Below are 134,163 nucleotides of genomic sequence, written 5' to 3' on the forward strand. Positions count from 1 at the left end.
TTGTGCTTGGATCACCTACTCCCCCTGAACAGAGACACACGATCATGTACACACACCCTTTTTCAACTCCACTCCCTTACTTCCTCCACCCACCCTGATCCCCTCTCTCATTCTCCTTATCTCTGACCCTTTACCCCAGCCACTGTGTCTGAGCAGACTGTTCCCCAGCGGTTTGTTGGTGGGTTCAACCTCCTCAAACACCAACGTTTCACTCAACCTCCATCATCACCGTGCAGAGTAAGTGGCCGTACGCTCTGGAAGTCTGTTTACTGCACACCTTCCACAAACTAGCTGCCGCATTCCCCACATCACAAGAGCAATCAAACTTACAAGCTAATAAAGACACATGTGCTGGAATAGCTCAGGAGGTCAGGCAGCATACCTGGAGAACATGGATAAGTGATGTGAGTGGCACAGCGGTAGAGTTGCTGCCTTATAGCGCCAGAGACCCAGGTTCAATCCTGACCACAGGTGCTGTCTGTACAGAGTTTGTACGTTCTCCCTGTGACTAGGTGGGCATTCTCCAGGTGCTCTGGTTTTCTCCCACAGATTTGTAGGTTAATTGGCATCCGGAAATTATAAATTGTCCCTCGTGTGCAGGACAGTGCTAGTGTATGAGGTGATCGCTGGTCGGCAGGGACTCAATGTGCCGAACGGCCTGTTTCCATGCTATATATCTAAAGTCAAAAGTCTAAAATGTTTAGATTCGGGACACTTCTTCAGCCCCAAAATGTCAGAATCTTGCGGCACAAGATGGCGGCGTAGACGAGTGTTGATGGGACGCATGTGGCCGTGGTAACAGGTCCGGGTCAGCACAGGGCTGGAGAGCTGCAGGAATCACAGTGGGAGAGCAGTGAGAGAGGGTGTGGCAGAACTCTCGTCGGAGAGGAGACTTCCTTCACAGTAGACATACCTTGAGGAAATTTCGCAATGGAGCAGTCAAAATGTACAAACATTTTTTAAATTACGTCTCAGAATGTGGTAATTGCTGGCAAGATTGACACTATTTGCCTCACCCTAGTTTCTATTGAGAGGTTGGGTGTGGAAGAAAAATAGACATTTATTTACACATCATCTGTGGAGAACATGGTTAGGCGGCATTTCGGGTTGGGACCCTTCTTTACCTATGACCTCACCTTATCCGTGTCCTCCAGACATGCTACCTGACCTACTGAGTTAATCCAGCACTTTGTATCTTTGTTTTAGTATACCAGCATCTGCAGTTCCTTGTGTCTGCAATGATCGCATTCTGAGATGTAATTAAAAAAATGCAGAGTGCTTATCTACTAATATTGGAAAATTTGATTTTGAGCTTTTCGTTAATTTAGCTTTTATTATTTTAGTGATTCATCAGATAATCGAACACCAATAGACAAGCACTTTACTATTCAGTAACAGCTCATTTGCAATGCAATGCTAATCTGACATCCATGATATCTTAATCTGTTTTATATAACAGACCATTGGGCAATAATTGTGGTAAAAAGGATTACGGAACAGATTTAATGGATTGTTACTCAATTCTTGATATTGTAGTGTGTCTGGACGCAGTAGGAATCAGGCAAGACGCCAGGTAGGTATTAACAGTAATTTTAATGCAGCAACAGAACATCCACACTCTCTTCAGTCTCAAGCACGAGTTATCTCTCTAGCCCCTTCAGGCAAACCCCGCAGCACTAGTCCCTTCCCCAGCCCTGTCCACCCCATGCCGAGGGGATGATCCAGGGAGTGGCCTAATCCCCGGGTACCGCCACAGGCCCCCCCCCAAGAACCGGAGGCACGAAACGGACAGGGGGACGTATGAGACGACCATCCCGTGTGCGCACCACGGTGGGCGCAGGAACCGGAACCACACTGCCAGGCGAAGACAGCTGCAGGGACGCTGGGGGTAAGGGCCGGGACGCAGGACGACCTCGAGGGCGAGGCCGTGCCAGTAGGACCTGCTGGCTAATGTCCACGTGCGCCGGCTTCAGCCGTGCAATAGAGACCGTCTCAGGACGACCCCCCATGTCCAAAACGACGGTGGCAGAGCCACGCTCGAACACCTTGAACGGTCCTTCAAACGGACGCTGAAGGGGCGTCCAGTGTGCATCCCGGCGCAGGAAAACAAACGGACAGTCCTGCAGAGCGGAAGAGACACTGCGCGGGAAAGAGGCGCTGCCGGCCGGGTGTGCCATTGCAACCGGGTCCCGCCGCGAAGGACGTCGAGGAGCGGTGGAGACGCGATCGATTGAGGCACCGACCTGAGGATCGTTGTCGGACATCGGAGGAACGTCCAGCGCGTCGAGGGCCAGCTGACGGGCCATCCAGAGTTCATTAGCGCGCTCGCCCACCGCCTGCATATCGGTGAACGGGTCGTTGGTGAGCTGCTGGCAGAGATCGGATGGCAGGTGCTGCAGGTAAGCATGTTTAAATAAAAAGCAGGGCTAGTTGTCACCCATCAGGGCCAGCATATCGCCCAGCAGTACCGAAGGGCGGCGGTCACCCAGGCCAGTCATCCGTTGGATCTGAGTCACCCGCTCGGCCTCGCAGAGGCTGAACTTCCTTAAGAGAAAGGCCTTGAGGCCCTCATACTTATTACCCGCTGGGGGGGGCGCGGAGGAAAGGTCTGACCCGTCGCGCAGTGACCTGGTCGAGGGCGCCGATAACGTAAAAGTACTTGGTTGCATCGGCTGTCACTCCCCACAGTGCAAACTGCGCCTCGGCCTGGTCAAACCAGAAATCAGGGTCGTCGGTCCAAAGGGGAGGCAGCTTCAACGCCACGGCATGGAGAGCGGCGCGGTCGGCAGGGTCCACAGGGTGGGGTCCGGCAGGGTCCAGGGGGTGGGGTCCGGCAGGGTCCAGGGGGTGGGGTCCGGCAAGGTCCAGAGGCGGCTGACCGGCAGGGCCAGGTAGTGCGTGTTGAGGAACGTTCGGGTCCATCGCGACTTGCGAGGAAATGTCGAGGGGGATGATCCAGCGAGTGGCCTAATCACCGGGTACCGCCACAATATAGTTAAAGCTTAGATTTAAGATCTGATTACCCACTTCATAAATCCTTCCACTACACCTTCTGTAGTTGCACCTTGCAGCAAGATTAGTGGTGGAAGAGATGGCTGTATAAGCCAGTGATGTGGTCATAGAGTCATACAGAACATAAACAGGCCAACTTGTCCACACCGACCAATATGCCCCATTCTACATTAATCCCACCTGCCTGTGTTTGGCCCAAATCCTTCTAAACGTTTGCTATCTATGTACCTTTCCAAATGTGTATTAAATGTTGTTATCGTATCTCCATTGGCATCGTGTTCAATATACCCTCCACCCTCTGTGTGCAAAGACAGGTAGTGAGAAGGCATCATCTTTTCACTCATGTATTGTGCACATGCACAATCTGATTCCTTCCCTTTCAGATTCCTTTTGTATGCTTGTGTGCCGACTTTATGTCTTTTCAGATGTGATTAGCTTCCTCAAGCTGAGATGATTATATAGATACCAATCTGCTGTTCGCTGTTGATGGTCGAAAGATTCAAGTTCCTAAGCATGCATAAACTCGCTGGAGTTTAAAATGATAAGGGGGAACCGCATGGAAAGTTACTGAAAAGTGAAAGACCTACATAGGATAGCTGTGGAGAGGATGTTTTCACGAGGATGAGTGTCTAGGACCAAAGGGCACAGCCTCAGAATAAAAGGACGTACATTTAGAAAGGAGGTGAGGAGAAATTTCTTTACCCAGAGTATGGTGAATCTGTGGAATTCATTGCCACAGACAGCTATGGAAGCCAAATCATTGGGTATGTTTAAAGCGGATATTGTCAGGTGTTTGATGATTAGTTAGAGTGTTGAAGGTTACGACGAGAAGGCAGGCGATTAGAAGGGAGAAGGCATGGGGTTGAGAGAGAAAGGTAGGTCAGCCATGATTGAAGACAGACTGGACCCGATGGGCCGAATGGCTTAATTCTGCCCCTATGACTTACGAACAAATGAACTGCAATATCACCAACAACTTGTCTTGGACCAACCAGGCACGTTGAAGCTCTATAAAATTATTAAAGGATTGGACAGGCTAGATGCAGGAAAAATGTTCCCGATGTTAGGGGAGTCCAGACCAGGGGTCACAGTTTAAGAATAAGGGGTCGGCCATTGAGGACTGAGATGAGGAAAAATGTCTTCACCCAGAGAGTTGTGAATCTGTGGAATTCTCTGCCACAGAAGGCAGTGGAGGCCAATTCAATGGATGTTTTCAAGAGAGAGTTAGATTTAGCTCTTAGGGCTAAAGGAATCAAGCGATATGGGGAAAAAGCAAGAACGGGGTACTGATTTTAGATGATCAGCCATGATCATATTGAATGGCTATGCTGGCTCGAAGGGTCGAACAGCCTAATCCTGCACCTATTTTTCTATGTTTCCATGAAGCTATGGCCAAGAAAGCCACACCAAACTTCAGAAGGTTATGAAGTTTGGCAAGTGCCTAACCTCTACAGGTGCACCATAGAATGTATCCTATCAGGATGCATCATAGCTTGGTTGGTAACAGCTTTGCCCAAAACTATGAGAAATTGCAGAGAGTTGTGGATGTAACCCAGTCCATCACACAGACTAGACTCCACACCTCCCCTCCACACAGTACACTTCACATGGCCTCTGGAAAGCAGCCAATGTAATCAAGGACCATTATTACCCTGGTCATTCCCTTTCTCCCCTTGCCCATTGGGTAGAAGAGAAAAAAGCTTGAAAAAACTTACAATCAGATTCAGAAACAGCTTCTTTCCCACTGTAATCAGAGCACAGTACCCATTAAATAGGGTATATCTTGCACTTTTTTATATTTGACTTTTCCTGTAACTATAATGATATATTGCTTTAACATTATATACTGCACGCTGTTATTTTTTTTCTTTGTGTTACCTATAGCACTTCAAGAGAGTTTAATTGTCATATTCAATTGTCAACTCCACTGGCTCCCCATCCCCCAGAGAATCCAGTACAAAATCCTCCTCATAACCTACAAAGCCCTCCATAACCTGGCCCCATCCTACCTGACCGACCTCCTCCACAGGCACACTCCCACCTGCACCCTCCGCTCTGCCGCTGCCAATCTCCTATCCCCCCACATCCGGACTAAACTCAGATCCTGGGGGGACAGGGCTTTCTCCATCGCTGCTCCCACCCTATGGAACTCACTACCCCAAACCGTTAGAGACTCCCCCACACTCACCACATTCAAAACATCGCTGAAGTCTCACCTGTTCAGTACTGCCTTCAACCACTGAAGGTCACCTCACCTACTGTCTCCTTTCTCTGTTCATTTATTTATTTACTTATTTATCTATTTATTAATTTCCCTATGTTCTCAAAATCTCTGTAAAGCGTCTTTGAGTATATGAAAAGCGCTATATAAATAAAATGTATTATTATCATTATTATTATATTCGCCGCTTTTCCGTTAGGATAGTTTGTCTGTTTGTTTTTATGTTATGATTGTCTTTGTAAAGCGCTTTGAGCACACGATAAGGCGCTATATAAAATAAATGATTATTATTATTATTATTATTATTATATGTATGAGGAAAGGAACAATAAAATTCTTACTTGTTGCAGCATAGTTTTAGTTTAGTTTAGTTTAGTTTAGAGATACAACACGTAAACAGGTCCTTTGGACCATTAAGTCCACGCCGACCAGCAATCTCTGCACACTAGCATATCTTACAGACACTTGGGACAATTTACAATTTACAATTTTTTCCAAGCCAATTAACCTACTTTGGAGTGTGGGAGGAAACTGGAGCTCCTGGGGAAAACCCACGCAGGTCACAGGGAGAACGTACAAACTCCATACGGGCAGCACCCGTAGTCAGGATTGAACCTGGGTCTCTGGCACTGTAAGGCAGCAACTCTACTGCTGCACCACCGTGGCTTAAAAGGCCCATTAATGCAATAACACAAAAATAAATATATCATAATCAATCATGGAAATAACTAATAATATTCATACTAGATAACCCTAATAGTGCAAAATTAAAGTCCGCAGTGCAACCAAAGACCATCCATGGAAAATCATAGTTGCTGTGGTAATAGTTAGTGTTCTGTAGTGTTCAAGAGGCTGATGGTTGCTAGGAAGAAGCTGTTCTTGAACCTGGTGGTTTGGCTGCCATATTGTGGCAGGACCTCCTGAGGTTCCCTTCGATGGTGACGGGTCAGTACCAGTGATGGAGCAGGCAGTGCCCACCTCTTCGGCTGAATAATGAAGGCAAGAGTGATGAAGGCCTCGACATTAAAACATTTAAATGTTTTAATAACAACATTTAATAGACATTTGCATAGGAACCTCGATAGGAAAAAATTAGAGGGATGTGGGCCAAACATGGGCAAAGGGGACTAGCTTAATTGAGGCATCTTGGTCAGCGTGGACATTTTGGGCAGAAGAGCCTGCATCCGAACAGTATGACACCGACACCTGTTCTATCTCCTCGGCTGAATATATATACGATTCCAGGATTGAATTTGATCAAAAGGATTAATATTTAACCCTTGACCAACACATCAAAGCTGTGATTAGCCAGGCATTTTTACATCACACTGTGAAAAACATCCCAAAACCTTGGAGCAACTCAATGGGTCAGGCACCATCTCTGGAAGACATGTATCGGTAACGTTTTGGGTTGGGACTCTTCTTCAGAATGATTGCAGTAAGGGGGCGATAACTGGAAAAGAGGCGGGGGCGAGTCAAAGTGATTGGTGGGTACAGATGAGGGGATTTTGATTTGCAGATTGGCGAACTAGAGACAAAAATAAGAAAAAAGGCTACGAGATAAGGAGAGAAGTGGAGGGAAATGTAAATCCAAAGGAAGGGATATAATCATGCAAGGATTGCTGCTGCCATTCTAACATTACAGCATGGACTGCAGTTGGTTGTAAAATGCTTTGCACAGCCTGAATCTGTAAAGGATACCATAGAAATGCCGAAACAAGGAACTGCAGATGTTGGTTCACAACAAAAGACACAAAGTGCTGGAGTAACTCAGCGGGTCAGACAATTTCGCTGGAGAACTTGGATAGGTGACGTTTTGGGTTGGGACCCTTCTTCAGGCACAGTCTGAATAAGGGCACTGACCCGCAACCTCACCTATCCATATTCTTCAGAGATGCTGCCTGACCCGCTGGGTTATAAGGCCATAAGGGATAGGAGTAGAATTAGGCCATTTGGCCCATTATGTCTACTCTGCTATTCAATCATAGCTGATCTATCTCTCCCTCCTCACCCCATTCTCCTGTCTTCTCCCCATAATCTCTGACACCTGTACTAATCAAGAATCTATCTATCTCTGCCTTAAATTGTGGGTTACTCCAGCACTTTGTGTCCTTTTATTTTGTGAACAGCATCTGCCGAGCTTTGTGCCTAAGGTTTACAGGGATATAGGCCAAACGTGAGTAAATGGGATAAGCTTAGATGGGACCTGTTTCTGTGCCGTATGACTCTACGACTATAAGCTACAGTGAAAATAAAGAGAAAAGAGAAGTATAAGGACTGCAATGAGAAAACTAAATTCAAAAAGTAAAACTGGAGAAAGAGTAGGAAAGAGTTTATGTGCCTGTAATGCTTCGTCAGCTAGAGTGTGGTCCTGACCTCCCATCGACCTCATTGGAGACATTTGAACTAACTTTAATTGGACTTTATCTTGCACTGTACTTTGGTTTACATGATAATAAACTAAACTAAACTAAACTAAACTAAACATCAAGCAATAACTATCTTTAATTGGTCTATATCTTGCACTGAATGTTGTACCCTTTATCCTTTATCTGTGGATGGCTTGATCGTAATTATGATTAGTCTTTGCTTTGACTAGATTACATGCAAACAAAAAGCTTATCACTGTACTTTGGTGAGCGTGACAATAATAAACTAACTAAACAAAACTAAACTAAACTAAACTAAACTACCTCACTGTACCTGTGCATATGCCAATAAACTTGACGACCTGACTTGCCTGATTAGCTCTTTGATCCTCAGGGTACGTTCTGGAAACGTAACCAATGTTCCCTTTGCAGCAGAGTTCTCCCCCTTCTGGTCATGAACACACTGCATTTCAAGCATATTTAGAGTTTTGAGTTTTGAGATGCATTGCGGAACAGGCCCTTCAGATCACCGAGTCCACACCGACCATTGATCATCTGTTCACACTTCTTCCCTACAGCCATTCGGCTATTAAACACTGCAACCTCAAACAAGCTCTGAACTACATAGACTATTTTTGTTATTATTGCATTATTATTGGGGGGGTTTTGTGTACATATGTGTGCGTGTGTGTGTGTATGTGTGTATATATATGATCTATATATATGTGTATTTGGAGTATGTGTATATATGCACACACTGAACTTTTTTTTCCTCTTGTTTACTATATTTCATTTATTTAGTGTACTATGTTTACATATTTTGTTGTGCTGCTGCAAGTAAGAATGTCATTGTTCTATCTGGGACATATGACAATAAAAAACTCTTGACCCTCTCTTAACTCTTGAGACTATGTCAATATTATCCCACTTTTGCATCCTACACTTTACGAGCAATTTACAGAAGCCCATAAACCTACAAACCTACACGTCTTTGGTATGTGAGAGGAAACCGGAGCAACTGGAGAAAACCCGCGCAGTCACATGGAGAACGAACGTACACAGACCGCACCCATAGTCAGGATGGAACATGGGTCTCTGAGGCTGTGAGGCAGCAGCTTTACCACCGTGCCGCCCCAGGTTTTGTTGAAAGCTTGTGATAGACCTGTCTGCTGTTCTTGAGCTAATACTTCCATTTCCACTTGATAGAGTAGGTTGGGTTCAATGGCTTACTCATATTTTCAGTAATTCCACACCCGGGATAATTTACAATTTTACTGAAGCCAATTTACCTACAAATCTATACGTCTTTGAAGTGTGGGAGGAAACCGCTACCTCACCTGAATGGACTGTCCGGGTCCCCGGATGGAGTCGAGGGAGGCGGTTAGGGACAGGTGTTGCATCTCCCGCGGTTGCAGGGGAAAGTACCTGGGGATGGAGTGCCATTACAAATCACCCCTATTGCAGAAACAAAGAACTGCAGTTGCCGGTTGATACACACAAAGTACACACAAACTCAACAGGTCTGGGAGCATCTCTGGAGAACATAGATTGGTGACCTTTCATTTCAGACAGATTGGAGGGGGGGGGGGGGGGGCAGGAGAAGAAAGCTGGAAAAGGGCAGAGGCAAGTCAAAGCATGGCAGGTAATAAATCTGGAAGGAGTTGATGGGAATATGGGGAAAATGAAGTAGGATTAGTGTGGGGTGCTTTATGGTCAGTGTGGACTTAGTGGGCTGAAAGAATGATTACTGTGATATATGTCTCTGGGACCACGATGCTATGAATTTATATTGCTGTATATAGCTTTAGGTTTATTATTGTCACATATACAGAGGTGCAGTGAAAAGCTTTGTTTACATGCTCTCAAATCAGATCAGACAATACTATACATAAATATAATTAAGTTAAACATGTGTACAATAGGTAGAGCAAAGGGGAAGATGGAGAATGCAGAATATAGGTCTCAGCATTGTAGTGCAACAGTTCCATAGACAAAGTCCAATGACTGCAATGGGGTAGAGGTGAATTGGACAGCTTATGGAAGGACTGTTCAGAAGCCTGATAACAGAGGGGAGAAAACTGCTCCTGAGTCTGGTGGTACTTGTTTTCAAGCTTTCTGCCCAACGGTAGCAGAGAGAAGAAGGAATGACAGGGGTGGGACATCGATGGTCATGCTGGATGCCTTTCTGAGGCAAAACCTTCCAAGATCAGTGCATTTGGGTGCAATCATGGAATGTATCTTTTAATTTTTTTATACCAAAAAATCTCGATGTGCACAAGTGAAGGATCCTGATGCAATTTAATTCATCCAGCATTATCACCAAAATAATGCAATTTTAGTAAATGCCAAAACTGTGATTAGTGTCATTGATGTACCATGGTTAGTTTCCTAAGTAAATAACTGATATTAAATTAAAAAAATTGAGCTTATAAATCAGAACTTCTGCATCCAAGAACACAGAGCCAGTCTGAAAAAACTCATTATGTGGAAACAATTGACTGAAAATCACCATGGTGAGTAAAACGATCCTAAACTTTGTCCTGCATCGATCCCACTTTTTAAAAATTAAATTTTTTGCTCAGCTTTGGAAGATTTCACCTAGATTGCACTGATACCTCAAGTACAAAGTAGCAGAAACTCTGCCCCACTACTCAATGATTGCACAAACACACGTTGCTTTTGAGTTTTGCCTCAAGTTCTGTCTGCATTTTAGGCTTCATTTCCATTCAAACCCAAAGTGCTGGTGGAAACTCAGCAGGTCAGGCAGCATCCGTGGAGGGAAAGGGCGGAGGACATTTTGTGTCAGGACTCTTCATCAGACTGAAGAGCACAAAAATCTTCAAACTTTTATGTGAACATGATTTTAGTGATGTGTAGTAAGGAAGTGCAGATGCTGGTTTCTGCTGAAGTTAGACACAAAATGCTGGGGTAATTCAGCAGGCTCGGCAGCGTCCCTGGAGAAAAGGAATAGGTGACGTTTTAGGATGGAACATTAATGATTGTGACTTCCGCTTTAATACAGTAGGTATATAGATGAAATAATTATCTGGGACAGGATTGCAAGCAGTAAACTAAATCGCTTCTTCCACAAGGCACAATGCATATCCTACTCAGCATTTATCTCATGTCTGAACCAGTTTGAAGAAGGGACCGACTCGATATGTTGTCTGTTCATTCCCTCCACGGATGGTGCCTGACCCGCTAAGTTCCTCCAGCACTTTGTGTTTTGAGCAAGATTCTGGCATCAGCAGTTCCTTGTGTCTCAGCTTTGAAGCATTATCCTGCAGACCCATTCTGATTGTCGTACTAACAGGAGTTAATCCAGATGCAATAAAGGCTTCAAACCAGCATCATGTGGAAAAAAAATTACATTTAGTTCACTAATGTCTTTCAAGAAAGGACATACCTTTAAGAAAGGAGATGAGGAGGAATTTCTTTAGTCAGAGAGTGGTGAATCTGCAGAATTCATCGCCACAGACAGCTGTGGAGGCCAAGGCATTGGGTATTTTTAAAGTGGAGATTGACAGATTCTTGATTAGTAAGGGTGTCAAAGGTTATGGGAAGAAGGCAGGAGAAAGGTGTTGAGAAGGCGGCAGAGTGATGTCGCGGTAGAGCAGTTTGGTCGTTGCAGACTCGGTGACATGAAGGCCCTGTTCCGTGCTCTATCTCTAAAGTCGATAAGTCTAAAGGAAAAGATAGATCAGCCATGATTGAATGGCAGAATACACGCAATGGGCCAAATGGCCAAATTCTGCTCCGATGACACGACCTCATGAAATAAAATCTTCCATCCTTACCCTTTCTGGATTGTCTGTGGCTTCTACAGACCCTGAGTGTTCTCTGAAAAGCCCTTGGGGGAGTAGGGGTGGTCGATAAAAACCCACATTTTATAAATGTACGCATGAAGACTCCAGAATTCAAAGAAAAGCAACACAAAATATTCACGTTTTTATGTGAAAAAGATTTTATTGATTATGAGTTATGCCTTAATATAATGTATATAGATTAAATAAATACCTGGGACTGGGTTACTAGTAGAGAACTATCCCTCTTATTTCACAAGGCAACATTGGACATCTTACCCGTGTCTAACCCATGTCAATCAGTAGATGGCGATCTAGATATCCAACACAGACCAACAACATAGACCACATTTCCAAATGCAATTTGCACCAACTCCCCCTCCACATTTCCCCTGCACCCATGATTACACAATGCGACTCCCGGCTCTGAAGCAATTAGGACTGGAGGGAAGGTACAGAACAACACCACATGAGTGGGGAAGGGAACCTGTCGGGTTGAGTCCCACTCTCTCCATGTGCAAGCACGGTTTGGCAACAGCTCCATCCAAGACCGCAGGAAATTGCAGAGAGTCGTGGACCATCTCAGCCCAGGCCAACACACAAACCAACCTCCCTTCCATTGACTCCATCTACACCTCACGTTGTCTCGGCAAGGCCACCAGCATAATCAAGGATGAGTCGCACCCTGGCCACTCCTGCTTCTCCCCTCTCCCATCAGACAAGAGGTACAGAAGTGTGAAAATACATACCTCTGCAGTTTCTTGTTTCTACATTCTAGCTGTAGGAATTAAAGCAGGTTTAATGTTTATCAAGAACTGATTATCTTTAATCGGCCCTTACTGGATTTTATCTTGCACTAAACGTTATTCCCTCTATCCTGTATCTGTACGCGCTGGAAGGCTTGATTGTAATCATTTTATCGTCTTTCCGCTGACTGGATAGCCTGTAACAAAAAGCTTTTCACTGTACATCGGTACAAGTGATAATGGACTAAACTAAAACCATTACTTTTTTTTACCTCATCCATATTTGTTGGATAATGAAGCTCTTTGCATCTAAAGCGCTCCCAGGAACCCATCTTCATGGGGATTTTGATGCCTTAATATCCGTTCTCATCCTCAACATGAAGTGATTTTGACCACATCCTGACCAATATTTGCAGACGTGAATCAGGAACCAACCCCAATGTCAGATTAAGAGCCAATGTCCCTTAAAGAAGTTATCTACAACATGGTTTGCTCTAGCATGTAGGATGGAACTGCAAACGCTGGATTACACATGAAGATAGACATAAAATGCTGGAGTAACTCAACAGGTCAGACAGCATCTCTGGAGAAAAGGAATAGGTGATGCTTCAGGTCGAGACCCTTCTTCAGACTGAGAGTCAGGGGAGAGGGAAACTAGAGGTAGGTAAAGACCAGCTTAAGCGTCAGAGTCAGCACCGATGACCCAGGAAAGGTGGAGCCCACAATGGTCCAATGTGGAACCCTGCTTCACACTAAAAGTAGGGGGGGGAGGGGTTGGAGTCGAGAAAAGGCCAGAACAAATCAGGGCTGGCAGCAGATTAGCTCATGAAGGGCAGAGCTTTTAATGGCCCATTGTTAGCTGAAGGTGTGAAAACAAGAGGGGTACGAGGATGTAAGTGGAACTGGCAGGAATACAGGAGTTACTTGAAAATAGAGAAATCAACGTTCTTAATTTAATGGGTGAAGTGTCATTCCTGGAGGCGTCACTCTGTCAGAGCACAGGGTCTCCCCAAACATTGCTTAGAAACAATGAATATGGAAAAAAAATGGTTTCTGCAATTTATATTGTAGCTATGAGGTTTACAGTCATTTTCATATTTATTTCATATTTCATTTTTTTTTTCTTTCATATTTCAGATACAGCGCGGAAACAGGCCTTTTCGGCCCACCAAGTCCGCACCGCCCAGCGATCCCCGCACATTAACACTATCCTACACACACTAGGTAGGGACAATTTTTTTTAACGTTTACCCAGTCAATTAACCTACATACCTGTACGTCTTTGGAGAGTGGGAGGAAACTGAAGATCTCGGAGAAAACCCACGCAGGTCACGGGGAGAACGTACAAACTCCTTACAGTACAGCGCCCGTAGTCAGGATCGAACCTGAGTCTCCGGCGCTGCATTCGCTGTAAGGCAGCAACTCTACCGCTGCGCCACCGTGCAGTCATACAGCACAGAGACCCGTCGAATCCACACCGATCATTCAATACCCATTTAGTTTAATTTAGTTTAGAGATACAGCATGGAAACAGGCCCTTCAGCCCACTGGGTCCATGCCGCCTGTTGATTACCCGTTTACACTACTTACCATGTAATCTTTCTATGTGAAAAATTGACAAGAAGAGTTATTAGCCTAGACATTACTCTTGGCGATTTTAATAGAATGTGTCATTTCCCTGCCAAGTTACATCAGCACTTTCTCATCCACTCCCTGCACACTAGGGATCATTTACTGAAGCCAATTAACCTACAGACCCGCACGTCTTTGCGATGTGGAAGAAAACCTGAGCACCCTGAGGAAACCCATCTGGCCACAGGGAGAATGTACAAACTCCTCGCAGACAGGATCGAGCACGGGTCTCTGGCACTGTGAGGCAGCAGCCCCCTCTGCTGTGCCATTGTACTGTCCACTTAGCAAGTATAAATCGACGCTAAAAGTGAAAAGTGGGATATTTTCAATTATTTTCCAAGAATCAATGTTGGAGGTGGAGTGTGGCAGTTTGTGTCTGTTGTAAATTACGCTAAGCACCACAGGCAGAGAATAGTCTGGGCAAACGATAGTCCACAAGGTTTTACTGCTTCCATAGGTACAGATGAGGCAGTGGTTGATGTTTGTTTGAAATGATTTTGGATTATCATTTGCAGTAGTTGGCACAGTTGGCATCATTGGCACAGCGGGCTGGCATCATTGGCACAGCGGGTAGAGCTGCTGCCTCACACCACGTGAGACCCGGGTTCAATTCTGATCTCGGCTGCTGTCTGTGCAGTTTGCACGTTCTCCCTGCGACCAAGTGGGTTTCCTCTGGGTGCTCCAGTTTCCTCCCACATTCCAAAGGCATACAGGTTCGTAGGTTAATTGACATCAGTAAAATTGTCCTTAACGTGTAGTATAGTGTTAGTGTATGAAGTGATCGCTGGTCGGCGCAGTCTCAGTGGGCCGAAGGGCTAGTTTCCACACTGTCTCTAAAGTAAAGTCGAAAGTCTGTACGGAGTTTCTACGTTTTCCCTGTGACCACGTGTGGGTTTCCTCTGGGCACTCTGGATTCCTCCCACACTCCAAGGACATGCAGGTTTGTGGTTTAATTGTCCCGGGTATTTAGGGAGTTGATGAGTAAGTTGGATAACATAGAACTAGTGGGAACAGGTGATTGATGATCTTAGACAATAGACAATAGGTGCAGGAGTAGGCCATTCAGCCCTTCGAGCCAGCACCGCCATTCAATGTGATCATGGCTGATCACTCTCAATCAGTACCCCGTTCCTGCCTTCTCCCCATACCCCCTCACTCCGCTATCCTTAAGAGCTCTATCCAGCTCTCTCTTGAAAGCATCCAACGAACTGGCCTCCACTGCCTTCTGAGGCAGAGAATTCCACACCTTCACCACTCTCTGGTCCACTCTCTAAGTGATAATAGGTTCAATGACCTAAGTCCATCTTTAGTTCACCTTGTCCAGCTTCATGTGCTATATCCAGTGCTCCTGAAGTCCAAAGTGGACCAAAGGGCCTGTTTCCATGCTGTATCTTTCAACCTGTCCCACCATTACATCTCTGTCGGAATCTTATCCACCAGTCCAGTTCTATGAAGTAAGGGTGTACTTAAATCCTAATCTGCAGTATTTCAGAGGTTATTAACTAGAGGGAGCTTTCTTCCCATCAACATCACCAACTAGAGAGCAGTCCTGACCTACCATCTACCTCATTGGAGATCTTGGACTATCTTTAATCGGACTTTGCTGGACTTTATCTTGCACTAAACGTTATTCCCTTTATCCTGCACCTGTACACTGTGGGCAGCTTGATTGTAATCATGAATAGTCTTTCCGCTGATTGGATAACAAGCATCAGAAAAGGGTTCTTCTCTGTACTTCCGTAAACGTGACAATAAACTAATCTAAAGATGGAGGAAGAAGGGATCACGTGGGCCAAGGCGAACTGAGCGTAAGTGTTCGCGCAATGATCGCCAAGTCTGCGCTTGGTCTCGCCGATATATGGGAGACACTTCAGGAGCACTGGATACAGCACATGAAGCTGGACGAGGTGAACTAAAGATGGACTTAGGTCATTGAACCTATTATCACTTAAAAATTGATTAAACCTCATTCAAACCGTCTCAGCTGTTTGTCTGCTTGGAAATGTAGACATTTTTCTCTGAAGTTACTGTTCATTCCAGAATTGAACTGTGTTCATCACTGAGCAGTTACAACGATGTTATCCAGTGACAAATGTAAGAGATCACATATTTAAATCACTCGAAAGGGCAAGTTTAAACTAACATTGAAAGAAGGTAACACTTAGATGTAAAAATTGACAAGAAAAGTTATTTGCCTCGACATTACTCTTTGGTGATTTTAGTAGAATATTTCATTTCCCTGCTAAAGTTACTTCAGCAGAGACATAAAACTATTTAAAATACATTTATGCAAGTATGTATAAAATGGTGAACAGAACATTCTTCGGGAATGTTGAAATGGATTTCTGCTGGAGCAAGATATGTAACTTAGTTTAGAGACACAGTGTGGGAGGAAACCAGAGTACCCGAAGAAAATGCACGCAGACACAGGGGGAACCTACAAGCTTCACCCAGACAGCACCCATAGTCAGGAATGATCCCGAGTCTCTGGCACTTTAGGACAGCAACTCTACCGCTGTACTACTGTGCCACCACTTGTTAAGCAACGTGCCAGAATTCAGTTCTATTGACACCAATACAATTGATTACCTTTTGTTACACAATTGTGTGAATGCTATGGTCAGCACAACATTTGCTGGCGTGAGTACTGTGTGAATGTTGCTTGCAAGGGCAGCATCAATTGGACACCTTTAGTTGCTCTTGAACTGAATGGTTTGTCATTAGGTAGAGCGATTGTTTTGGATGACAGCAGATCCTTCTCTGGGAAGATCACGCTATGTGTCACCACAGTCTGGTGCCATTTTCTAATTTCATTATGCCAGCCTTATTGCTATTGCCTACTGTCCAACATTACTCGGTGTCTAGAGGTGCATTTAAGCCCAAAATAAATAAGGGCGTTAGACTGCTTACTTGAGAGGCCATCAGTGTTATTACAACAATCCAATACTTTCACAGACATCATTAGTAACTGGGGAATCTACCTAATGAACAATTTAATTAAGATAGACAAAAATTGCTGGAGTAACTCAGTGGGTCAGGCAGCATCTTTGGAGAAAAGGAATGGGTGATGTTTCGGTTCAAGATCTGTCCTCAGACTGAAGAAGGGTCTCGACCCGATACATCACCCATTCCTTCCTTGTTCCTGGATCTGTTTTGTTCTGGCCTTATCTCTTAATCTGAAGAAGGGTTCCAGCCTGAAATATCACGTAATCATTTTCTCCAGGGATGCTGCCTGACCCGCTGTGTTAGACCAGCATTTTGTGTCTATCTTTAATGTAAACCAGCATCTGCAGTTACATCCTAACCATTTAATTAAGTTCCCCACCAGTCATGGTTGGATTTGAACCTGTGTGCCTTGGTCAGGAGTCCCAGCCTTTGGTTTACCAATCCTGTATCTTAACCGCTTTGCTACTGTCCCCGCTGTGCAGATGAATGTGTTAAAATGAGTGTCCTGTAAGAGATACTTGATTGAGAGGGAAAAATAGATCAGCCATGATCGAATGGTGGAGAAGACTTGATGGGCCGAACGGCCTAATTCTTGAACTGACCCGATGGGCCAAATGGCCTAATTCTTGAACTGATTCGATGGGCCGAACGGCCTAATTCTTGAACTGACTCGATGGGCTGAATGGCCTAATTCTGCTCTTATATCTTATGGTCTTGATTTCCCCCATTACTCAACATTTTGTTCTACCCATTAGTGTTCATTTGTTCACTTGATATCTTGATGGCTAGAGGTTTTTTGTTATGACAACAGTCTCAGCTTAAATAACAGAGATGGTCACAAATGGGTCTCAGAAATGAGTTGAAGAGCAATATTGTCTTGAAGGCTTATTTCGGAGCAGAAGGTTTTACTGGACAGTCTGTGGCATGTCGCTCCATGCCTTGGCCTTCTTCTTAGCGATGGCCAGCCAAGGAGGCTCCACTGTAGACAACGGAGCGAGCTTTGTGTTGGACATTGGCCGTTTGTCTCTTGTTCCCATTCCACAGGCCTGTGGCTTTGGCTGTAGGTGGGGACCTGCCGAGATAACAAAAAGATCATCCCATTGTCAAAATACACTGATGTCGAGTGAGCTTCTGTCAGCCTGCGTTGAAATGAATTGGGTAAATATTGTTACAATGCATCAAATCAAGATTAATGTGGAAATAAAGAACCACAGATGCTGGTTCATACCAGAGAAGGACACCAAGTGCTGGAGGAACTCAGCAGGTCAGGCAGCATCTCTGGAGAAAAAGGATAGGTGACGTTCGAGGTTGAGACCCTTCTTCAGACTCTTCTGTCTGAGGAAGGGTCCCTATTTATTACCTTCCTAACATCCTATGTTGTCCATTTGCCCATCATGCTTCCTCAGTGTGTAAGCTCTAAGGTTAAACACATTAAAACCTACTCATCTTATAATTTTCAAAATTTCCTACGACAGGTCCCGTCTCAAAATGTTTCCCATCCTTTATCTCCAGAGATGCAAACTGACCCGCTGAGTTACTCCAGCACTTTGTATCTATAAATCGGGATTAATGGTCAGGTCAGCTGCAAGGGGAGGTTGGGCAAACTTGGATAGTTTTCTTTCGAACGTCAGAGGCTGAGGGGAGACCTGATAGAAGTATATAAAATTATGAGGTATAGATACGGTAGACAGTCAGAATGTGTAGGAAGGAACTGCAGATGCTGGTTTACACCAAAGACACAAAATGCCACAGTTTAAGAATAAGAGGTAGGCCATTTAGAACGGAGATGAGGAAAAACTTCTTCACTCAGAGAGTTGTAAATCTGTGGAATTCTCTGCCTCAGAAGGCAGTGGAGGCCAATTCTCTGGATGCTTTCAAGAGAGAGTTAGATAGAGCTCTTAATGATAGCGGATTCAGGGGGTCTGGGGAGAAGGCAGGAACGGGGTACTGATTGTGAATGATCAGCCATGATCACATTGAATGGCGGTGCTGGCTCGAAAGGCCGAATGGCCAACTCCTGCACCTATTGTCTATTGTCTGTTGTCTATTGCCTATTGCTGAAGAAGGGTCTCAACCCTAAACGTCACCCATTTCTTCTCTCCAGAGATGCTGCCTGGCCCGCTGAGTTACTCCAGTATTTTGTGTCGAGAGAGTCAGAACCTTTTCCCAGGTGGAAATGTCAAAGGTTAGAAGGCATAGCTTCAAGATGAGAGGGGCAAATTGTAAAGGAGACGTGTGGGGCAAGTTTTATACGAGGAGTTGATGGACACCTGGAATGTGCTACCAAAGGTGGCGGGTGGAGGCAGAAACGACAGTGGCATTTATGAGTCTTTTAGATTGGCACATGGATATGCAGGGAATAAAGGATCATGTGCAGGCAGATGAAATTAGTTTATCTTGGCAGCATGTTTTGATAAAAAACTTCGTTGTTCAAAGGGTTCATATGCTGTCCAGTTCTACGTTCTAAAGACTAGTGGGCATAGCATTAAGGTGAGAGGGGCAAGGTTTAAAGGAGTTGTATGGGGCAAGTATTTTTACACAGACGGGTGGGTAGTACATTAAAGTTTCAGTTTACAGTTTATTTTGATGTCACGTGCACCGAGGTACAGTGAAAACTACAGTGATACTGAAAGATGACATTCCAGGCGGATCATCCAGAGAAGCTTTATGTGTGGAATTGAGGTCAATGAGATCAGTGGTTCTTTATTGGTTATTTTGCATACGGTTCTGCAAAGTATTACTATACATAAGCACAATCCTAGATTAAGTACAAAGTGTATAGAAATAGTCCACTGAGACAATATAAAAGAGTCGTCAGGCACCATTTTAAAGCTGATCATTTTGGTGGGACTGGGTGATAGTGCCCCCAATAGTCAATGAAGTTAGAGAAGGAAGTATGTGGGGATGTCACGGATAGTCGCAAGAATAGTATAGTTGTAACAGTGGTGGATTTTAACTTACCAAACTATCGATCGTGCTATCTTAGTGTTTAGAGCTTGGATGAGATTTCAGCCAATTTGGAAGTATCAAACGTTTACCCCAATTGAGAGTTCAATACATGTTTGAATGATGGGGGAATGAAATGATAAATAACAAATGGGGAAGACCCTGCTATATCCAACACTGGTTGTCTTTCCTTGACTGAAAGTTTTCTTAAGTTTTTACCAAGTATAGAGGGAGCTGTTATCCTGGGCAATTGTTCCTCCTTCGTATTTATTTTCATTTCCTTGCTCTGGAAGCTAGTGGGAGGCTCCTTATCTCCAGCTTGTTTCATCAGATGCTTGGTTGCTTCCTACAACGGAAAAGAAGTTGCAGTTAATGGGCCCACAACACATTCATTTACTAAAGTTATTCAATTCAGTAAGCTATAATGGCATGCACTGAGTGTTCAGGGAATTTTCTCAATGAAGCATGATCATAATATTCCCTAATGTGGGAATACAAAATAAGGAGCCCATTGCAAAAGAATCAGAATGAACAAGGAGGTACAGAATCTGTTGAGGGCACGCAACAATGCCTTTAAATCTGGTGACACTTCAGCATACGGTGTTGCCAGGTCAAACCTGAACAAAGGTATAAAAAGGGCCAAAGACACCCACAGGTAACGGGTGGAAAACCACTTCAATACCACGGACACCAGAAGCATGTGGCAGGGTGTCAGGGACATCACTGACTACAAGAGCAGCCCTGCCTGCCCCCACTGCGATGTCACACTAACCAATGAGCTTAACACCTTCTTTGCCCGCTTTGAAACTGGCAACTCTTCCACCATGAGTGGAAGAACCCCAGCCAAGGCGGAGGGACAGGTTTTAACATTGAGCACACAGGAGGTACAACGCGCTCTGCAAAGGGTCAACCCACGCAAGGCTGCAGGCCCGGATGGAGTTCAAGGAAGGGTACTTAGGGACTGTGCTGAACAGCTGGCTGAGGTATTCACCAGGATCTTTAACCTGTCGTTATCTCTGGCTACGGTCCCCAAGTGCCTGAAGTTGGCTACCATAGTGCCGGTGCCGAAAAAAGCAAAGATCACCAACCTGAACGACTACCGTCCGGTTGCCCTAACGCCGATAGTCATGAAGTGCTTTGAGAGGCTGGTCCTCTCACACATCAAATCCAGCATCCCTGACTCACTGGACCCACATCAATTTGTATACAGATCCACAGAGGACGCCATCTCTCTGGGTCTTCACACTGCCCTGACTCACCTGGAGAGACAGGGCACGTACGTGAGGATGCTATTCATTGACCATAGCTCTGCCTTCAACACGGTCATCCCCACCAAGCCCATCACCAAACTCCACCAGCTAGGCCTAAGCTCGTCATTATGCGACTGGATCCTGGACTTCTTGATGGAGCGACCGCAGGCAGTGAGAATGGGCCCGCACCTGTCCTCCACTATCACCCTGAGTACCGGCACACCACAGGGCTGTGTTCTGAGCCCCATGCTCTACTCCCTATTCACACACGACTGTGTTCCTGCATTTGACACCAACACCATTGTCAAGTTTGCAGACGACACAATGGTGATCAGGCTGATCACCAACGGTGATGAAATAAACTACAGAGCAGAGGTGCAGAACCTGGCGGACTGGTGCTCAGATAACAACTTGTCCCTAAACACCTCCAAGACCAAGGAGCTGATCATCAATTTTCGTAGGTCACACAACGGGGAATACGCTCCAATCTTTATCAATGGGGACAGTGTGGAGAGAGTGTCCAGCTTCAAGTTTCTGGGCACTCACATTTCGGAGGACCTCACATGGTCCACTAACACTGCTGCGCTGGTCAATTTTGAACACTGCTGCGCTGGTCAATACATATAATGTTGGTGTTATTCAACATGGTGTTTATGTGTGTATGTGTGTATACATTCAAGAATAATCAAATTTGTGGCTCCCGATTCTTTATTAGATAGAAAATAATTATACCATGTACCTAAACTTTTACTTCATTGCAACGTTAGCAGAATAATGCTTGACACTTGGATTAGGGGGTATTAGCTAGAGGGAGGGTTTGCACAGATTTGGATTTTTTTCTTTGGAACAGGGAGACCTGCTGGAAGTGTATAAAACTAAGTAAAACAGGGTAGACAGTCATTTTCCCAGTATGAAAATATCAATTATTAGAGGGCATATGACCATAAGCTATAGGAGCAGAATTAGGCCATTTGGCCCACCGGGTCTGCTCCACCATTTACTCATGGCCAATCTATTTTTACCCTCTCAACTCCTTCTCCTGCATTCTCGTAGTTTTAAGGTAAGAAGGGCAAACTTTAAAGGAGATATGTGGGGCAAGTTTTTTTTTACACAGAGGATGGTGGGTGCCTGGAACATGCTGCCCAGGGAGGTAGTGGAAGCTAATATAATGGTAGCATCTTATGAGACTTTTGGATAGGCACATAGATGTGCAGAGAATGGAAGGATATGGATTATGTGCAGAAGATAGACACAAAATGATGGAGTAACTCAGCAGGCCAGGCAGCATGCCAGGAGTAAAATAATAGGTGACCTTTTGGATGGAGAGGCTTCAGACTGAGAGTCAGCGGAGAGGGAAACTAGATGTATGTAAAGGATTACGTGCAGACAGATAGGAGATGATCTTGGCATCATGTTCGGCACAGATATTGTGGGCTGAAGAACGACACAGGTGCTGGAGTAACTCAGCAGGTCAAGCAGCATCTCTGGAGAACATGAGACTTTTCCTGTGCCGTACCATTCTATGTTCTATGAGCTTCAATGTGAATATAATAATAATTTAATGAATAAAACGTTACCTGTTTTGGGATGGGGGATTTGTCCTCCAGGAGATGGGTTTTTTCCTCAGTCGTTGGGTACTGATCCTGAAAGCCCTTCTGTTTCTGCCTTGCCACGGAGACCCAGACTGGCTCTGAGTATTTGGCTCCAGGACAGTTTGCTGGTTCAGGCTTGGCAGCTTGAGTGTTCCTCTCTGTGTAACAGATTCAGAAAATCAAATACCTTTTACTGCAAGAGGAAATAAACAACAATCTAATCGACTGCTTCCATTCCACCAGGCTAAGCCAGATATTATATTGATTTACATACAGACATAGAAAAATAGGTGCAGGAGTAGGCCATTCGGCCCTTTGAGCCAGCACCACCATTCAATATGATCATGGCTGATCATTTAAAATCAGTGTTTGAGCTCCCACCAGGTTCCGACCAACCGTGGATAACCTGGCGCAGGCTCAACAGACTGCGGACAGGCATGGGGAGGAGCAAACCAAACATGCACAAGTTGGGATACACTGAAGATACGGCAGACAGCGAGTGTGGACGGGGCCTCCAGACTATGGAACATCTCCTGAGCTGTGACATGCTGCATGACCCATGCTCTGTAAAGGATCTTGCAGAGGCCAACCACATGCTACTGAAATTTGCTCGCTATTGGCAAACAGCCCTAAGAGCTAAATCTAACTCTCTCTTGAAAACAGGGGCATTTAAATCTTTCCTTCAACGGGCAACACACAACTGAAAACTAGCTAGTTTAACTTATTGCAGGAACATATAGCTGTTGAGGGTACAACTTTCTCCAGAGCAAAGAAGGTTGAGGCTGAGATATTTACAGCCTTGAAATTAGTTGGTGAGATAAAGAAGATGAAAGCTGGAGACGTTGAATATAAGTTAGCCACTAATAAATCCAATGAGAAATTCAGAAGAAAACACCTTTATCAAGAGGGTTGTCAGTATATGCAACGCACTCCCACATTGAGTAGTTAAAGTGAAAAGCACAAAAGCATTCAAGGGAAAGTTAGTCACCTCAGTTCAGTTTTCAGTTCAGTTTTCAGTTCAGTTTTCAGTTCAGTTTTCAGTTCAGTTCAGTTTAGTTGAGTTTGGTTCAGTTTAGTTTAATTTAGAGATACAGCATGGAAGCAAGCTAGTCTTAGGTTATCATATTTCATCATCCACTCCCTACACCTTAGGGGCAATTTTAAAGAGGGATAATTAACCTACAAACCCACATATCTTTAGGATATGGTAGGAAACTGGAGTACCCAGAGAAAACTCACATGGAGGGTTTTCCCACAGGGAGAACGTACAAACTCTGGACAGCACCCATAATCAGGTTCAAATCCGGGTCTGTGCCGCTGTGAGGCAGCAGCACTATCAGCTGTGTTGCTGTGCCGATTTCATGTAAGTTGATAGCATTGTTAAGTGAAGAAGGGTGGAGAAAATTCAAACAGAGCATACACATCTATATAACAGGCAGCGCAATTTGCAGAACTACTGAGAAATTGCATAATATGATCATAATGTTGGGTCTTATTAACATCAATGTTGTGAATTAGTGACCCTTCAATCCTGCCATCAATCTGTGTGGAGTTTGCATGTTCTCCTTGCGACTGTGTAGGTTTTCTCTGGATGCTCCAGTTTCTTCCCATATCCCAAAGATGTGCGGGTTTGTAGGTTAATTGGCCCTCCGTAAAATTGCTCCTAATGCGTAGGGAGTGGATGAGGAAGTCGGATAACCTGTGTGAACAGATGGCTGTGGAAGCCAAGTCAATGGATATTTTTAAGGCGTTGCTTGACAGATTCGTGATTAGTAAGGGTGTCAGGGATTATGGGGAGAAGGCAGGAGAATTGGGTTGAGAGGGAAAGACACATCAGCCATGATTGAATGGCGGAGTAGACTTGATGGGATGAATGGCCTAATTCTGCTCGTAGAACTTATTAATTTATGGGTGATTGATGGTCAGCATGGACTCAGTGGGCCTCACGACCTGTTTCCATGCTGCATCTCTAAACTTAATTAAAGTAAACTAACTACAGGTATGTAGGTTAATTGGCTGGGTAAATGTAAAAAATTGTCCCTAGTGGGTGTAGGATAGTGTTAATGTACGGGGATCGCTGGGCGGCACGGACTTGGTGGGCCGAAAAGGCCTGTTTCCGGCTGTATATATATGATGATGATGATGATGAACTCTCCCTTGAATGCTTTTCTGCTTTTCAATTTAACAACTCAATGTGGGAGTGAGTTACATATTCTGATAACTCTCTTGATAAAGGCAATTTCTTCTATGAACTGTTAAATAAAGAATAGAACAAATGATGAGCCACAGCAAACTGAAGTTGCACACCTGATGTATTAGCACTGTCTGCAGAGGTTTCACTATTCTTTCCTTCATGCTTTACTCGCGGAATGTGAGACTTTTCTCTCGTAACACGTTCTGTCGGAGTGTCCAGTGATCCGTGTTTGCTGGGTGTTGGACAACCTTCCATCCGCCCCTCTAGCAGTGACCCGGCTGCATTTTTACTCATGTCCTTTTCAGTCCTGATTGTCAGAGAAGCTTCTGATTGCTCGCCCATCCCACCGTCTCCTTTCCAGAGACCTGGAGTTTGTGTTGCTAAGCAGGATGCCACTCCCATAGCAACTCTTCCCTCAACCTCTTTATGTTCAATGTTGACTTCAGCCGAATATTTGTAAGGAGGCGATGTCCTTCTCAGCCTGACACCAAATGGACTTCCCTTGGTCTCCTGTTCACTTTTTGCTTGTTGCGCTGTATCTTGGAGACAGATGGCTGCAGGAGCTGGTTCATTTTCAACAGGTTTCTCCTCCAATGGCAGGTTATGAATCTGTTGGTGTCTTACGGATTCTTCTGCGTCTTGAGTTGAAAATGCTTCTTTGGCATCTACTTCGGCTGTGTTGTCACAACACCCAGATTTTGGCTCTGTAAGAAGACTACAGTCCACATTACTTCTGTTGGCATCCATCAATGACCTCTGCCAAGCAGACGCAACTGAGAACTTGACTGGACCTTGGCTATTTGGCCGTTGCTGTTCCTGCAATAGGTCATCTGAGATTGAAAGCTCAAGCTCTGCCTGACTGCAGTCGACTTGTGGAGTGGGAAGGTCTGGTTGCTTTACTGAATCTCCAAATGGAACTTCAGATATAAAACCAATGTCGTCTGTTAACTTATCGCATGGTTTTGGGACATGTTCTGGCCTGCAGTTTAATAAGCCCTCGGCATCTGCCTCCTCCACTGTCGACTGATCTATCAGGGTATTTTCCACACAGCCTTGACATTCTTTGGAAGAACCCAATGATTCATCAGAGAGTGGGACTTCGTTTGCTTGTTTAGATGTCAAACAAGGTTCTGGTGTGCTTGAAATGGTTCCCTTTTCTTTTCCCACCTGGGTCAGTGCAGCCAAGTCGCTTATTAGTGATGGAGGCGCATTGGCATTAGGGGAAACCAACTCTACCTCACCATCCGTGAACGAGGGATCTTCATTGGTTGGAGCTATATCTGCATCCTGAACTTTTTTCTCAGAGACCTGTGGTGTGGTAGCCACAGCGACCTGTGTGGGGCAGGAGGGCAAAGCTTCATTTTCCTCGTTGTCAGCAATGGGCTCTGCTGAGGACAACCTGGAATCCTTGTCACCCACTGGCAATGTTTCTGGTGTCAAATCTGCAACGCTAGGACTTGCCTCAGAGTCGGACAGGTCTTCACAGTTAAAGACTGTTTCTGAAAAAAGTACCATGTGACTTGTAGGGATAGGCAAGGTATCTCCATGCAGATTGGTGGTTTCACCGTCAAATGTATCTTCACGTACTGGGAGGTGAGCATCAGAAGAAGCGCTGGAAATCTTCTGAACTGTTTCTGTACATTCCTCTTCATTCATTTCGAGAAACTTTGAACAAGGCATTTTGTTTTGTTGGCTGTCAATGTCACCAAGTTCCAATGAATCTGTTTCTGTGAAGACCAAAGGAGATGCATTATTTCACATCATTCTACATTAATTAAAATGATAAATGACAGCTTAAACTTAACCGTTAAACTCCAAATTTCAGGCCTGGTCAGTCACTCGCCAAAAAGTCCGTTTTGTTCTTTTTATGTTGTTTTAATTTCATTGCTAGTTTTGGAGTTAAGTGGTGAATCCATTAAATTAATTGCCACAGAAGGCAGTGGAGGCCAAGTTATTGGGTATTTTAAAGCGGAGATTGATAGGTTCAATTAGTAAGGGCGTCAAAGGTTACGGGGAGAAGGCAGGAGAATGGGATTGAGAGGGTAAAATAGATCAGCCATGAGCGATTGGCGGAGTAGACTCGATGGGCTGAAAGGCCTAATTCTACTCCTATGCTTTATGGCTCATAAATGAGGACATAATCCTTACCAGAGCCTCAATGATCCTTGTCAGCCAGGGTTCCCTATTCTTGCCAGCCTGCCCCTTCATTCTAACTCTCTTTCCCTGAACTCTCTTTCCCTCACTTTCAAAAGCCACCCACTTGCCAAATGTCCCTTTGCCTGATATCGACAAAGGCAGTCCAAACGTAGCCCGTTGAATGTCGCTATATATATATATAGTGAAGGTGAACTAGCATGCACAATCTCCTCCGCTTGAGTGCAACTCTTGTGTATTGGCATGAATACACAACACTATCCCGATCAATCTTTGCGAATTCCTGTCTAATGCCATCATAATGAACCTTGCCCTAATTTAAGACGTTAACGTGCTCCAGTCCTATTCTTTACCATTACTAGTTTAAAACCAGTAGAATTTTAGTGTAGGAAATTTTTTTGTGTCAGATTTCACTTGGGCAGTTTACACCCCAGCAGTTTGAACATTAACCTCCCACTTCAGGTAGTCCCTGCTTCCCCTCTCTATCCCCGCCCCCTTCCCAGTTCTTGTACTAGTCTTCCTGTCTCCGTCTACATCCTATCTTTGTCCCGCCCCTTCCCATGACATCAGTCTGAAGAAGGGTCTCGACCCGAAACGTCACCCATTCCTTCTCTCCTGAGATGCTGCCTGACCCGTTGAGTTACTCCAGCATTTTGTGTCTACAGTAGAATTTTAGTCACTGGTCCCAAAATTTCACCTGCACAGAAACTTCAGTCACTTGCCCAGCCTTATTTCTCAAGAGGAGGTCGAGAAAGGTGCTATTTCCTTCAGTCGAAGGGTGAACAACTGGAAGGCAAAGGTTTTAACATCATAGGATTAGAGAGCGATCGACTTCTTTCTAACCAAGAGGGTTGGAAAATTGAAACTCACTGCCTGCAGGATAATTGAGGCAAAACGTCCCAGAAGGTGTCCTTGAAGTGAAACAATCTTCAAGGACTCTTCTGGACAAAGCGCTGGGAAATGGTATTTTGTTATCAGTCAGCATGGACATTACGGGCCAAATGGTCTCTATTTAAGTCACAGGCCTGCGAGATCCTGTGATCGACCAACATACCAAATCTACTTTAATGTACAGGTTCACAGAGTACTTGAATGCATACATACTATTGTGAGATGCCTTGACATCATTAAGAGTTTCTTTGTCTCTTTTTTATCTACAATGTGAAGGGCAACAAATGCTGGTGTTGCGTGCCAGGGTGGCACGGTGGCGCAGCGGCAGAGTTGCTGCCTCATAGCTCCAGAGACCCAAGTTCGATCCTGACTACAGGTGTTGTCTGCAGGGAGTTTGTACGCTCTCCCTGCGACTGAGTGGGTTCTCTCCAGATGCTCCGGTTTCCTCCCACACTCCATGTTTGTAGGTTAATTAGCTTCTGTAAATTGTAAATAGTCTGCAGTGTGTTGGATACGGCAGTGTATGGGGTGTTGGTGGACAGGGACTCGGTGGGCCAAAGGGCCTGTTTCCATGCAGTAGTATCTCTAAAATCTAAAGTCTACATCCCAAAGAGAGAATTTTAAAATGAATGGCGGGAATTGTTCTTGTTCTGTACACAGGAGGATCCCGTGATGTCTACCAGCAGGCCAATCGCATCCTCTCAAGGGGAATATGGGAGTTTAGGGGGCATTGATTTAGCCTCTCATTTAACCAACTAATACCTGGGAGCATTGGGCCACAAGATATTGATTGATTGAACTTATGGAACGATAGAGCATGGAAACAGTCCCTTTGGGCCACAGAGTCCACACCAAGAAACACACCAGTTCTATGTTATCCCACTTTCTCTGCACTCTTGGGGCAACTTAACTTACAAACCTGCATTTCTTTGGGATGTGGGAGGAAACCCACACAGTCACATGGAGAACATGCACACTCACACAGACAGCACCCAGGTCTCTAGCACTGTGAGGCAGTGGCTCTATCAGCTGTGCCACCGTTCCATCTTTGGTAACATCTCTTCTTAATGAGATATTTCCAATCCGTCCATTGTTTGATTAGATACGAGGAACATACCTATTTCCAACTTACTTTCATATGGCAGCTGAGTTTCAGGCGCTCTGACTTGCTCCCGTTCATCTTTCCTTTCAAGCAAATTAAATGTTTTATCCTTTGGACTTCCAGAGTATTCTCCCTAAAGGATAGTAACATTATGTTAGTTTACACACATTTTAAGCATTTACTTATAATTAACCCTGTTCTTGAACAACTCACAATTGAAGACTTTCTCTGAGATGTGAATTCTCTCAGCTTCTGATCATTTGGTTGTTATTGGTGACTGAAGAACAGTGGCTTAAAAGTTACTGAACTTATTGAGCAAGCGATGGATGAAAGACGTTCCTCGGGTTCCTTTATGAGTGTACATTGACCTGCTCATTTCAGAAGTAGAGTGGAGAACCATCTCCCTGTGAAGTCTCTGAGACATAGGGAATTTCAACAAGGAAGTCTTGGGGCAGCGGGGTGACGCAGCGGTTGAGTTGCAGCCTTACAGTGCCAGAGACCCGGGTTCGATCCTGACTACAGGTGCCGTCTGTACGGAGTTTGTACATTCTCCCTGTGACCGTGTGAGCTTTCTCCAGGTGCTCCGGTTTCCTCCCACGTTCCAGAAAACATACAGGTTTGTAGGTTAATTGGCTTCTGTAAATTGTAAAATTGTCCCTAGTGTTTAGGATAGTGCTAATGTACGGGGTGATCGCTGGTCGGCACAGATGCGACAGGCCAAAGGGTCTGTTTCCATGCTGTATCTCTAAAGTCTAAAGGTCTGTGCCAACCATCAACCACTCATTTCCACTTATCCTACAATAGTCCCTTTTTCTAATTCTTCACGCACTCCCATCAACTTCCCAAGATTCCACCACTCACACTCAGAACAATTTACTGTGGATAATTCATCCGAATACCCTCATGCCCTTTGGGATGTGGGAAGAAACTAGAGGACACGGGACAAACCGACTCAGAAGGCTTAGAAAGTTTGGCATCTCCCCAACAACTCTCACTCAACTTCTACAGATGCGCCATCGAAAGCATTTTATCAGGATGCATCACAGCATGGTTTGGGAACAGCTCCATCCCAAACTGCATAGAAATTGTGGAGAATTGTGGACGCAGTCCAGACCGTCACACAAACCAACTTTCCTTCCATTGATACCATCTACAAGACCACCAGCATAATCAAGGATGAGGCTCATCCCCTCTTCTCCCCTCTCCCATCAGGCAAGAGGTACAGAAGTGTGAAACCGCATACCTTCAAATTCAGGGACAGTTTCTTCCCAACTGGCATCAGCCAACTGAACCATTATATCGACAACTAGACAGCAGTTCTGAGGTGCTATCCACCTCATCGGAGACCCTCGGACTATCTTAAATCAGACTTTATTAGACTTTTTCTTGCACGAACCGTTATTCCCTTTACCCTGTATCTGTATACTGTGGATGGTTTGATTGTAATCATATATAGTCTTTCTGCTGACTGGTTAGCACGCAATAAAAAAGCTTTTCAATGTACCTCGTTACACGTGAAAAGAAACAACTAAAAACGTGCAATCTCCATGCAGACAGCAGCCGAGACCAGGATTGAACTCAGGTGTTTGGGGCTGTGAATCAATTAGGCTTTGCAAATGTTGGCAAGAATCTGATGATCTGGTTATCCCTTGCCTGACTGAACTCAGAACAGTGTTCTGAGTTTCGGTCGAGCCGAAATGTCACCCATTCCTTCGCTCCAGAGATGCTGCCTGTCCCGCTGAGTTACTCCAGCTTTTTGTGGCTACCTTTGATTTAAACCAGGATCTGCAGATACTGGTTTACACTGAAGATAGACACGAAATGCTGGAGTAACTCAGGGGGCCAGGCAGCATCTCTGGAGAAAAAGAATAGGTGACGTTTCGGATCGAGACCCTTCTTCAAACTGGAACAGAACTGGAACTCAGAACAGGGTGTTTGATATACAAACAAAATGGTGAATGAGTGCGTGGGGAGCGGATGAAAAAGTGGGATAACATAGAGGTAATCGATGGGTAATCGATGGTCGGCGTGGACTTGATGGGCCAAAAGGCCTGTTTCCATGCTGTATCCCTAAACTAAACAGTTAATATCCAGCATAATACACAACACCATATCATTCCATTCTAAAGGTATGCAACTGAAAATTCTGAGAGGAAACTTGTATTTAATCTTGCATGTCACCCTGGAAATATCACCAAACAAAGAAACCTTTCAAATGTTACATAAACAAATAAACCGGGCAGAATTCCTCACAGCTGGATGCAGGTCTCAGGAGTTACTTTTTACACCGTATTTAGCAGCTTAAAATGCCTACTCACATCTACTCCAAAACTTAAAGCATGAGGTATTTTTAAACTGGATCGGTTTAGATTTGCATTACATTTAGCATTACATTGTTCTTCGGAAATGTCAAGAATATTACTTCATTTAAAAATAATATAATGAGTTTGTAAGATGTACAGTTTATCCATATGGAACTGTGACTAATAATTAGTCATGTGTAATTGCCGGTTCGTTAATTTCACTTTTTTTTTCAATGGAAAATCATTATTTTAGCTGAAAATCATCTAATCTCGCAATCAAACTTTTAGCAGTTAACGGACAGAGAGTTATGCAGAGAAGGGAGGTGGGGGGCGGCAGTCTGGCGGTGAAAGACTGGCTGCCTCATTTTAAAAGCGGTCATAGTTTCAGAAAATAGCCTCAGTCTTTTGAGGGTGAAATGAGAAGAAATATATTAGCTCATATACAGTGCATTCAGAAAGTATTCAGACCCCTTCACTTTTTCCACATTTTGCTACGTTACAGCCTTATTTAAAAATGGATTCAATTCATTTTTTTAATCAAAAATTTCTAAACACCTGTTTTCACTTTTTTATTATGGGGTATTGTGTGTAGATTGATGATAAAAAAATGAATTTAATCCATTTTAAAATAAGGCAAAATGTGGAAAATTTGAAGGGGTCTGAATACTTTCTGAATGCACTGTAAGCTCACGTAAAAGACGTTGGATGCTTAAGTATTGGAAATGTGTTTGAGACTGATAGAATTTTTTGGAGTCTGAGGGAATCAAGAGAGATATGAATCGAGTTGATTTGGAAGTTCACGATCTTGAAGAGTTTAGCTGTAGCCCTCACCCAAGGGCTTTTGTGACCTATTCCTTCTTCCATTTCGTACACACCTACAATGAGGCAGCACACTGAGTTATCCAACACCACTTTATTCCATGTGTCGCACCCTCCTTCCCCACTCTCTTATCTTCTGCTCTTGGACTCCTCGTGACCTCTCACGAGCCTCAGGTTATGTACTGTGTGTGGCCCACCACCAGGGGCCGCTACAATGGCTCTTTTGTTGGTGAAATCTAGGTTGAATTTGCCACCTATTTTTCTTTGTCATGAGAATATTAGGGCATTGCAGTAGCACAGCTGATGGAGCTGTTGGTTCACCGTGCCAGGGGCCCAGGTTCATTCCTGACACCCGGTGCTGACTATGTGGAGTTTGCCTGTTCTTCCTGCGACCACTTGGGTTTCAATAGACAATAGACAATAGGTGCAGGAGTAGGCCATTCAGCCCTTCGAGCCAGCACCGCCATTCAATGCGATCATGGCTGATCACTCTCAATCAGTACCCCGTTCCTGCCTTCTCCCCATACCCCCTCACTCCGCTATCCTTAAGAGCTCTATCCAGCTCTCTCTTGTTCCTCCCACATCCTGAAGGCGAGTGGGTTTGTGGGTCTGTTGGCCTCTGTAAGTTACCCCTAATGTGTAGGAAGTTGATCAGCATGTGTGGGGGGAAGTTAAAAAAGTGGGATTAAAATAGGAATAGTTCAGATGGTTGATGGTCGGCATGGCCCCAATGGGCCAAAGGGCCTGTTCTCATGTTGTACGACTCTATGACAAAGAACATCAGAAATCCTAGCTACTCCGATTGCAAACAACACGATCTGAACTGGCTGAGAAACAGTTCCAGCACTGAGGTTTATTAGAAAATGTATCCAAATCCTAGTTACTGGAGATCTGAAATAAAAACAGGAAATGTTGGGAATACTCAGCAAGTCAAGCAGCATCCATGGAGAAACAGAGTCAATGGTTCAGATTGATGACCTTTAGACTTCAGAGATACAGCATGGAAAAAGGGCCTTCGGCCCATCGAGTCCGCGCCGTTCAGCAATCATCCCGTATACTTGCACTACCTTGCACACCAGAAACAATTTACATTTACAGAAGCTAATTAACCTACAAACCACCTTCTCCAAACAATTCTTTGGAATGGAGGAGGAAATCGGAGCACCCGGAGAAAATCCAAGCTTCATACAGACAGCACCTATAGTCAGGATAGACTAAAGCCTAAAGCATCTGCAATTCCTTGTTTCCTCCACATTGACCTCTCCGTCCTGAGCCTCATCCATAGCCAGAGTGAGGCCACACGCAAACTGGAGGATCAGCTCCTTATATTTTGCTTCGGCAGTCTACCACCCAACTTTATGGACATTGGCTTTTCTAATTTTCGGTATCTAGCGAACCCAACTCTCCCCACCCACCCATATTTCCTCCTCCTTTCCCTGTTCCCCACGAGGAGATACACCTATTCCTTCCCATATTCCACTCTCCTCGTCCCTCTTCTCCCTGTCCCCTTCCACCTATATCCCTTCTTCTGGCTTCATATTTCATATTTCACATCTCACATTACTTCACAGCCTTTTATCTTCATTTCATTTCTGGCCCTTGTCCACCCATCTACAGATCAACCTCTCCTCACTTGTATCCACCTATCACTTGCTAGGCTTTGTCCCACCCTTATCTCGCTTCCAGATTTCTGCTCCCCACCACAATCAGTCTGAAGAGAGGTCTTGACCGAAAACATCACCTCTCCGTGACCTCCAGAGATGTTGCCTGACCCGCTGTTTTGGTTTATAAACCAGCATCTGCAGTTGCTGGACAATTTTGATGTCATATCAATATCATGATTTTTGGTGTTGGGGGGCGGGGAATTCTTCAGTTATGACTAACAACAGCATTTGTTTAACCCCTGAAATAAGAGAGCATTCCTGGATAGTCTATCACTTTAAACACAGAAACACATTCAGGTTTGCAAAAAAACCAGAAACATAACAAGAAAAACAGTTCTGTGAATACAGATTGTCAATACGAGTTGAAAAATATTGTGTGTACCTCGATATCAATTTCAGTTTTAACCTGTTCTCTTGTTTAGAATGAATGAAATGCTAAATCCCGACTAAAAATAAAGTCAGTTAATTACAGTGCACTTTTCATCATGTATTATAAACTGTAGTTGTTTTATCGTTAAAATAAGATTTAAATGGAGTTAAATATACCGTTCAAGACCAACTATGCATGTTTCTCTTTGAGTGCAATTGACAGGATTGGGGTTTGGAGTTATTAAGAGTAAAAATTTAGTTTTAGTTTTAGACACAGCATGAAACAGTCCCTTCAGCCTACTGAGTCCACACCCACCATCGATCACCAGTCAACACTAGTTCTACGTTATCCCAGTTTCTTATCAACTCTGTACACACTAGGGGCAATTTCCAGAGGGCCAGTTAACCTACAAACCTGCACGTTTAGAGACACAGCATGGAAACAGGCCCTTTAGCCCATCGATCACCTGTCCACACCAGTTCTATGTTGTCCTATTTTCTCATACACTCCCTACACACTAGGGGCAATTTTTTTTACCGAGGCAAATTAACCTAAAAAACCCACACATCTTTGGGATGTGGGAGGAAACCGGAGCACCCGGAGAAAACCCACACGGTCACAGGTTGAACGTGCAAACTCCGCACAGACAGCACCTGGGGTCAGGACTGAACGCGGATCTCCGGCACGATGTGGCAGCAGCTCTACCAGCTGCGCCATCGTGCCGCTCTAATGTACAGTGGATAGGTTTGACAAAGAGCTTCCAGTGTTTTGACTTTTTGATTTGCAAACACTGGCGGAGAGAGTATTCTTACATTAGCTGGCTTGGCAAAGAACTTGTGTCGTCGAGGGTTAATGGCAATCTTGTGCTTGGCCGCAGAGTGGTCGAGGCAAGTGAGTGAACTAGGCGGAGAGCTGAAGCCAACAGGAAGCGAGTCAGAGGTGGTTGCCATGGGAACCAGTGGCGAGAGGGGTCTGGATGAAGCAATCGAGAATATCTGTAAAAGAAAAAAAGTAGACAACAGTTTGGATTACCATAATAACAGATCATTCTAATGCACACCCCTCATGCCAAATGTCACAGAAAAAGATATTTATCCCTTTTGTCCAGTCATCTTGATTCACTTATCCACATGCACTTCCCAGCGTGTTCCCTGGGTGTGTTCGAAGGAAACTACCCTTTGGTGTAGGAAGGAACTGCAGATGCTGGTTTACACCGAAGATAGGCACAAAGTGCTGGAGTAACTCAGCGGGTCAGGCAGCATCTCCCAAAGGAATAGGTGACGTTTCAGGTCCAGACTGCCTGACCCACTGAGTTTGGATTGAACCCGGGTCTCTGGCGCTGCAAGGCAGAAATCCTACCGCTGGGCCACCGTGCCGCCCTTTCTGATTTTATTCCAGGTTAATAAGCAAAAGTAATAATTAAATATGGATTATTTTCGCAAAGAAACGACAGTGACAAACTGGCCAAATTACAGTACCTGCCGTCATGCCTTTAAGTTGAACTAAAAGCAGTATCAGGCCCTCAGAAATTGGAATTGTCTATATTCTGCCATTAGGTATCATCACCAAAGAGAACGGATAAATATTTACCATTTCTTCATCTTCACTTTCGGTTCCGCCTAAACTTAAAGAGTTCTGTCGCTTAACAGGGGCAGCGGACTGTGGGATAGAAACACAAAGAGGGTCAGTGAAGGGAAAAGGTTGGTTTATGTTCATTTGACATATGCCTGAAACTGTAGTAAACTACAGGCCTGAACCAGTGGAGGATGTTCCGCATGGAAAAATGCACAAAAGTCATCAATTGGAATAGCTTTTGATTAAACGATACAGCATCGAAACAGGCCCTTCGGCCCTCTGAGTCCATGCCAACCATCGATCACCCATTCACACAAGCTTTATGTTATCCCATTTTCGCATCCACTCTCCGCACATTAAAGGCACTTTACAGAGGCCAATCAATCTACAAACCTATACATCTTTAGGATGTGGGAGGAAACCCATGCAGTCGCAGGGAGAACCTGCAAACTCCACACAGACAGCACTGGAGATCAGGATCAAACCCAATGTCTGGCGCTATGAGGCAGCAGCTCTACCCGCTACTCTCCCCCCTTGTAGATGTATGCAAAACAAAACTTTTCACTGTAACTTGGTATACGTGACAATAATAAATCTAAATCTTACAAAACTTTCCCTGCAAACTTTCAGATGTAGAGGTCCACACACAAAGTCATGAATTGTTACTCCTGAGGGAGTTAGGCTTTTCAACCTGGAAATTCTTCCAAACTTCATAAGCCCATAAATAATTGGAGACTCTGGGACAATGCAGCGCAAGGTTTATAAAGGTAGTTTCTACATAGCCTGTCCACTGTGGCACTGGATGAATGACTACAGCAATGCAATGAAGCAAGCAGTTAAGATTAGCCTTGGCAGACACACCCCACCACCTCAGGCCCTCTCCATTAACAATGACATCTGGTGTACCTTTGGGGTTGAACACCTCAAAACTGCATGAAGAGACGATATTTCTAGGGGGCTTCTAGGCAGTCCGTCGTCCTCGGAAACCGTGCCTGGATCCTCAGTCTTTCGGGAAGTGATCAACACACTCGGCGAAGGCAGATGTATGTCCTGTTCCAGCTGTAACTGAGAGAAGAAACTATTTATCAGTCATAGAGGCATACGGCACAGAAACAGGCCCTATCGCCCAACTCATCCATGCTGACCAAGATGCCCCATTTAAACTAGTCTCATTTGGCTGCAAGATAATGAGGATTATGGTGATGGAAGTGGCAGAGTTACTGCCTTACAATGCCAGAGACCCGGGTTCGATCCTGACTATGGGTGCTGTCTGTACGGAGTTTGTACATTCTCCCTGTGACCGTGTAGGTTTATTCTAGGTGCTCAGGTTTTTCCTTCCACATTCCAAAGACGTGCATGTTTGTAGGTTAATTGGCTTCTGTAAAATTATTCTTAGTGTGTAGGATAGAACTAGTGTACGGAGTGGTCGCTGGTCGGCACGGACTCGGTGGGCCGAAGTGCCTGTTTTCATGCTGTATCTCTAAAAACTAAAAATAAGCGGCCGTGTGACCTTCATTTTCCTCTGACCATGCACACCTGACTGTAGGAACCTGTTCACCTCACTCACCTGCAACGCTTTCACTCTGCCGGCAGTATGTTCCTGGGAAGTCCCTCCGATCGGCACAGCCTCAGAGACAGATAATTCAGGGATGAAAATACTGTCATGCGAAAAAGCTCTGCTTCCAATGTTACTTTGGGTGCTGAAATTAAAAAAATATGAATGAATGTAATGTGACAGATTACTAGATAGTACTTCTGAGGAAAGAAAAATAAAACTGTTTGATGAACTTGCAACTTTGTCAGCTACAGACTCTTGTGTACTGTCCAGTCTAGGTGAGGTCAGCTGTATCATTTTACCGGGTTGCGTTCAAAACAAAGCATTCCACTGCACCTAGGTACATGTGACAATAAAGTATCATTGAATCAAACTTTAGTTATTATTTTCCTTAATTGCTCATTTTGTACACATTAGCACGAGTATGTCTTAAAGGCAGGAAGTTTAACATTTTTATCTTATGTCTAAAGTTGGGCAGAAAGTTGGGCAAAGGACAGGGGGAACATGCAAACTCCACACAGGCAGGTCAGGATCGAACCCAGGTCTCTGGTACTTACTGCTGTACCTCTAAACACTAACTCTAAATTTGCTTCATCAGATGAACATGAACCAGTACAGGACAGGAAGTGTCACCTCTAACCAAGAAGGTTATGAATTCATTTATTCACAAAATGCTGGAGTAACTCAGCAGGTCAGGCAGCATCTTGGGAGAGAAGGAATGGGTGACGTTTCGGGTCGAGACCCTTCTTCAGACTGATGTCAGGGGGGCGGGACAAGGAAGGATATAGGTGGAGACAGGAAGATAGAGGGGGAACTGGGAAGGAGGAGGGGAAGAGAGGGACAGAGGAGCTATCTAAAGTTGGAGAAGTCGATGTTCATACCACCGGGCTGCAAACTGCCCAGGCGAAATATGAGGTGCTGCTCCTCCAACTTCCGGTGGGCCTCACTATGGCACTGGAGGAGGCCCATGACAGAAAGGTCAGACTGGGAATGGGAGGAGGAGTTAAAGTGCTCGGTCCATTAATTCAGCCCAGGGGAGTTAAAGTGCTCGGAATTCAGCCCATTACGGAGATCCGCTCACACTATCGCGCTCTGTCTCCAGTACGGTGATATAGGAACGATGCCTTTTGGATGAGATGTTAAATTAAGACCCTGTCTGCTGGATCAAGAGAATTTTTTCGAAGGAAAATAAAAAAATGAAGATCCATAAAAATGTTTTTGAAATATTCAGCAGTTCAAGCAGCACCCCTGGCGAGTGTTTCTGAACTGACGTTTCAGGTTGAGTAGTTAATGCAGAAAAGTGTCACTGAGGTAAAACAAATCAGCTGTCATTGAATGGTAGTGCAGGCAGGACAGGCCACATAGTCTACTCTTGCTGAAGAAGGATCACAACCTGACACATCACCTGGGCCCACAGACCCACTGAGTTGCTCCAGCACTTTGTGTTTGGCTCAAGATTCCAGCATCTGCAGTTTCTTGTGTCTTTAGTTTAACTGTTTAGAGTTTAGACTTTAGAGATACAGCATAGAAACAGGCCCTTCGGCCCACTGGGTCCGCACTGACCAGTGTTCAACCCATACACTGACACTATCCAACACACGAGGGACAATTTACAGTTTTACCAAAGCCAATTAACCTACACCTCACTTGCACCTCCTCCAACCTCATCTACTGTATCCGCTTTTCCAGGTGTCAACGTCTGTACATCGGTGAGACCAAGTGCAGGCTCGGCGATCGTTTTGCTGAACACCTCCGCTCAGTCCGTCTTAACCTACCTGATCTACCGGTTGCTCAGCACTTTACCTCCCCTCCCATTCCCAATCTGACCTTTCTGTCCTGGGCCTCCTCCATTGTCAGAGTGAGAGCCAGTGCAAATTGGAGGAACAACACCTCATATTTCACTTGGGCAGCTTACACCCCAGCGGTATGAACATTAACTTCTCTAACTTTAAATAGCCATTGATTTCCCTCTCTCTCCATTCCCTCCACCCTCCCAGTTCTCCCACCAGTCTTACTGTCTCCGACTACATTCTATCTTTGTCCCGCCCACTCCCCTGACATTAGTCTGAAGAACAGTCTTGACCCGAAACGCCGCCCATTCCTTCTCTCCAGAGATGCTGCCTGTCCCGCTGAATTACTCCAGCATTTTGTGTCTACCTTCAACCTACAAATGTGTACGTCTTCAGAGTGTGGGTGGAAATTGGAGTACCCCAAGAAAACGCATGTGGTCACAGGGAGAAGGTACAGACTCCGCACAGATAGAATCCATAGTCAGGATCGAACCCGGGTCTCTAGCGCTGTAAGGCAGCAACTCTACCTCTGCAGCTTCTGTTGCTTCTATTCACTGTGCAATTTTATCAATGGTAGAATTGTCCTTGACAGCCTTGAGCAATTTGTATCCCTAGAACTATTTTACTGCTTCTCCAACGTCCCAACATCTCAGTAATGACTTTATCCCTTGTAATATTTGAACTCCTCAATTAAATCATCCCTCAGCTCTCAGAGAAAGTCTGGACATTTAGTTTAGTGACACATTATGGAAACACCGACCATTGATCACCCTTTCACACTAGTTTTATGTTATCCCACTTACCCATCCACTCCCTGCGCATTAAGGACAATTTACAGGCAATTAACCGACAAACACGCTCATCTTTGGAAAGTGGGAGGAAAACCGGAGCAGCTGAAGGAAATACATGCGGTCACAGAGAGAACATGCAAACTCCGCACAGACAGCAGCCAAGGTCAGGATCGAACACGGATCACTGGTGCTGTGAGGCAGTGGCTCTACCAACTATGCCAATGTGTCGTCCCAGGTCGGGAAACCAGTCACAGTCTCTCAAGTCCATCCATTATTGAAGTCTTTTATAGTTAACGATCACTGAATTAAATCTTTTCTGCTCCTTTTCTTTCTATAGTGTAGCATCTGGAATTGATTCTACTCAGATTCTGTTCAAATCCCACATGCATGTTTAAACTGTCCTGTCACTGTCATGGATGTATGCAGATACACACCCTGGTCTCTACATTCCTGCCAACCCTTTAGAATGTCACCCTGTATGCAATTTAGTTTAGACATACAGCGCAGAAACATTCCCTTTGGCCCACCGAGTCCGTATTGACCAGTGATCCCTGCATACTAACATTATCCCACACACACTCGGGACAATCTACAGTTAGACAAAGCCAATTAGCCTACAAACCTGTACGTCTTTGGAGTGTGGGAGGAAACCGGAGCTTCCTGGAGAAAACCCGCGCTGGTCACGGGGAGAACGTACAAACTCCTTAAAGACAGCACCCATAGCCAGGATCGAACCTGGGTCCCTGGCGCTGTAAGGCAGCAACTCTATACTGGGTATGCAGTTCCAGCAACGTGATTTTATTAAATTTAATATAGATTTAAGAGATACTTGTATGAGCCATCAAATTAAGAGGAAGCCATATTCTGAGTGCATAATTATTCTCTAGACCACTCAACGTGACCATTGAAATGGCATTTGTGACATACATATTGATATATCAGATCAATAAACTGCAGCTCCTACCATTTCATGCTGATGCAGCCATTAACAGATCATTGCACTGTAGTTAAATGTCCCAATTCCATTGATTAGTAGTATATAAAAAGCATTGAGGGTTCTGTGACACTCTTTCATTTTATCACTGCTACAAGTAAAGAAATGTGAATGCTGTTTTTTTGTAATCATAACTCAAGAAGCTTACAATGCTCATTGGGAAAGCACAGCTGCTGCCTTATAGTTCAGTTTGGTTTATTGTCACGTGTGCCGAGGTACAGTGAAAAGCTTTTGTTGTGTGCTAACCAGCCAGCAGAAAGACAATACGTGATTACAATCGAGCCATTCACAGTGGACAGATACATGATAAAGGAATCTATATTATCAGGGCGGCACGGTAGCGCAGCGGTAGAGTTGCTGCTTTACAGCGAATGCAGCGCCGGAGACTCAGGTTCGATCCTGACTACGGGTGCTGTACTGTAAGGAGTTTGTACGTTCTCCCCGTGGGTTTTCTCCGAGATCTTCGGTTTCCTCCCACACTCCAAAGACGTACAGGTATGTAGGTTAATTGGCTGGGTAAATGTAAAAAATTGTCCCTAGTGGGTGTAGGATAGTGTTAATGTACGGGGATCGCTGGGCGGCACGGACTTGGAGGGCCGAAAAGGCCTGTTTCCGGCTGTGTATATATATGATGATGATATGATCACATAGCGCCAGGAACCCGGGATCCATCCAGGCATCTGGTGCTGTCTCTACGGTGTGGAAACTGGTGTGAGTGGGTGGCCGATGGTCAGCATGGACTCGGTAGGTCGAAGGGCCTGTTTCCATGCTGTATCTCTAAAAACAAAAAAAAACTAAAACAAAAACCCCGCTCACTGCACATATTTCTCTTCTATACGTCCCCCACTTCACCCAAAATGGAAGCTGAAGATGTGGCTTAGCCCTTGTGTCCCTCTGGAAGTGTTTGACCCATTGGGCTGACATCTCTTACCCTGGAGATAAAGGATGGGTGAATGAAGTCCCGACCCGAAACGTCACCCATCCTTTATCTCCAGAGATGCTGCCTGACCCGCTGAGTTACTCCGGCACTTTGTGTCTATCTTCGGTATAGACCGGCATCTGCAGTCCCTTCTTCCACACCTCTTACTTACCCTGTCTCAATGTGGGGCTGGGCTTCAGAAGGTTGGGCGGTGCTGACATCAGTGCTCGACAGGCTCGGTTTCAGGCTGCTCTCTCCTTTCGCCGTTTCGGTGACTTTCCTTTTCTTCTTGGCAAAAAAGTTTTTGAAAGTTTTAAACTTTGATTTCTTCTTCCCTGTTAAAGACAAAATGAAAGCCCAGGGATCACAAGATATTCAGGTCGGAAGGCTAAGCTTATAACAGAATTACGGAAAGATTACCTTCAAATTCAGGGACCGTCTCTTCCCCGCTGTTATCAGACAAATGAACCATCCTATCGCCAACCATGGCCGGCACAGTGGCGCAGCGATAAAGTTGCTGCCTTACTGCACCAGAGACCCAGGTTCAAGCCTGACTATGGGTGATGTCTGTACTAGTTCTCCCTGTGACCGCGTGGGTTTTCCCCGGGTGCTCCGGTTTCCTCCCACACTCCAAAGAAGTGCAGGTTTGTAGTTAATTGACCTGAAATTGTCCCTAGTGTGTAGGATAGAACTAGTGTACGGGTAATGTGTAAGAAGGCACTGCAGATGTTGGTTTAAACCGAAGATAGACACAAAAAAACTGTAGTAACCCAGAGGGAACAGGCAGCCTCTCGAAGGGTCTCGACCCAAAGCGTCACCCATTCCTTCACTCCAGAGATGCTGCCTGTCCCGCTGAGTTACTACAACTTTTTGTGTCTATCTTTAGTTTATGGGTGATGCTGGTTGGCGCAGACTCGGTGGGCCAAAGGACCGGTTTCCGCGCAGTACCTCTAAACTAAACTAAACCAAACTAGAGAGTGGACCTGAAGCCAGCATTAAATCTGCACACCCACAGAGTCTGAAGAAGGGTCCCGACCCGTAACAGGGAGCACAGTGGGAGGAACCCGGAGCACCCAGAGAAAACCCACATGGTCACAGAGAAGACATACAAACTCTGTACAGACAGCACCCGTAGTCAGGATTGTACCCGGATCTCTGGCGCTGTAAGGCAGCAACTCTTCAGCAGCTCCATTGAGCCGCCCCAATAATCTCCAGCAACACTATTTAATTAAACCTGGTTTCGATTCCTGGAATATCCATTACGAAGGAAATAAAGGAGCAGTTTACAGTGACTTCTCTTTTACTTTTAATGTATAGATCCTGAGGTGGCCAGAGATACACTGACAGTCTACATCTGATCCACATGAGGAGATATTTAGACAGGTGACCAGTACCTTGTTCAAGGCGGTAGATTGTAGGGAGTGTTTATACAGGAGGAAGGTAGAGTTGTGTAGGGGATGGAATTCAAAGCTCGGTGCCTTAACACCGGGGACTGTATTCGCAGAATCAATATAAATGCAGACTATTTGGGTAGAAACCAGAGTGCATGTGGCTTTCCTTGTGAACAGTTCAACTACACAGATTATTATTGAAGATAAAAAAGCCTAAATACCAGAACCGTTCTTTGGGAGTGAAAGTGACAGAGAGGTGAAGGCTGATGAAGATATTTGTAAAAGAGATGAAAGCCTGATCCACACATCTGCTTTCCAAAACGCTGATTTATGTTGGCAGCTGCAAGCTCTCAATGCTGAAGAACTGTGGGAGGGGAGGCACTGAAGGGGGCGTGAGGTTATATGTATCTCTGTGATGTAGGAGCCGGTCTCGGCACTCAGAGAATGGGGAACAGATATCCAACCTTGTGGAGTTCATAAATCACCGCCAAGATCTCCGAGATTGGGAACAGGAATTTGGTCTCGTGGAATTTATGTGAGGAAAAGTCAAATAGGGCATAGAACAGGGTAACAAGGAACTGCAGATGCTGGTTTACAAAAAAAAGGCAACAAAATGCTGGAGTTACGCTTCGAACAGTAGAGCACAGGAACAGGCCCTTCGGCCACAAATTCTGTGCCAAGCACGATGCCAAGATGAACTAGTCTCCTCTGCCTGCACATAGACAATAGACAATAGGTGCAGGAGGAGGCCATTCGGCCCTTCGAGCCAGCACCGCCATTCAATGTGATCATGGCTGATCATTCTCAATCAGTACCCCGTTCCTGCCTTCTCTCCATATCCTGCAATTTCCTGCGTATCCATGTGCCTGTCCAAAAGTCTTTTAAATGCCACTATCATACCTGCTTCATCCACTACCTCCAGTAGCATGTTCCAGGCACTCACACCCTCGGGTGTAAGAAACCCTGTCCCGCCCATCTCCTTAAACTTTGCTCCTCTCACCTTAAAGCCATGTCCTCTAGTATTTGATTTTTCCAACCTGGGAAAAAAGATTTTGACGGCCGTCCCTATCTCTGCCTCTCATGATTTTATGCACTTCAACCAGGTCTCCCCGCAACCTCCGATGTTCCGGAGAAAACAATCCAAGTTGGTCCAATCTCTCCTTTTAGCTAATGCCCTGTAATCCAAGCAGCATTCTGGTAAACCTCATTCTGCACCCACACCAAAGCCTCCACATCCTTCCTATAATGGGGCAACCAGAACTGCATGCAATACTCCAAATGTAGCCTAACCAAAGTCCTATAAAGCTGCTGTAGATGGGCTATTGCATGCTAGCCAATCGTAGTGCTTGTTAATAGTAGTCCCGCCTAGTATGTGCTTTATAATATTAAGAACTCGCCTACGTCAGGCAGTAGATGTAGCAGCTCGGAGACTTAAGCACTTTATTACAGCTGCATCATTGGATTGGAGCCCGAGATCCCTCTGTACTTCACTGCTGTTAAAGTTCTTGCCATTAACTGCATACTTTCCCCTTACATTCAACCTCCCAAAGTGCAACACTTTACATGCGATAGGGAATGAAAATTTGCTCTTATAAGTTAATATGTTATAGGTGCAGAATTAGACCATTCGGCCCATCAAGTCTACCCCGCCATTCAATCATAGCTGATCTATTTTTCCCTCTGAATCCCATTCTCCTGCTTGCTCCCCTTAACCCTTGACATCCTTAGTAATCAAGAACCTGTCTATCTCTTGGAGATTGATAGATTCTTGATTAGTACAGGTTTGTAGGTTAATTGGTTTCTGTAAATTGTCCCTAGTGTGCATGATATTATTAGTGTAAGGGGTGATCGTTGGTTGATGCGGACTTGGTGGGTTGAAGGGCCTGTTTCACACTGCATGTCTAAAGTCTAAAGTATCACACTGCAAGAGACAGGTTGATCTGAGAGGTGTAGAAATTCATCAGAGGCAGAGATAATGTGAACGCTCATCATTTTTTATCCCACGCACAGGAGTCCAGACCAAGGAGACACAGGTTTAAGGTGAGAGAGAAAAGATTTTAAAGAGATTTGAGTGGCAATGTCTCCACACACAAGGGGAAACAAGCTGCCGGGGGACGCTAAAAACAAGGAATGGCAGGAAAAAAGACACAAAGTGCTGGAGTAACTCAGCGAGTCAGGCAGCATCTCTGATGTACATGGATGGGTGATGCTTTGGGTCAGGACCTTTCTTCAGATTGATCGTGGTGGGGTGGGGGAGAAAGCTGGAAGAGGAGGGGCAGGACGAATTCTGGCAGGTAACGTGGTTGGCATGGACAAGTTGGGTGGTAGGGCTTGTCTCCACGACTCACACTCAGAGATCTACAGCAAAAGCCACGGCTTCAAATTGAATCTGAGCTACACCAGTGAGACGAGTTATTTGCCTTCATTGTAATGATTGTTGTTTGGATCAATCCTACCAGTTTACAGCAGTCAAATACTCCAAATAAGCCAAAAGAAACGTCAGATTTCGACAGTCCAAGACAAAACGAGTTGAGTGGTTCTAGTCTTAATTCTATTGATGTGTATGTAGGCACTATTAACAATGCTCTCTAAAAGCACAGAAGTATACAACAGATGGATAGACATTGGTGTACTGAGCAACTGCCCTTTATGTAATGTTAAAAGCTGTCATTTGTAAATGTCATTTGTATGGCCTCCAATTTCCTTTCAAGATATTGTCCTCATTGATTTAACTCCAGCCTCGAAACACTTTGTTTGTCTTGCAATTCAATCTGCCCCATGGCACGTAAAGCTGGAAGGTGACGAGCTGCTTGAATCACATTTGGGTGGCATCTGGAAACAATCCCAAATGTTGCATAGAAGCTCCGTGCATTTACCTTGGAAAAGAGAAACGTTCCTGTAAAAGGCTGATATCGAGTTTGGACAGCATCTGTCATTGTTATTGGTAACACATTGTGAAGAAAACCATTATACCACTCAGTATATATTTTCTTCCTCTCTGTCCTAAAGATTTTTCACAGCAAAGCAGCATGACTAATTGCATTGTTTGTCACAAGCAGTTAGCTTGCAGAAACATCGAGTTGTAATAGGGCCATAAAGGTTTTATTTAGAAAAGTCCCAGCTACCAAGACATGAAAGAAGTTCTTCACAATTCAGATAAAACCAAGACAGTACGAGTATTAATTTCTCTAACTTCAAGTAGCCCTTGCACCCCCTCTCTCTCCGTCCCTCCCCCACCCTAGTCATCGTACTACATTCACTGTCGTCCTGCAGAGTTCCACTGTCTGTGTCACACGTTATCACCTTCCCCACAGCCAACAATGGACCATTGTGGGCTCCACCTTTCCTCGATCATCGTTGCTGGCTTTTTGCTTATGTTCATTAATTTGTTCTAACTACCTTTTTATATCTCTCAGTTCCCTCTTCCCTGACTCTCGGTCTGAAGAAGGGCCTCGACCCGAAACACCTCTTCCTATTCTCCAGAGATGCTGTCTGACCCGTTGTTACGTCAGCTTTTTGTGTCCATCTTCGGTGTAAACCAGCATCTGCAGTTCCTTCTAACACACTCTATTAAAAACGTTCAATTAAAATGAAATTGTTTGTCTGGGTGATTGATTTCGTCGGTGTGAGAGCTACTCAGAAGTTAACCAAGTAAGCAATACATTTGCAAGTTGATTGATTGAAAAGTACAGCATGGAAACAAGCCCTTTGACCCACCAAGTCCATGCTGAGCTTTGATCACTGTTCAGAGTAGTTCGATGCTATCCCATTTTCTCATCCATTCCCTGCACACTCGGGGCAATTTTACAGAGGCCATCTAACCTACGAACCCGCACATCTTCAGGAGGAAACCGGAGCACCCAGAGGAAACCCACGCGGTCACAGGAAGAACGTGCAAAACTCCACACAGACAACACCCGAGGACATGATCGAACCCGGGTCTCTGCCTATGTGTGGCAGCCACTCAACCAACTGAGCCACTGTGCCACCCTAAACGTATCCAGTGAAAGGATAAACGTCATTTTAATGAAAAAGGAAACTACAGATGCTGGTTCATACCAAAGATGGACACAAAATGCTGGAGTAACTCAACGGGTCAGGCGAGAAAATGGATTGGTGACATTTTGGGTCAGGACCCTTCTTCAGACTGATTGTGGTGGGGGGGGGGGGGGGGGGAGGGGGGGGAGAGAGAAAGCTCGGAGAAGGCATCTCAAGAAGGGTCCCAACCTGAAACGTCACCTTTCCATGTTCCCCAGAGATGCTGCATGATCCGCTGAGTTACTCCAGCACTTTGTATCTACCTCAGGGATAAGCTTGTTTTTGCTAAATCTCTGTCTCAGCTGAGCAGGAGGGATCCTTCTTCAGGCACATACACAAGTTTCATAGAAGCAGTACAAAACAGAAACTAGTGAGATTGAAGAGAGTGCAGGGCGGCACGGTGGCGCAGCGGTAGAGTTGCTGCCTCATAGGGCCAGAGACCTGGGTTTAATCCTGACTACAGTTGCCGTCTGTACAGAGTTTGCACGTTCTCCCTGTGACAGCGTGGGTTTTCTCCAGGTACACTGGTTTCCTCCCACATCCTAAAGACGTGCAGGTTTGTAGGTTGATTGGCTTCGATAAAGTTGGAAATTGTTCCTAGTGTGTAGTAGAGTGCTAGTGTACAAAGTGATCATTGGTCGGTGCAGACTTGATGAGCTGAGGTGCCTGTATCCAAGCTGTAAAGTCCAGTCTATCGTCTAAAATCAACCCGAAGGTCTGCAGAGATTGGGCCCCATGAGTTTAAAAGGAGCACAGGATGAACAGGGGAGCGAGTTTAAAGGGAAACAGGGCTTTGTGGGTTTAGCAGGAGAACAAAACAAGGCTCAGTTTGTTTAAAGAGAGTGGAAAATGGCCGTGGGGTGGTTAAAGTGGGTGGAGAAAACTAAGCCGAGTGAGCAGATGCTGACCATCTGGAATTCCAAACAATCCGACAACTGAGGTTGGAGTTTTACTGCAGCTTTCAAACTTCGGCAGGCTGGAGGGGGATTTACTCTGTACCTGGCTGCAGTGAAGCTGCCCGAGGATCCTCCGTGCTGACAATGGGTGGAAGGAATAGAATAAGATGCTTTCCTCAGTGCTACAATAGCCCCAACTGGAGTAACTCAGCGGGTCAGGCAGCATCTCTGGAGAAAAGGAATAGGTGACTTTTCGGGTCATAACCCTTCTTCAGTCTGAAGGGTTTCCCAGCATTTTGGGGTCTATCTTCAGTATAAACCAGCATCTGCTGTTCCTTCCTACGACTATAGCCTCACCTTGTTGAGCATCAGAAAGACTCATTTTAGCTGATGTTTCTATTGATTATCGTAATCAGGCGTATCAAAAATGATTGTGTAGAAAGGAAATGCAGGTGCTGGTTTATACCGAAAACAGGCACAAAGCGCTCAGGTAACTCAACGGTTTAGGCAGCATCTCTGGAGAAAAAGGATGGGTGTATTTCGGGTTGGGTCCCTTCTTCAGACTGAAAGTAGAGGGGAGGGAACTGGAGGTAAGAGAAGGGCAGAAAAAAGCAGGGCCGGCAACAGATGACCAAGGACGGGTGGAGCCCATAATGGTCCATTGTTGGCTGCGGAGGAGGTGACAACAAGGGGAATAGCTAGGTGTTGGAGGAACTTAATGGGTCAGGCAGCATCTGTGGAGGAAGATAATGTTCCGGTCGGACTGAGGATTGGAAATTTTGGATGAACTACATCCTTGATAGAATTTTGAGTATGATTTATGGTTTGTTCTGTATGAGGAAATGTTTCCCAGTATAAACTCGGAAGTGCCTGGCTCCCCAGTTAAGGTTAAACCCTCTCGTTCTGGAAACTCTGTTGTAGAAAATTGTGTCTCTTTATCTTGTCTACTAACTCTTTAGTAATCTTACTTAGCCTTAAGCAGCCAGCCATGCTGGAGGTACAGCTCCACCACTGATTTTCTGGCACTCTTGGTTCCACAGCCTTTCTGGATTATCCGTTTTGCCGGACCAACAGAAGACCTTCGGGAGGAGTCCAATGGTACTGGAGCAATCTGCCGAGATACCGACCCGCAAAGTTGGCCTCAGAGGTCGGCTATGGGAACGGATCTGCCGGCTCCGTCTGGGCTGAAGTTCCAGAGCCCCGGCTGCAGGGGGGCAAATTTGTCCCGTCGGTCGGCGCAGAAGTTCGACGAGGTCGAGATCGGCCGCCTCACCCGGCCCAGGCGCCACATTTTCGGGGGGGGGAAATCCGGGGGAGGGGTGGGGGATATCAAGTGCACTCTTGTAATTTTTGTCCTGATTAAAGGAGGTGCCGGACCACCAGAGCCTGCCCTGCTGTTCCGTAAGATCATGGCTGATCTACTTCGAGCCTCAACTCCTCTTCTGTGCCAGTTCCCCACAGCCCTCAGTTTGGAAATGCATGTTGGAAAGGTGACCAACAGCTTGCTAAAAGAAACACTCAGCATTAAACAAGCTCTCCCTCCCACTGAGTCTACATTGACTACAAAGCACCTGCTCTCGTTTACCCCGCACTAATCCCCATTCTTTTACTCTCCCCGTGTTCCCATCAAATGGGCGGCACAGTGGCGCAGCGAAAGAGTTGTTGTCTATCAGCTTCAGAGGCCTGGGTTCGATCCTGACTACGGGTGCTGTCTGTATGGAGTTTGCACGTTCTCCAAAGACCAAGTGGGTTTTTTCTCTGTTTCCACGCCCATCCCAAAGATGTGTGGGTTTGTACGTAAATTTGCTTCTGTAATTTGCCCCTAGTGTGTTGGGGAATGTGGGATAACATAGAACTAATATACAGGTGATCGATGGTCAGCATGGACTCAATGGGCCGATGGACCTGTTTCCACGCTGTGTCTCTAAAACTAAAACTTCCCCAGATTCTACAACTCACCTACACAAGAGGTAAATTATGGAGGCCAATTAACCTACCAACAGTTCTTTGTTGCTACATTAAAATGTTCTCTCTCTCTCTCTCTCTCCAGCATCTCTGGAGAAAAAGGGTGGGTGATATTTCGGGTTGGGACCCTTATTCAGACTGGGGCGGAACCCTTTCTCCAGTCTGAACAAGGGTCCCGACCCGAAACGTCCCCTATCCTTTTTCTCCAGAGATGCAGCCTGACCCGTTGAGTTACTCCAGCACTTTGTTTCTGTGTTCATGTCTAATCTATGTGATATTGTTGAAATTTTTTCTGTTGCAAAGATATTGGGAAATCTCACATTGTTCACAGGTAAGAGCCTAGAATATTAATCTCAAAACCGAGCTCTATCAACTTGCAAAAGGACGTTTAATTTGTGAAATAGAAATAATGTACCTGAACATTCTTCATTGCATTCTTCCGTCTCCGGTATCTGTCTTGTATCTGGTAGCCCTGTGGCCATGATATAGTCTCTGAGGTAGGATAGGTGGGAGAAGAACATAAGAATATTAAGCCATTTCACATAACTACAGAACTACAAAACTACAGTACAAAGAACAGTGCAGTGTGCAACATCATGAGAGGAGTAGATCGAGTAAATGCACAGAGCCTTTTGCCCAGAGTAGGGGAACCGAGAACTAGAGGACATAGTTTAGTTTAGTTTAGGGAACAGGTCCTTCGGCTCACCGAGTCCGCACCGACCAACGATCACACTGTACCCTAGCACGAACCAACACACTAGGGAGAATTTACAATCTTTACTGAAGCCAATTAACCTATAAACTTGTACATCTTTGGAGTATGGGAGGAAACCGGAGCACCCAGGGAAAACCCACGTAGTCACAAGAATAACATACAAACTCCATACTGACAGGCCCCATAGTCCAGATCAAACCCAGGTCTCTGGCGCTGTAAGGCAGCTACTCTACCTCTGCGCCACCTTTAGGCTTGAGGTGACGGGGGAAAGATTTAATACAAAACCTGTGGAGGCAACTTTTGTACACAAAGGGTGGTGGGTGTATGGAACAAGCTACCAGAGGAGATAGTTGAGGCAGGCATTATCGCAATGTTTAAGAAACATTTAGACAGGTACATGGATAGGACAAATTTAGAGTGATACTGGCCAAACGCAGGCAGGTGGGATTAGTATAGAAGATGGGGCATGTTGATCGGCGTGGGCAAGTTGGACTGAAGGAGCTATTTCCACGTTGTATGATTCTATGCAGCACAAGAACAGGCCCTTCGGCACACAATGTCCATGCTGAACATGATGCCAAGTTTAACTAATCTCCTCTGCCTGAACATGATTCATATCCTATCTTTTACAGAGGCTAATTAACTTACAAAACCACACATCTTGGGACATGGGAGTAACTGGAGCACTGGGAGGAAACCCATGCGGTCACTGGGAGAACATGCAAGCTCCACAGAGACAGTACCCGAGGTCAGAATCGAACCCGGGTCTCTGGTAGAAAATCTGGGTCTCAAGGACTAACGTTGATCAACTACCAGAGACCCAGTTTTGATCCTGACCTTGGTGCTTCCTGTGTGGAGTTTGCATGTTCTTCTTGTGACTTTGTGGGTTTCCCCCTGGGTGTATAGTTCATCAAATTCTGCCCCAAATTATATATATTATATAAAAATGTTAAGCTTACTGCCTTCAAGACATGTTTTTGCTATGTGTAAACAATGACTGAGTCCACGCTGACCGTCGTTCACCCGTTCACACTAGTTCTATGTTCCCCCACTTTCTCATCCACTCCTTACGCGCAAGGGGCAATTTACAACAGCCACTTAACCTACAAACCTGCACGTCTTTGGGATGTGGGAGGAAACCGGAGCACCCGGAGGAAACCCAAGCAGTCACAGGAAGAACGTACAAACTCCAAACAGACAGCACCGGTAGTCAGGGTTGAACCTGGGTCTTTGGCGCTGTGAGGCAGCAGCTCTACCACTGTGCTGCCCTGTTTAAATTTCATATGCAACCAAAGCTTGAAAATGTGGGGGGGGAAATGGAGTACCAAATGGAATTCACCTGGCAGATATTTCAATCTCTATTGACTTTCATATGAAGAAAGACTGGATAGACTAGGCTTATACTCGCTGGAATTTAGAAGACTGAGGGGGGATCTTATTGAAGGGGTTGGAGAGGCTAGATGTGGGAAGATTGTTCCCGATGTTGGGGAAGTCCAGAACCAGAGGTCACAGCTTAAGGATAAGGGGGAAGTCTTTTAGGACCGAGATGAGAAAACATTTCTTCACACAGAGAGTGGTGAGTCTGTGGAATTCTCTGCCACAGAAGGTAGTTGAGGCCAGTTCATTGGCTATATTTAAGAGGGAGTTAGATGTGGCCCTTGTGGCTAAAGGGATCAGGGGCTATGGAGAGAAGGCAGGTACGGGTTACTGAGCTGGATGATCAGCCATGGTCATATTGAATGGCGGTGCAGGCTCGAAGGGCCGAATGGCCTACTCCTGCACCTATTTTCTATGTTTCTATGTTTCTATTACAGACAGAACAATCTTTATAATATTCCCCAGTTGTTAGCGACTGTTCTGTGTCCCATGACTTCCAAGTGCAAAGAAAAAAACATTTATTGCCACAAGTTAATGAATTTTAAATATAAACAGCTGATCTCACCATAAAGTATTTTATTAAAATACTTTGGTGTGTGGCTGGTGTTAATCTAATTTACTCTCCTCCCCCTCACTGTGTCTCTTCCTCTTCCAGAACATAACTGACTTACTGAAATGGGAACTTGGGTTGTACTGAAAGCAGACAATCCATGCAGACTGCCCAAGTATCCATCTTGTTCCAGATCTATTTTTTCCCCAATACTTTAAGAGATTAATTTCCTTCTTTAACAGTCCCTACAAAGTCTAGTGAAGGGTGACTGACTGACTGATTGAAATATATAGAGGTCCACCACTGATTTTCTGGCAACTGGTGATCTGGTACCTCCTTTAATCCAGACAAAATCACGAGAGCGTGCTTGAAATCACCCCCCCCCAGGAAGTCCCCCCGAAAATGTGGTGAGGTGGGCGATCTCGCACTCATCGAGACCCTTCTTCAGACTGATTGTAGAGGGTAGGTGGGTGGGAGGGAAAGAAAGCAGGATAAAGCCTAGTGAGGAGAGTTATTTGATATGCAGATGGACTGATAGATCCCTCCTACAATTGGAATCTATCTTGCACTAAACATTACTCCCTTTATCCTGTAACTGTGCACTGTGGACAGCTTGATTGTGATCATGTATAGTCTTTTCTTGTATAGTCAGAGAGTTGTGAATCTGTGGAATTCTCTGCCTCAGAGGGCAGTGGAGGCCAATTCTCTGAATACATTCAAGAGAGAGCTAGATAGAGCTTTTAAGGATAGCGGAGTCAGGGGGTATGGGGAGAAAGCAGGAACGGGGTACTGATTGAGAATGATCAGCCATGATCACATTGAATGGCGGTGCTGGCTCGAAGGGCCGAATGGCCTACTCCTGCACCTATTGTCTATTGTCTATTCTTTGACTTGATAGCACACAAATCAATGCTCTTCAGTGTAGCCTGGTATACATGACAATAAACTAAACACACAAACACAAATTATATATAAATGACACATAAATATCTAAAAAAAATAAGACTGAGCAAAAGCGCAAAGCATTACTCTGAAAATATAACTGGGTAGAAAATAATGAACCAGGGTCTGCATCAAGAACAATGCTCATGAAACTGGGAATGTGGTTATGGCTTTACCTTTGATTGCAGGAAGGGACCTGGTCAGGTTGTGGACAATGTCTCAGCTAGAGGTGCATTTGGGCTGCTGCAGCCGCCCTTTTCAGCTGGTGATCCATTGCCTCTGGAGATTCCAAATGATTTGTGTCCGCAGGGATACGGTGTGTAAACCTCCAGGGATGGAGGCCAGATGGTGATCCAACATGGTCCTCATAATGACCTCAGCCTGATATACCCTCCCAATGTGGGATATCAAGCTGTGTGAACACCGGGTTTGTAACGCCAAATGTGGCCATGTGTGGTTCTCGAGAGACACACACACATGCATGTATGCACACGCACACAGTCACACACACGGGACCAGGTCCCTTCCTGCAATATACACACACATAGATACACACATAGATATACACACAGACACACACACAGAAACACACACACAGACACAGAAACACATACATGTACATAAGTGCAGGAGTCGGCCATTTGGTCCTTCAAGCCAGCACCGCCATTTAATATGATCATGGCTGATCATCTAACATCAGTACCCCGTTCCTGCTTTTTCCCCATATCCCTTGATTCCTTTAGCCCTAAGAGCTAAATCTAAATCTCTCTTGAAAACATCCCGTGAATTGGCCTCCACTGCCTTCTCTGTGGCAGAGAATTCCACAGATTCACAACTCTCTGGGTGAAGACACACACCTCATCTCAGTCCTAAATGGCCTACCCCATATTCTTAAACTGTGACCTCTGGTTCTGGACTCCCCCAACACCAGGAACATTTTTCCTGCATCTAGCCTGTTCAATCCTTCAAGAATTTTATATGTTTCTATAAGATCCCCTCTCATCCTTCCAAATTCCAGTGAATACAAGCCCAGTCGACCCATTCTTTCATCATATGTCAGTTCCACCATCCCGGGAATTAACCTGGTGAACCTACGCTGCACTCCCTCAATATCAATAATGTCCTTCCTCAAATTAGGAGACCAAAATTGCACACAATACTCCAGGTGCAGTCTCACCAGGGCCCTGTATAACTGCAGTAGGACCTCTTTGCTCCTATAGTCAAATCCTCTCACAATGAAGGCCAACATGCCATTAACTTTCTTCACTGCCTGCTGCACCTGCATGCTTGCTTTCAATGACTGATGTACAAGCACACCCAGGTCTCGTTGCACCTTCTCTTTTCCTAATCTGACACCATTCAGATAATAATCTGCCTTCCTGTTCTTGCCACAGAAATGGTTAACCTCACATTTATCCACATTATACTGCATCTGCCATGCATTTGCCCACTCACCCAACCTATCCAAGTCACCCTGCAGCCTCATAGCATCCTCATCGCAGCTCACACTGCCACCCAGCTTTGTGTCATCCTCAAACATGGAGATATCACGTTTAATTCCCTCGTCTAAATCTTTGATATGTGTTATAAATAACTGGGGTCCCAGCACCGGGTCTTGCGGCACCCCACTAGTCACTGCCTGCCATTCTGAAAAGGACCCGTTAATTCCTACTCTTTGCTTCCTGTCAGCCAACCAGTTCTCTATCACTGTCAATACCCTACCCCCAATACCATGTGCTCTAATTTTGCACACTAATCTCTTGTGTGGGACCTTGTCAAAGGCTTTTTGAAAGTCCAGATACACCCACATACATATAGACACACACACACACCCCACACACACACACACACACATATATAGACACACACACATATATAGACACACACACACATACCACACACACACATGCATACACACCACACATACAAACACACATATATAGACACACACACACACACACATATAGACACACACACATACCACACACTCACACACATACCACACACACACACACACCACACACACATATATAGACACACACACACACACACATATAGACACACACACAAGCAAGCGATGAAGAGACCACTTCTGCCTGCCTGCCTGAACCTTGTTGTTTTGCTGATGCAAGGGGCTTCCCTGCAACTCTGCTCTGCAGACGGGCACATCCCCACGACCCTGCTCTGGATGCAAGGAGGCTTGGTACAGCGGCCACAGCATGGGGCACTACCACTGGCCACTGAGGGGGTGAGTTCTGTGCAATAATCTCTCAAACATTTTAACCTCCATCTCACAAACTTTGATGGAGTGTTTAAAAATGAAACATTTACTGTGTTAACATAATATGGTAGGCAAATAACATGCTCAGCCTTTTGAAAGATGACAGACGGATATCCTGTGTTGTATAATTTGCGAATTTTATGAACACAGCATATTTTTAAAAATCCTTCAAGATTTATTGCTGAGACGTTCTCTGGGTGCAATCAATACAGCTTGAGGAAGCCTGCTTGATGCTTTAGTTATGATTATATTGAAAGGGGCAAAGTGTAATAGAGATGTGCAGGGCAGTTCTGTTTACGCAAATGATGTTGGGTGCATGGAATACATTGCCAGAGGTGGTGGTGGAGGCAAATATGATCGGGACATTTAAGAGTCTTTAAGATAGGCACATGAATATGCAGGGAATGGACTGATATGGATCATGTGCAGGCAGATAAGAACTGGTCTTAGTATCATGATCGGCACAGACATTGTGGGCCAAATGGCCTGTTTCTGTGCCGTACTGTTTAGTTTCTATATGTTCTATTCCCTCCACGGATGCTGCATGACCCGCTGAGTTACTCCAGTATTTTGTGCTTCACTCAGGATTCCAGCAACTGTGTCTCCCCTTCATTGTTAACTTGAGCTCCAACAATCTGTCGGAAATTTGATACCATCGGGTGAATCGTAGAACAAAATGAGAGGCAAAATATCTTCTGGGAAGGAAAAGATAAGACATAAAGCACTGGAGTAACTCAGCAGAACTTCCCCAGGCAGCATCTCTGGAGAAAAAGGATGGGTGACTTCGGGCTCCAACCCGAAACGTCACCCATCCTTTTACCCCAAAGATGCTGCCTGATCTGCTGAGTTACTTCAGCACTTTATCTGTCTTCGTTATAAACCAGCATCCACCATCCTACACTTTCCGGGAAGGAAACCTGCCCACAAAAAGACAAATTTGTCTTCAACATTTAAGAGTCTTTTAGATAGGCATGTGGAGATGCAGGGAATGCAGGGATATGGATCGCGTGCAGGAGATTAGTTTAACTTGGCATGATGTTTGGCACAGACATTGTGGGCCAAAGGGTCGGTTCCTGTACAGAACAGTTCTGTGTTCGATGTAGGACTGTTTGCAAAATGATAATATTTAGTCTTCTGAAACTTCCTTTGGAATCCAGATACCTTTAGACTTCTGAAGCCCCTTGATTTACTATGTATTATTGTTCATAACATAGGCTCTGTTATTCTGTGGAGAATTTTCCTCTGTGATTAATTAGCCTTGAGTTACTTCCCTCTGCCAGGGAATTGTGGCAAGATAATATTCATTTTGCTATTAATCATGTGCAAAGTTATCACCAATCAGAATTGTGGTTCTGTTTGCTCTCTGGACTGTGAGTCTGTTGTTCCTGTTATGATTCATGAGATTGTTTCTTTTAGGTTTTATGGACATATCGTTTTTCACCGTGATAATTGCTTTTCTTTATTTCTTTGCTTTTTCTCTCCTTCCTGGCCTCACCCCTTCCTCCAACTCAGTGCCAAATCTAAATTTTAGAGATTTAGTTTTAGAGATACAGTGAGGAAACAGGACCTTCGGCCCACCGAGTTCGCGCCGACCAGTGATCCCCACGCACGAGCACTATTCTATACACTAGGGGCAATTTACAATTTTTATGGAAGCCACTTAAAATACAAACCTGTACGTCTTTGGAATGTGGGATGAAACCGGTGCACCTGGAGAAAACCCATGAGGTCATGGGGAGAATGTACAAACTCCATACAGACGGCACCTGTAGTCAAGATCGAACCCGGGTCTCTGGCGCTGTAAGGCAGTAACTCCAAAGACGTACAGGTATGTAGGTTAATTGGCTGGGTAAATGTAAAAATTGTCCCTAGTGGGTGTAGGATAGTGTTAATGTACGGGGATCGCTGGGCGGCATGGACTTGGTGGGCCGAAAAGGCCTGTTTCCGGCTGTATATATATATGATATGATATGATATGATATGATAACTCGGTACACACTAGGGGCAATTTACAGGGGGCTGATTAACCTACACACTCGCATTAATTTGGGATATAGTCGAGTTGCTGCCTTACAGCGCCAGTGACTCGAGTTGGATCCAGATTATAGTGCTGTCTGTACGAAGTTGCTATGTTCTCCCTGAGACCGCATGGGTTTTCTCTGGGTGCTCGTTTCCTCCCACATTCCATAGACATGCAGGTTTGTAGATTAATTGGCTTAGGTAAAAACTGTAAATTGTTCCTGGTGTAAGTTAGTGTTAGTGTACAGGGTGATTGCTGATCGGCATGGACTTGGTGGCCCAAGGGCCTGTTTCCATTCTGTATCTTAGTTTAGTCTAGTTTAGAAATACAGAGCCGAAACAGGCCCTTGGACCCACCAGGTCCATTCTGGCCAGCGATCCCCATACACTAGCACTATCCTACACACTAGGGACAATTTTCAACCAAAGCCAATTAACCTACAAACCTGTACGTCTTTGAAACGTGGGAGGAAACCGGAGCACCCAGGGATAACCCATGCAATCATGGGGAGAACGTACAACTAAACTAAACTAAACTAGACGTCATTGCTTGACATAACACATACACTAAACCATTGGGGAAAGTAACCTTGCATTTGTGGAACTCTTTTCACAAACTGTATGCACCTCCAATTGCTTCAGATGCAGTGGATAAGCCTCTGAAGGATAGTTTCCCCATGAAGAAATGATATCAGCTACTGCAAAGTAAATGACCAGCTGCTTGGCTTTATGCTTGCCCAGGGTATCAGCCTCTATTCAGATACTGCGATGTCTTCGATGTTTTATGTCTATTGGAATATGAAGGTTCACCTTCCCTTAATGTTTCCTCTGAAAGATTTCTATTTCAATAGTGCGGCCTCTCCTGCTCAGGGCCAGAGGCGGGAACATGTGGTGGAGGGGGGAGAGGATATGCCCAAATATGCATTGGCCCAAATAATAACCCGAGATATAGAGATAATACACACGTATGTTCTTGGGGATAATTGGATTAATGTATAGGAAAAAAACCAGCAGATGCTGGTTTAAATCGAAGGTAGACACAAAATGCTGGTGTAACTCAGCGGGTCAGCCCGCCAGAAGGAATGGGTGACGTTTCGGGTCGAGACCCTTCTTCAATGTATGATGAACGCTTGACAGCTCAGGGCCTGTACTCGCTGGAATTTAGAAGGATGGGGGGGATCTCCTTAAAAATTACCATTTAACCTCTCACCCCCCCCACACAATGCCACATTTCTTCCTAACCAGCCTTGGGGGTTAAAGTTCTTGGTTATAACAGACAATCGGCAATAACGGACACCATCCTCCCAGCCACCGTAGACCGTTATGGCGAAGATTTACTGCACTAAAAATTAATTCAATCGGTCAAGTACATGAGGACAGGTTTAGAGGGATATGGGTCTAACACAGGCAAGTTGGACGAGTGTAGATGGGACCTGTTGGTCGGTGTGGGCAAGCTGGGCCAAAGGGCCTGTTTCTACGCTGTATAACTCTATGACTCAAAGGCTCTTGAACACTTGAATCTAAATCCTTTTTACCAATTGCTAAAGCTCTAGGCTCCTGTATTCTCTTCGTCGATGTCTTCATATTCCTCTGTATCCACATTTCCTCCTTTAAGCACTTTAAAAACTGACAAAAGGACACACAGTGCAGGAGTAACTCAGTGGGTCAAGCAGCATCTCTGAAGAATATGGATAGGTGACGTTTCAGGTCGGCACCCTTCTTCAAACTCAGCATCTATATGTACCTTGGCGTCGTACTCGGTAATGTTTGCAACTACAGTAAACACACTCGCAATAATGAACCTCTATGTGGTGGATTTTGGTTAGAGCCGAGACTCCCATTGCACTCCCCCCCCCCCCCCTCACACCCTACACACATCCGGCAGTTACCCAACGAGCTGGCACCAGGTGGCGGGAGCTTCCAGTCACGGTAGAGGAGAGAGCGAGCAGCATGAAGGTGGTGTGAGTATCGGGCCTGTCCCTGGCGCACTGCGTGAGGGGCAAGGGGCTTTGTGCCTCCCTGGCCAGTAGGTTCATGCATGTTTAAACCCCCCCCCACCAACGCCACGTTTCTACCTTCCCAGGACTGCGTTAAACTGTAGCCCCCTCACACTGTTATAGCGGCCAATCGGCAATAATTGACACCAACCCCACCCCCCCTCCGCTCCCCATGGTCTGTCATTGCGAAGGTTCACTGTATCCTTAAACCAAGCACCCTTGCCACTCTTGTAGCCCCCCCCTGGAGTGATATCCCTCCCCTTTGTTTGAGGGGTGTCCCCACCGGACTCTGCCCCCCAATGTCCAGCTGCGGAAGGACCCTAGACTGCGGTCCTCCCCCACAGAGTCTTGCTGTTGGCTGCTCTGAGCTTCAGCGAGTTCCTCAGCGACTGCACGTACTCCTGCAGTCTGGAGCGGGCCAGTCGGCAACATTCCCTGACAGACATCTCACTCTGCTGGGAGGCCAACAAGTTTCAGGCAGACCAAAGAGAGTCTTTCGCCGTTAATGACCTTCCAGCAGCACTTGATGTCCATCTCTGAATGCATCCCTGAGAACAGCCCGTAAATCAGAGAGTCCTTTATTACGAAGCTGCATTAATAACTCCTTAGGTAACTGCACTGCAGTGGTCTGTGAAGATTCTCCAACATTAGAAAGCCCATAAAATGCAAGCTGTCGTTATGTGGCATTTCACAGCTGCTTCCAACAAATTCTGTCAAAGTACAGTTAAATATGCAAACCAAAGACCATATTCTGGAGGAAATCTCATTTTGTAATGATGGTAATGAGGGAACGAGACATTTGAATGTTGTGGCTGTTCGCTGTTTTATAATTTGTATAGATGAACCACTTTACACTTCTAAATGTAGCTATTGTTGCATACACGGAGTATCAATGATCCAAGTATCATTGCACCATTTCCAATTATGAAAAATATTACATGCAACAGGATTCCCGAGGTTGTATGGTGATAGATACGTACATATGTTTGTTTGCAATATGTAGCTTCACTAATTTAGTTGTTTTCTTAATGTAGATTGATCGTTCTACTCAAAGCATCAGAGAGGAAAGCTTCTGATACACTATCTAATTATAGACACAAGGAACTGCAGATGCTGGAATCTGTGCAAAAACCCCACAAAGTGCTGGAGTAACTCAGCAGGGCAGGCAGCACATGGAGTCTGGAGAACATGGATAGACAATAGACATTGGATGCATTCGGCCCTTCGAGCCAGCACCGCCATTCAATGTGATCATGGCTGATCATAGGTGGCGTTTCGTGTCAGGGCCTAATGATGGCAGCCACAGAGAGTTGTGGTGAATTCAATCCATTGCGCGTAGACGACCTCCATATTGGGCGCACTATCTCAAGGCTCTTGAGGGACAGGTTCAAATTGGTGTGTGGCCACAAGGGGGGAGGGGGGGGGGAGGGGGGGAGGGGTTCCCATGCACCAGTTGGAACTTGTAACCAATGGTCCCTCATTCAACTCCTTGGAAAAGTTCCCAGGCACGCAGGTTGACTCTCAACGTTAAGATGTTTAGAGATGCAAGGAACTGCAGATGTTGGTTTACAAAGAAAGACACAAAAGTGCTGGAGTAACTCGGCGGGTCAGGCAGCATCTCTGGAAATCATGGACAAGCGAGGTTTTGGCTTGGGTCCCTTCTACAGACTGATTGTAGTGGGGGGGGGAGAGAAAGCTGGAAGAGAGGTAGGGGAGGAACAAAGCTTGGCAAGAGATAAGTGGAGAAAGGAACTTCAGATGCTGGTTTACACCGAAGATACACACAAAGTGTTGGAGTAACTCAACTGGTCAGGTAGCATCTCGGGAGAAAAATAATGGGTGATTTTTGAGTCAGGTCTGAAGAAGGGTCCTGACCTGAAACATCACCCGTCCATTTTCTCCAGAGTTGCTGCCTTACCCGCTGTGTTACTCCAGCACTTTGTGTCTACCTAAGAGATAGGAGGAAGCAGGTGAGGAGGGTTTGGACAAAGATGGTTGGACAAAAGCCAGAGATGAAAAGGCAAAAAGTATTGAAATAAGATAAGGAGAGAAGAGGCATGAAATGTGAAGCCAGAGGGATAGCAATAGTTGGAAGGGGGTGAGGAGGAGGGAAAGGTGGAGGCTGGGTAGTGGGAGAAACAGGTGCACACATCCATCCACCTATCACCGGCCAGGCATTGTCCCTCACCCACCTCTCTTGCAGCTTTCTCCTTAGACAATAGACAATAGACAATAGGTGCAGGAGGAGGCCATTCAGCCCTTCGAGCCAGCACCACCATTCAATGTGATCATGGCTGATCATTCTCAATCAGTACCCCGCTCCTGCCTTCTCCCCATACCCCCTGACTCCGCTATCCTTAAGAGCTCTATCTAGCTCTCTCTTGAATGCATTCAGAGAATTGGCCTCCACTGCCTTCTGAGGCAGAGAATTCCACAGATTTACAACTCTCTGACTGAAAAACTTTTTCCTCATCTCCGTTCTAAATGGCCTACCCCTTATTCTTAAACTGTGGCCCCTGGTTCTGGACTCCCCCAACATTGGGAACATGTTTCCTGCCTCTAACGTGTCCAACCCCTTAATAATCTTATATGTTTCGATAAGATCCCCTCACATCCTATGTATACAAGCTCCAGTTTTTTAACATATGACAGTCCCGCCATTCCGGGAATTAACTTAGTACTATCAGCCTCTGGAAGGGTTCTGACCAAAAAACATCATCTATCCATATTCTCCAGATATGCTGCCTGACCCGCTGAGTTACTCCAGCACTTTTTGTGTCTTTTATAATGTTAAGATACGAGCTGCTTTGCAGAAGGAAATGTTTTAAAATGTGTTTTACTGGTGCATCAGCTGGTCACTCGGGCACAAGAGTGTTATATAATGGGCCTGTGATCTATGAGGCAGATGGTAATGCACAGCAACTGACCAACAAGCTCCCAGCAGTCCACCAAACCTAAATACTGTAAACCTGAAAGCGAAATAGCCTGATTAACTGACCAGCAAACAAGTGCATTGCCAATTTTTAGAGATTCAGCAGCCAAATGTGTTAAATAGATGTAACAATTACTCCACGGTGCCAATGCAATGGGATGATGTCTGCAGTCTAATGATATTTAGTTTAGTTTAGAGATACTGCAGGGAAACAGACCCTTCCACCCACCAAGTCCATGGCAACCACTGATCACCTGTTCGCAGCAGTTCAATGCTAACCCACTTTCTCATCTACCCCCTATACACCAGGGGCAATTTACAGAGGGCCAATTAACCCGCAAACCCACACGTCTTTGGGCTATAGTTGAGCTGCTGCCTTACAGCGCCAGAGACCTGGGTTCCATCCTACTATGGGGTTGACTGTTAGGAGTTTGTATGTTCGCTCCGTGACCGCGTGGGTTTTCTCTGAGTGCTCCGTTCTCCTCCCACATTCCAAAGACGTACAGGTTTGTAGGTTAATTGGCTTCAGTAAAGATTGTAAATTATCCCAGTACAGGATAGTGCTAGTGTACTGGATGATCACTGGTCGGCGTGGACTCAGTGGGCCGAAGGGCCTTTTTCCGCGCTTTATCTCTAAAGTCTACAAAGTCAGCAAGCAAGTGGATACCTACCTCATTGCAGATCTTGCACTTTTTTATTACCTGCATTTTCTCTGTGGAGCCCATCCCTCTCTCTCCCCTCTTCTCTCCTTTCCATCGGGCAAAAGATATGTGTGAAAACACACACCTCCAGATTCAGGGACAGTTTCTTTCCAGCTGATATTAGGCAACTAAGCCATCCTAACCAACAACCAGAGAGCAGTTCAGAGCAACTATCTACCTCATTGGAGACCCTTGGACTATCTTTGATTGGACATTACTGGACTTAATCCTGTTTAAATGTTATTCCCTTTCGTTTCTGCTAAACATTATTCATGTTATTCCCTTTATCATGTATCTGTACACTGTGGATGACTCGATCGTAAACATGTATTGTCTTTCTGCTGATCGGTGACCACACAACAAAAAGCTTTTCATGGTACTAACTAACTAGTATACAAAATACACAAGGAACTGCAGATGTACTGTAGATGCATGACAAAAAAATAAGACTCAGCAGGTCAGGCAGCATCTCTGGAGAACATGAATAGGTGACGATTCGGGCCGGGCCCCTTCTTCAGCCTAATTTGGGTGGGTGGGGTGGGGGGAGGGAAAAAGCTGGCCAATTATAGTTGGGTACAGGTGAGGGGAGGGGGGAGGGGTCTTTATAGGTCGATGGTTGGATAAAGGCCAGAGATTAAACAATAAATGTGTGAGTTAAGGATAGAAGAGGTTCAAATTGTGAATCCAGAAGAAGGAATATAGGTGGAAGGGTAGGGGGAAGGAGAAGGAGAGAGATTGGTGTGAGCCCAGCTGGGGCACAGGGAAGTTTTAAAATTTTAATCCAAAGTTTATTTCAAGTGAAGAATATGTAATGTAATTAGTGTGTAGATAGGAACTGCAGATGCTGTTACATACTGCTGATAGACACAAAGTGCTGGAATAACTCAGCGGGTCAGGCAGCATTTCTGGAGAAAAAGGATAGGTGACATTTCAGGTCTGAAGAAGAAACTTCATCCATCGGTTTTTTCCTGAGAAGCTGCCTGACCCGCTGTGTCACTCCAGCACTTTGTGTCTATCTTCATACAATATAATGACTTGTTTTATTGATCCACTTGCAGGATAATCATGCCATCATTTATTTTCCATCTTGAATTTCCTTAGAACTGATGCAGCAGCCAAGTTTCGAGAGTGGTGATGTGGAAACACATACAGGTCAGATTGGGGAGGAAGGCAAACTTTTCTGCAGGAAGGTCAAAACAAAGAACTGCAGTTGCTGGTTTATACCAAAGGTAGACGACAAAGTGCTGGAGTAACTCATCTGATCAGGCAGAGTCTCTGGAGGAAAAGGATGGGTGACGCTTTGGGTCGGGACCTTTGTTTGGACTGAAGGTAGTTGAGGGGAGGGGGGAAGGAGGTAAAGAGCTGGAGGCAAGAGAAGGACCAATCTGGGCCAGCCATAAATGACCTCAGATAGGTGGACTCTGGTAGGTCCATTGTATCCTGGGGAAGGTGTGACCTCGAGAGAAACAACGTGGAGAAATTTGGAACCGGTTAAATGACTAGTGAGGAGGAAGGGGGCGAGGAGGGAGAGGGGAGGGGAGTATAAGGTAAAGTTATTTAAAATGAAAGAATTCAATGTTCATATCGCTGGGCTGTCTCTTGTTTCTGCATTCTATTCCTCCACTGTGAAATCTCCTCAAAGTATGTGTTAGAGTCATAGAGTGATGCAGTGTGGAAACAGGCCCTTCGGCCCAACTTGCCCACACCGGCCAACATGTCCCAGCTACAATAGTCCCACCTGCCTGCGCTTGGTCCATATCCCTCCAAACCTGTCCTATCAATGTACCTGTCTAACTATTTCTTAAAAGTTGGGATAGTCCCAGCCTCAACTACCTCCTCTGGCAGCTTGTTCCATGCACCCACCACCCTTTGTGTGAAAATGTTACCCCTCAGATTCCTATTAAATCTTTTCCCCTTCACCTTGAACCTGTCCACTGTTCCTCGATTTCTCTACTCTGGGCAAGAGACTCTGTGCATCTACCTGATCTATTCCTCTCATGATTTTATACACACTTCTTCAAAGTTTTCCTCTCTCCAATGTATGTTCTGTAAGACCTTCCCCTCAACTCCATCAATCTGAAGAAGGGTCCTGAACTAAAACATCATCTGTCCATTCAATGATGTTGCCTGACTTGCTGAGTTCCTCCAGCAATTTGTCTTTTGCTCAAGATTCCAACATCTGCAGTCTCTTGTGTGTCTCTTTTCTTCCACTAATTTTATTGTAATCTCTGTAATCTTGTAATCAGTTTCATTCCAAATATATTTAATTAGTTAGATTTAAATTCCTCAGTTACTACAGTGGGATGAACTTTAGTCTCTGGTTAAATGGTGCCTATCTTTAGCTAATGACATAATCCACTATTCTGCAACCGAGCAGAATTAATGTAGATTGACACAAAATGTGAGAGTATTTCAGCGGGTTCAGTTCAGTTCAGTTAGTTTATTGTTACGTGTACCGAGGTACAGTGAAAAGCTTTTTGTTGCGTGTTAACCAGTTAGCAGAAAGACAATACATGATTACAATCGATTCAAATTACAGTGTGTAGATAAATGATAATAGAATAATGTTTAGTGCAATGTAAAGCCAGCAAGTACGATCATGGATAGTCCGAAAGTCATCTTTGGCAGCATCTCTGGAGAAGCGGTCACGGTGGCGCAGTGGCGCAGAGTTGCTGCCTTACAGCGAATGCGGCGCTGGAGACCCGGGTTCAATCCTGACTACGGATGCTGTCTGTACGGAGTTTGTACGTTCTCCCCGTGACCTGCGTGGGTTTTCTCTGAGATCTTCGGTTTCCTCCCACACTCCAAAGACGTACAGGTTTGTAGGTTAATTGGCTTGGTAAATGTAAAAATTGTCCCTAGTGGGTGTAGGATGGTGTTAATGTGCGGGAACCCGGTGGGCCGAAGGGCCTGTTTCCGCGCTGTATCTCTAAACTAAACCAAACTAAAAAAAAAAGGAATAGGCAATGTTTCAGATTGGAACCCTTCTTCAGATCTGACCCAAAATGTCTGCTTTTTCTTTTCCCCAGATGTGCAGCCTGACCTGCTGAGTTACTCCAGCATTTTGTGTCTTTCTTCGATATAAACCATCATCTGCAGTTCCTTCCCACAGAATTAATATAGTATTGATTACCATGTAGAACAAAACTGAGTTATAATCAATAAAGTCAGGACAAATCAAATACAGATAATCATCTACATTCCAAGTGGATCTATCACTCCATGTTAATCTAAACCATAGCAAGATGATTGAAAAGGTGAGTTAAACCTATATAGACTAAGACGTTGTTTGATCACAGGTTTAGCCAAGCAGAGCAAATCCATTTAGAGGCAATATTTAAAGTCGTTAAACCACATGGATTAGTTCCCAGTAATAGTTTCTGAGCACAAATGTTGGCGAGATGCTGACATCACAGTATTGCATCCCACAGCAACTCTCTCGGCATACCATCTCTTAATGAAACAATAATAATAATGTGTGCAAATGGATGTGTGCAGTGTGTACATTTGAGGAGAATGATGTTTTGATTTAATCTGTCACTGATGTGAGAGTGGGGCGGTATAAGGACATAGTTGCACAGTGGCACAGTGGTAGAGTTGCAGAGAACAGGTTCAATCCTGACTACGGTTGCTGCCTGTATGGACTTTATATATTCTTCCTGTGACCGCATGGGTTTTATCCGGGTGCTCCGGCTTCTACCCACGCACCAAAGTCATGCAGGGTTGTAGGTTAATTGGCTTCTGTAAACTGTCCCTATAAAGGTCCAAAATAGATTGCCCAGAACAAATGTATCTTCTTCATAATAAGTGTAGAATTAGTTCTGGCAAACAAGATCTTCAGCCTGAAATAGACACAAAAAGCTGGAATAACTCAGCGGGACAGGCAGCATCGCTGGAGAGAAGGAATGGGTGACGTTTTGGGTCGAGACCCTTCTTCTCGACCTGAAATGTCACCCATTCCTTCTCTCCAGAGATGCTGCCTGTCCCGCTGTGTTACTCCAGCTTTTTGTGTCTATCTTCGGTTTAAACCAGCATCTGCAGTTCGTTCTTACACAAGATCTTTAGCCTGTCCGTTCCATTGAATATATTGTTTCTGTGATATATTGTTGAATCTCATTTGTGGTCATAAATTCTTGAAATGTTTTCAGTTAAAGTGGTTTGAAAGGGACAGCAATTTTCAGATGGGGGGGATAGATAGAGATTTGATGGTAAATAGATAGAGATTTGATGGTAAATTCAGTGATGCTATTATTGTATCACCACACGCCTTGTGCTTAATTTACTTCATAGATTCTGTAGAGAACTCTTTCATTGTAAGTCCTCAGACCACTCAGTTTAATTAAACTCCTCTTACGAAAACGATGATGGTAGATCAAACACTAATGCGCTTGTTCAAATCTTAGAAATGTTTAATATCAATGAAAGATGGGGCCTAAAATATTTTTTAACGCAATCATTTGCACAGAGTTAAAACTAAGGGCTATATGAGGAAATTAGCCCAATTATGTGGGAAAAATAGTACCAAGGTTGGTATAACTGCACCATAATTCTCAATGTCTCCATAAGACTTGCGAAGAATTTGGTTCGGGCACACTAGGTGTCTTGCATGCATTTCTGGTTGCCCCATTACAGGAGGAATGCGGTGGCTTCGGGGAGGGTGCAGAAAAGGTTTATCAAAGTGCTGCCTGAAATAGGGAGTATAAGCTACAAGGAGAGATTGGACAAACTTGCATTGTTTTCTCAACAACACTGGAGGTTGAGTTCTTTTCAGCCAAAGGCTGTACTTTTGAAGTTTTGTGTAGGAAGGAACTGCAGATGCTGGTTTAAACCGAAGATAGACGCAGAAAGCTGGAGTAAATCAGCGGGACAGGCAGTATCTCTGGAGAGAAGGAATGGGTGACGTTTCGGGTCGAGACCCTTCTTCAGACTAGTTAGGGAAGAGGGAAACGAGAGATATAGACGACGATGTAGAGAGATAAAGAACAATGAATGAAAGATATGCAAATCTTTCATTCATTGTTCGTTATCACTCTGCATCATCATCTATATCTCTCATTCCCCTTATCCCTAACTAGTCTGAAGAAGAGTCTCTACGCAAAATGTCACCCATTCCTTCTCTCCAGAGATGCTGGCTGTCCCGCTGAGTTACTCCAGCTCTTTGAAAGTTTTGTTTAATATAGGGAATGCCACTGGCGATTTGCCCAGGATAATCTTTCTCAAACATCAGTGTGATAAAGATTAGATAATCTGATGTTAGGCGATTCCGGCCTTCAGGGAAATTCTTGTTCAAATTACAGGGTTTTCCATCAGCCTAGCTAGGGTGGCCAAACCAAGGCCTTGTTTCAATAGCTCGTCCAATTATAGTAGTGTACAATAGTATAGTTCATAAATAGATGTAATCTGCACGGTAGCGCAGCGGTAGAGTTGCTGCTTTACAGCGAATGCAGCGCCGGAGACTCAGGTTCGATCCTGACTACGGGTGATGCACTGTAAGGAGTTTGTACGTTCTCCCCGTGACCTGCGTGGGTTTTCTCCGAGATCTTCGGTTTCCTCCCACACTCCAAAGACGTACAGGTATGTAGGTTAATTGGCTGGGTAAATGTAAAAATTGTCCCTAGTGGGTGTAGGATAGTGTTAATGTACGGGGATCGCTGGGCGGCACGGACTTGGAGGGCCGAAAAGGCCTGTTTCCGGCTGTATATATATGATATGATATGATATGAACAGAATTAGGCCATTCGGCTCATCCAGTCTACTCCGCTGTTTATTCATGGCTGATCTATCTTTTCCTCTCAACCCCATTCTCCTGCCACCTTCCCATAACCTTTGTGTTGTAATCCAGCTGATTGCAGCTGGAAACTGTCCCCAAATCTGAAAATACATACCTCCAGATTCATGGACAGTTTTTTGCCAGCTATTATAAAACATCTGAACCATCCTATCACCAACTAGTGAGCGGTCCTGAACTACCATCTACCTCGTTGGAGACCCTCAGACTTTCATTAATTAGATTGATTAGTAGGACTAGATGTTACAATCCCTAAGGTTTGCACTACAATTGACTGGTGTTGTTCTTGGGGGTGACCACTAGATGATGTTGCTACCATTCCAACACATCTTCAGTTGTGTACCTCAACGTCACTGGGTGTTTCGGCCTTTTATCACAAGATGCCCTCAGTCGAGGCAGGCCCACCGAAGGGTGATCAGACCTGGGTGTGTGTCTTATGGTTAGCCTCTAGATGGTCACGTGGCAGCCCAGACAGTATATTTTCTTTTCAGCCACAGCCAGTGACTGCTCCGTTCGGCGGCATTTGCTAGTTCTTTGATTGCCCTCCTTTGGGCCTGCCCTCTGACTCCAACTTCCCTCAGGAGCCTTGCAGTGGAACTGGCTACAAAGCCCCTGCACCCCACCTCCACTGGACGCACTCTTACACTCCAACCTCGCTCCTCTGCCTCTACTGCAAGGTTGGAATATCTCAGCCTTTTCCTTTCAAATGCCTCGTCCACAGCCTCCTCCCAGGGCACCGTCAGCTCAATGATGTAAACACGCCGACAGGAGTTGGACCAGAGGACGAGGTCTGGTCGCAGGTTGGTAGCTGCGATTTCAACTGGGAAGGAAAGCCTCTGGCCTAGGTCAACCCGCATTTCCCAGTCTCTGGCTGCGCTCAGTGGGCATGAGTTGAGAGGCGAGGTGGTAGTCTTCTGTTTCTCTCCTTCCCGGATGAAAGATTGGATTTGCGAGAATGTTAACTGGGCATTGATAGGCATGGCATTGGTGGTAACTCTCTTGCACTCGAGTGCAGCTGCCAAACACCTCAGCACCTGGTTGTGTCACCAGGTGTATCTGCCTTGTGTTAGGCTGGTCTTACAACCGACCAGGATGTGCTGGAGGTTTGCTGGAACTGCACACAGGGGGCAGGCTAGATCCTCTCCCAGCCAAAGATTTAAGTTTATGGGAGAGGGAAGGACGTCATATGTGGCTCTGATAATAAAGCTCAACATACTTGACTCCATGTTCCACAGCTCACTCCATGTGATCTTCCTCCTCTCAATGCTATCCCACCTCATCCAGCGGCCTTGCTTGGCTTGAGATATGGCTTTGGCACACCTGGCTGCTTCTTCTTGGTGGCGCACCTCCTCCACCACCAGGTGCCGACGTTCAGCTGGAGTAGCCTTTTGCCAGGTAGGTTTCATTACTCCCAGGCCAAAGCCCCCTCGGCCTTGTTGGACATGGCCCACTATGTTCCGGTGTCGGAGGGCAGATTTTGCGTCCTGTACCACTGCTACTGGAGTCCATTTCTTCCCTGTTGCTAGGGTTGGAGCGACACCTCTAACTATTGGGTCCCGGGATTCTGTTAGTGTCATGTCCAGCCTTGCTTTGGCGCATTTGAATTCCTCCACCAGGCTTGAGACTGGCAGTGAGAGGGCTCCATTCCCATAGAATCTGGACTTTAACTTACACTAAACGTTATTCCTTTTATCCTCTATCTGTGCATTGTGGACGCATCATCTGTAGCCTTTCCGCTGACTGGATAGCATGCAACAAAAAAGCTTTTCACTGTACGATGCATGTGACGATAAACTAAACTATTGAGAAGTAATTCAACTTTGATGTAGGATTGGGGTAAAAGGGTGGTTGATGCTCATCATAGACCAGCACAGTGGTGGAGTTGGCAGTGGTTACCTTGAGGAGAATTCACAGTGGAATTCGCAGTCTGAAGAAGGGTCTCGACCCAAAACATCACCCATTCCTTCTGTCCAGAGATGTTGCCTGACCCGCTGAGTTACTCCAGCATTTTGTGTCTACCTACAGTAGTAGAGTTGCTGCCTTACAGCGCCAGAGTCACAGGTTCAATCCTGACTAAGGGCGCTGTCTGTATGGAGTTTGTACACGGTCCCCGCAACTTGCGTGGGCTTTCTCCAGGATCTCTGGTTTCCGCCCGCACTCCAAACAGGTACAGATTTGTAGGCTGATTGGCTTAGCAAAATTGTAGATTGTCCCTAGTGTGTAGGATAGTGTTCGTGTGTGCAGAGCTCGCTGGGCGGCGCGGACTCGGTGGGCTGAAGGGCCTGTTTCCGCACTGTATCTCTAAACTAAACTAAACTATAGACTCGGTGGGCCTGTTTCCACGCTGGAATTCTCTACGACTCTAGCTCTAACAGTGCAATATTTCCTCAGTTCAGTGTCAACTGAAATTATGTGCTGAGGAATAACTTGAACCCATAGCCATTACCTCAAAGAAGAAAAAAGACAGACAGCTCTCCAGAGATACTGTCTGACACACTGAGTCACTCCAGCACTTTGTGTCCCTGTTTGTAAACGAGCATCTACAGTTCCTTGCGTCTACACGTAACTGCTCCACTGCAAAATCTCGTCTAGGTCTTGAAGACGTTCTGCTCCTCTCTCCGACAAGAGTTCTGTGGGATCTTCTCTCGCTGCTCCCCCTCTTGTTATTCCAGCTGCTTCTCCAGAGATGCTGCCTGATCCACTGAGTTACTCCAACACTTTGTGTCTTGTTTGTAAACCATCACCTGCAGCTCCTTGCCCAGAGGGAAAGGTTGCTGAGCCCACAGGAGCGGCTGTATGATTAAGTATGAACAAGTATGATTCAGAAACAGGTGGTAACGAATAGGGAAAGACCACACTTTCAATTCTGTAGGTTGCAATTAAGGATCTAAATTATCACTGACTTCATATTGCTATTCACGTCCGAATTCCATAGTAGTTCCGAACAGTAAGTTATGTTCAATTAATAAATACGCTTTGCGCAAGACTTTATGCGGAAAAATAAAGTTTTAAATTTCCCACTTGACTCAAAAGAGTTTCCAAAATACACATAAATATTGGGTGTTGGCAAAACCGTACCTGCTGCTATGCATGGAGACTCCCTAATAGAAAATAATCAATCTACCACAGGCAAAAATGTTGAGCCTCGACATATGGTAGCTTACAACACTCTTACAAAACAGCAAATGCTGGAAACACTTAGCACATCAGGCAGCATCCGTGGAAAGAGAAACAGAAAAATCCAGGCTTGTGTGTATAAAGATTCAAATCCATCCATCGCCTGCACAACGTATATAGAGTTCCACTTGCAAAAATCTAACGTTGCCCTGTTCAGACTCTCCCTGACTTAGGTTAGGGTTACGCTCCATGGACAGATTTCTACAGATGCACCATAGAAAACAGACTGCCGCATTTCATTCACAGCTTGGTTTGTGAACAGTTCTGCCCATGATCGCAAGACATTATAGAGAGTTGTGGATGCAGCCCAGTCCACCACACAGATGAGATTCCCCACCATTGACTCCATCTGCACCACGCGGCCTTGGGAAATTAGCCTACATAACCAAAGATATTTCCCACCCTGGTCATTCCTTCTTCTCCCCGGTCCCATTAGGCTAAAGATACAGAAGCGCGCACCTCCAGACTGAAGAACAGCTTCTTCCCCTCTGTTATTAGGCCACAGAATGGTCCTTCCATCAGCTAGGGTATTGTCCAATTCACCTCTACTTCATAATAAACATTGGACTTTATCTATGGAACTGATGCACTCCAAAGCTGAGAACTCCACACCAGCACTCAGTATCTTCTCTTTTGCTCTATCTATTTTATTTTGAGTTTGACTTGATTGTATTTATGTATGGTATTATCTGATGTTTTTGGATAGCATGCAAATCAAAGCTTTTCACTGTACCTCAATACACGTGACAATAATTGACCTAAAATATCAATATATATTCATGGACTATTTATAACATGCAGAACTATCCAGAAATTGGCAGCCTGAAGGTTGGAGCTAAGTTTCAGTTTAGTTTTGTTTAGAGTTTAATTTAGAGATACAGCATGGAAAGAGTCTCTTTGGGCCATCGAGTCCGTGCCGACCAGCGATCACCCCGTACACTCATACTATTCTACACACTGGGGACGATTTATAATTTTTACTGATGCCAATTAACCTACAAACATGCACGTCTTTGGAGTGTGGGAGGAAACCGGAGCACCCGGAGAAAACCCACATGGTCGCCCCACCAGAGAACAGGCGGCACAGTGGCGCAGTGGTAGAGTTGCTGACTTACAACGCCAGAGACCCGGGTTTGATTCTGACTATGGGGAGGCATAGTCAGAATCAAACCCGGGTCTCTGGCGCTGTAAGTCAGCAACTCCACCACTGCACCACTGTGCCGCCTGTCTGTTGATGCTAGGAGGTATATGAAGCAGGTACTATAACAACACTTAGAAGACATTTGGACAGGTACATGGAAAGGAAAGGTTTAGAGGGATGTGGGACAAATTGATTCCTGGGATGGCAGGACTTTCATATGAAGAAAGACTGGATAGACTCGGCTTGTACTCGCTGGAATTTGAGGGGGGATCTTATAGAAACTTACAAAATTCTTAAGGGGTTGGACAGGCTAGATGCGGGAAGATTGTTCCCGTTGTTGGGGAAGTGCAGAACAAGGATAAGGATAAGGGGGAAGTCTTTTAGGATCGAGATGAGAAAGTTTTCTTTCGCACAGAGTGGTGAATCTGTGGAATTCTCTGCCACAGAAGGTAGTTGAGGCCAGTTCATTGGCTATATTTAAGAGGGAGTTAGATGTGGCCCTTGTGGCTAAAGGGATCAGGGGGTATGGAGAGAAGGCAGGTACGGGATACTGAGTTGGATGATCAGCCATGATCATATTGAATGGCGGTGCAGGCTCGAAGGGCCGAATGGCCTACTCCTGCACCAATTTTCTATGTTTCTATGTCTAAATGCAGGCTGATGGGACTATTGAAGATGGGGCATCTTGGTCGGCATGGGCAAGTTGTTCCGAAGGCCCTTTTTCCAGACAGTATGATTCTACGGCTCTATTACTTGGTCTTAAACACTATTGGTGTGAGTGGTCAAACGTGGATTTCTCTTCGAAAGGGCCGACAGATGGAGATGGAAGAGAATGATGGCGAATAATACAGACATGGAGCATGGAACAGTACAGTCTGAAGAAGGGTCCTGATCCCTCACCCTTCCATGTTCTCCTGAGATGCTGCCTGACCTGCTGAATTACTCTGTCACCTTTGTGTCTTCTTTTGTAAACCAGCATCTGCAGTTCCTTGTATTCATAGAACAGTACAGCACAGGAACAGGCCATTCGGCCCACAATGTCTCTGCCAAACATGATGTCAAGTCCAACTCTTATCTGTAAGCACATAATCCATATCCCTCTCTGCCGTGCAGGTTCATGTGCTAATCCAAAAGTCTCTTAAATGCCTTTGAATGGACTGTACATTACGGCCCCAATACAGGAAGGCAATAGTCCCTTCCATTAACTTCATCTACATTTCACACTGCCTCGGTAAGGCCACCAGCATAATCACTCCCTCTTCTCCTCTCTCCCACCAGGCAAGAGGTACAGAATTGTGAATACACATACCTCCAAATTTAGAGACAGGTTCATCCCAGCTGTTATCAGGCAAGTGAATCATCCACTCGTCAACTAGAGAGCAGTCCTGACCTTCCATCTACCTCATTGGAGACATTCAAACTATCTTTATTCGGACATTACTGGATGTTATCTTGCTCTTATACCCTTGATCCTTTATCTGTACACTGTGGACAGCTCAATTGTAATCATGTATAATCTTTTTGCTGACTGGATAGGACACAACATAAAAGCTTTTTACTGTACCTCGGTACGCGTGACAATAATAAACTAAATTAAATTAATATTGGACAGGATTGCAATCAATGGGTTTGATAGGCCTTTGAACAGTGTATCTCTATGACTACGAGTCTAGGATGCATGAAGCAGAACAGTAGACAAGTTTGAATTTATAGAGAGTGGATAAATTAAGTCAGCCTGTGTGTATCTGAAGAAGGGTCTTGACCCAAAACATCACCCATTCCTTCTCTCCAGAGAAGCTGCCTGCCTCGCTGAGTTCCTCCAGCATTTTGTGTCTATCTTTTCTGCGTATCTTTGCTGAGTGCTTCGTTCCACCAATTGCCTGCCAACTGACAGACAAACTCCAGGCTGCCGTGACAGACGGGTGTTTGCCCTGTTCTTAAACATGTCCAATCAGCTACAACGTTGTCAGACATACCAGGACTCACAGCTTGTGCTTACTCAGCTTGCTCAGATCCATCAGCCTTTTGAAGTTCCCCGGCAGAATCAAATAAATAAAAGTTAATCTAAATGAAACAACTCGGGAACATAATGCGCGACTGTGTTCAAATTTTGCGTGCTAGTTTAAACTGACAATGCTTGGCTTGAAGGTGTCAAAATAATCTGGTACCAGAATTAGGGGTGAGCGATATATTTACAGGAACACCGAAGAAGGGTCCTGACCCGAGACATTCCCATTCTGACCATGCCATCCACAGATGCTGAACGGCCAGATGATGTTTCAAGTCAGGACAATTCAACAGACTGATTGTCATAGGGGAGAAAGGGTGGGAGAGAGCAGGGTCATTTTTACAGCATTATGGGCCCCCGGGCAAAGCAGTGTACTGGGGCCCCTACCGTTACTCTCCCCCACCCCCCTTTCCCTACCAGCCCCCCCCTGTCGTGTCGGCGAAAAGCACTTACCGAAAAGCACTTAGCGATGGACTTAGGGTGCTACATTGTTGCGAAAATCACTTACAGATCGCTGTGAGAAGCACTTAGTGACCGAAAATGTTGCGAAAAAAGCACTTATTGAACCTACATTTTTAAAGTAGTATTTATTTATTGCAAGTCACTTAACATACACAGATCAGCATGGGGCCCCTATGCTCGTGGGCCCCCGGGCAAGTGCCCATCAGGCCCATGCATTAAGACGGCCCTGGGAGAGAGTGCTGGGGTGTTGTCTCATTATCTGCCAGTTACACCCCACCCCACCCCACCCCACCCCCACTCATTCACCCTACTCCTTTCCAGATCCTGCAACTTAGTGCTGCACTCTTTACCTGCTGGTCCTGCAAGAAGATCTATTATCATCCATAACAATCGCTCTGCGCTTTTAAATCTTTTTTTCTACCTGTAAATCTAGCACCATTTCGAAATGTTTTAATGATATTGCATTGGACTTCGAGCTGGTGAGTTGCAATGCTGGGAACTACATTCTGCACTCTGTACCTTCCCCTTTGCTCTACCTAGTGTCCTTGAGTTTGACTTGATTGTATGTTTGTGCAGACACTCCCCGAATTCTGTACGGGTCACGCTACGTGAACCTTTACGAGAGCCCGATTTTACGTAAATTGGAATCGCCATCTCCATCCCCTGTCTGAAATAACCCGCTAAGTCTGAAGAAGGGGCTCGACCTGAAACGTCTATTACCCCATGTTCTCCAGAGATGCAGCCTGGCCCGTTGAGTTACTTTGTGTGCATCACAGAATGTCAACTGTTCGGCTACGTCCCAGGCACTTTCTGCGGCACACGGCCTTCTGGGTAAGCACTACCGCCATTGTTGGCTTGTCTCCAATGTAAACTTGAGTGATCATACAGCGTTGTGGATATTACAAACTGCCAGAATTGCTATAATTAAAAAGCAGTTGGCATGATCTGACTTGGCGATTAAAGCACCTCGTCGTTTGAGCTACTGATCACCACAGTGTTTTCACCCAGAATCCAATTTATTGTTCTTTTCATGTTCACTATTGAGTTGTTACTAAAATAAACATGGCTGTATTCTGGGAGGACTCCTTCCAAGCGAAAATAGGTTTCCTTTGTTTAATGAATTTTATTAAGATAACAGAACGATAACAATGAGCCTTACTCCATCCAAAAGTTGATCTTGGATTTGGACAAGAAGTAGAATCATAAAACCATCAATAACAGCAGCTCTGTTCCAAATGATAAGAAGGTGTAAACAAGATTAATTGTTTGGCCAATAATTGAGTTTATAATGTAAATTCACAGAAATTGTTTTTTTACTTTATTGTGATTAAATCGCAACAAAGTCTTAACAAGATCAGTGTCTATCTATTCATCTGAATCTTGAGTAGAACCTCTGAGTAAGTAGTGTCAGGGCTGTGATAATATGCTGATCAATTAGCCTGAAATATGCAGTTAATTCTCATCATCATTGCTTGAGAATTTAAATTCAGCTACATTTAAAACATGCGTTAGGATCTGCCATCTTATTCCTCCAGCTTCTTTATAATTCTCTTTAGACGTCAGAGCTGCAGTGCGAAAACAAGCCTTTCAGCCCACCGAGTCCGCGCCGACCTGCGATCACCCCGTACACTAGCACTATCCTACACACCAGGGACAATTTTCAATTTTACCGAGGCCAATTAATCTTACAAACCTGTACGTCTATGGAGTGTGGGAGGAAACCGGAGTACCCGGAGAAAACCCACGCGGAGAACGTACAGACTCCGTACAGACAGCACTCATAGTCAGGATCGAACGCGGGTCTGGGGTCCACTGGTACAATACCACGCTGCCCAATAAATCAAAATGCAAATTGGTGTTATCAGTAAAAGTTATCAAGCTTTTGTTTTAGTGTAAAGTTTGGAGGTTAGTGATACAGCATGGAAACAGGCCTTTTGGCTCTTTGCTTGCATGTTGACCATCGATCACCCATTTACGCTGGTTCTATGTAATCCTACTTTTGCATCCACTCCCGACACACGAGGGGCAATTAAACAGAAGCCAATTAACCTACAAACCCGTACGCTTTTGGGATGTGGGAGAAAACCGGAGCATCCGGAGAAAACCCACGCGATCATGGGGAGAACATGCAAACTCAGCAATAAGAGGCCAGATTCGAACTTGGGTTTCTGGCGCTGTGAGGCAGCAGCTCCACCAGCTGCACTATTGTGACTCCCACAAGGCAGCTTTGCCATTTAGTACGATTGTGCTTGATCTGAACTTTACCCTCAGCTCCATTTCCTGTTTGACGAGATAAACCTTAATTCTGTTGAATTGCAAATATCTTTCTCAGCCTTGAATCTATTCAATAACCCCCTCCCCCCCACCCCTCTCTCCCAGTACAGCTCTCTGGGGGAGAGAATTCCAGAGATTCACAAACCTCTGGCAGAGAAAAAATATCCTACTCATCTCAGTCTTCAGTGGTTAACCATGTATCCTGAAACATTTCCGTGTATTAAATGCATGTGCATGATTGAGTGTATACGTGTGCGCGGTTATATTAGTGGTTAATAGCTTATCCATGTTGATTTGATATAAAAAGTCATATATGTAGGAATCTGTATTTTCTTTTGCAGTGCAGCTGAGTGCATCAAATACAATTATTTATGTATAAATGTGTAATATAGTTCCCATCACCTTGGCTGAATTCTGAAATACAATGCAAAGAGAAAGGAAGTACTCATGGAAAAACCTATCCCAGTGAGCTCCTGTTTAAAAAGAAGGGAAAACAAGTTTTAATCACCTGCACTGTGAAGTTCGATGATCAAATTATTAGTTGAGGTTCTATTGGTAATGTCGCAATGTAATCAAAGTACTTGCATGCAAACATCTGGTTTATTTAAATTAACTGTGGAACAGTTGCCCAGCCGTTGTGTTGCTGCCTTACAGCGCCAGAGACCAGTGTTCAATCCTGACTACGGGTGCTGGCTGTACAGTATTGCTACGTTCTCCCTGTGATCACCTGCGTTTTCTCCGGTTGCTCCGGTTTCTTCCCACATTCCAAAGACCTGCGGGCGCGTAGATTGATTGGCTTCTGTAAAATTGTTCGTAGTGTGTAGATTAAAACTAGTGTACGGGGATCCCAACCCAAAACGCCACCTATCCATGTTCTCCAGAGATGCTACCTGATCTGCTGAGTTACTCCAGCACTTTGTGTCTTTTTACTTTTTGTAAACCAGCATCTGCAGTTTCTTGTCTCTACTACTTAATATGCCTTTCATGTTTTCACTTCAATCCAATGAGGTATAGTTTAGTTTAGTTTAGTTTAGTTTAGTTTAGAGATATGCAAACAGGCCCTTCGGTCCACACTGATCAGCGATCACCCATACACTATTTCTGTCCCACACACTAGGGACAGTTTACAGAAGCCAACTGCCCTACAAACCTGCACATCTTTGGAATGTGGGAGGAAACTGGATCACCCAGGGAACCCCACATGGTCACAAAGGGAACGCACAAACTCCGTACAGACAGCACCCACAGTCAGAATTAATCCAGGGTCTCTGGCACTGTAAGGCAGCAACTCTATCGCTGTGTCATTACTCCTCTAGTTGAAACAGGAGAAGTAACGGTGGATCACCGATGAGGGGCTATGGGATTAAACTTCAGAAGACAAGACGACAATTGCAACAGTTGGGAAAATGGCGGCTCAGAATTTGACATTAAGGTTAAAAGCTGAAGAGCTTCCGATTGTGGATATCTATCTCATTCTATTCAGGTGAAGAATGTTTGTTGCAAGGTAGAAACCAGGTGCTGCAGATGCTGGCTAATGCACAACAGAACACAAAGCGCTGGAGTAACCCAGTGGGTCAGGCAGCATCTCTGGAGAACAAGGATAGGATGACGTTTCTCAACTGGTTTCCTCCACATCCCAAAGACAGGCGGGATTTTAGGTTAATTGTCCTCTGTAAAATTGCCTCTAGCATGCAGGGCATGGAAGAGAAAATGGGATAACATAGAAATAAGTCTGAGGAACGGTCCCGACCTGAAACCTCACATATCCATGTTCTCCAGTGATGATGCCTGACCTGATGAATTACACCAACACTTTTTCTGGAGAAGGGTCCAAACACGAAATGGCAACTATCTCACTCCAGCATTTTTATGTCCTAGGGAATATTGTTGCAAGCGTTTGTGTCTCATTAGTGCGGTTTCATGCTTATTTTCATTGCTGACCATACTATTCACAAACTTCCAACAAAATGTAACATCTTCATATTTGAAATTCTGCTCATGTTAAATCAACAGAGAGGCTCCAGGAAGAGAACACCAGCTGTTCAGTGCTGGTGACAAGAAATGTTTGCTCCTTGGAAAGTAATTAGCAGCAACCTGGTAATTCAAGCAGTTAAGTGGCTGACACTGAACGGAAAGGTTATGTGCTGGACTCCTGGGGCAGCGTGCTGTCGGTCAGAGGTGCTTTGTGCTCTTGGGTTGACTTTGGTCTCAATCAGGCAAAGCAGAAAGGAAATCAGTGCCTAAAACCACTCAACTGAATCTCATCTGGTCACCAGCTAAATTGGGTTAAACAAGATCACACTGAAGTTTAGTTTGGTTTTAGTTTAGAGACACAGCGCGGAAACAGGCCCTTTCGGCCCACCGAGTCCATGCTGACCAGCGATCCCCGCACATTAACACTATCCTACACACAAGGGACAATTTACAATTGTACCAAGCCGATCAATCTACAAATCTGTGCGTCTTTGGAGTGTGGGAGGAAACCGGAGCTCCCAGAGAAGACCCACGCAGTTCACAGGAAGAACGTACAAACTCGGCACAGGCAGCCCCTGTAATCAGGATCGAACCCGGGTCTCTGGCGCTGTAAGGCAGCAAATCTACCACTGCGCCACCATGCCATCAATAAGTTCTGGGGTGGATTGTCAATGACCTTAGTGTGGACTCCTATATATTGGCGAGACCAAGATCAGACTGGCCGATCGTTTCACAGAACACCTTCGCTCAGTCTGCCTTGGCCTAACACAATCTGCCGGTTGCCAAACATTTTAACTCCCCTTCCCATTCTGACCTTTCTGTCCTGGGCCTCCTCCATTGTCAGAGTGAGGACACAAGCAAATTGGAGGAACAGCACCTTATATTTCACTTGGGCAGCCTACACCCCAGTGGTATGAAGGTTGATTTCTCTAATTCCAAGTAACACCTGCATTCCCTCTCTCTCCGCTCCTCCCCAACCCTAGTCGTCCTGCCAGTTCCACTGTTCGCACCTATATATCCCATCATTATTACCTCTTCCACAGTCAACAATGAACCATTTTGGGCTCCACCTTTCCTTTATCATCGGTGCCAGCTCTGATTTTTTCTGAACCTTTTCATACTTCTAGTTTCCTTCTGGCCCTGACTCTCAGTCTGAAGAAGGGTTTCGACCCGAAACGCCACCAATTCTTCCTCTCCAGAGATGCTGCCTAGCCCACTGAGTTACTCCAGGACTTTGTGTCTATCTTCGGTGTAAACCAGCATCTGCAGTTCCTTCCTACACAGAACTGTCTGCAACTTAGACTAACTCCTCAGTGTCGAGCAGACAGTATATCAAAACTAATTCCTCTCCCATCGGAGTCTGTGGCAGCTCAACACCATTTAATTAACTGTTTTTTCTACAAAAAAAATCAAATGTAATACAGTATTATTTTATGTATGAATAATACGCGGAAGTGGCGGCACCTAACGGCTGCGGCTCGCTAGCAGTCTGTTCGTCTTTTTTCCTTTTTTTTTTTGTTGTGTGTCGGTGTTGGGATGGTTTTTGTATTTTTTTTGGTTGTGTATGTGTGGGGGGTGGTGGTGTGGGTGGGGGGGTGGTGGGGGAAACTTTTCTCTTCCTCACGGCGCGGGGTGCGGCTCGGCTGCGGGGCCTAACATCGCCGGTGCGGCTCGGCCGCTGGACTTTACATCGCCCGGTGCGGCTTGGCCGCTGGACTTAACAGTGCCCGGTGCGGCTCGGCCGCGGGACTTTACATCGCCCGGTGCGGCTTGGCCGCTGGACATAACAGTGCCCGGTGCGGCTCGGCCACGGGACTTTTCATCGCCCGGTGCAGCTCGGCCGCGGGACTTTACATCGCTGGTGCGGCTTGGCCGCTGAACTTAACAGTGCCCGGTGCGGCTCGGCCACGGGACTTAGCTGCGCAAGGCTTGGTCGCGGGGCCTTTCATTGCCCGGCTCGGCCGCGAGACGTTTCAGCGCCCGGTGCTATTCGGCCGCGGGGACTTCCATCCCCTTGCGGGGACTGTGCGGGTCGGTCGGGGACGAGCTGTCTGTCCGTGGGCGTGGGGAAGAGAGTGGAAGTTTTGTTGCCTCCATCACAGTGAGGGGGTGTTTGGAGTCACTGTGATGGACGTTTGTGTTGGGGTTGTGTGTCTTGTGTTCTTTTTTTCTATGACTGCTATGTAGTTTCGTTCGGTACTTCGGTACCGAATGACAAATAAAGCTCTGTTATACTGTTATACTGTTATCAATTTACAGATTTTTACTCTGTTAACTCTTTGGGTAAAAAATGAGACATAAAGTGCTCGAGTAACTCAATGGGTCAGGCAGCACCTCTGGAGAAGTCTTTTCAATCTGAAGAAGGGTCCTGACCTGAAACATCACCTATCCATGTTCTACAGAGATGCTACCTGCTGAGTTACTCCAGCACTTTGTGTACATTTGTGTAAACCAGCACTTCCTTGTTTCTACATTCCTTTCTTCAGTAAAGGATTGGCTGGATTGTTGATCTCACTACAAACCACACTGGAGTAAAATAAGGAGCTCTGTGGAATAGGGTTCCAGATTGGAACTTCTGTGGAATAGATTCCAGTTTCCAGGCCCCCACTCCCTCATCTTTACCATGGATGTCCAGTCACTCTACACTTCCATCCCCCACAAGGATGGTCTTGAAGCCCTCTGTTTATTTCTCGACCGTAGAACCAGCCAATCCCCATCGGCTAACACTCTCCTCCGCCTAACAGAGGTGGTTCTTACCCTTAACAACTTCTCCTTTGACTCCTCCCACTTCCTCCAAACCAGAGGCGTAGCTATGGGCACTCATATGGGCCCTAGCTACGCCTGCCTCTTTGTCGGGTACGTCGAACAATCCCTGTTCCGGACGTACACCGGCCCCATCCCCGAACTCTACCTCCGCTACATCGACGACTGCATTGGTGCTACCTCTTGTACCCATGCAGAACTCACTGACTTCATACACTTCACTACCAATTTCCATCCTGCTCTTAAATATATTTAGACTATCTCCAACATCTCCCTACCGTTTCTGGACCTCACCATCTCCATCACAGGAGACAGACTAGTGACTGACATCTACTATAAACCCACTGACTCACACAGGTATCTGGACTACACTTCTTCCCACCCTGTCTCCTGCAAAAAGTCTATCCCCTACTCCCAATTCCTCCGTCTACGCCGCATCTGCGCCCGGGATGAGGTGTTTCACACTAGGGCATCAGAGATGTCCTCATTCTTCAGGAAACGGGGCTTCCCCTCTTCCATTATAGATGAGGCTCTCATTAAGGCCTCTTCTATATCCCGCAGCTCCGCTCTTGCTCCCCCTCCCCCCCATTCGAAACAAGGACAGAATCCCCCTCGTTCTCACCTTCCACCCCATCAGCCAGCGTATCCAACAAATCACCTCCAACGGGACCCCACCACTGGCCACATCTCCCCATCCCCTCCCCTTTCTGCATTCCGTAGAGACCGTTCACTCCGTAACTCCCTGGTCCACTCGTCCCTTCCTACCCAAACCACCCCATCCCCGGGCACTTTCCCCTGCAACCGCAGGAGATGCAACACCTGTCCCTTTACCTCCCCCCTCAACTCCATCCAAGGACCCAAACAGTCTTTCCAGGTGAGACAGAGGTTCACCTGCACCACCTCCAACCTCATCTATTGATTCCGCTGCTCTAGATGTCAACTTCTTTCCATCGGCGAAACCAAACGCAGGCTCGGCGATTGTTTCGCTCAACACCTTCGCTCAGTCTGCCTTAACCAACCTGATCTCCTGGTGGCTGAGCATTTCAACTCCCCCTCCCACTCCCAGTCTGACCTTTCTGTCATGGGCCACCTCCAGTGCCAGAGTGAGGCCCACCGGAAATTGGAGGAACAGCACCTCATATTTCGCTTAGGCAGCTTGCAGCCCAGCGGTATGAACATTGACTTCTTCAACTTTAGATAGTTCCTCTGTCCCTCTCTTCCCCTCCCCTTCCCAGTTCTTCCTCTATCTTCCTGTCTCCACCTATATCTTTCCTTTGTCCCACCACCCTGACATCAGTCTGAAGAAGGGTCTTGACCCGAAACGTCACCCATTCCTTCTCTCCTGAGATGCTGCCTGACCTGCTGCGTTACTCCAGCATTTTGTGAATAAATAGGCTCTGTGGAATGATAGCTTTCATAGGATGTCCGTCAAGTTACTCCAAATGTAATAATTAAGTGTAGTTCATCTGAACTGCGTGTTTCGAATAAGCTTCAAATTTTGTTGAAATGCAAAAAACCCTATGAAATAAAAACAGAAAACGATGGAGGTACTCAGCAAGTCAGGCAGCATCTGTGAAAGAGGAAACAGAAATAAACTGAATTAAACAGAATTTCCATGCAAACTGGAGGAGAGGAAGAGTAGTCCACTTGGGTTGCTTATAGTCCAACAATGAACTCTTCAATTTCAAGCAATACCCCCTACCCTCTCTCTCATTTCTGAATGTAGGATAGAACTCGTGTACGGGTGATCGCTGGTCGACATGGACTCAGTCGGCCATAGATCCCATTCCCATGCTGTATCTTTAAACTGAAACATTTGGACAGGTATATAGATAGAAAGGGTTTAAAGGGCATTGGGCCAAATGCAGGTAAATGTCTGAAGAATGGTCCTGACCTGAAATGTCACCCATTTGTTTACTCAAGAGATGCTGGCTGACCCACTAAGTTTCTCCAGCACTTTGTGTCCATAAATGGCCCAATATGCCAACATGGTCGGCATGGACAAGATTGGAGTTTAGTTTATTGTCACATGTACAGTGCAAAGCTATTGATGCGTGCTAACCGGTCAATGGAAAGACATTACATGATTACATTCGAGCCACCACAGTGCACAAATACATGATAAAGGGAATAGTGTGAATAATGTTTAGTGCAAGATAAAGTCAAGTAAAGTCTGATTAAAGATAGTCCGAGGGTCTCCAAAGAGGTGGATAGTAGCTCAGGATCGCTCTATAGTTGTTGGTAGGATGGTTCTGTTTTCCTGATAACAGCCAGGAAGAAACTGTCCCTGAATCTGGAGGTGTGTGTTTTCACACTTCTATAACTTTTGGCCGATGGGAAAGGGGAGAAGAGGGAGTGACCGGGTGAGACTCGTCCTTGATTATGCTGGTGGCCTTGCCGAGGCAGCGTGAGGTGTAAATGTGGTCAATGGTAGGGAGGTTGGTGTGTGTGTGATGGTCTGTGTTGCGTTCAAAATTCTCTGCAATACAAGCGGTCCAAATGGCCTGTTTCCGTTCTGTACAGCTCTCTGACTCAATGGGAGACTAAAAAGACTTTCATGAAAGAGTGAGGATGGAAGAGAGAAGATGATTGAGTTTCAACTGTGACCTATTGGCGATGTCAGCTGGTTGTCATCTGGATATCACTCATTCATCCCTCCCCCCAACCCCAGCCAAACAATACTCTCTCTCTATCTCTCTCTCTCTCTCTCCCTCTCTACCCTGTCGGCCATTGACCCGTTTAGCTCTTTCACAAACCACACACAGTCTACCACAATACCTAAACCAAAATGTTGTACTTTCTCCCCCCTCGGAATGCCGGAGTTAACAGTGACCGTGTCTGTAAAGTCATCGCTTCCCGTGCAAGGGAACTTTAGTTGATTGCCCCAGTTCATCAATAACTACAGAGCACAAGAGTTTTCGATGTAAAATCCTCCTGGTCGATATTAAAGCATGCTACAAGTTCGGAAAGTGTAGGAAGGAACTGCAGATGCAGGTTTACACCCAAGATAGATATAAAATGCTGTAGTCACTCAGCAAGACAGGCAGCATCTCTTCTCTCCAGAGATGTTGCCTGTCCCGCCCAGTTAGTTACTCCAGCATCTAACCAGTAGTCTACCTTAAATGTTCGGGATTCACGGGGGCAATATTCCATCTTTGTGGAATCTGTTATGGTCACTCCGCTGGCTTTGACGCTAAAAATGATACTACTTCTCCCATCAAAAGTGCAGGGCCAAACTTCATTGTGAACCATCACAAATTCATAAGTGCTAAGAGCAGCATTTGGACCATTCGGCCCATCAAGTCTACTCCGTCATTTAATAATGGGTGACCTATCTTTCCCTCTCAACCCCATTCTCCTGCCTTCTCTCCATCACCCCTGACACCTTCTGGTAAAAAAAAAGAATTCGCTTCTGTACAGGGGTTTGCTCTTGGTTTCACTGAAATGTCAAGGAACACATTGTGTTGAGACTGATAGATTTCATACATAGAAGTCTGGGTCCAGAATGGGCTACTTTTTTTTTTAAACTTCAGACAGTGTGAGACCCATTGGTAGTAGGTGATAAGCAGTCTCAGCGAGCCGGACACACAGTCTGAATATCACGGTTGCAAGTTGAAAAGTAACGCCGCTTGTTTTCATTCCCTTAAAGTGAACCAGAGCCAAAATAAAGTGCAGAGCAAACTTCAACGTTTGAACCTTGATCTGATGAAAATAAATCGCTCATTTCACTAACCTCATCCCAAAGTAAACACTCCCACCCCGCTCAAAACAAAATGTCCCTGTATTTTAACCTGGAGTATCTCTTTCCAATAAGAATTCGCTGCTCATAGAAAGCCCCCGTGCAATATAAAAGTCCTCTCCCTCTTATTCTGTTCCTGCTTGCTTACTGGCAGTGTGTGTGTGTGTGTGTGTGTGTGTGAGAGAGACCCAGGCGGGATTTGCAAGAAGTCTCCTGCCCCAGGCTCAATAAACCATTGCATTTTTCACTTTCTTTCAAATAAACAAACAGCTTCTTTCTTACCCCGGACTGCCTCGGAGACAGCAATACAACCTCGACATCGCTGTTCAGTGAGAGTTTATTCCAGCCGCCTTCATTCTCTCCAGTGGTTTTCTGTTGAGTAAACTGGCCACACACACACACACACACACAGAGTCCACGACGTGTCTGGTAAACAGACAGTATTCCAGGCACTGTTCACTCGCAAGAATGACAAGAATAGGCGGCCCCTTCGCCTCCAAAATATTCTGCACACTACCCAACCTCCTCCCCCCCCCTCCTCCTAAGCCTCCTCCCCATGTCCGTGATATCTAAGAGGCCAGACATGTTGCTTGACATTGTTCTTATCGACACGGTCAATGACTTCCCTCACTTACTAGAAATTGCCTTGAGGAAATGATGTGTTTTTGGCAAGCATGGGTCTGTAGAAATGTTTGCTGTATCTCAGCGGCCCCATGTCACTGGTTTTAAACCTCAACCCTGGCTTAATTCCAATTGTAAAACATTGCAGACAACGTTACTTTAATTGCATTCCATATTTCCAGGTTATGTTCTGTTAACCATATTGTGTGGGGATTATTTTGATTCAAATTCTTGTTTAGTACCTGTGCTAGTTCTTCAGATTACTTTCTGTCTCGCTTTAAACTGCAACTTTCTCTGGGACGCCAGAGATTGAGGGGAGAGTTGATAGTGGTATATAAAATTATGAGAGGCATAGACAGGGTAGATAGTCAGAACCTTATCCCCAGGATGGAAATGTCTTGGTTTTAAGGTGAAAGGGCAAGTTTTTTTTACACAGAGGGTGGTGGCTGTCTAGAATGCACTGCTGGGGGTGGTGGTGGAGGCCAATACAATAGTAATGTTTAAGAAGCTTTAGCATAGGCACATGGACATGAATGGAAATTTGGTTTACTTTAGTTTATTGTCACGTGTGTGTGTGAAAAGCTTTTTTGTTGCGTGCTATCCAGTCAGCGGAAACATGATTACAATCAAGCTGTTCACAAGATAAAGGGAATAGCATTTAGTGCAGGATAAAGTCCAGTAAAGTCCAATCAATGATAGTCCGAGGGTCTCCAATGATGTCTCTAGTTGGTGGTAGGAGGATGGTTCAGTTGTCTGATAACAGTTGGGAAGAAACTGTCCCTGAATCTGGAGGTGTGCGTTTTCACACTTCTACACCTGATGGGAGAGGGGAGAAGGAGGGTGAGACTCGTCCTTGATTGTGCTGGTGGCCTTGAAGGATATGGATTATATGCAGGTAGATAAGGGTCAGTCTTGGCATCATGTTCAGCACAGACAATGTGGGCTGAAGGGCCTGTTGTTCTGCTCTACTGTTCTATGCTTTATTTAACCTCTTTACCCTTTAAGTCCTGTTCATTTTTACAAAATAAAAATAATTCAGACAATCAGCTCCCACCACCATTTATGCCAATGGTCCACACCATGGTAACTCCTTGAGTGAATGATGTTCTCTCCATCGCCACCCTTAATCGTTTGCCAAATAACTTAAATCTATTGCCTCTTGATTATTAATCAATGCACAACAGAACATAGAACTTAGAACTGCACAGCACAGGAACAGGCTCTCAGTCCACAATGTCTGTGCCCAAAATGATGACCGTCAAACTAATCTTGTGATTACTTAATCGATTTTTAATTGTTTTACAGTCAGAAGCATTCAAAATGTATGAGATACTTGATAGTTGATAATACCTGGGGTGTGGTTTAAAAATTATCATATGCTGTCAGATTTTTGCAAACAGGGCTAGTTCCTTCTTCAGACTGAAGAAGGGTCTCGACCCGAAACGTCACCCATTCCTTCTCTCCAGAGAAGCTCCCTGTTTCACTGAGTTACTCCAGCATTTTGTGTCTACCTTCGATTTAAACCAGCATCTGCAGTTCTTTCCTACACACTAGTTCTTCCCCAGGTGAATGCATTTCATCACATGAGGCATTATGGACCTGAATCGCATTCAGGTCTTGCGATTTTGGACCTGAATTTCATATACCAAGAAGGCCATTGAGAATTCATAAGATCATAAGACATAGAAGTAGATGTAGGCCATTCAGCCCATTGAGTTCGCACCATCATTCAATCATGGCCAAAGATAATAGAGCAGAGCAAGATAGACCACTCAACCCTAAAAACCGTAGTATGTCATGGCGCCATTTTAGTAGGCAGAAACATTTAAAAAGAAAAATAACAAAAATCTGTGAATTGATAGATGAGATATATTCTGCATTTTTATGGCATCATCACACATACTATTCCCCCAAAACGCTGATTACACTGCTAGAGGCACAGCGAACGGCGGGTTTTGCTTACTAAAATGGCGGACATTACTCTCCTTTGCGTACTACACTTCAGTATAGGCGATTTCGACAGAGTGGTTCATCTTGCTCCTCTAGTATCTTTGATCATGGGTGATCTATTTTTCCCTCTCAACCCCATTTTCCTGCCTTCTCCCCGTAACCTTTGGCACTCTCATTAATCCAGAAGCTATCAATTGCCAGTTTAAAAATACCCAATGACTTGGCCTCCACCGACGTCTGAGGGAATAGATTTCACAGGTTCACCACCATCTGGCTACTGAGATTACTCCTCGTCTTCATTCTACTATTCTGAGGTTGTGCCCTCTGGTTCGAGACTCTTCCACTAGTAGAAACACCCTCTCCACCATTCATTCTATCCAGGCCTTTCACTTTTCAGTAAGTTTCAATGAGATCCCCCCCTCATCCTTCTAAACCTCAGTGAGTACAGGCCCAGAGCTATCAAACACTCCTCATACATTAACTCAGTCATCCCAGTATCATTCTTGTAAGCCTTCTCTCGACCCTCTCCAATGCCAGCACATCCTCCCTCAGATATGGGGTCTAATTGGGAAAATAGCATTGCATACATCTTTTTCCATGTTAGCAGGGAGTACAGGCAAGGACCCAGTGACCGCTGATTCCATCCCAATATATCCAAACTCATGCATTACAACAATAACAGCCAGCATTTCTATAACTTCTTTAACATACGGGATTATCCCTTGGCGTAGAAGAAAACACCAAAGCATAGGCCACAGATCAAATACTGGTAAATGAACTCAGTCTTTTTCCCCAGAGGAGGTTAAGCAAGAACGAGAGGGCACAGGTTTATGATGAGAGGGGAAAGACTTAATAAGAACCCGAGGGGCAGCTTTTTCACACAGAAAGTGGTGGATACATGGAACAAGCTGCCAAAGGGAGATACCATAACAACATTTGAAAGTCATCTGGACAGGTACATGGATAGGAAAGGTTGAGGGGGATATGGAACAAACTGAAAAATGGGACTAGCTTAGATGGGGCATTTTGGTCGGCTTGGACAAGTTGGCCTGTATGACTCTATGACTATGGATAAGGGCAATGGTCTTTATGGTCACAATGAGCTAAATGACCCAATACTCTGCTGTACAGCTATGATTTTTTCGCATTGCACTTCACAGAAAGTTTTAATTTAGCTTAATTTAGTTGAGTTTATTTTACAGATTCAGCTTGGAAACCAATCCTTCGCCCCACAGAGTCCACGCTGGCCATCGATCACCCATTCACATTAGTTCTGTTATCCCACTTTCTCATCCGCTTCCCACACACTTGGGGCAATTCTACAGAGGCCGTTTAACCTGTAAACCAGCACGTCTTTGGGATATGGGAGGAAACTGGAGCACTTGGAGGAAACCCACACAGGGAGAAGATGGAAACTCCGCACAGACAACACCTGAGGTCAGGATCGATACCGGGTCTCCGGTGCTGTGAGGTTATGTGATGAAAGGGAGAGTGTGCCAGAATTTTCAGAAATGTTGTAGTGGTGAAGGAAGTTACAGAGGGAATGAAACTCGGAGCAAGTGGTCAAACATAAAGACATGTGTAGACACAAGGAACTGCAGATGGTGGAATCTTGTACAGAGCGCAAAGTGCTGGAGTAACTTGGCGAGTTAGGCAGCATGTTTGGAGGGCATAGATTGACAACGTTTCAGGTCAGTCCAAAGATGGTTCCTGATCCATAATGTCACCTGTCATGTCCTCCAGATAGGCTGCCTGACCCACTGAGTTACTCCAGCACTTTGTGTAAAACATTTAAACTCTTGTCCCACCAAGACCCAAGGGATTGAACACAGGAGTGACAGGTAAACAGGTTTAGTTGTGAGGTAAGATAAGGCCAAAAACTTTAAATATTCACATTGTGGCAGCTGGAAGCCAGTGAGGAAATCATTGCAAAAGCTGAAAAATAATCCTTTCAACATAATGCTTTCAACCTGTCAGATGGAACAGCGGACTATGACTCAGACACATCTGATCTAAAAATGATTAGGATCATGTTTCCGTGAGGGATGGAAAGGCCATCTGTACTAATAATGAATAATGAATAACTGAGTTAACCCAGAAAGGAAGAGGTTTGGACTAAAGATACTGTCTTTACGGAATGACCCAACTAACATCATAAATTTAAACCAATATCTACAAGAACACTGTGCATCTCAGGAAGGATACAGTGTCTTTGGTGAGGTTGCTGTACATAGTGGCCACAAGGATACTGTAAAATGATTCGGCAATTATTGTATTGGAGATGTAAAGAATTTTGAGCAAAACACGTGCTTGAGGAACTCAGCAGGTCAGGCAGCATCTGCGGAAGGAATGGACAGGCGACGTTTTGGGTTGGGACCTTTCTTCAGACTGATTGAAATCGTTGGAGAGAAAGCTGGGTGAGAGAAGTGGGGGCTCAGGAAAGAGGGAAGGGGTAGGGGTCTTTTTTTTTGTCAACATTAAATTCTCCAACCAAGTACTACCCCCCTACCCTTCTTAGGACGGTCATTGTGTACAGATCGCACATGCTCTGCAAAGAAGTCAACACCTTCATGCTTGGTTTCACCAATGTAGAGGAGGCCTCTTCAGGAGCAATGAATGCAGCTGGCAATGTTGGAGGAGATATAGACGAATCTTTGCCTCACCTGTAAGGGCGATGTGACTCGCCCCAGCTTTCTCCCCCTATTTCAATCAGTCTGAATCAACCCAAAACGTTTCCTATACATGTCCTCCAGAGATGCTGACTGATCCGCTGAGTTACTCCAACACTTTCTGTTTTGTGTTCTGTCTAAATCCGTCATGATCCTCCATACCTCCCGCCGGAGGTCCCGAAGGCTCGGCGGTCCGTGGAGCGGGGAGGGAGCCGCTGGACATGAGAAGCAAGGGCCAGTAGGAGGGTGAACCAGGGTAATGCCACCAGCGCCTTCAAAGTCCGCAGCAGGAGGTGCCCCCGGGACACAAAGATGGTCATAGAAACATAGAAAATAGGTGCAGGAGTAGGCCATTCGGCCCTTCGAGCCTGTACGCACCGCCATTCAATATGATCATGGCTGATCATCCAGCTCAGTAACCTGTACCTGCCTTCTCTCCATACCCCCTGATCCCTTTAGCCACAAGGGCCACATCTAACTCCCTCGGGTGAGGAGAGAAGAGGGACATCGGATCGCGGGCCGATCCGGTCGAAGGTGATGGAGGAAGGCGCTGCAGGAGGCTGGGGCTTACCTGGATCAGAAACTGCACCAGTAGACCGAGCGTACAGGTGGACCGGACTTTGGACTTTGGAAGTGGTGCCAAAACATGGTGGCGCCCACATGTGTAAATATGCAAGAAGAATTTCACTGTGCAGTTGCACATGTAACAAATAAAACATAATGGAACCATTGAAATCTCCTCTCAGCACTTCAGAACAAACTAGGTCTCTCTAGTCTAACTTCACTGCTGAAATCCTTCGTCCCTGTAACCATCCAATAAGGGGCCTGTCCCACTTAGGCGTTTTTTTAGGCGACTGCCGGCGACTGTCAAAGTTGTAGCAGGTCGCCGAAAAACTGACGACTGGACCGCCCCTACGACAATGTCTACGACAAGCACCAACAACCTACCACCTAGGCGACATCAAGCTACGGCAAGCTACCGACAACCGGCGAACCAAACATCGCGACTTAGGACGTTCACCTACGACCGCGCCTATGACAACCTACGATCACACAGGTGACAACCTACGACAACCAAAGTCAACCTACGTCTACCCGCGACAAGCTACTACAAGGTACGACCGTGTCGGCGACAACTGAAGACAATTCATGTCATTTTGGCCTCCGGTTTTGACGCCGGTACCTGTCGCCGGTTGACGTAGGTAGTCGCCAATGGAATTCAAAGAAGTCAGCACCGGCGACAACCTACGTCACCTGGCGACAACCTGGTGACAGCGCCTACGCCAGGAGATGTCAAGCTACGATCATTGGCGTCAAACCAACAGTCGCTGAAAATTTTTAAACCTTTCAAAATCCAGCGGCGACCAGAAAAATGCCATGACCCTTTGGAGACGACTCACGACCATACAGCCTAGTCGCCTGTAGTCGCCTAAAAAATCGCCTAAGTGGTACAGGGGTTTAACTCTTCTGACGGAATCAGTCTGAAGATAGGCCCCAACCCTAAATGTCGCTATTCATTCCCTCCAACAATGCTGCCTGAACCACCGAGTTCCTCCAGCACATTGTGTTTCGCTCAAGATTCCAGCACCTGCAGTTCCTTGTATCTCGCATAACTCTCTACTATGCCCCTCACAGACTCTGGCAGATCCTTGCTCCAGTATTCCTTGGAAGCAGTTCTATCTTCCAATAATGACGGCTTGTCATTTTGGTGGGATGGATGGAATGTTGGTTCATTCCTGCATTTCCCCAGTACATATTCTGCCACTTCCTGAACAGAAAATTAAAAAATATATATATTGAGGTGTGCCAGAGTATTTCAGTCCATACAAAGTACTTTTGTTGCAAAATGGTTTAAATCAACTCTTATGGTGGGATTCAGGATTTTCAAAGCTGCATTTGATTTTCCAGTAGTTGCTTTTAACAAAAAATATAGATACAAAAAGCTGGAGAAACTCTCTGGAGAAAATGGATAGGAGACGTTTCAGGTCAGGACCCCTCTACAGGCTTTAAAAAAAAATTTTTTTTAGTTTAGTTTAGAGATACAGCATGGAAACAAATCCATGCTGACCATTGTTTACCCGTTCACACTAGTTTTATGTTATCCCACTTTCTCATCCACTCCTTATGCACTCGGGGCAATGTACAACAGCCACAACCTACAATCCTGCATGTCTTTCCACTAACTGGATAGCATGCAACAAAAAGCTTTTCACTGTGACAATAAACTAAATTAAACTAAACTAAATGGTGGTGCAGCGGTAGAGTTGCTTCCCTACAGCGCTTGCAACGCCAGAGACCCGGTTACAGGTGCTGTCCGTACAGAGTTAGTACCTTCTCCCACGTGGGTTTTCTCCGAGATCTTCGGTTTCCTCCCGCACTCCAGACGTACAGGTTTGTCGGCTAATTGACTTTGCATAAGTGTAAAAAAAATGTCCCTAGTGTGTGTAGGATAGTGTTAATGTGCGGGGATTGCTGGTCGGTGCGGACTCAGTGGGCCGAAGGGACTGTATCCCTAAACTAAACTAAACTAAAAAACTAAACTAAAACTAAACTACCGAGGGCCAATTAACCTACAAACCCGCATGTCTTTGGGATGTGGGAGGAAATCGGAGCACCCAGAGGAAACACAAGCAGTCACGGGGAGAAAGTGCAAACTCCACACAGTCAGCATCCATGGTCAGGATCAAAACCAGTGGTGTGGCACTGTGAGGCAGCAACTCTTTCAGCTGCCCCACTGTCTACTCTCTGGTCGATGGTAATACACTGTTGGGGAGTGTTAATTACATTACTGACTTCTGCTGATTGAGAGTACACTAATTTCAACCACATTTACATTGTTGGTGGACAGTTAGTGGTGACAATTTGCTTATGCAGCGTGTTGAGGAAGTGATAGTCCAGGTTAATTATATCTAGCAGCTCGTTATCTGCTGATTTACAATGGAATTGCTTATGAATGGCTGTCTATTGTCCTTTAGTGAGTTAGATCATCTGGTAAATCAACCCTGACGATATCAATCACCTTCTCCCTGGGTGATTGAAGAGATAACACAGGATGAAATAGTTTTTTTCCTTCTGGTTTTGTAATCCCAGTCCAAAGCAGGAACACCCTTCTCACTGAGCCAGTCACCTCATCCTGATGGCCACTTTCGTATTCGGCTGCATCAGGCTGTGTGTGTAGAGCCACTACGTGGGCACCAAGTGTCATTACCTGCTGAGGTTCTACCTGTCCCCGGTGTTGCAAGGGATGAGCCTGGCACCAATGCCACGCAATGTGGCAGCCAATTCATAACGAGAGGATTTGAGAATAGGAGTTCATAACGAGAGGATTTGAGTCTCGGATTAAAGAGGTCCTTCTGTACTTGTACAGGGCCCTGGTGAGACCACATCGGGAGTATTGTGTGCAGTTTTGATCTTCAAATTTGAAGAAGGGCGTCTTTGCTATTGAGGCTGTGCAGCGTAGGTTCACCAGATTAATCCCCGGGATGGCGGGACTGTCATATGAGGAAAGATTGGAAAGACTGGGCTTGTATTCACTGGAGTTTAGATGGATGAGAGGGGATCTTATGGAGACGTATAAAATAATGAAAGGACTGGACAAGCTAGATGCAGGAAAAATGTTCCCAATGTTGGGGGAGTCCAGAACCAGGGACCACAGTCTAAGAATAAAGGGGAGGTCATTTAAAACTGAGGTGAGAAAAAACTTTTTCACCCAGAGAATTGTGAATTTGTGGAATTCTCTGTCACAGAAGGCAGTGGAGGCCAATTCACTGGATGAATTTAAAATAAAGTTAGATAGAGCTCTAGAGGCTAGGGGAATCGAGGGATATGGGGAGAAGGCAGGCACAGGTTACTTAATTGTGGTTGATCAGCCATGACCACAATGAATGGCGGTGCTAGCTCAAAGGGCCAAATGGCCTCCTCTATTTTCTATGTATCTATGTTAATGTGCCAGTCAGCTAGACATTGTCACATCACCTGTCCTGTGTGGAAAGGTTCTTCCAGACCAACACCTTTGACCACAAGTCCATCAGGCAGTGGTCAGCACGGAACATCCTGCAGACACTGCAGGACAAGGACTCGATGGATCCTGTGGCGTGGCTCCCAGAGCAGACTACCCAGTTTGTCTGGTAAAGTGCCTCATCGCTAGATGTCACCAACAAGCACCAAGACCTGGCTTGGCTGACAGTGAGGGGGACCCTCCCAGTCAGATCCTTCCTGCACCGTCAGAATCTTACTACCGATGCAGGCTGTCCTTAAGATGGCTGATACGGACAGGAGACGGTTGCCCACCTCTTCGCAGAGTGTGGGTTTGCAAAGAGGGTTTGGACAAGGTTGCAAGGGTCCTGGTCATGGTTCATCAGGAACTGCTGCATAAGCGAGGACTCTCTGATTTACGGGCTGTTCCCAGGGACACATTTGGAAATGGACATCAAGTGCTGCTGGAAGATCATCAACTCGGTGAAAGAAGCTCTTTGGTCTGCTCGAAACTTGTTGGTCTCCCAGCAGAGCGCGATGTCCATCAGGGAACGTTGCCAACTGGCCCGCTCCAGACTGCAGGACTACGTGCTGAGGGACGCACTGAAGCTCGGTGCAGCCAACGCCAAGGCTCTGTGGGGGAGGACCACAGTCTAGGGTCCTTCCGCTGCTGGACATTGAGAGGGAGAGTACGGTGGAGACACCCCTCAAACAACGCAAGGGATATCACCCCAAGGGGCCAGATGCGTGGCAAGGGTGCTTGGTTTAAGGATAGCTGCAAACACTACTGAGTATGACACTAATCAACGTATAGATGCTGAGTCTGAAGAAGGGTCTCAACCCGAAACTTCATTTATCCATGTTCTCCAGAGATGCTGCCCGACCTGTTGAATTACTCCAGCATTTTGTGCGGACACATTTAGACACTCCAAAGACGAACAGGTTTGTAGGCTAATTGGCTTTGGTAAAATTATAAATTGTCCCTAGTGTGTAGAATAGTGTTAGTGTGCGGGGATTACTGGTCAGTGTGGACTCAGTGGGCCGAAGAGCCTGTTCGGGGTGCTGTATCTCTAAACTAAACTAAAACTAAACAAAGATAAAATACGTTTAAAATGTCAAATGATTTTCCTATATTTCTTTGAATAATTTTTTTGGAAGTTCTGGAAAATAACATGAGGTAGAAACTAGATAAAACATGCAAATTGTTTAATTAATAATAAAATATTAATCGTGTTAACTTTAAGGATTCTACTTGTAATTGACTTGGATATCCCCCTTATTAGATTGTTGAGCTGTTTTTAATATTCCATAGTTCATAGGAAGGTCTGTTGCAAATGCACAGAGAAGCTACTCATTAAACTAATGAAAGGAAGTCATCCATCAACCATGTGTAAACATGAGGAATTATCAGCAGGAAGATGAATGTTTTCCTGTTTCTTGAAAATGCAGGATGGCTTTTGGATGGTATCAAGTTCATGATACTTTACCGAAGCAAATCTATTTTCAAAAGGGTAATATCACATTTTTAAATTGCATTGTTTGCTGTTACAACTTAATTCACATATTTTATGACGATCTAAAATGAATGTACAGGGCAGATGTAAGGAACATTAACTTTTAACGTGCAGTTTTGATAGCTCGATGCGTATGTATCCAATTTAGCTATTCTGCCCATTAACTTTAATGGAAGATCACTATTTAACCCATGTGGCCCCTGAACTTAAAACCTAATCTTCCCTCCTGACAGACAGGCTGTGTACTCTGCATGAGAATATGTGACATTTGATCCTTGGGACATCTTTACCCTTTAGATGAATGCTACCAATTCTTCAAAGTTATTAATCAGAATTAATCTATGAATTTTAGATGCTGACAGAACAAAACTCATAATACTGGCCATCATTCATAAGTTCATAAATCATAGGAGTAGAATTAGGCCATTCGCCCCATCAAGTCTACTTCGCCATTTAATTATGGGTGATCTATCTTTCCCTCTCAACCCCATTCTCCTGCCTTCTCCCCATAACCCCTTACACCCTCACTGATCAAGAGTTTGTAAATCTCTGCCTTAAAAATATCCATTGACTTGGCCTCCACAGCCGTCTGTGGCAATGAATTTCACAGATTCACCACCCTCTGACCCAAGAAATTCCTCCTCATCTCCTTTCCAAAGGAAATCCTTTTATTCTGAGGCTGTGCCCTCTGGACCTAGACTCTCCCACTAGTGGAAACATCCCCGCACATCTACTCTATCCAGGCCTTTCACTATTCGGTACATTTCAATGAGGTCCCCCTCATCTTTCTAAACTACAGTGAGGACAGGCGCAGAGCCATCAAACCATCATCATATGCTAACACAATCATTCCTGGCATCATTCTCGTAAACTTCCTCTGGACCCTCTCCATTTCCAGCACATTCTTCCTCAGATGTGGGGTCCAAAATTGTGCTGGAAAACTTGAAAACCTGCAGTTTTGTTTTCCATTGAGATAAGCTATCTTTGTGCAAAGAGTAGAGTTCACCACCGAGGGAGGCCCATGGAAGGGCTTTTGATTAAATGGCATAACATTACGAGAAGCATAGATAGGGTAGAGAGTCAACATCTTTTTTGCCATGGTAGGAGTATCAAAAACAGAAGGTTTAAGGTGAGAGGAGGAGTTTTAAAGGGGACATGAGGGGTACGTTTTTTAGACTGAGAGTGGTTGATGTCTGCAATGACCTGTCAGGGTAAGCAGTGGTGTCAATCCAATCACTATGTTTCAGAGGCATTTGGGCAGATACTTCAAAAAGAAAGGTATGAAAGTTTTGTCTGTTCCTTTCCTTTGGATCAGGATGAGGCTTGAAGAATTAGAACATAGACCAGTACAGCACAGGAACAGGACCTATGACCCACAATGATGCCAAGTTCAACTAATCTACTCTGCCTGCGCGTGATTCATTTCCCTCCATTCCCTGCACCTCCATGTGCCTACCTAAAAGCCTCTTAAACACCACTATTGTATCAGCCTCCACCCCCACCCCCGGCAGCGAGTTCCGAGACACTCACCACTCTCAGTGTAAAAATACATGTCCCGCACATCTCCTTTAAACTTTGCCCCTCTCACCTTAAAGCAATGCCCTCCAGTCTTTGACATTTCTACCCTGGGGAAAATGTTCTGACTGCCTATCGTATCTAAGCCTCACAATTTTTATATACTTCCATCAGGTCTCCCTTCAACCTCCAGCATTAGAGATAAAACATGGAGTTGGCCTTTGTAGAATTGGCCTTATGTATGTGAACTTTATTTTGTTGTCATTGGACGCCAACTTATAACACAGTGGCAGTACGGGATAACTGACTTTAATTTTGTATTTTGTGGAGGACATTTTACAAAACTGAGCACATATCCCAATTTCCCCTGGCAAGTAAACTTAGTTAATTATATAGCACTGGGACGAATTACCAACCCATTGGTACCAGCAGAATAAATGCCAATGAACAATCAATAAATCTTACTCGAGAAAGCAGAGTGAGACGAGACTCTAGAGAATCTTTCTCTTTAGAACATGAAACTTCACTTTGACCTTTGCTTTAACCTTTCACCTCCAACCTTTCACCCTAACAATATCAAATGAATAACAAGATATGCAAAAATGGACTGGCCCAGTAATAATTCACTTCATGCAATATTGTGAGCACTTAAAGTCAGTGAAAGAACTAACAATTATTTTTCTCAAATGTCACATCACTATTGTGGATAAGAAATGTATATTTAGGGACTTATCTTTCAAGAGACTTGTTAGTAAAGGCCTGATCATCACAATCCAACTGGAAACTTTTCTGTGCCCTCTATTTTAATTTATTTATTGTGCGGCTCAAACATACTTTTGACCTTACATTAGACTTTAGAGATACATCGCGGAAACATGCCCTTGGGCCAACTGAGGTCACGCAGGCTCGCGATCACCCCATGCACAAACACTTTCCGTCACCCCAGGGACAATTTACAATTTTACCAAAGCCAATTCACTTACAGACCCGCACGTCTTTGGAGTGTGGGAGGAAACTGGAGCACCCGGAGAAAACCCACGCAGTCACAAGCAGAACGTGCAAACTTCGTGCAGACAGCACCCGTAGTCCGGATGGAACCCGAGTCTCTGGCGCTGTAAGGCAGCAAATCTGCCGCTGCTCCAATGTGCCAGCCAACATAGGTTGTGGTGTCTTATTTCACAGGTATAAACTGTAACTTTATTTATGAGCAAAACTCGGCACAAATTGCTCGAGCAACACAACGGGTCACACAGCATCTGGGGAGGAAGTGGACAGGCGACACTTTAGGTCAGGACACTTCTTCAGCCATTCCCTCAACAGTTACTGCCAAACCCACTGAGTTCCTCCAGCACTTTGTGTTTTGTTCATGCTTCCAGCATCTGCAGCTCTTTGTGTCAACATTATTGCCAAGGCAGAAGGTTTCAGAAACATGTTTTGTTTCTCCACCATAACTAAGCATCATTTAAATTCATGCTTATTGACTTTAGTTTAGTTCAGTTTAGAGATACAACATGGAAACAGGCCCTTCGGCCCACTGAGTCCGTATCAACCAGCGATCCCTGTACACTAGCACTATCCTACACACAATGTACAATTTTACAGAAGCCAATTCACCTATAAACCTGTACGTCTTTGTAGTGTGGGAGGAAACCGGAGCAACCGGAGAAAACCCACGCAGTCACAGGGAGAACGTACAAACTCCATACAGACATCACCTGTAGTCAGGACCGGACCCAGGCCTCTGGCGCTATAAGGCAGCAGCTCTAGTGCTGCGCCACTGTGCTGCCCTCATTGATTTATTGATTCATTGGAGCTTGCTACATTATTTCGGGGCGTTTCTCGCCATTGTATGTGAGTGTTGTGCAAAGTGAGTGAGAAATTGCACGACACTTTTAAAAATGTATAATTTCTATTTTTGTTGGTTTCTCATTAAATACGGAAGCTTTGAGCGGCATGGTGGTGCAGTGGTAGAGCTGTTACCTCACAGCGCCAGACCCTGACCTCGGGTGCTGCCTGTGTGGAGTTTGCAAGTTTTCCCTGTGACTGCGTGGGTTTGCTCCTGGCGCTCCGGTTTTCTCCTACATCCCAAACATGGAAGTTTGTAGGTTAATTGGCCCCTGTAAACAAATGTCCCTCGGTGTAAAACGTAGAACTGGTGTATGGGTGATCAATGCTCGGCATGGGCCGAAGGGGAAGTTTCCACGCGGTATCTCTAAACCAAACTCTAAAATAAGCAGGAGTAGCCATCAGGCCCTTCAAGATGGCCTGTGATTTAATCAGATTATAGAACATGGAACAGAGAACAGTGCAGCATCGGCCCACAATGTCCCTGCTAAACATAATGCCAAGTTAAACTAATCTCCTCTGCCTCCACATGATCCATTTCCCTCCATTCCCTGCATATCCATGTGCCTCTCCAAAAACCTTCTAAATACCACTGCTGTATCTGCCTCCACCACCACCCCTGGCAGCGCGTTCCAGGCACCCGCCAACCTTTGTGTAAAAATTCTACCCTGCACATCTCCTTTAAAAGTTCTCCCTCTCACCTTAACGCTTTTCCCTCTAGGCTGATATTTCCAACCTGGGAAAAAGGTCCTGACAGCCTGTTTGTATCTCATGGCTTCATACACTTCTAAAAGGCCTTCCCTCAGCCTCCAGCGCTCCAGAGAAAACAATTCAAGTTTGTCCAACTTCTCCTTACAGTCAGTACCCTCTAATCCCAGCAACATTCTGTAGATCATGTCTAATCTATACTGGCACCAGCTGTGCTGACTGGGGTAACGGCCATTTCCCGAGAATCACTGGCCAGTCTCACCCCAGTCACTCCCTCTTCTCCCCTCCCCAATCAGGCAAGAAGTAAATGTGAGAAAACACACACCTCCAGATTCAGAGATAGTTTCTTCCCAGCTGTCATCAGGCAACTGAACCATCCTATCACCAGCTAGAGACTAGTCCTGATCTCCCACCTACCTCCTTGGAGACCCTCGGACTATCTTTAATCGGACTTTACTGGACTTTATCTTGCACTAAACGTTATTCCCTTTATCATGTATCTATACACTGTGGATGCGTTGATGTATATTCCTTCTGCTGCCTGGTTAGCACGCAACTGATTATCGTTGACATTGTGGCTGCCTCTGAAGCCATTTCACATTGGAAAATACTGCACAATGCATATTATGTTATGCGTACAATAATGAAAAGATAATCGTATCACTAGGAGTTGCATAATCCCAGCAGTAGAGAAGGGGGCCAGGGGCACAAGAAATGGCAGCTGCTGGAATCTTGAGGAATACCAAAGTGCTGGAAGAACTTAATGGGTCAGCAGCTTCTGTGGATGGAATATACAGATGACGTTTTGGGTCAGGACCCGACCTCAGACTGATTGAGAAGGAGGCCATTTCACCTACTGTACTTATACTGGACCAACCATACAGTTATGGAGTCATATACCATGGAAACAGGCCCTTTGGCCCAACTTGTTCATGGTGACCAAGATGCCTTATTTATACTAGTCCCACCTACCTACGTTTGGCATATATTCCTCTAAACCTTTTCTATCCATGCACCTGTCCAAATGTCTTATAAATTCTGTTAATGTACCTGCCTCAGCTACCTCCTCTGGCAGCTTGTTTCATGTACCCACCACTCTCTGTGTGCAAAAGGTTGCCTCACAGGTTCCTATTACATCTTTCCCCTCACGCCTTAAATCTTTCCCCTCTCACAAGGTCATAAGATCATAAATGATACCAGTAGATTTACGCCATTCGGCCCATCAAGCCTACTCCGCCATTCAATCATGGCTGATCTATCTCTCCCTCCTAACCCCATCTGCCTGCTTTCTCCCCATAACCTCTGACACCCGTACTAATCAAGAATGTATCCATCTCTGCCTTAAATATATCCACTGACTGCCTCCACAGCCTTCTGTGGCAAAGAATTCCAAGAATTCTCTCGCCTTAAACCTTTCCCCTCTCACCTTGAAAGATCACGTGAGGTTTCTGCTAAGAATGAACCACATTATCCTAGACTCCACTAAGATCAACCCAGGTAATTCGCCCAATGTATTGTGAACTGAATTGTTAAAAGTGTATAATTTTCAGGAAATTAATTCGTTGGTGATGAAAAAGAAATCTTGCATTTATATAGAGCATTGTTCATGAAGTCAAGATGTACCGAGGTGTTTTAATGCCAATGAAGTAGTTTTTGACTTGTAGACATGGTTTTACATGAGGAGATGAGACTGCTAAGAGCAAGACTGCCTAGCTCCCAGGAAGCCTTGTCATTAAGTATCTGTTTCCTCTAGGTTTAAGTTGATATCTATAAATGACTTGGACCTAAACATAGTTTGGTTAGAAAGATGGTTAGAATGGTTAGATGGTTACAAAGTTTGAGATGACACCAAGATTTGCTGGGGTTAAGAAATGTGAGGAAGACTGTTAGTCGGATGTAGATGAGCTACAGAAATGGGAAGAGAAATGGCAGATGGAGTTTAAGCTGAGCAAGTGTGAAGTGTTGCACTTTGGGAGGTCGAATGTAAAGGGAAAACATGCAATTAAAGGCAAGACCTTTAACAGCATTGATGTACAGAGGGATCTTGAAGCCGAAGTCCATAACTCCCTAAATGGGACAACTTAAGTAAATAGAGTGGTAAAGAAGGCATTTGGTAATCTTGCTTTCATAGATCAGGGCATTGAGCATAAGAGCCAGGAAGTCATGATGCAGCTTTATGAGACTTTGGTTAGGCTGCATTAGGACTACTGTGTGCAGTTCCAATACAGGAATGGTCTAGAGACTTTGAAAAGGGTGCATAGGAGATATACTAGAATGATGCCTGGATTAGGGTGGTATTCGTTACAGGGAGAGGTTGGACAGATTTATGATTGTTTCCTCTAGAACGCCAGAGGTTGAAGGCAGGTCTGATGGAAGTATATAAAATTATGAGAGCCATATTTACAGTAGATGGCCAGGACCCTGTTCACTGGATGGAAATATCAAATAGAGAAGGGCATAGTTTCAAGATGAGATGGGCAAAGTTTAAAGGAGATGCGTGGGGCAATTTCCTTTTACACAGAGGGTGATGTCTGCCTGGAATGCACTGTTGGGTATGGTGGTGGAGGGAGATACGAAGGTGACACTTAAGAGGCTATGAGATCGGCACATGGATATGCAGGGAATGGAGAAATCCCTCCAGGGAATGGAGAAATATGAATTGTATGCAGATAAGGGTTGGTCTTGGTATTAAGTGTAGGAAGGAACTGCAGATGCTGATTTAAACCAAATATTTTCCCATGTGTGTAAGAAGCAGATGACTGTTTACATCAAAGATAGATACTATCTGTGGGGAATATAGACACATAATGTTGGAGTGACTCAGCATGTCAGGCAGCATCTCTGGAGAAAGACACAGAAAGCTGGAGTCAGACAGCATCTCTCGAGAAAAGGAATGGGTGACGTTTCGGGTCGAGACCCTTCTTCAGACAGAGAGTCAGGGGAAAGGGAAACGAGGGATATAGATGGCGATATAGAGAGAGACAGAACAAAGGAATGAAAGATATGCAAAAAAAAGTAACGATGATAAAGGAAACAGGCCATTATTGGCTGTGGCCTAGGTGAAAACGAGAATAAACAATGAGACTCAACACGACGACTTTCAAGCTGGTATGACTTGGGTGGGGGAGGGATGGAGGGAGTGGGGATACAAGGGTTACTTGAAGTTAGAGAAATTCATATTCATACCACTGGGTTGTAAACTGCCCAAGCAGCTTGTCTGTCTTGCCTGTCTTGGTGTTATGTTTGGCAAGCACTTTGAGGGCCTGTTCCCTTTGAGGGACCTGTTCATGTGCTGTACTGTTCAATGTTCTATGTTCTACTACCTTTGTCTCCAGCTATAGGTAGGTAGCTTTGTCAGGTAGTCAGCCTCTCAAGCAACTTTGAAGCTATTTTTTTATCCAACACATGAACAAGAACTCTCCAGTCAGTCAGTCAGCAGACTGAAGGAATGGAATGAACATTAGCCAAGAAAGGATTCCATTCACTGAACTCAGCAGGCCAACTTGGCTGATGGTATCCATTAGGATGCTCAGGGTTTGGGAACTCCCTAACTAAAGTTGACTGGAGCCAGGAAATGGAATTTGTTGGAAAGAACCAGGGATTTATTATTTTTAAAGAAATTTCCAGCTGTGATCTTTATCAGCCAATGTTGAAAACAAGGTTTATTTGGGATCTCCAACAAAAGCAGTTTCTAAATTGATTTCCTTTAGATCTGTTTGAGATTGGAAAGGTGACTGAAATAGTGTGAAGTTTTTAGAATTTAGAGATAAGCACGAAAACAGGCCTTTCGGCCCACAGAAACCATACCAACCAGCAATCCCCGAACACTAACACTCTCATACACACTAGGAACAGTTTACAATTTTACTGAAGCCAATTAACCTGCAAACTTGTATGCCTTTGGAGCGTGGGAAGAAACCAAAGCACCTGGAGAAAACCCACGTGGTTACAGGGAGAACATACAAACTCCATACAGACAGAACCTGTTGTCAGAATCGAACCCGGGTCTCTGGCGCTGTGAGGCAGCAACTCTACCGCTGCGCCACCATGCTGCCGATCTTTTTGAGATGATAAAGGTGAATTAAATCACAGTGTGTTGTAGGAAGAAGACCGAAGTAGACCTTTCAACCCATCATGTCTGTGCCAGCCCTTTGTGAAAGGAGTCTAGTTAACCCCTACAACCTAGTTTTTCTCTCACACCAAATTAATTATCCAGGAATTGTTTGGTCACAATTAAGATATGTCATTTTTGTTGCTGTTGCTGGATGAGTTTACAGAATTGTAATTAAACTGAAGAATTGCTGTTTCATTTCCTTTCTGTTTAACATCATGCAAGCACTTTCATCTCTTCCATTTCATGTGGTTTCCAAAATAGATCGGCCCAACATAGTTAGAATAGCAATGTGCACATTCTTGATATGGAAACAAGAAAACAGTTTGTCAAGAGAATAGCTTGGTTAGTTTTTCTTTTAACCTTTGGTTCTCTGAAGCTGCTTCACACATTCCACAGCAGAACGCAGGCTGGATGTGTGGAATAGACATGGATCTCCTTGCTCTAAATCAGTGGTTCCCAAAGTGGGAGGTACTGCCCCCTGTGGGATTACCCAGGAGGGCACTAAGAGGCAAAAGGGTGCAACTGGGAGAGCCCGGGGCATTGGGCAAGACAAGTGTCAGCATGTTTGTGACATGCTCATGGGGTGCATTCCACTGAGCAGGTCCAGGAGCAGATCCAGGTCCAGGTCCAGTCCAGTCCAGTCCAGTCCGGTCTCAATGGCAGAGCTGCTGCCTCACAGTACCAGGGACTTGAGTTTGATCCTGATTACGGGTGCTGTGTATGGAGTTTGTACATTCTCCCCCATGATCGTCAGGGGTCTCTCCGACTGCTCCGGTTTCCTCCCACACTCCAAAGAGGTCAATTGGCTTCAGTAAAATTTGTAAATTGACCCTAGCGTGTAGGATAGTGCTAGTGTAACGGGGATCGCTGGTCGGCGCGGTCTCGGTGGGCTGAAGGGCCTCTTTCCACGCTGTATTTCTAAACTTAAAAAAAAGCTACAAACTAAAGACAAGAAACTTTGGAAATACAGCATGGAAAGACGGCAGGCGTAGACATCAGACCTGTTGTCTAAGCAGTGAATAATTTTAAATGTTTCCAAGTTAGGACTTACAGAAATATTTTTAAAAAAACATTAAAATATATATTTTCGGTAGTAGCTCTGTTTTTTAGTTCAGTTTATTCCAGGAAGACTTTAGGCTTCTGTACCTCCAGCCTGACCATGGAAGTGAGAGCAAGGCTCGGATGGTGGGGAACGGAACAAGACTGTTTGAAACCAGAGAGGACACAGAGTGCCAGAGCAACTCAGGGGTCAGGCAGCATCCCTGGAGAACATGGTGGGTGATGTTTCAGATCAGGTCTCTACGACTCTACAACTTAAAGATAGATGATTATGGGTGCTGGCTGTATGGAGATTGTACGTTCTACCTGTGACCACATGGGTTTTCTCTGGGTGCATTAGGTTTGGTCTGCAGGTTAATTATCTTCAGTAAAATTGTAAACTGTCCCTCGTATTTAGAATAGTATTAATGTTCGAGGTGATCGCTGGTCGGCATGGACTCAGTGGGCCGAAGGGCCTGTTTCCGTGCTTTATCTCTGGACTTTATCTTGCCCTAAACTTTATTCCCTTTACCATGTATCTGTACGCTGTGGACGGCTCGACTGTAATCATGTATAGTCTTTCCACTAACTGGTTAGCACGCAACAAAAGCTTTTCACTGTACCTTGGTACACGTGACAATAAACTCAACTAAACTAAGTCTAAAGTCTAAATAATGAAAAGGCAGCTGTAAAACCCACTGAAAGTCAATACAAGTACAGCGTTAAGCAGATAAGTGCACGTTTCTAACTTAGCGACAAAGAAAGCTTCCATACTGAAATGCATGATAGTGAATAAGACAGGAGACCAGAAACCCAGGCAAGTTCACTTCCAAACACTGAACGTGGTTGTACTAGACCCATTGTATTGTTTTGACCAAGGGGACAGCTGTTTGGAGTAGTTATTCCCTTACATCAGTTGTGCCAATATTTGGTCCCAACCTGGCACATATCTGCAGTTAAAAAGATGCTCTTGCAATTAGTTTTAGTTTTTTTTAGTTTTCGAGGTACAGCCTGGAAACAGTGTGGAAACAGGCTCTGTGCCGAACTGTGATCACCTGCACACTATCCTACACACTAGGGACAATTTACAGAAGCCAATAAACCTACAAACCTTCACGTCTTTGGAACGTGGGAGGAAACCGGAGCACCCGGAGAAAAACCCACATGGTCACGGGGAGAATGTACAAATTCTGTACAGACAGCGCCCGAGATCAGGATCGAACCTGGGTCTCTGGCGCTGTAAGGCAGCGGCTCTACTGTTGTACCACTGTGCCGCCCCATTCAGTTAAAGGTTACGGAGGGAAGGCAGGAGGATGGAATTGAGAGGAAAACTAGATCAGCCATGTTTGAATGGCACAGTAGACTCAATGGGCTGAATGACATAATTCTACTCGTGTGCCTTATAGACATGGTCAAATCAACCGCCAAAGATTCACAACCCTTTGGGAAAGGAAATGTTTTCTCATCTCCATTCTAAATGGACAACCATTTACTTTGAAGGCTTGCCCCTTTCCTCTCCAAGAAGAGACATCCTCTTTACACCTACCTTGTCAAACCCCTTCAACATCTTACATATTTCAACATCTCATTCTTCTCAACTCCTGAAGATCAAGCAACTCCCTCTTCTCAGGAATCAACCTTATGAATCTTCTCTGAACATCCTGAGAAAACTTAGTAAGGGTGTCAAAGGTTATGGAAAGAAGGCAGGAGAATGGGGTTGAGAGGGAAAAATGATCAGCCATGATCAAATGGCAGAGCAGACACGATGGGCCGAATGGCCTAATTCTGCTCCTATGTCTTATGAACATGAAAACTTACTGGATTAGGACAGTTCTCAGAGAGACTACCTTTACGTAACTTGGGGGCAGTCTGTTAGAGAGTGGAACAGCACAGTGGCGCAGCTGTAGAGCGGTAGAGACCCGGGTTCCATCCTGACTACAGGTGCTGCCTCTACAGAGTTTGAATGTTCTCTCTGTGATCGTGTGGGGTTTCCGCCTACATCCCAAAGACATTCAGATTTGTAAGTTAATTGGCTTCGTTAAAATCGTTTAAATTATCCCTAGCGTGTAGGATAGTGCTAGTGTACGGGGTGATCACTGGTCAGTGGGGACTTGGGTGGCCGAAGGGCCTGTTTTTGTGCTATATCTCTAAAGTTTAAAGTCTAAAAAAACGGCCAGAAGAAATCTTCTTTCGGGCCTAAGGACGTTGCTAAAATTATCCAAGTAATTCGAGCAGAACCACAAGATGAACGTCGAAAATTACCCTGAAGTTTCCCCGACTGGAAAAAGCAAGAGCGGTTTAGTTCTCTTTATATCGAGGACCATATATCTGTCTCCCTTGGAGGTGGTGCAGATTATTTCTGGGATTCCAAAAGTGACGCAGTTGGCTTATGAGGCAACATTAAGCAGCATTGCCCTATAATCGTAGATATTTATCTCTTTTGGTTCAGGGCTTTAGCACTTTGAGTTTGAGCATCATTTTCCAGCTTATACCACTACCAACAACAAGGACATATTTGTTAACCAAGGTCAAATGGTTAATTTCTGGAGGCTGAGCTGTCTCCTTTGTTCAGCAGAATGGTATAATTGACAGTCAAGGAGAAATTACCATTCTAGACTGCAAAAGATTATATACATACGGTGAGACGGTAGCTATATATAATTGCCATGAGTTATCTTAAAAACAGTCTTTAGACCCAAACAAGTAGGGAATGACAGTGGGGAATATCTGCTCCCTGCCTCTAGCCTGCGATTAAATTGCAAATTACTTTTTGCTATAAAAAATAACAAGATTTAAGCTTCAAAGCTTTGCACAAACTCATTACAGAGCGAATCTTCTCCCGTTTCAATTGTATGCAATTAAACTCACCATGTCTCCTTGCTGACCCAGGAACTCCTGTGAAAGTCAAACGCAAGCCTCACCCACCCTCTCTCAGAGATGAAAAAGATCCCAGAGTGTTAGTCTGCGGAGGGGTAAGGGGGTTATCTCTGGTCTTAACAGCCTGCAGTGGCACGGAGCGGTGGAGCAGCGCTGTTGGACACCAACAACTTAGTTTGGACAGGCCGACACTTCAATGTCGCCAGGACAATGGGCCTGAATGGCCAAGTTAAGAACTCTAAATTTGTAACAATTTTAGACTTGAATCATGAAAAATGACACCGAAACATGGTAACTCTTGTGTAATGCTCGATGGTTCAATGGACCTTTCCTGGATCTTTCTTGGACCCAGCACACTGATGCAATTATAAAGAAAGCCCATCAACACCTCTGCTTCCTGAGATGTAGCGTTAAATCATTGAAGATTGCGAAGATATATCAGACAGTACCCTCTTGAACTTTTACAAGTGTCCGGGAGTGAGCATATTGAAGGCAGCCAGCACCATCAGAGACCCACATTATTTTTGTTTAGTTTCGTTTTAGTTTACAGATACATCGTGGAAACTGGCCCTTCAGCCTGCAGAGTCTGCACTGACCAGTGATCCCTGCACATTAACACTGTCCTACACACACTAGGGACAACTTTACATTTATTCCACGTCAATTAACTTACAAACCTGTACGTCTTTGGAGTGGATATACGATAAAGCCAGGGTAAGGGAGTTATCTTTGGTGGCCTCACCAGCCAGTCTTTGGATATAGGAGCCTGAAAACTATAACGTCTAGGTTCAGGAAAAGGTTCTTCCCTACAGCCATCAGGCTATTGAACACTACAACCCCCAAATGGGCTCTGAACTACATAGACTTGGGGGCATTGGTTTTGTCTTTTTGCATTAAATAGTTTGTTTCTTTGTTTTATGTGTGTGTATATGTATGAATGTGTATATTTTAGTTTAGTTTAGAGATACAGCATGGAAACAGGCCCTTTGGCCCACCTAGTCTGCACCGACCAGTGATCCCCGCACATTAACACACACTCGGGACAATTTACACATACACCAAGTCAATTAACCCACATACCTGTACGTCTTTGGAGTGCGGGAGGAAAACCGAAGATCTTGAAGAAAACCCATGCAGTCACGGGGAGAACGTACAAACTACATACAGACAGCACCTGTAGTCGGGATTGAACCTGATTCTCTGGTGTGGCAAGTGCTGTAAAACAGCAACTCTACCGCTGGGCCACTATCTATATATACTATATAAAGTATATATTGATACTGAACTTTTTTTGGTTTATTATATTGTTTATGGAGTGCTATGTTTGCATATTCTGTTGTGCTGCTGCAAGTAAGAATTTCATTGTTCGGTTTGGGACATATGACAATAAAACACTCTTGACTTCGTACTTTATTGTCACATGCACTGAGGTACGGTGAAATTCCTTTTTTGCATAGAGTTCAGTAGAAGTATGACTATACATAAGCACAATCATAGTTAAGTACAAGTGAAAAGGAATAGCACACTGAGACAATATGCAAGAGTCACCATCTTTTGGTGCCATTTTTCAAGATTCAAGTCTGAAAGTTGTTATAAATGTAGTTCGTGACTCGGGCATAGACATTGTCCTGATGGTGTTGCAGGGGTCAGCTAGCCAGGCGATGTTGTCAGGACACATTCTACAGGGATGGGGCTAAACACAGGCCAGTGGGACTAGCATAGACGGGGCATGTTACAGAGTCATAACGCGTGAAAACAGTCCCTTCAGCCCAACTTGCCCACACCGTCCAACTTGCCCACACCGTCCAACTTGCCCACATCTACACTAGTCCCACCTGCCTGTGTTTGGCCCATATTCCTCGAAACATCCTATGACCATGTGCCTGCCTAGATGCTTCTTCGACGGTGCAATAGTACCTGCTGGGCAACAACCCATCAACCAATGGTCTCAGGAATCAAAGGCAACTCCAATGCAGGTAAGCCCCTGGTTTAAAATAACAAGAAACGTCACCCATTCCTTGTCTCCAGAGATGCTGCCTGTCCCGCAGCGTTACTCCAGCATTTTGTATCTATCTTCACAGAAAGTGACACGTCTTCACTGTCCATCCATTGCCTCCTGGTTTACAAACAGACTTTTCCTGTTTATTGCGTCTTGACTGTGTATAAATGAAGACGAGGATATATCACAACCTTCCTTAAAAAAAAAAGCTTAGCTGAGTTTGTTTGGGGATGGCTGGGTGTTAATCTAGGTGTTAATCTAGCCAACAATCAACGGGAGTTAAAGCAGCATCTGATGTTGACAAAGAGAGTTGTTTCAGGGAGTCGAAACGAAAACCATTCGCGAACATTTAAAGGCAGGCGTTTAACAAGAAGAGTTGAGACTTGCGAACGTTTACAAAGTAAAACTGTCCTCGGATAAGGAGTCAGAAGAACAAACTCGGTTAAAAACAAAAAATGAAAGCAAAATACATCGAGAATGTCTTACTTTTGCTGATCTTCTGCTGCGGGACCTTTTTCACAGCAGTTTCTTCCTCTTTATCTTCAAATAGATCTAGTATGAATACTTTCCTTGCTTGCGTGCTCTTGCTGTCCGGGATTGAACAGTTAAATCTGTTTCCAGGGCCTCGCCCCCGCGTCTTTATTTTTCCCTTATACGGGGACACAGCAAACCTTCGTAAAACTGCAGAGAAACTCGGCAAGCAGCAAGTCCAGACACCGAGAGAGTAACAGGGGGTTCATTGTGCCATTGCCGGCGGGAGCCTGCTCTCCCAACCCAAGAACACAGTCCTCTTCAGCCGGCGAGCACACCAGTAACAACCCACCAAATATCAGAGAGTCAGACATCAGGGAAACAGGCTCTTCGGCCCAACTTGCCCATGCCACCAAGATGCCCCATTTACACTAGTCCCACCTGCCCACGATTGGACCCTACCCCTCTAAACCTGTCCTCTCAATAAGCCTCTTTTAAATGTTGTCGTATTATCTGTCTCAATTACCTCCTCTGGCATCTTATTCCATATACTCACCACTCTATGTGTGAATAAGTTGCCTCTCAGGTTCCTGTTAAACCTTTCCCTCTCTCACCTTAAACCTATGTCCTCTGGTTCTTGATTCCCCTCTACTCGGTGCATCTACTTCAGTTTAGTTTAGTGATACAGCGTGGAAACAGGCCTTCCAACCCACCGAGTCTGAGCCCAACAGTAATCACCCCATACACTAGTTCTATCCTACACACTAGGAACAATACTTTTTTACAGAAGCCAATTAACCCACAAACCTACATGTCTTTGGAATGCGGGAGGAAACCGGAGCACCTGGGGAAATCCCTTGCGTGCTATCCAGTCAGTGGAAAGACTATACATGATTAAGGGTCTGAAGAAGGGTGTCGACCCGAAATGTCACCTATCCCTTCTCTTCAGAGATGCTGCCTGACCCGCTGAGTTAATCCAGCATTTTGTGTCTACCTTCGATTTAAACCAGCATCTGCAGTTTTCTTTCTGATACATGATTACAATTGAGCTGTCCACAGTGTTAGTTATACACTAGTTCTACGTTAGCCCACATTTGCATCCTAGAGGCAATTTACAGAAGCCAATTAGCCTACAAATCCACACGCGGGTGGCATAGTGGCACAGCTGGTAGAGCTGCTGCCTCACAGCACCTGAAACCCGGGTTTGATCCTGACCTCGGGTCTCCTTGTGATCACGTGTGTTTCCTCCAGGTGCTCCGGTTTCCTCCCACATCCCAAAGACGTGCGGGTTTGTAGGTTAATTGTCCTCTGTAAATTGCCCCGATTGTGCAGTGAGTGGGTGGGAAAGTGGGATAACATAGAACTGCTGTGAACAGATGATAGACGTGGGCATGTGCACAGAAAGGCCTATTTCCATGCAGCATCTCTAAACTCAACTAAAGTAAACTAAACTAAACTAGACTAGAGATAGATCAGCAAACATCCTTGAAGATCATCTTTTGCTCTGTCCTGGGATTGAATAACAATCTTGAAACAACATCTTCTCCCTGATGCCTTTTCTTTCTAATAATCCTATTTTTCCGACTAATCATTGTAATATACAACATGTCACAGTATAACGCAGGAACAGGCCCTTCGGCCCACGATGTCTGTGCCAAACCCATTATGTCTGTGGTGAATATCAATGGGGCATTTGGATAGCAGCGTGGGTGTAATTTATACATCAAAATTATTTTCCTTAAAATGATTGGAACTGATATGGTGTCATGATGTTCCCTTCAAATATCCAAGTGTAAACAGGTGATGTAAAGCGGTCAACGCAGGTGTGTTGCTCAATTTAACGTGTGGAAGAATTAACAAAGTAAAAAACAATTTAATCAAAATATTAACAAGAACTTCAATATCTACATTATTCTTGTAATCTTATTAAAGTTCAGAAAATTTGGTATGAAGAACAAAATCCAAACTTTTCTTGCTTTCTTATATTCCTGTTTTTGCTTTTTATTTCCTATTTTAGTCTTGCAACATGGAGTATACTCCAAATCACAGAGCAATCCCATCGATCTTATTCCTCCTCCCATTCCCATCCTGACCTTTCTGCCCTGGGCCTCCTCCATTGCCAGAGTGAGGCCACACGCAAACTGTATGAGCAGCACCTCATATTCTGTGTCCACAAATGGTAAAGTTGCTGCCTTACAGCGCCAGAGACCCAGGTTCGATCCTGACTACGTGTGCTGGCTGTTTGGAGTTTGTTTCTTCTCCCTGTGAGCATGTGGGTTTTCTCCGGGTGCTCTGGTTTCTTTCTACATCCCAAAGACGTGCAGGTTTGTAGGTTAGTTGGCTTCTGTAAATTGTAAATTGTCCTTACTGCGTAAGATAGTGCTAGTGTACATGATGGTCCTCCAGGCTGGCCAGTGCGGACTTGGTGGGTCAAAGGGCCTGTTTCCACGCTGTATCTTAAAAGTCTATTCTGCCTATGTAGCTTACAACCTAACAGTATGGACATTGAATTCTCCAATTTTAAGTAACACCACAACATTTATCTTTCTTCCTCCTTCCCCCTTTCTTGACCCATTCTCCCACCATTCCACCCCGCTTTCCCTTGCCCCATCTCATTCCACCTTTCTCCTTCCCTCTGGCTTTACATTTCACTGATCTTTCAAGTCTCTTCGCTCCTTATCAAACCCTTTGTCTGCTTATCTCCTTTTCATCTCTAGCTATTGCCCAGTCATCTTAAAGCCCCCCTCTCCTATATCCACCTATCACTTGCCGGGCTTTTTCCAGCTCCCACCTCTTTCCCAGTTTTCTCCCCTTTACTATAATCAGTCTAAAGAAGGGTCCCAACCCGAAACGCCGCCAATCCATTTTCTCCAGAGATGCTGTCTGATCTACTGAGCTACACCATCATTTGGTGTTTAGATTTTAGACTTTAGAGATACAGTGCAGAAACAGGCCCTTTGGCTCACTGTGTCCACGCCGACCAGCGATCCCCATGCACTAGCACTATCCAACACACTGGGGACAATTAATTTTATTGAAGCCAATTAACCTACAAACCTGTATATCTTTGGAGCATGGGAGGAATCCGCACCTTTAGAAAACCCATGCAGTCAAAAAGAGAACATACAAACTCCGTACAGATGTCACCCCAAATCAGGATGGAACCCGGGTCTCTGGCGCTGTAAGGCAGCAACTCTACCGTTGCGCAACTGTGCCCGCCATGTTCTACGATCTCCTTTCCCCATTTATTTTCCTGTAATCCTATTCTCTTTCAAACTGAAGTGAGCCCTGTTCTGTCTCAAACTTATACCACTCTAGATTATTTTCGTCTGTAACCACTTAAATACTCCTGAATTTGAAGGGTTGTGATGATTTGCCTCTGGGCAACCGTGACTAATAGCAACAGCAGTGGGGAATAAATGACTGGTGTTTATGGAAACTAATATGGGAACTCGTAGGTGAGAGAGAATTTGGTGCCAAGTCGCCACATTCTGGCTTTCCGTTTGTTAATTCTCTCTCCCTTTCTATTTCCCAGTCCTCCTTTGCAAAGCTCAATAACATTTATCTCTTTGAATGATCTTTGGTTTGGTTGTCAAAACATATGGCTTAATGTCAGATTTAATTTAATAATGCTACCTGTGAAACACCTACAGAAGTAGGACTTACATAATACTATGATTAAATGTGTAGGCTATTTTTCTTTCATGTTTTGCCATAACATAGAAAATCAAAGACTTCATCCCAATTTGATTATATAGTTCTCCTGATGGTTAAAGTTGGATTAATAAATGTAAAACGTGTAAAATCGGGTGTTATAAGTCTAAGACATTTATGTTGTTAAATCTAATAATCATAATAGTTTGCAAAGTGCTGGAGTAACTCAGCGGGTCAGGCAGCATCTCTGGAGAACATGGATAGGTGACCGTTCGGGTCAAGACCCTTCTTCAGACCCGACACATCACCTATCCATGTTCTCCGGAGAAGCTGCCTGATCTGCTGAGTTACACCAGCACTTTCTGTCCTTTTGTGTATTAACAAGCATCTGAAGTTCTTTGTTTCTATATATTGCATTAATCATTCTAGTTTGGTTACTTTTAATACCTTTGATGGCTGAATTCAGAATATAGCAGAGTAAATAAAGAATTGGCCCAAAATCATTTGGCTAATAGAGTCAATGCTTACATCTAATAGTGGTCTGGTAGTATTAAAACCTTACTGTGTTGATGTCTCCATAATATGCCTTATAGATGGAGTCAGGCCCTTTGGCCCAATTTGCCCACAGTAACCACATGTCCCATCTACACTAATCCCACCTGCTTGTGTTTGGCCCATATCCCTCTATAACTATCCAATCCATATAAAACATATTTAATCATTGCGATAGTACCTGCCTCTACTACCTCCTCTGGCAGCTTGTTCCATACACCCACTAACATTTGTGTAACAAAAAGTGACCCTTTAGGTTCCCATTAAATCATTCCCCCCTCACCTTAAGCCTATGCCTCTAGTTCCCGATTCCCCTACTCTGGGTTTACCTGATCTATTCCTCTCATGATTTTGCCGAAATCTGGAGAAATGTCACAACTTTATAAAATTACAACATAACACAAAATGCTGGAGGAGCTCAGCAGGAAAGCCAGCATTTGTGGAGGGATTAGGCAGGTCGGGACCCTTACATGATTCATTGATTGAAATAGGCCCTTCAGGCACCAAGTCCATGCTGACCTTCGATCACTCATTCACACTAGTTCTATGTTATCCCATCCCTACACTCTAGGGGCTATTTACAGGTGCCAATTAACCTACAAACCTGCACGTCTTTGGGATGCGTGTGGAAACTGGAGCACCTGGACGAACTCCACGTAATCGCAGGGAGAACATGCAAACTCCACACAGACAGCACCCGAGATCAGGATCGAACCTGGGACTTTGGCCCTGTGAGGTATCTAGTCTACCAGCTGTACCTTCTTTGGACAAATTATAATAGGGGGGGGGGGGGGGAGAAAGCTGGAAAAGAGAAGTGAGGTGAGACAAAGCCTGGCAAGTGACAGGTGGAGAAATAAAGAACTGCAGGTGATGGTTAATACACAAAAGGGCACAAAGTGCTGGAGTAACATCGGGTCAGGCAGCAAGTCTGGGGAACATTTCAAGTCAAGACTCTTATTCAGACTGAAACATAACCATCCACGATCTTAAGTGATAGGTGGATACTGGTGAGTAACTGTAGTGTCGTAACTGTGGTGTAGTAAGTGACAAAGGCTAGAAGTGAGAAGCAGTCAAAAGGGTGTCAGTTACATGGAGAATAGGTGGAGTGAATTGTAAAGCCAGATGGAGGGATATAGGTGGAGGGGGATGGGTTGGGGGGGGGGGGAAGGGGTGAGAGGTGGGACAAAAGGGAAAGAAGGGACTCGGGGAGGGTAAGTGTGTGTACAGAGCAGGGGAATGTTCCCCTAACACTCCTTTTGCTCAAGATTCCAGCATCTGCAGTTCCTGGTGTGTGTCTCTCTCTAACGTTACAGACGGACAAGTGAAAATAAGTTTAAAGTCAGCAGTTCTCAGTATGCTAAAGGAGGGCGTATAAAGGATTTCTAAACAAAACATGGAGAGTAGACAAAAATGTGCTGACGTGGTTCCATCTGAATCATCAACGGAACTGCAAATAATTTGTTTAGGACAGAATTTCACAGAATGAAAGGCTTTAATAAATATATTTAAGAACGTTCAGAAGTAAAAGCAGCCAGGCAAGGAAGGCAGTCAGAAAATAGAATAGAAGCCTTTCACATCTCATTCCGTGCATCCCAAAGGCTTAAAGCCTTTTATGGTTGGCGAGGCACACTCCTACCAAACAACTCCAGTGGTCCAGGTTCAATTCTGACTTCCGCTGCTGTCCATGTGGAGTTTGCAGGTTCTCCCTGTGATCACTTGGTATTCCCCGGAACCTCTGGTTTCCTCCCACATCCCAAGGATTAGGTTTGATGGTGTCTGTGAGTGGTGGAATCTGGGATGAGTTGGAAAAAACGTAGGGGGAATAACGCTGGCGACACAGTGGCGCAGCAGTAGAGTTGCTGCCTCCCAGCGCCAGCGACCCGGGTTTGATCCTGACTACAGGTGCTGCCTGAACGGATTTTGTACATTCTCCCTGTGACCACGTTTGTTTTTTGTCCGGGTGCTACGGTCTCCTCCCACACTCCAAGGACGCACAGGTGTGTAGTTTAGTTGGTTTCTGCAAATAATAGATTGTCCCTAGTGTGTAGGGTAGTGCTAGTGTATGGGGTGATCACTGGTCGGTGGGGATGCATTGGTCCGAAGGGCCTGTTTCCATGCTGTATCTCTAACAAAACATAAAATGGGACTAGTGAAAGATTAGTGTAAAGGGGTGGTTGTTGTTCGACATTAAACTCATTGAGTCGAGGGTTCAAGTGACCTACTGGATCCCCCGGTTGTGAACCACTTTAACTTCTCTTTCCATTCCCATACTGACCTTTCTACCCTGGGCCTCCTCCATTGTCAGAGTGAGGCCACATGCCAATACGAGGAACAGCACCTCATTTTCCGCTTGGGCAGCTTGCAACTCAACGGTCCGAGCAATGAATTCTCCAATTTTAGATAACAACAAAACTCTCCCCCTCTCCCTTCTTCCCCCTCCTTTGCTGCTTCCTCCTTTCCACCACCCGCCCCCCCCCTCCTCCTGCCCTGTGCCCCACCTGGACTCACACCTATTTCTCCCCTCCCCTTCCACCTACATTTCTTCCTCTCACATCACAATTTGCAACACCTCAATTGTTTTGTCTCACACCTTCTGTCTTTATATTTCTCACCTTTGTACACCATCTGCTTATCAACCCCCTCCCCCCTCTCCCACCCCTCCCCCAACTCACCTGTATCAGCCAACTCTGTGCCAAGGATAGACACAAAGTGCTGGAGTAACTGTGGGTCAGGCAGCCTCTCTGGAGTAAAAGGATGGGTGATGTTTCAGGTTGGGACCCTTCTTCAGTCTTTCTCCAGAGATGCTGCCTGACCTGTTGAGTTACTCCAGCACGTTGTGTCCATCTTTAGTATCAACCAGCATCGACACTTCTTTGTTTCTACATTTTCTTTGCCAAGCTTCATCATGACCCTCCTCTCTTCCAGGTTTCTACCCCCCCCCCCCCCCCCCCACACACACAATCAGTTTGAAGAAGGTCCCGACCCGAAACGTTACCTCTCCATGTTCTCCAGTGATGTTGCTTGACCCGTACCTTAAGTCTTGTAGAATCTATGAAACCTTTGGAGCTGACGTCGAGTCTGTTCATTATCTCCATCTCTTTCCGAATGTGAATGTGCAAGCCAAGTCCTGGGAACATAATTTCTCCAATGCTATGTATTGAGTTAGAGTTATATAGCATTGAAACAGGCCCTTCGGCCCAATTTCCCCACACCGGCCAACATATCCCATCTACACTAGTCCCACGTCTGCATTTGGTCCATATCCCTCTAATGGACCAAATCTAATGGACCTATCCATGTACCTGTCTAAATGCTTCTTAAATGTTGTGATAGTACCTGCCTCAACTGTCTCCTCCGGCAGCTCGTTCCATTCCCCCACTGCCCTTCGTGTGAAAAAGTTACCTGTCGGGTTCCTATTAAATCTTTCCTCCCCTCAGCTTAAACCCATGTCCTCTGGTTCTTGATTCCCCTGCTGTGGGCAAGAGACTCTGTGCGTCCACCCGATCTGTCCCTCTGATGCTTTTGCACACCTCTATAATATTATTGTATTATTGTAATCACATTCATTTCTTTCAGCTCCGCATTCTCTCCAGAGTTGTTCTTCACGATTTCCAGGAGGATTTACGTGTCTTCTTCTTTGAAAACAAACATTAAAAATCTGTTTAAGTTCTCTGCTTTTTTTTCTTTGAAGTGAGATATAAAATATCTGTTTGATTTCTCTGCTTTGTCCTTTGAAGCCAGATGTAAAATATTTGTTTAATTCTTCTGCCTTCTTTTTTGAAGACAGATGAAAAATATTTGCTTAAATTCTCTACCATTTGTTATTTCCCAGGATAACTTTACTTACTTCAATCTGTGAAAGAACCACATTAATTTCTGTTAATCTATTCCTTTTACAGACCTGTGGAAAATATTACCACCTGCTTTCATGTTTCTAGATTACTTATGCATTGTACTTTCCATTTTATCCCAACCTTAGCCCTCTACTGAATTCTGAAGCATTTTTAAACTTCAAGTATTATAGCAGCAATATTACAAGCTTCCTCCTTTGATCTATCTTTAACTTTATTTCAGCCAGTTACAGCTGGATGAATTTTTCCTCTGATCTTTGTCCATAAAAGGAACATATATTGGTTGAAAACAAAGCATTCTTTCTTTAAACATTAGCCATTGTTTGATATCTGTTACAACATTTTATGTAGTTTCTTAATCTCCCACAGCCAGCTCAAGCCCTTATGCCTTTGTAGATCTCTTTCTTTTGCTTTGAGACTGGTGGTAGTATAGATGGAGAAAACGATTAAGGTTCTCCTGGATATTTTGCTCTTGCAATTATAAAATGTACTTGGATATTTCTTTAGCCCGAGGGTGGTGAATCTGTGGAATTCATTGCCACAGATGGCTGTTGAGGCCAAGACGTTGGATATTTTTAAGGCGGAGATTGATAGGTTCTTGATTAGTAAGAACTTCCAAGGTTATGTAGGGAAGGCAGGAGAATAGGTTTGAGAGGGAAAGATTGATCAACCATGATCAAATAGTGGAGCAGACTTGACGGGCTGAATGGCCTAATTCTGCTCCTATGTCTTATGGTCTTATATTTGCAGTTGGATAGAGATCATTGTCAAATGAGCATGTTAGGAATCATGGAAACATACAGCATAGAAATGGCCGTTCAACGCATCATGACCATGCCAAACTTCTTGCCGTCTACACTAATCTCATCTGCTCACATAAGAACTGCGTCCTATGCTGAAACATAAAAACACATAACATATAAAAATACTGGAAACACTCAGCAGCTCAGGGAGTATCTGCAGAAAGAGAAAGAAAAGTTAACACTTCAGGTCGAAGACCCTTCATCAGGACTGGAACATTAACTTTATTTCTCTTTCCACAGATGCTGCCCACCCTGCTTAGTGTTCCCGGCATTTTCTGTTTTGTTTCAGATTTCCAGGTTTAAAAAAAAAATTGTTCTGATTTTCAAGAAAGGTAGCACTCTGTTAGCATTGCTGGTGACAATCCCAACTTTATATCTTATTATAACATAACATAACATAACAAAACTTTATTGTCATTCGGCACAAACACCGAACGAAATTTCAGCAGTCACAAGACACAGCAAAAAAGAAAAGAACCCAGGACACACGACCCCAACACAAACATCCATCACAGTGACTCCAAACACCCCCTCACTGTGATGGAGGCAACAAAACTTCCCCTCTCCTCCCCCCCGCGCCCACGGACAGACAGCTCGACCCCTACCGAGGCAACCGACATGCACAGCCCCCGCAAGGGGATGGAAGGCCCCGCGGCCGAGCCCCCCCGGGCACCGAAACTTCCCGCGGCCGCACCGGGCGATGTTAAGTCCAGCGGCCGAGCCACACCGGGCACCGAAACGTCCCGCGGCCGAGCCGCACCGGGCACTGAAACGTCCCGCAGCCGAGCCGCACCGGGCACCGAAACGTCCCGCGGCCGAGCCGCACCGGGCACTGAAACGTCCCGCAGCCGAGCCGCACCGGGCACCGAAACGTCCCGCGGCCGAGCCGCACCGGGCACTGAAACGTCCCGCGGCCGAGCCGCGCCGGCAATGTTAAGTCCCGCAGCCGAGCCGCGCCAGGCACTGAAACGTCCTGCAGCCGAGCCGCACCAGGCACTGAAACGTCCCGCAGCCGAGCCGCACCGGGCACTGAAACGTCCCGCGGCCGAGCCGCGCCGGGCACTGAAACATCCCGCAGCCGAGCCGCACCGGGCACTGAAACGTCCCGCAGCCGAGCCGCACCGGGCACTGAAACGTCCCGCGGCCGAGCCGCGCCGGCAATGTTAAGTCCCGCAGCCGAGCCGCGCCAGGCACTGAAACGTCCTGCAGCCGAGCCGCACCAGGCACTGAAACGTCCCGCAGCCGAGCCGCACCGGGCACTGAAACGTCCCGCGGCCGAGCCGCACCGGGCACCGAAACGTCCCGCGGCCGAGCCGCACCGGGCACTGAAACGTCCCGCGGCCGAGCCGCGCCGGCAATGTTAAGTCCCGCAGCCGAGCCGCGCCAGGCACTGAAACGTCCTGCAGCCGAGCCGCACCAGGCACTGAAACGTCCCGCAGCCGAGCCGCACCGGGCACTGAAACGTCCCGCGGCCGAGCCGCGCCGGGCACTGAAACATCCCGCAGCCGAGCCGCACCGGGCACTGAAACGTCCCGCAGCCGAGCCGCACCGGGCACTGAAACGTCCCGCGGCCGAGCCGCGCCGGCAATGTTAAGTCCCGCAGCCGAGCCGCGCCAGGCACTGAAACGTCCTGCAGCCGAGCCGCACCGGGCACTGAAACGTCCCGCAGCCGAGCCGCACCGGGCACTGAAACGTCCCGCGGCCGAGCCGCGCCGGGCACTGAAACGTCCCGCAGCCGAGCCGCGCCGGCGATGAAGTCCAGCGGCCGAGCCGCGCCGGGCGATGGAAGGCCCCGCGGGCGAGCTGCGCCCCGGGGAAGAGACCTAATAAAAGAAAGGTTTCCCCCGCCCCACCCCACCCCACCCACACCCACCCCCTCCCACACATACACAGCCAAAAACAGAAACAAAAACCATCTCAACACCGACACAAACAAAAAAAAGAAAAAAAGACAAACAGACTGCCAGAGAGCCGCAGCCGTTAGGCGCAGCCAACTCCTCCCAGTCCCTCCTATAAGCACTGACAGACTGGAGTCAACGGTACATTTATTATTGGGACATTAGTGGAGGCATGGTAAGTTTCCTTTTTCCCTTTTCACTGGGGCAGCACAGTGGTGCAGCAGTAGAGTTACTGTCTCACAGTGCCAGAGACCCAGGTTCGATCCTGACTATGGGTATTGCCTATATGGAGTTTGTACATTCTCCCTGTGACTGCGTGGGCTTTCTCCGGGCAATCATGTTTCCTTCCACACTCCAAAGACATGCATCCACGGGCTTATATAAATTGTCCATAGTGTGTGGGATGCAAAACTGGGATAACATAGAACTAATGTACGGATGATCGATTGTCGGCATGGACTCGGTGGGCCGAAGGGGCGCACTGTATCTCTAAACCTCTGAACATAAAGAACATTCGAAGCACTGTTGGCTATATATCTTTGGGTCCTTTGCATTAAAGTAGATCAATGTACAGCTTCAGTAGCAATTTTCTTGGGAATTCATGATTAGTAAGTTTTCGGATGATCCCAGAATTGAAAAAAAAAAGATATCTATCGTTACAACAGGATCTAGATGAATTGGTGAAGTGGGCAAAAGAACGGCAGATGTAATATAACTCGATGGAGGCCAAATCAATGGATATTTTTAAGACAGAGATAGATAGATTCTTGATTAGTACAGATGTCAGTGGTTATGGGGAGAAGGCAGGAGAATGGTGCAAGGAGGGTGAGATAGATCAGCCATGATTGAATGGCGGAGTAGACTGGATCGGGTGAATGGTCTAATTCTGCTCCTATCAGTTATGACCTTATGACCATATGAGATAAGTGTGAAGTGATCCTTTTTAGAGGTTAGAACAGGGCAGAACATAAACAGTGAATGGCTGGGCCCTGCACTGTGATGTTTAGCAGAGAGATCTAGGATTACATGTTCTTATTTCCCTAAAAGTGGCAACGTAGACTGGCAGGCTGTTGAAGAAAGCGTAAGGCATGATGGTCTTCATTGGCCAATGTAATGAGGACAACAGCTGAGATGTCATGTTAAAGTCACCCAAAATATCTATAACTGTACAGTTATACAAAATAACATAAAATATTAACGTCTGGATACCAAACGACAGGAAGGAATTGATTAAGGGTGCAGAAAAGATTCACAATGATGTTGCCCGAATAAGAAGGCTGAAGATGGATAAAGATATAAGGAGATATTGGATAGATTGAGCCTGTTTTCCTGAAAAACAGAGGCTGAGAAATGAGTTTGTGGTTGAGTTTGGGTTTAGTTTATCGAGGGGACAGTGAAAAGGAGTGACATGTTCGAGGTATATAAAATTATGCCAGGCATGCTAAATTTACAAAAACCAATTAACCTACAAAACCTCCACATGTGGGAGGAAACCGGAGAACCTGGTGGAAACCCATGCGGTCACAGGGAGAACTTGTAAACATCACACAGACAGTACCTGAGGCCAGGATCAAGCCAAGGTCTCTGGGGCTGTGAGGCAGCAACCACCAGTTGCGCCACTGTGCTGCCCAATTATCCCAGTTAAGTGGATTAACATCTGACGTACAAATAGTTAACGCAATGTCCCCAACTTGTTTTGACTGCTCCTGTATGGAGACTGTGGAGAAATGATCCTGTGTCTTTCCCAGGAGATTGCAAGGTTGGGTGGGTAGGAAATGCCTCGACTCAATGGTCAAAGTATCATATTATGTGGTAAGCTTGATGGATCAGCCATTCTTTCCTGGCTGTTATTATTATAAGCTTGCTTATGACAAATGTAATCACCAGCAGGGTTAGTTTAGGCACTGAAGCAACACAAAACTCAACTCAACAGATCCTAACTTAGATTAATAGACAATAGTACAGGCTTAGACACATAAAATAGACAGTATCCTCACTTCCAGATATCCTGTCACTGTTTAGATATCTGTTGTGCTGCTGCAAGTACGAATTTCATTGTTATGTTTAGGGACATATGACAATAAAACACTCTTGAATCTTGGCGATAGTTTAGTTTAGTTTAGTTTAGAGATACAGTGCGGAAACAGGTTCTTCAGCTCACCAAGCCCACGCCCACCAACGATCCCCGTACACTAGCGCTATCCTACTCACTTCACAATTCACAATTCTTACTGAAGTCAATTAACATACAAACTTAGAAATAGACACAAAATGCTGGAGTAACTCAGTGGGACAGGCAGCATCTCTGGATAGAAGGAACGGATCAAGCCCCAAAACATCACCCGTTCCTCCTCTCCAGAGATGCTGCCAGTCCCGCTGAGTTACTCCAGCATTTTGTGTCTATCTTCGGTTTAAACCAGCATCTGCAGTTCCTTCCCATACAACCTACACACCTGGACGTCTTTGTATTATGGGAGGAAATCAGAGCACTCGGGGAAAATGAACGCAGCCACAGGGAGAATGTACAAACTCCATACAGACAGCACCCATAGTCAGGATCGAACCGGGTCTCTGGCGTTGAGAGATAGCAACTCTATCGCTGTGCCACCGTGCCGTTCTTGTTTGAGATCAATTTCAGTGCCATACTTTGCTTTCTCAGGCAATTTGAGCTCATCCAATAATTTGCTTTCCACGTGCTAACTTGTTCTCTAACCTACGTCCCAGTCAACCAGGAACCTTTGCTTGTTGGCCTTTGTTATCTCCCTGTTCAGCGGAACTTCACTGATAAAATTCTGCTCCTTCTTTTGAATTTCCTCCTTTCCCTCTACTTTGTCTGTTTCATTACGAAGTGGAAATCATGATTGAGAAATCTTTGAGGATGTAACAAGTAAAATGGACGAGGGGGAGCCAGTGGATGCAGCATACCTGGACTTTCAGAAAGCCTTTGATAAGGTCCCACACAGGAGATTAGTGGGCAAAATTAAAGCACGTGGTATTGGGGGTAGGGTATTAACATGCATAGAAAATTGGTTGGCAGATAGGAAACAAAAAGTAGGGATTAACGGGTCCCTTTCAGAATGGCAGGTAGTGACTAGTGGGGTGCCGCAAGGCTCGGTGTTGGGACCACAGCTATTTACAATATACATTAATGATTTAGATGAAGTAATTGAAAGTAACATGAGCAAATTTGCTGATGACACAAAGCTGGGTGGTAGTGTGAACTGTGAAGAGGATGCTCTGAGGATGCAGGGTGACTTGGACAGGTTGGGTGAGTAGGCGGATGCATGGCAGATGCAGTATAATGTGGATCAATGTGAGGTTATCCACTTTGGTGGCAAGAACGGGAAGGTAGATTATTATCTGAATGGTGTCAGGTTAGGAAAATGAGAAGTACATCGAGACCTGGGTGACCTTGTACATCACTCACTGAAAGTAAGCATGCAGGCACAGCAGGCAGTGAAGAAAGCTAATGGCATGTTGGCCTTCATAACGGGATGAGTTGAGTACAGGAGCAAAGAGGGCAGTTGTACAGGGCCCTGGTGAGACCACACCTGGAGTATTGTGTGCAGTTTTGGACTCCTAATTTGAGGAAGGACATTTTTGCGATTGAGGGAGTGCAGCGTAGGTTCACCTGGTTAATTCCCGGGATGGTAGAACTGTCATATGATGAAAGAATGGAGCGACTGGGCTTGTATTTACTGGAATTTATAAAGATGAGAGGGTATCTTATAGAAACATATAAAATTATTAAGGGATTGGACATGCTTGATGCAGGAAACATGTTCCCGATGTTGGGGGAGTCCAGCACCAGGGGCCACAGTTTAAGAATAAGGGGTAGACCATTTAGAACTGAGATGAGGAAAAACTTTTTCACAGAGTTGTGAATTTGTGGAATTCTCTGCCACAGAAGGCAGTGGAGGCCGATTCACTGGATGCATTCAGAAGAGAGTTAGATAGAGCTCTTAGGGCACATGGGATTATGGGGAGAGGGCAGGAACGGGGTACTGATTATGAATGATCAGCCATGATCACATTGAATCGCGGTGCTGGCTCGAAGGGCCGAAAGGCCTACTCCTGTACCTATTGCCTTTGTGTCTATGTATGTATTTCATTCAGCATCTACATGAGATGCTGCCCTAAGAAGGTGGATCTATCACCAAGGAAACCCACTATCCGAGCCATTCCCTCTTCTCACTGCTACCATCAGGAAGGAGGTACAGAAGCCTGAAGTCCCACACCACCAAGTTCAGGAAAAGGTACTTTCCCGCAACCATGAGGTTCTGGAATCGACCTGCACAACTGTAATCCTACCTCAGTAATGGAACTTTTCTTGCACTGCCATGGACATGTTTTCTAATTGTGTTTTCTATTTGTGTTTTGCACCCGACCCCTACCGTACTTGTGCATAAGATAATAAACTTGACTTAATCCCACTCTAAGACTAGGGCACGCCTCTATCATTGTCATTGTTTCCAAACTAATGAGCCAACACAAAGTGCTGGATTAACGTAGCAGGTCGGGCAGCATCTCTGGAGAACATGGATAGATGATTTAAAGATGTAACATAGAAACAGGTTCTTCAGCCCGCCAAGTCTGTGCCGACCAGCGATTACCCAGTACATTAGCACTATCCTACACACTAGGGACAATTTACACTTTACAGAAGCCAAATTAACCTAGAAACCTGCATGTCTTTGAAGTGTGGGAGGAAACCAGAGCACCCAGAGTAAACCCACGCGGTCACAGAGCGAACGTCAAACTCCGTACAGACAGCACCTGCAGTCAGGATCAAACCCTGATCTCTGGCGTTGAAAGGCAGGATCTCTATCGCTGTGCTGCTTTGCCTCTCAATGTTTCAGGTTGGAACCCTGTTGCATCAGAACCGTCTCTATCAGGAACGTCATCTATCCATGTTCTTCACATATGCTGCCTGTGCTGCTGAGTTACTCCAGCACTTTGTGTCCTGTGTATTAACCAGCATCTGCAGTTGCTTGTTTCTACCCCAAGATTCCCAGTGTGTTCGCAGACTGCCCTGTATTGGTTATTGTGTACACATACCAAATCTGTTGAAATATCCCATCAGTTCAGTGCTCTATAAAAATACAATGTGTCAAGCATTTCAACCAGACCGTTCCTTCCTTCATTTTGTTTACTTTGGATTTCATTCACAGACCTCCCATGTCTGCATTCCAGTTTTACCAATTTGTGTTTAGTTTATTGATATGTGTGAAAGGTTTTTGTTGTGTGGTGTCCAGTCAGAGGAAAGACAATACATGATTACAATCAAGCCATCCACAGTGCTCTGATATATGATAAAGGGAAATAACGTTTTGTGCAAGATAAAGTCTGATCAAAGATAGTCCTAGAGTCTCCAATGAGGTAGATAGTACTTACAAAATTCTTAAGGGGTTGGACAGGCTAGATGCAGGAAGATTGTTCCCGATGTTGGGGAAGTCCAGAACAAGGGGTCACAGTTTAAGGATAAGGGGGAAGTCTTTTAGGACAGAGATGAGAAAGTTTTTTTTCACAAAGAGAGTGGTGAATCTGTGGAATTCTCTGCCACAGAAGGTAGTTGAGGCCAATTCATTTGCTATATTTAAGAGGGAGTTAGATGTGGTCCTTGTGGCTAAAGGGATCAGGGGGTATGGAGAGAAGGCAGGTACGGGATACTGAATTGGATGATCAGCCATGATTATATTGAATGGCGGTGCAGGCTCGAAGGGCCGAATGGCCTACTCTTGCACCTATTTTCTATGTTTCTATGTTTCAGGATTGCTCTCTAGTAGTTGGCAGGATGGTTCAGTTGCCTGATAACAGTTTTGGTTATTATATGTCGGTTATTTCACTGAACATCCCCAGTGATAACAACTGGTTGTCCTGAAATGTACAACATCTGCACAACTTTAGATTCATTCAATTCTTAGGATGTGTACATGCAAGTGGTGATAAGTGACATTCCACAGTGATGTTGGACAGGGAGCTGTTGGATTTAGACCATCATCGATGAAAGTATGGCAATACGTTTCAAAGTCAAAAGGGTGGTGGAAGAAGAGCCTTTGAATATACAGGTCCACCACCGATTTTCTGGCAACTGGTGTTCCGGCAACTCCTTTAATCCATACAATATTCCGAGAATGCCCTTGATTCAGGTCTCCGGCGCTGTGAGGCAGCAACTCAACTGCTGTGCCATTATGATGTCCTTGAAATGGGCAAAGCTGGAAGTTCTGTTCAATTTGATTTAAAGGTATAAGCAGGGAACAGCGATGTCTTAAGAAAGTTGGCTTCTATAACTATTAGCCAGTGCTGACAGAACCAATCGATTGAGGTAGTCATTATTCTCTGGTGCAGTTTTTTGGAGTTTTGATCTTCAGTTGGACGACATTGGTCTTCAGAGAACTGCTATCATAATTCTGCACCTTACAAAGGTGTAAGAAAATCCTGATGGGAATGGATTGGGTGAATGCTCAGAATTTTTTTTATGCAGAGCAAGGGAATCAAGAACCAAAGAATATAGGTTTAGGTTGAGAGGGGAAAGATTTGATGGGAAACCGAGGGGCATTTTTTTTTAACACGGGGTTGGTGGATGTATGGAATGAGCTACCAGAGGAGGTAGTTGAGGCAGGTACGATCACAACATTTAAAAGACATTTGGACAGGTACATGGATAGGAAAGGTTTAAAGTGAAATAGGCCAAATGCGGAGAAGTGGGAGTAGCGTAGATGGGGTATCTTGGTCGGCAGGGGCAAATTGGGCCGAAAGGCCCAGTTTCAGTATTGTATGACTCTTTCTTCATTTAAGGAACAGTAGTGCAGTGGTAGTGCAGCATGCCTCACAGCGCCAGAGACCCAGGTACGATCCTGACCTCGGCTGATATCTGTGTGGAGTTTATATGTTCTCCCTGTGACCAGGTGGGTTTCCTCCGGTGCTCCGGTTTTCTCCCACATCCCAAAGACATGCGTGTCTGTAGGTTAATTAGACTCTGTAAAAAAATAAAATTTGTGCCTAGTGCCTAGTGGATGAGAAGGTGGGATAAAATAGAACAGGTGTGAAGGGGTGATCAAAGGTCGGCGTGGGCTCGATGGGCATACTGCATTTCTAAACTAAATTCAGAATTCAAGGGCGCTCTTTTGGAAAGGAGGTGAGGAGGAACTTCTTTAGTCAGAGGGTAGTTAATCTATGGAACTCATTGGCACAGAGTGCTGTGGAGGCCAAGTCAGTGGATATTTTTAAGGCAGAGATAGACAAATTCTTGATTAGAGCGGGTGTCAAGGGTTATGGGGAGAATGCAGGAAAATGGAATTAGGAGGCAGAGATCAGCCATGATTGAATGGAGGAGCAGACTCGATGGGCCAAATGGCCTAATTCTACTCCAAAAACTTGTGAACTTGTAAACTACAGAGCGAGTTCTCATTCACAGAATACAAGAACATGAGTAGACATAGGTTGAAGGTGAGAGGGGTAAGATTTAATAGGAAACAGAGGTAGTGACCAGTGTGTATGTAGTGACCACGGACCATTTAGTAAGTATGAACCATATGGTGACCAGTGGCCATAGTCCCTGTAGTGACCATGTAGACCAGTGTGTATTTAGTGACCATGGACCATTTAGTAAGTATAGACCATATGGTGACCAGTGGCCATAGTCCCTGCAGTGACCATGTAGTGACCAGTGTGTATGTAGTGACCACGGACCATTTAGTAACAGTGACCATAGTCCCTGTAGTGACCATGTAGACCAGTGTCCATGCAATGACCACGAGTGACCAGTGATCAAGCAGTGACCATTGACCATGCGGTGGCCAGAGGTCATGCAGTGACCATTGACTGCAGGCGGGTGACCAACCATCATATTCTTGCTATTGAGGGCGTGCAGCGTAGGTTCACTAGGTTAATTCCCGGAATGGCGGGACTGTCATATGTTGAAAGACTGGAGCGGCTAGGCTTGTATACACTGGAATTTAGAAGGATGAGGGGGGATCTTATCGAAACATATAAGATTATTAAGGGGTTGGACACGTTAGAGGCAGGAAACATGTTCCCAATGTTGGGGGAGTCCAGAACCAGGGGCCACAGTTTAAGAATAAGGGGTAGGCCATTTAGAACGGAGATGAGGAAAAACTTTTTCAGCCAGAGTTGTAAATCTGTGGAATTCTCTGCCTCAGAAGGCAGTGGAGGCCAATTCTCTTCAAGAGAGAGCTAGATTGAGCTCTTAAGGATAGCGGAGTCAGGGGGGTTTGGGGAGAAGGCAGGAACGGGGTACTGATTGGGAATGATCAGCCATGATCACATTGAATGGTGGTGCTGGCTCGATGGGCCGAATGGCCTACTCCTGCACCTATTGTCTATTGTCTTTTGTCTATTGTCAGTGGACCGAAAGGCCTGTTTCAAAGTTGTATCTCTAAACTAAACTAAACTAAACCAAAACATACTTTAGCCATTCACTGTCATTCCCCCACTCATGAAACAAGGAATGTATACACACATACACACATTCTCTGCCTCAGAAGGGCAGTGGAGGCCAATTCTCTGAATGCATCCAAGAGAGAGCTAGATAGAGCTCTTAGGGATAGCAGAGTCAGGGGGGTATGGGGAGAAGGCAGGAACGGGGTACTGATTGAGAATGATCAGCCATGATCACATTGAATGGCGGTGCTGGTATTGTCTATTGACCAGTGGGGTCCGCAGTGACCTCCGCTGGACACGGGGGTGCCCGAGGCTCCGAGGTCCCGCGGCTGGGCGGAGCGATGGGCGGAGAGGATGGGGGCGGGAAGGGAAGGGAAGGGCCGACAGGCGGGGCTGGGGCAATGGGCGGAGCGGCTGACACGGCCGCCGGGTGCCCCCTGGACTCCCCTGCCCTGCCCTGCCCTGCCCGGCCATGCAGCGAGGAGGAGCGGCGGCGCTGGCGCTGGCTCCGGCTCCGGCTCCGGCTCCGGCGCCGGCTCCGGCTCTGGCTCTGGCTCTGCTGGCGGTGCTGGCTTGTTGCAGAGCGCACGCCGGACCACAGCCTCACAGAGCCCGGGACCAAGGTAAGCGACACCGGCCTGTCCCAGCGCCCACACTGGGAGGGATCGGGGGGTCTCAGCCACACTGGCTCGGAGCGAGGAGAGCAGGCGGTTCCCACCATAAGTTTGGAGCAACTCCAAACCAATTAGTCTACAGAGAGCTGGCTGGACGGACTGCTGGAAACCGAGTCCCTTCCGCTGCAGCCAGTGTGTTTGCCTTGTAAGGTTCATATTAAACCAGGAAGAGACAAACTCGCACTGAAACAGATAGGGGGCAAACTCAGCAGGTCAGGCAGTACAGTATCCCGCTGTGTGTGAGGGGAATGCACAGATTCATTTAGAGCCCAGATCCTTCATCTGCTCTGTTTGTTTTGCAATATTCACAGTAAAAGAGAAGATAGACAAACTCGGTCAGGCAGCAACGGTGGGGGGGAGATGCGTAGATCTATTTAGGGTCTGCAAAACTGCCTTGTACAATTCGTATTAAAACAGAAGATGGTGAAAAGAAACCCAGCAGGTTAGGCAGCATCCATGGAGAGGACAACAGGTGGCACAGCAGTAGTGTTGCTGCCTTACAGCGCCAGAGACCCAGGTTCGATCCTGACCACGGGTGCTGTCTGTGTGGAGTTTGTACGTCCTCCCTGTGACTGTGTGGGTTTTCCCTGGGTGCTTCGGTTTCCTCCCACACTCCAAAGACGTTGGAGTTAATTGACTTTAGTAAAATTGTAAATTGTCCCTAGCGTGTAGGATAGTGCTAGTGTACGGGGTGATCGCTGGTCTGCGCGGACTCGGTGGGCCGAAGGACCTGTTCCCGTCCTGAATCTTGAAAGTCTATTATAGAAGATAGTGTGGAAAAACTGACAGCATCCATGGAGAAGGGCAACATTGGATAGTGAGTGGTTCCTGACCTGAAACGTTCACCGTTTCATTATCGGAGAGCAAAACACACCAACACGCAACAGGTGGTCTTGATGTCTCTGTAATATGTCTCTGGTAAACTGTCACCAATTTGTAAAATTACAGCAAAACATAGTGGAACTCAGCAGATCAGGCAGCATCTGTGGAGGGCAGGGGCTCAGGGGAGAAGGCAGGTGAATGGGGTTAGGAGACTTGATGGGCCGAATGGCCTAATTCGGCTCCTATCACTTATGAATGGCTAGACGACCCCTCTTCAGATACAAGGAACTGCAGATGCTAGAATCCACAGCATCCGGGTGCTCCGGTTTCCTCCTACATCTCAAAAGACGTTCAGGTTTGGAGGTTAATTAACCTCTAAATTGTCCCTATTGTGTAGGGAGTGGATGAAAAAGTGGGATAACGAAGAACTAGTGCTAAAGTGTGATCGATGGTCGGAGTGATCGCAGTTAGGAAATGGGGAAGTACAAAGAGATCTGTGTGTCCTTGTTCATCAGTCACTTAAAGTTAGCATGCAGGTACAGCAGGCCGTGAAGAAAGCTAATGGCATGTTGGCCTTTATGACTAGAGGATTTGAGTATAGGAGCAAAGAGGTCCTTCTGCAGTTGTACAGGGCCCTAGTGAGTTCACACCTGGAGTACTGTGTGCAGTTTTGGTTTCCAAATTTGAGGAAGGATATTCTTGCTATTGAGGGCGTGCAGCGTAGGTTCACTTGGTTAATTCCCGGAATGGCGGGACTGTCGTATGTTGAAAGACTGGAGCGATTAGTCTTGTATACGCAGGAATTTAGAAGAATGAGAGGGGATCTTATTGAAACATATAAGATTATTAAGGGATTAGACACATTAGAGGCTGGAAACATGTTCCCAATGTTGGGGGAGTCCAGAACCAGGGGCCACAGTTTAAGAATAAGGGGTAGGGCATTTAGAACGGAGATGAGGAAAAACTTTTTCAGTCAGAGAGTTGTAAATCTGTGGAATTCTCTGCCTCAGAAGGCAGTGGAGGCCAATTCTCTGGAAGCTTTCAAGAGAGAGCTAGATAGAGCTCTTAAAGATAGCGGAGTCAGGGGGTATGGGGAGAAGGCAGGAACGGGGTACTGATTGTGAATGATCAGCCATGATTACATTGAATGGCGGTGCTGGCTCGAAGGGCCGAATGGCCTACTCCTGCACCTATTGTCTATTGTCAGTGGACCGAAGGGCCTTTTTCAATGTTGTATCTCTAAACTAAACAAAACTAAACTAAAACATACTTTAGCCATTCACTGTCATTCCCCCACTCATGAAACAAGGTGACCAGTTTTAGAGTGTGGTTGTATAATTTGTCTTGAATGTTTGCTGGCAAATTTGGAACGCCTGCTTTAAGGCGGAAATCCCGATTATCACTAGGACAAAAATATATAATTTTAACACTGTACATGCTAG

General features: G+C 45.4%; 2 protein-coding genes across 3 annotated transcripts in view; one reads left to right on the forward strand and one right to left on the reverse strand.

Annotated features, from left to right (window-relative positions):
* Positions 1-16,894: 16,894 nt before the first annotated feature.
* Positions 16,895-87,190, reverse strand: LOC144600527 (uncharacterized). 2 transcript variants are annotated; one of them, XM_078412199.1, is made up of 12 exons: positions 87,051-87,190; positions 50,344-50,420; positions 41,811-41,973; positions 37,157-37,289; positions 36,496-36,654; positions 35,605-35,673; positions 34,827-35,009; positions 28,889-28,991; positions 24,825-26,438; positions 22,503-22,675; positions 19,895-20,021; positions 16,895-17,801 (listed from the first exon to the last, which is right to left on the reverse strand). In XM_078412199.1, exons 1-12 carry the CDS (start codon positions 87,086-87,088, stop codon positions 17,635-17,637), a joined length of 3,006 nt encoding a protein of 1,001 aa, XP_078268325.1. In that variant the 5' UTR covers positions 87,089-87,190; the 3' UTR covers positions 16,895-17,634. The 2 variants fall into 2 exon arrangements, with proteins under 2 accessions (XP_078268325.1, XP_078268324.1); XM_078412198.1 differs by having other exon boundaries at positions 28,874-28,991.
* Positions 87,191-131,626: 44,436 nt separating this feature from the next.
* Positions 131,627-134,163, forward strand: part of ids (iduronate 2-sulfatase) — a 12,637-nt gene continuing 10,100 nt past the window's right edge. Inside the window, exon 1 of the mRNA XM_078412666.1 lies at positions 131,627-131,848. Within this exon, the coding sequence (XP_078268792.1) occupies positions 131,627-131,848 (222 nt within the window). The remainder of the gene's footprint in view (positions 131,849-134,163) is intronic.

The sequence above is a fragment of the Rhinoraja longicauda genome, chromosome 15, assembly GCF_053455715.1.
Source record: "Rhinoraja longicauda isolate Sanriku21f chromosome 15, sRhiLon1.1, whole genome shotgun sequence".
Classification (NCBI taxonomy): Eukaryota; Metazoa; Chordata; class Chondrichthyes; order Rajiformes; family Arhynchobatidae; genus Rhinoraja; species Rhinoraja longicauda.

Bases quoted from the DNA above. Each gene is read 5' to 3' on its own strand.
- LOC144600527 (XM_078412198.1), bottom strand. From the start codon at position 87,088: ATGTCGAGGTTGTATTGCTGTCTCCGAGGCAGTCCGGG. The intron at 35,674-36,495 runs GTACACCAGATG...TCTATCCCACAG, and splicing joins TGAGGTGTTCAACCCCAAAG to TCCGCTGCCCCTGTTAAGCG. The intron at 35,010-35,604 runs GTAAATATTTAT...TTTCTTTTACAG, and splicing joins AAAGTGAAGATGAAGAAATG to ATATTCTCGATTGCTTCATC.